General features: G+C 40.5%; 2 protein-coding genes across 3 annotated transcripts; one reads left to right on the forward strand and one right to left on the reverse strand.

Moving 5' to 3' along the window:
• Positions 1-8497: 8497 nt before the first annotated feature.
• nr6a1a (nuclear receptor subfamily 6, group A, member 1a) lies at positions 8498-83512 on the reverse strand. Of its 2 annotated transcripts, XM_061072253.1 has the most exons (11): positions 83446-83512; positions 68181-68228; positions 41446-41469; positions 16273-16503; positions 15213-15268; positions 13880-14040; positions 12874-13104; positions 11972-12226; positions 9719-9840; positions 9474-9626; positions 8498-8628 (listed from the first exon to the last, which is right to left on the reverse strand). In XM_061072253.1, exons 1-11 carry the CDS (start codon positions 83510-83512, stop codon positions 8498-8500), a joined length of 1479 nt encoding a protein of 492 aa, XP_060928236.1. The 2 variants fall into 2 exon arrangements, with proteins under 2 accessions (XP_060928236.1, XP_060928237.1); XM_061072254.1 differs by lacking the exon at positions 41446-41469.
• Positions 83513-89646: 6134 nt separating this feature from the next.
• Positions 89647-111006, forward strand: olfml2a (olfactomedin-like 2A). The gene is made up of 8 exons (XM_061071839.1): positions 89647-89715; positions 100731-100994; positions 102022-102129; positions 102572-102748; positions 103273-103516; positions 106245-106526; positions 106748-106933; positions 110110-111006. The coding sequence occupies exons 1-8, from the start codon at positions 89647-89649 to the stop codon at positions 110712-110714; spliced, it is 1935 nt and encodes a 644-aa protein (XP_060927822.1). The 3' UTR covers positions 110715-111006.
• The last annotated feature ends 33173 nt before the right edge of the window (positions 111007-144179 follow it).

The following is a 144179-nucleotide window of genomic DNA, read 5'->3' on the forward strand; positions in this document are numbered from 1 at the left end:
CATAGCTTCAATTGAACTGGTAAAGGCCTTCAAAATCCCATTCAGCTTTACCAAAGTAAAAAAAGAGGCCTCTGCATCTTTTAGAACCAGCCCATTGTTGTGTCTTTCATTATGTAGAACAAAATATTACAACTTAATCGCCTAAATCCACTGTGTGTGTTTGGGCAATAATTCACCGATTTGATGTCAGAGCTGTTCACTGAATGGGACACAAGTGACGTAGTCCACTTGCTTAACTGAGACAAGGTCATTAGTTTCAATAACAGGCAATAGTATTTAAACTGTGGTTCTACATAAAATGACATTGTAGTGGAACCCTCATGAAGGTAGCACATGGCTGTCCTGTATCACAGTCATATAACATTTGACCATTGTTTTTAATTATATTGTTGTTTAATGATTGTTTCTGTACTATTTTGAAATTGTCATTCACAGTCGTATGGTGCTGGGTTTTGAAAAACCTCTTTACTTAATTGATAGTCATGTGCCAAAGAGCATTAGCTTCACAAGGTCCATTGTTAAATAGGAACAGATCATTAGTGCAACAGATTTTGCCACCAAGAGTTCAGTGTATTTTGACAATTTCATTAGAGTATTTAACTTTTTCTGTACCCATGATGACAATGGCTTCGAGCAAGAGTACTGACAAAGGACTGATGTAGATATTTCCGCTGTAAGACATGCTATAGCAGCAGCAACATGAGTAAGCATCATCACTAGCTTGAACTGAATAAGATGGGGGGATGCTGTGGTGGTGTGTGGCATGGTACCTCTTGTTATGTATTAATTTAGCATAAATAGCATTAGATGTATAAAGCTCCCTCATTCATCACTATGGGAGATTGGCTGAAGTGGTCGCTTTAACTTCATGAGCCTGAGACTACACTCTACAGCTCAAGTAATCCAACAACACTGGCACAGTTTGGACAGCAAACGACAGCAGTGATTGGTTACCTACCTACGCCTAGGTAATCAAGCTGATTGTCAATATGCACTGAACTGAAGTTAACATACTGACTTCTGCTAGTAAGACCAACATGAACACCCACTGTATGCTTTAAGAAAGAAAGAGAGAAAGAAAGAAAGAAACATAATATTAAACACAGGCAATCAGTACCTGGTATACACTATGGTGATCGTTCAATAAAAATTGTGGAATTGCTATTATTATTATTATTGTGGTTAACTGCAAAACCTGGGCAGTTGTGTTGTTAGTTGACATGCTACTGCATAAGCCCACATTCAGTACTCCCCTGGTTTTGCTCAGTCATAGGATGTGTGGTCCCCTTCTGTGTGCTCAATATTATCACTTTGTGTGAAACGTCTACTTGTTTTATCAAAGAGAAAGAGGATGTTGGACATTTGGTACAGATAACACAATCGCAGTGGTTAGCATTTGTGAAGGGCAGTGTCCGATGCTGCATGCCAAGGTGAGACCAGAAACACCAACACATCAGGCAAATAAACCCCCCTTCACACTGATAATAAAATGTCTCTTCTCCAGTGAGATGTGATCTGCCAGCAGATAGTGAAGCTCAGGTCCTGCTCTCTGTACGAAATCCATCCTCTGAGCCCCCCCAGCCCCAGCCCGGCCCTTCAGCTGTGTTGTTGTGCCCAGGGGGATCCGCAGCCTTGAATGGTTCTGATCTGATTACAGCCTTTTTTTTAAGGGGGGCTAGGACGGCCTGTCAAAAGCCACTCAGTCAACCTTGAGGAGATAAAGTGATGCCTCCTGGATCTTTGGCCTGGTCTGCACTCATGATGCAATCAGCAGCCGCTGACAACCATCACTCACTGACAAGTTAATCTAGGTGTGTGTGTGAGTGTGAGTGTGAGTGTGAGTGTGAGTGTGAGTGTGTGTGTGTGTGTGTGTGTGTGTGTGTGTGTGTGTGTATGGTGGAAATTTAAGCAGTGCCCCCCCTCCACACACACACACATTATTGAATGAACCCTGCCAGCTAGAAATCACATATACATAACTACTTTAAATTTTCTGCTGCCTGCTTATGTTTACAGTAATATTTCTTCGCACTAATAAGGCAGAATATACATGTACAGCTGCGGTGTTGTACAGCGAATATCGTAGTGATATCTCATCCACAGTCCCAGTTTTTCCTTTACTTTAGAAAATAGAAGCCGTTTTATCAAGGCATTAGAAAATGTCTGTCAGCCACAGAGCTTTAGAATCTATGAACAATGGTCCGACTTCATTCGCGTCACACAAATAGGAATTTAAGAAAACAATCTACAAACAGAAACATCAGAGATCTGATTGTCAAACGTCAAAATATGTGATTTACTAGTGGATGTACATAACACAGCTTCTGGGCATTGACCAATCAAGATGAAAACTACTTTTATTGCCATGATTTGCTGTAAATGAGTTGACTTAAAAGAGGCGGAAACCCGCGTTTTTGTGCTTATTTTAATGATATTATCTCGCTGTGAAAAACATATTGATTTGCGCTGAGCAGCAGGTGAGGGACGTGTACATCCAAACTCCATTCCACACGGCTTTCAGCTCTATACCCTCTGCCTTGTCAGCCCTTAATAAGCTCAGTATCACTCAGTGAATAGAAAAGATCACTAACCTAAGCCTTTGAAAGAACCTGCACTCATGTATAAGTTTGTCTTCAAACATGGTCAGATCTTCAAGAACAAACACAATGAATTTGAACTAATCACACACAATTCATTGTATTGTTCTTGTCCACATTGAAGACATCATTCAAACATTCACAGCGTCGGTTGGAAAGAGTATGTGAACCCCTCGGCTAACGACATGAACACAAGACGATCGGAGGAAAAGGTTTGCACAATGTAATTATAATCAGATAGGAAGTGTGTGTTAGGAGCTTATTAGACTTTCATAAAAAAACATTCACAAATTCTGATGAACATTTTGTTATTCAGAAAAATCACCTACTGATATGAACCGTGCCTTACAAAGAGGATCTCAGAAGACTCTGGTTTAAGAATGTGTTATTACTAAAGAGCTTCAAAGGTTTACAAAGTCATTTCAAAGAGTTGAGATATTCATCCGACCAAAGTCAGAGAAATTCTATAGATGGATGATTTTGAATTTGTATCTATTTAAGTGTTCGTCCAGCTAATCTGACCCTGTTAGGCTCCACATAACCAAGGAGAAAATGCATTACCAAGTGTGTTTTAGGTTGATCTTGATCATCAAAATTAATCTAATATAGATCAACTCTAAACAGAGAGAGAACATGCCTGAAGCCGAAGCAGCTCTGCAGGACCAGTGGTCCAGTGTTACTCCGTCAAAGAAAATATTGAACAGTGTGTACACTTGCATAACGTTCACATTTATTTGGTTTCAAGTCCTAACATATTCTAAACATGCTTTTAACACGTAATGGATCACATTCTTCACAGGTAGTTAAAGTAACAAGAGCAGACAAGAGATTTATGGAGAGAAAACATAAAGGCGTTTCAATTGTCTGATCACAGGTGTTGACATGTGTAAATTTATTTCTTCCCTGAGATATGTCAAGATTTTTATTCTCCTTCACTTCCTCCAAACTCTTCTCATTATCATCATGTGCTCCTGAACAACACAGAAATCTGGCAACTGTCAGATGACTAGACTGTAAAAAGTTATTATTTTTGAAAAAGTCAGTTTACTAATACAGCCAACAGTTTGATAGGTCGATTGAAAACCATTTCCTATTATAATGGATGTTAAACGTGGTTTTCACATTGCTTACAGTGTGGATATGATCTCTGTATCAGTCCTTCAAGTTACAGGATAGATGAAAAACAAAATATAACTTTGAAGGCAGACCTTTTCATATGTTCACGACGTTCACATCAGTAAGTAAGGCTGGCAGCTTCCATTCAAAAGCATTACAAGTCCAACCCCAGTGATAACACTGCACTGTACTGTCTGTGGTTGCTGGCCACTGCATCAGGGTGACATGAGCAAGTGAGAGCATGTAAACAGGAGATAAACATTAACATTCTCCGATTGATAATTGATCACGAGCAGTATTAACAAAGTCACAGTTGATAGCAGTCCCATTGTTAACACTCCATGCTACCTTGAAAGGCTCTGTCAATGAACAACAATCATAGGATCACAGAAAAAATCCAGACACACTGTAATATCATGATGTGGTGAATAGTGTAAACAACCAACAGCCAGTCACAAGATAACAAGACGAGGAGAATAAAGCACTAGTTAACTGCAGTAAGAATGCATCACGTGAACGCTTAATCAGTACGCGGACATTGTCATTGACATTCTCTTATCTTTGGTATGGATCACAGGGCAGGAGTGAACTAAAAGATTACACTAATTTAACATGGAAAAATGTCAAAGATCAGAAAAAAATAAACTGCTGGCAGCAGACCGATCTGAGTTCGAAAGGAAAATGAGGCAACGTGTTTAAGTATTCGAAAAATGAGAAATAAGACAGGCATTTGCACATGTTCTAAAGCTGAGAGGTCACTGAGTGAAATTAAGAGACAAAATAACAGAACATTGGTGCAATGAAACCAATAAATAAGACAAAAAATCACCTATTTGAAGTAACATGATGACAAATAAAGAGGTAGTTTCAGTACAGAAATTGCAAATTACATCCCTTGTCTGCACAAAAAAAGATACAAATACAAATACAGAAAATAAAAAGAACACTTTCATCAGCATATGTGTATCAAAATATGCCAGTTAGGAAGTCAGAGCAGTGGCAGTAAGGTAGCTGTGGATATTTTGATTTAAATTTTGATTAGCATTTGCTGCTACATTAAAGGAAAAATCCCACTTCAGATCCTCTTCCACCGTCAGATCTCAGCAGTCTGTGATGTTCACTACATTCCTGGAGTTACTCTGACATGAGGGGACTTTATTATTATCCACCCTGAACATTTTCTTGGGTACTCCTGCTACACAGTTAGCAGGGTTCTATGTTTTCCTGACTGTTTCTGTACAGATAGGCTAGACTGTTGAACATCAATGCAAAAATGGAAGTCCTTGGTCTTTCCATTCTCACACCAAACTTGACAGATTGTATTGACAACTTGTATTTTCAAATCTTTGGAATTTCTGTCATTAAACTCTATTGTTAAGCATTTCAGGGGGATTTTTCCTTTAACATTATCCATCACATCACTCAGATTTCTGTTACATAAAAAAATCTATCCCTGAGAACATGTGGATTAAAGGGTCAGATCATAAAATTTGCATAAGCACATTTTCTCACCTGGCACCATATATAGTTCTGGTTGTATATGCCAAGGTTTTGAAATATCCACGTGGTGCTTAAAGAACTGACGAAAGTACATTATAAATATATATTTTTTCAGTCTCTGCGCACTATACACACTGCTGCTGGTTTCATATTGACTATTTCTTTGATAGAAAGTAGTTCCAATGAAAACCCAATTCCAGTTAGGACTAAAAACTGATTTTGGCAGAAAGACATGTTTTTAAAAATCTAATTTTCTAATAATGTGAGCACCACAAACTAAACTCTATCCACTACCATTGTACAGAGGTGAAAGAAAGATATTTCAAAACTGAGGCTGATCAAATCAAAACCACCTTCAAGGCGATATATCCCTCGGGTGAGTGAGAACATGTTCTAGTATGTTTAATATAATTTAACTAAAATAACCCTTTAACCTTAGAAATCTGTGTGATGAATGATGTATAATTTACCATAAGGACACAGATAATATTGTCTGACGCAGCTGCTCTGAGAACAATGGTAGTAGAAAATTTGTGTAATTCCAGTTTGAAACCAACAATTGCTCCAAAACATCACATTGTAAAATAAATCAAATAATGCATAAAAAACTGTCAGCATTGTCAATAAAAAATGTAGCTGACATCGCCTGAGTAATACTTTTTTTTCATAAACCACTGTGGACAAGGGAAAGAGTAATTATTAATGTCAAAAGAGTCAAGAATCTGTTGAAAATTTTGAAAATGATAGAGCCTTCTCTTCACTCTGCAAAAAAAGCGAAAAACAACAAAAAACCCAAACATTCACAATAACTACAAAGGTACATGAAAATGTATAAAAATCAAAAGATGAAAAGAGGCTAACTGAAACATTTGAAAGATAATCACTGCATTGAACTGGTGGTAGAGTTAAGGCTGGACACAGAGTGGTAGATAGAAACTGGCAGGAGAAGCCACGACATTCTGATGATGCCACAGACTCTCGCTCCATCCATCATCACTGCCAAGAGAAAAATCTACACTGTATGTGTCACCTTAAAACTACCTCCACTTTCACCGAATGAGGGGGAGTGTGGACCTTGGGGGAAAATAAAGACAGAAAAGAAAAACACTTTTTCTACAGAGGACCTACAATGTCCTGGAACCTACATCTACTAATACTACAAGTACATCAGCATGGTCACCGAGGAACTCCTGAATGCAATACATAACACCAACTTTACCCTGTTTAAATCCAGGTCGGCAGGGACCTGAGAGAGAGGAACACGCTAGGTGGGCAGTGGCTGAGAGTCAAGGTCTCCACACCTCACCGTCGTGTGCAAAAAAGAGAGTCGTTGCAAGAACTGCATTGTGTCTGCATTTCAAAAATTGTTCAAACGTCATGAAACGGCTAAAAACTTGAAGAAAACCAAGAAGAAACTTCAAGTAGTTTGAAGTGATCATCTCATACTTAAAAAATAAAGACCATTTTCTATGCCTTTTTTTTTTTTTAACAATGTGCATATCTGTCACAGAGGGCATATGCAAGCCAGAGGTCACCGAAATTCTCTAAAACTAGCCTAGAATCATTAAGACATGGTCCAGATAAATCACACTGAATCCCCTTTTGTCTAGTTAAAGTGACAATCCGCAAGTTCTTTGCTGTTGATAAACTTAAAATTTACCGTATTGATTTTCGGAACAACCTTTAAACCCTGAAGACCTGAACTGAACCAGGTCACACTTACTAGTCCCCTTTAGATTGGAGTCAGGTCTAACTTAAACTACAACTGGTCTTAGGTCTGTGCAAAATTTTGATTGGACCGGGTAAGACCTGAGAACAGTCTTAAGTTCCCGGCAAACAGAACTTTTGAATGGACCAGTTGGTTTTTAATTTGGGGTATTCCCAAATGGTTTGAAGCTGGACAAGCGAACAGAGGCTAGCACTCTGCGCCAGCTTAAAATGAACAAAAGGCAATGGCCGCCGACTGTTAATCACTTCTCATGGACTTGGGTTCATTTGACCTCTAGGATTTTAATCCAGTTGTTGTTGATTCTAGTTTGGTTCTCTTAGGTCAAGTATACAACAACCCACCTCTGAAGATCTCTCGCTATTTAGAACACCAAGAGTTATGTTTCATGATTTTGGTGTGTTTTGAATGAATTGAAGACCTCAGCATTACACGGACTACAACTTTAACCCACAACACAACAGTATTGTGGACCTTAGATTTAGGTATGTTGAAAAAGCACCAAGTTCATGGTACTACAGGCAAAAGAGCCCAAATAATGAGCCGTCTCATGAGAAGCAAAGGGGGAAGCAAAGACTGGGAATCAAGTCTGCTCTATGCATATAGTATGTGTGCATAAGAATGTGCGCATGTTTAGTAGCATTTAGAATGAAATCCAGCAACATACTCATCTGTCCAGCAAAGGGTTCTCCCCTCTGACACAGATTGATTCATTTCTTATCTTGATCCTTCATTGATAAGAAACCTTTTTTCTTTGTGAAGCTATCAGCTCCCCACCATTCAATGGGTGTTTGAAAAAAGCATTGCATAACACTTTGGTCAAAAAAGGAAAACAATAAAAACTAAAACAGCAAACCTACATATCCTCTTCTTCCTCTTCATTAAAGCTTTACATCCCCAGTCTATGATTGTAAAAAATACCCGTATGCTCCGTTTTTCGATGAAGATCCCACAGAACCAACAACTGTCACTTAACTCATGGAATGTTAAACTGACAAGATAACCTCTCATTAGCAGAATATCTGAGAGTCCATGCAGATAAAAAAGCTCAGTTTTTCTAACTAACTTAGCATTTTCAGTGTAACTAAAGACTGGATTTCAATCTTTGATTTATGCAGCTCCTTTGAACATTCAGTCTCTGATTGAGTTGCCAAAGCATCCACAGGAATTTGGTTTTAGACTGGGCCTCTCTTCATTTAACAGCAAAAAAAGGTACCTGAAAATACATAACATCATAACATCTTCCTGAGGTAGTCTCATAACACTCATCACGTGTCTATCCGCCCCCGTCTGAATAAAATAAACTCTCTTAAAGTCTAGTTCTAACAATGGCAACACCGACACATTGAGCAAACTGGATACACACTTGTAAACTCCAAAGACCAATGCATCTACGAGCATTTGTTTTGTACAGAAGCATGTGCACAGTGTAAATCAGCATACATTCAGCTCTGTCATGTAATAAATATATAAAGAAAAAAGTTACAAAAAACAAACTAGCTGCTTGTCACATTCACAAGAGGGGAGACCAATCCCTCGACTCTGCGGGTCGGGGGGTCTAGTTTCCAGCGGAGGTGGTCACGCAGGGCAACGGGCCGGTCCTGTAGCTGGTCAGGCTGGATTTGCAGGAGTGCAAGACTGCTTTGAACAAGAGCGGGAGCTGCTCAAGAGGGACATTCACCAGCTTCCCTGTAAACAGAAACAACTTGATTTATATTTAGCTAAGCTTAGGCTGTTTACCCCTGAAACTCCAGAAGTGTTTTTATGGACTTCACCCACCCCTCCATCGGCATAGTGGTGAGTAGATAATGAGTGAATTCGAATTTTCAGTGAACTATCCCTTTAACACGGGACAAAAAAAATGAAAAATAAAAGCAAACGGGAAACTTCAGAGTGACAAAGTCAAGAGCAGAATGAACTGATGAATCAGTGCTGTGAAAATATACAGTATTTGGAATTTTTGAAATATTATTTATATATTTCATTCAAATGAGTAGGAATTAAAGACCCAGGGCTGTCTCAAATATTAATTTATTTCAAAAACCGCTGTAATTCACCTTTTGAAATTTTATTCACACAACCTTTGTACTAGACAGCTCTCAGGCTCTGTTCAGACCTCGTGTCTCTACAGCTCTACATACAGGTGTGAACCCAGGAAGATCACATTGGGAGATGGTCCAAGAAACATGTGGCCACATTCTTTAATTGTGTGAACGTGTCTTGGGCCACATTGAAGGAGCGTCTACCCAGCTGACGTCCTTTGTGTAAGCTGAAGGATATACTCATATCATCTAAGCTGACTTTGTCCATGATGTCTGAGAAATTCAGAAAACCCTTTGAGATTTAATTCATACGTCTTGGGTGATTTGGTTTGACCAAAACAAAACCAGTCTGACCCAGGCACAGGAGGTAAATTTGGTGTAACATTTTCAAAAATACAAGCCAGTCCAGTTGTCTATGTGCAGTTCTACAACTCCTGACAAAACCATAGTACTGGATGATTGAGAATCTTCACAGGGCCTCAAAAGTCTTACCTGCGATGCAGCGGATCTCCGGCAGACACATCATGATTTCAGGAAAGCGTTTGGGCTGGTGTGGGTACTTGTACTCAGTGTAGTCCTGACACACATACCAGTAGCGCTTGTTCAGCTGCTCAAGCTGGGAGGTGTTGGACAGTCCTCTGATATCTGCAAGGATACAAATGGTAGGAGTCATGTAGATAATACACTACAGGTCATGAAGATCTTGGGTCATGTATTAACCGAGCTTGTGTTGTTACCTTGATTGAGGAAGTTGATGGCCTTCATGCATGCATACTCTTCATTACTGATCTTCAACTGGTGGAACTTACGAAACAGATATATCAACCTCTCCATTACTTCCATCCCATCCTCACTGAAGCTGAGGAATAAAACACAGACCTGTCATTTACACTGGAAAAATACCAAAGTAAAAAGCTGTCACTTGAGGGTCATTTTAAAGCTACTGCATATTCTCCAAACAAAGTAGAAGATAAACTGGTTTACTGTCCACATTAAAATCCACTGTGATGAAGTGGAGTAGCTCATCACAAAATGAAAAAATCCCCTCAACACTATTATCTTCTATGCTTCAATGAACAAGGCAAAAATAAGGGAGGGAATGTGTCACATCTACTAGAAGTGCTTAACAAAAGTCTGGCTGATCCCCCCAGCTTTTTATAATAGTTAGAAAAACCCACAGAGTTTAATTCCACTCATCAAACCTCAATCCCCTGTTTTTCTCATGGTTCTAATCTCACCCACAAACTTTAGTGCCGCCACTGTAAATCAGACATTCAGTCTTTAACGACAAGCAAATTGACCGAAGCAGCACAACAGCACAGTGTATTAGGAGAATGTGTGTCATGAGGTCAGATAATACTGGCCTGATTTACACAGAACCAACCCCCCACTCATCCTTTCCTGTCCAGAATGGGACATGCATGTATTTCACATGCCAGACGGTGCTAGCCACAGCTCTGTCCTGAGGAGTCCTCCCATTCACGCACCACTTCACTGGCCCTCATCCAACAACAATACATTCCCTGTTGGTTTCAAGGAAATATCAAAAGCTTTTAGAGATACTGTGCTCACAGAGTAGAACGTCTTGCCTTTGTTGTTGCAGAGGGGAACATTTAATTCTTGATATCCACCTCTCTTCATGAAATATGGAATTGCCCTCGATCCAACGGGTTAAATATAAAATCTTAAATGTGGAGTGGGTAAGTTGTTTCTGAAAAATGTTTCATCTCATTTGTTGAAATCCTCTTCAAGTCCTGATAACCATCAATAAATGAAAAGAAAGCGGGTGTCTTTGGCCCTTGCAGGGCTGTAATAAACACAACTATTCATTTCATTTGGACAGCTGGAAATAATTGGCTGGCCTACCTGTCTTTCACTAACCTACCTGCCTGCCTTTGCACATCCTACCATACAGTGTATGCTCGCACTGCGAATGACTGAAGCGTCATACAACACTTAAGCAGAGATTTTAGTCAGAAGTTAGTGAGCAACTGGAAAAGTGGGCATTTTTCAGGCAGTACACTTTCATAAAGATGCAGCTTCGACAAGAAGGTCGATGGGAGGGATGGGATGTATCACTTGAATTTTGTGCAGTCTGCTTTTGATAACTTTCCCAAGGTTAGCACCCCCAGTTTCGATATCTTGTGTATGCTAATAGCTCCACAAACGTGAGCTAGGAGACAATATGAGATACTGTAGGTGAGATATTCTTCTACCTACATACAGACGCCTTTTTTAACTGCAGTAGGGGTGTGTATATGTGAGGGTGTTGTACTTCGTTGTTGTGTGGGTCTGTCTGGTAGATGATGCTAGTCTCTCTAACGTTATGTTTTAAGCAACATTAACTCGTTTTTGGCCCCATAATGGCATATGATAAAGTTACCATGAACATGTTAGATAACAGATCAGAGCAATGGTAGCTTTCATTTGGATTTATTAGTGTTTCTATCCCCCTCTGCTTTTCCTGAGGGAAAGATCAGCCTCTTTAACTGCTGAATGCTCCATCTTTTCACAGACCTTGTCAATCTAGAGCTTTTTCACTCAAAACTTCCAGAGTAATGTGGTTGGTGGAACCTATATGACTGAATCAAAACTGTAAAGTTGCATGTTGTAAAATCAAAACAACTAATGTATAGATGCTAAAAAAGGCCCAATAGAGCTGAGGGGAACAGCTTGGTGATATTTTCCTGAAGGCGCTTCAACCTGAACATGGTGATCTCCTGTAAAGTAAGACTTAAGCTATGCTTTTTGCTTGATGGTTACAAAGTAAATATAGTGGGTTATATCTTGGCATACAGAGGTTAGGGTTGCTACACTGTTTTCTCTTGATGCCTGTATGATTTTAACATCACATTCATACAGAATTACTTTTAAATCAATGGAATCCAAATCACAAAATAAAGGACCCAAGTTGCAATGTACTATGGTAATAAAACAGGGATAAGGAAAGACCCTCATACAAATCCCTTCTTTAACTCATTGGCACTTACCCCTGTAGCTCGTCATCAGACGGTGTATACTTGGCAGTGATGTCAGCCAGGTCTCCGAAGATCTGGGCACTGTAGATAGTCAGGCAGGAAAGCAGGATGAGCTCCTGCCAGGTGGAGCTTAGCAGGCAGGTGTAGTCCTCTATGGAAAGCTCGCAGAAGAATGGCAGCTTCTTAATCCAGGAGATCTGACGGAAGAGCAACTCATCTGCCAGGCGACACAGCAGGGCGAACAGCTCCACCTGCGTCACCTTGTACCTGGGATGGAAAAGACAACAATGCATTACGATGGGAACTCCGTCTTGCTGTGCATAGCTTCATAAGCACGTATATGATTGACTACATATTTGATGCTAAATTTACCATGACAACGCATTAACAACATTCATTAATTTTGCCATTATCATGGGGAAATTAAGACTTGTTTGTTTAGCCATTACCTGTGATATAACAAGTTAATTAGAAAATCTCTTAACTTTAAATTCAGATAGACAGATTAAAGATGGTAGGCGAGAGGTTTGCCACGGGGTCATTTATGAATTGAATGCATATTTTATGCACACACACACACACACACACACACACACACACACACACACACACACACACACACACACACACACACACACACACACACACACACACACACACACACACACACACACACACACACACACACACACACACACACACAAAGTATCAGCAGCAGAATTAAAATAACAAAACATTGAATGTTTGGAATTAAATAAATGACCAGTTTTACTTAAAATGCACTCTCACACAGCTGCACAATTGGAAAACTGCAGTGTTGAACTTTGACTTGTTTAAGTCTGTGCTAAGAGTTTGTAGTTAATAGGATAAAAAAAACTGCTAAGTGTGGTTTTTCATGTGTTGTACTGTCTCACCCGTCTTCTATGAGCATAGGTGTGGCCAGTGGGGCCAGGTCTTCAGCTGCCACCAGCTGCAGCACCAGGGGGTGGGACTGTGGGTAGATGCTGCGGGGCTGGGGGGCCAGCAGGCCTGACTGGGCAGCATAACTGAACAGGTGAGGTAGGAGCTGGTAGTGTGTGGACATGGAGGTGTTGATGTACTGGTCCCTGAGGGCTGCCGTGTAGCCGTTAATTTCCACAGAGCGACTGTAGGCAAAGGTCAAAGGTTACACACATAAACAGATAGGGGCACATCTGAATTATTTTTAATATAAAAGGAATAGTTGCACATTTTGAGTAATACACCATCTTACTCAGAGGCAGATGCGATTGATACGTCTCATATCTGTTTGTTCAGTAGATAGCAAAGCCAGTGGGTTCCCTCTGCATCCTGTGTTTGTGCTATGTTTTGCAAAACATGCCATATAACCTGTGACCTTTATATTCAACTCTGGTGGAGCTCTGTGCTCTTTTGCATCAACATTGTTTTGTAAATTTCTTAGGAAACTTGTAGACTAAACTTTGCAGTTCACTTTGTACCTGCATACCAAAGATTTCTCTGCTCAGGCATTCTATTTTGTTGTTCATTTCTGATCAGATTTAATTTGATAAAACAACTATTCCTCTGCATAGTTACCAGGCTGTGTGGCTGCAGAGATAAATCTTCTGTTTATACAAAATGTGACTAAAATAAACACCATCATGCGAGTACCTAGACAATATTTGGCCTTGATGAGTGCAGATAGACAATATGCTCGTCTCCTTAGCAGGAACAGCAGATAGTGCTGCAAGCTCTTTGTGTTTGCTATCATCACCAAGCCTGAGGAGCTGCATATTCAGCCATTCTTAGGTTGATGAATGCCTCAACTGAAGTCTGGATGAGACAGGAATGAGGTGTTAGACTGTCAGGGCCGGCTCATTATCTCACTGATGGGCCAAGTACCGGCGCTGTACGGCTGAGTGGATTAGATGAACAACTCACTTGGATGACAGAGTGGAGGCAGGTGACGGCTGGTTGCCCTCCGAAGCTCCGTTGCTGGGAGAGCTGTGGTCGCTGTCGCCGTTGTTGCCCCAGTTGTGCTCCGGGGCATCCTCCTTGAACTCCTGCCCTGACATGATCCGCTCTATCTCCTCCTCCGTGATCTTAAACGCACAAATACAAAATTTAGGGGTTTTCTTTTTTTGGTGCTTATAGGACATTCTCATAAGATGTGTCTCAGTTCAGCTGATTAGCAGTGACTAGCTCTGTGCTGCTTCTCAATCAAATGTTCAGGAGCAAGGACACAATCACACAATGAAACAGGGAGCTAGAGAAAGACAGACAAACAGGTATGCGCCTGTGACTGTGTGTGTATGCATGTGTGTGCATTTGATTCTGCTGACTGAAACACACACACACACACACACACACACACACACACACACACACACACACACACACACACACACACACACACACACACACACACACACACACACACACACACACACACACACACACACACACACACACACACACACACACACACACACACACGAATCCTAGCAGGTCTGTGCTGGGAGAAAGCACAGACAGAAGCTATTTAGAAGGCATTAACATTCCGGAAAAAGTAGTGTCTTGTATCTGTTGCTGGGGTCAATTCATTGTCATTTCTATCAATTCAGTACCTATATTGAAACAGCAATTCATTCCATATTAATGACAGAGAGGTCCTCCTTTCATTAGGGTTTAGAAATAAAGCCGTATTTCAATAGAAGCTGGGGTTTTTGTTTTTTTTTACTCACTGAATTGAGTTGGAATGAATTGAGCTCATCCCTCCCCTGAATACTGACTCAGTGGTACTTAGCCTCATGTCACCCATTTTCCTGACCATTTGTTAACGCAAATGAAACTGGTGCTGAATAGGGAATTATCAGTGCAACATGATAATTCTGATGATATAACAAGGTCAGGGCTCACGCTCATTACATCCTTCAAGGGTACACCCACATGGTTAGCATTACAGCACTGGTAAGAGCGGTTGTCCTCCAACCAGAAGGTCGATGGTTTGATCCCAGTCTTCCCCTCTATAGCAAGATGCTGAACGCGAATGGCCCGAAAAGATGCATTGTATGACTGTGTGTGTGAATGGGTGATTGGCAAGCTGTACTGTAACGCACTTTAAGTGGTCATCAAGGCTAGTAAAGCTCTATATATATATACAGACCATTTACCATTCATTTAAGTGAATGGTTTGTGCGCTAAATGGTCAGCGAGCTAACTCTGCAACTGAGCCAGGTTAATATGTATAGACTGATTGTATATAGAGGTGTACCTGAACAGGCCCGATGCTTTTGTTCCTCCCTCCTGGCATGCCATCCTCCCTGATTGCTAAATGACAAAGAAAAATATTTAATTTACATTTGATCCATGAACAAGAACACGATTCATGATTAGTATCACAGCTCTACCTAGTGGCTGAAATCAATCAAACACTTCACTGCCTGACGCCCTGTACATCCATGTGGTGATTTTTTTCCTTTTGGTTTGAACTACAGCTTTTCCTCCATCTGTTAGGAGGCAAACCTTTTCCTTTCTGTACCATAGGGATTATTTGTTTACCACTGTGATTTAAGTTATTCTATTTCATGTGACAAGACAAGCTGAACCGAAGTTATACATTTGGAGAATAAACCAAACAAAATGAAATCTGAGGTCACTTAAAGAGTTTCATCCACTAGGGGGCAGCATAGGCAATTGGAACAAACAACATTACTCTTACTAGTGCTTAGTGTATGAATGTGTGTGTCTCCAAGCACCTCATAGGAACTAAGGAATGTTTAATCGTTCAAGTTAGCTTTCAAGAGGAAAAAGCTTAAGATTTACTAGATTCAGTTAGTAAAATGTGAGGATTTACTGCGTCTGTGAAAAATGATCCCACAAACAAAAGTTATTCTATATTCTTGTAATTAAAGATATTAATAAAAACGTTTTGGAATGTCGCCGTTAACTAATAAATAAAAGAAGACATTTTTCAACATTTAAACAGTTTATATAAATTATATATTAGTAGAATTAATATTGTAAATAATCTGAGGCTGCAGACTATTTTTTTGATTTTCTCATTTTGATTATTGTAACATATAGGCTTTGATCTTGTCTGTAAGAAGAAACTAAAACTAAAACTAAAACCTATGAAAATAATTATTTCACTTTCAAGGAGAAGTCTTGATGAACAATAATAAAAACATGTGTTTACCATGAATGGAAATCTTAGCTGTTAAATGGAGACAAATAATCAAAAGATTAATTTTTTCATTTTCTCTTGCAGGTGCACCACTGGAAGCTTATAATGTCAACTGAAGTAATGTCCTGTGTGTGTGTCCAAATGTTACCTTTGCGGTTCATCCCCATTTGCAGACACTTGAGCAGGCGGCAGTACTGGCAGCGGTTGCGCTGCTTGCGTGACATCTCACAGTTCTTGTCGCGGCTGCAGCGGTACACACGCTTGTTACAGATGCTGCGCTTGAAGAAGCCCTTGCAGCCCTCACAAGAGATGATGCCATAGTGCAGGCCTGTGGCACGATCTCCACAGATAAGGCAAGTACGCTGGTCAGCTGGATCATCTGCAGACAGAAAAGAAAGAGGGAAAAGGGACAGATTTAGAAATCCACTCTGCAAAACCCTTGCTGAAGGCACAAGTTTTTAATTGAGATCATGGGGGCGGTCGAGGCTTAAGTGCTATCCAGGCGCTGGCTAATCCGAAGGATGCTTAAAATCTAACTCTCATTTTCTGAAAGTGGAGGTGTAACAGGAAGCAGGATGGAGAATTGAGACGTTGTGTAGCTTATGTTTTATTCAGAAACTCTGCTGAGAGGAGGCAGAAAGGCATACGACACGACTGATTTGTTTACAACCTCTCCTTTCTCTTAACAGTAACATCACATTGAAGAGGCCTTTCTCTCTCAAGAAAAAAAATCCCCCAAATACAAACTGATGTCTAATATGTATTTCCGTCAACTTTAGTTAAATTTGTCAGTTGTGACATCTGGTTTGGAGATGCTCTCTCTATTGAACACCATTATCCTTAAAATCGGCATCGTCTTGTAACTTGTACTTCGAAACGGCAGCTTATCTTCCAATCAAGTGCTTTAAAATCTATCAGCTCTCAGTCCATAGTAGTATCTCTTTACATGGATCATACACAGGTACTTTCTCAATCATTAACTTTCATTCTGTCTCCTAAAAAGCACACACTTTTTGCTGATCACTCAAAACCAAAAGGCTGTTAGAATAGGATTAGGAATAAGTGAGCGCAGTGATTTGGAACACATGTGAGGGGATATTTGGGGGCTCAGGATAAGAGGAGGGGCCTTGTGGCACAGTGGGACAGTGGTGTGGAACAGGAGGTCCTGAACCAAGCACATAGTTGTTTAAATTGGTTGAAAGGCTCACTGACAGCTTTCTGACCATGGAAGAGGGAGAATTTTAAAAAAGAGAAAAACTGGGCCGATGTCGCTTTCAAAAAGACTTGTGGATGTATGGCGGAACATACCGATAGACTTGGGGGAGGATCAAAGACAGATGTTTTCGACTGAGGACCTTCCTTGGGAAGCTTCTTAACTAAGTGTGAGGGTGTTCTCAAACTGAAAAGACAGCAATCGGCAAAAGCTGCTGGAAATCTTCTCCTAATCCTCCCTCTACCTCCAGGGCACATGATACACATAATCAAACTTATCGAGGAGGAAGCTGACAATTAAGTCAGATTATATTCATGCATATTCTTTGCTATCATGGTCTTTTAAGCTTTATAACACACACATAAAGAAGCTCTACACACTACACCCCTCCTGCTCACAGCCGCAGAGAGTGGACGGGTTGGACACCTTGGTTCCAGCGATCAGCTCTGCCTGCAGCAGGAATGTGACCTGCAGATGATCAGTGTCAGGGCTTGACTCAGTTCAGACACATCAGGACCTGAGGTTACACTTATACAACATGTTGATGCATGTGATGTAATGGGGGTTCCTGCTTCTCTATTGTAGCACAAATACATGGTTTGGTGGGAAAGCAGTATTGGTATTGGTTTGGTCCAATATAGTCAGCTTCTTGTGTCCCACCACCAGGCAGTTTGAGGACCTGGTACACACTTGTATACATCTGAAATGTGAGCCCTGCTACAGACTGCTGTTTGTGAGACACCACGAGAAGAGAGGGTGGATAAGAGGAGTGTTTTCATCTTTAACTAAGTACTATATTTTAAAAACGTATTATCCACTGTATTGAAAACCTCCCTCATAAAATTGACTAGCTTTCAGACTCAATTAATGGAATAGAAGTATCATAAGTACCTCAAACGTTCTACTTAAGTATGACACTGTAGCAGGACCATATTAAAGATATGCCGAGTCAATTTTAAACACAAGACTGTGTGTGGACAGCAGCGTGTGCTTTCACATGTGTAGCCACAAAGAGACATAACAGGTCTGAGGCTGCTGTCCAGCAGGTTAAGGCTGTCTGCTGAGCCTGGAGATTAACCTGGACTCCTGATTAATCCAAGACTCCCGTGTAATGCAAGGCACTGCACAGCACACAGGAAGGACCTTTACCCTCCTATGGGCTTCTGAGGTTGGAAAGCCAATAATGGAGCCAGACAAGCAGGTCTCCTGCATGGCCTCCATTTGTAGAGGATGGGAATTCCTTGCTGGCTCTTGTTACTGGAATCCTTCACTTTAGGCTTTGGTCTCACTACTGTCTTCTGTTCACAAATTCATGAACAACAATAGCACCATGTGGATTGATAGAGATATGCTGAACCTGCAATTTTTATATATGATGTGAAATTTTCTGCTCTAAATAAACGTGTATATTGCTGTTAGAAATTATATTATTTAAGTACTTTATCAACATAAAATAATAAGGATTGTATAAGAACTATGTAACATTGCTTTATCAAAAATGCATGCTCTATGTACAGAAACAATTATAAATTACTCTTGTGTTGACTATAACCAAGTCATGTAACTAAGTTTGATCTAAATATATAAAGCTCATCATAAATCCTCAAATTTGAGCTGGAAAACAGTGACCATTTTGACAAAATGATGAATAATTTAAATAATGATTGACAATTTGGTTAAAGAAAGATAGGAGCTGACAGGAATACAATTTACTTGAGAAATTCTGTAAACATTTTATGGATATTGCAATTTTCAGATTTCTCTGAACAAATCATAGACACTACACTTTTGTCTTGAACTGCTGAACAGTCTAACACACACAGTTGATACTGCCTCTGACAATCAACAGGCCACAGTAACAGCATCTTTAATATTCAGCTTTTGAGTGTGTGTGTCTATATATATATAATTAAAAGGGGCAGCTCATCAGAGGCATGTGACTGAGCTGAGAGCTAAGCCTCCCTCCCAGAGAGAGGGGGGGGTTTCTTACTAGGCAGCAGGGTTCATGCACTAAAGGTAATTAGAAGGGGTAGGGGGTCGTGCGGGGGTGCACATGGCATAAAGCCTCTCCTAGATAATGAATGGTGAATAGAGGACTTCTAAAGCACAGAGAGAGATTACCATTTAAATGATGCTGTGAGGTTTAAGTTTGCTGCGTGCAGAAGTCCGCAGGGGCAGCCATACTGTACGGAAACAATGGGGCGTCACACGGTGAGGCCATCCTGGGACTAGAATTTAACTATTCAAGTGATTAATTCTATACGGCACAGAGGTTAAGTCGCAGAAGGAGAGCGCTTCCATTCAGAAGAATTACCTCACCACGCTGTTGTCTCATTTTACACATAATCTTTTAGAGGACGCAGGGTGACCTTATTGCTTTACAGAGATAATTAGCACAGTTCTATCACTTTTAATATAGAAATAATATAGTCTTTATAATAATGCCTAGACAACCAATGATAATTGTCAATATAGATTAATTTGTAGACTTTTTTTTCAATAATTCTTTGGTGTAAAAAATTGTAAATTGAAAAAGGTAGATCATAATTTTCTAAAGCCAAAGTCCGATAACAACCAACAGTCCAAAAACAAAATGTGATCAGTTTAGTATAGTGTAACAACAAGATGAGCAGAACGTATGTACACTTGAAAATGTAGTAATAATAATAAGCATTCCAATAAAATATGGAACAACAACAAATTGATAATTGTTTGGGCTCTAATGCATTAGCTAAATGAAAATGAATTACCTTCATAAAGAGCACAATTTTGAAGCTTGAATATGCCTTTATAACTTCATTGATAGGTCTCACACAACGTTTGGCCATTGTTCCAAGTTAATGTTCCAAATAGATTTGTGATTGTACATTTGACATCATCTTTGTCAGACAAATGGGGATTGTGACAATGATTTTCTTTGGGAACATACTGGATCATTTTCTACTTTCTTATCTTATTTAACCATACATACAGAGTAACAAATTATACTGTATCTATTCATATCTGCAGTTTGGGTTCTACACAGCGCTAGTGTCCAATGGGTAGTAATGGAGAGGGGGGCAACTTACTGTCACAGATAGCTATAAAGTTGATATTGTCTAAGTTGGTGAGTCATCTGTATTAATTTGCTAGAGTCTCCTGCATGCTGGCTCTAAATGAATTTCAGTCTGGGTGAAACGCAGCACACAGTTTTCTCAAGTGTGAGTGGAGGGGCAGTTCAGCAGCGATTCAGCTCAGGCAACAATGAAGAGCTTTTTAGCTGCTAAGCTTCAGAGTAAAGCAAGGCGACACCTCCATGAAGCCTGAGAAGAAAGAGCCAACAAACTTTTGTACTACTAACCATCGTCCTCACAAAGCAAACGCGCACTTTCGGTTTTTAACTATGGTTTTCCTGCAGTGATCAGCTCCACCCTGCAGTAGGATGTTAGATATCTGGCATGATAAAACATTTGGAGGATCAAATTGATGACAGTATGGATCCTCACCTCTTCACACAACCATTTGTCAGACCATGTGCTCATTCAGTGAAGACATTAAAACCATATATTTCACTGCCCACCCCATGTGAAAGGCCTGACTTCCTTCTGTGAGGAAAAAACACAATGGCCATTAGTTGCCATCACTCAGGCTTATTTGCCAAATCTATCACCCTGTCTTTCAAGTGCATGGCCACCATATAAACAGGCGACTTCACACTTTCACACACTTGATCTCAGCGTGTCACGTCCTATGACTCCTCCTCCTCCTGCCTGTAGATAACAGTTAAATATTCATGACATTTAACTTAAGGATTTCACTCTGGGAAATTCCTGCCAGCAGCATGTTTGACCCTGACTTGGAGATATTTGTCCGTGACATTTCTATCTCCAACCGATTACAATAAGAGTTGAAGTAATTTCATCTCTGGTGCTCAGAGAGTTGAAGAATGAAAAACAGCAACATCTCTTTTCAGAATAATGAAGAAGTTTCTCAGAAGAATCTACAAAACACGGTGAACCTTCGAAGGGATTATTCCTGAATTATAAACTAGTTCTACTGTTAACAGTTCACACTGATTTCTGATTAGCCTAACTAACTGCATTGGACCAATTGCTTGAATGTGTTTTGCATAATAAATTAAATTCATTCACATCTGCTGTATTGGGAGTGGAGCTAAACATCTCAGAGACAGAGACATGTGACAAACCTAAAAAGTCTGAATGGCTAGATGCTACTGTAGTTAAGAAATAAATCTGTTGTTGTGTAGCAGCTGCTTTGCTTTGGGAAACAGGCATTTTCTGATTTAGTGTAAAAAAAAATCACGATGTTCAGACAATTTTGAGGTCATCCTGTAAGAAACACCACAATAAAGCCCCTCTTCTCCAATCAAAAACATAATAAGAACTAACATCTAGCTTTTGTCTGCGATGGCAATGGATACAATCAGTATTCACTCCTTGGTCAAATGACTCTGCAGTAGACACAGGTTTTTATTGGCTCCGGCTCTGATCGGCAGCGATGGGAAAGAGACACCTGGATTATTTAGCAGACTTCCAAGAGAGTAGCTCCATGTTTGTCAGGTTGAACATGAATTACAAGTGAAAATGAGGAATAAGACTTATTACCCATTGCAAGGTGACCTCTATTGGCTGTAATACAGGATCAAATGAGGAAGTCGGGCGGCTACATATTAAGAGTTGACAGAGTCTGCATTGGAGTGAGGTTGGGGTGGATGGGCAATCGGATATTGAGGAGGTTGTTGTTTATTACGTCTAACAACTTTGACCCAAACCACAATTTCCTCTGCAAAATCTAACCAAGTACTTCTTGTACCTAAATCGCGAATACTCCACGATGTGGCCGTATGTTTTGTACCATAACAATGAAGGTCTGGTATACCTGCTGCTGGTTTACCTCTATAGCTGTATCAGAAGGCAGGGACTAACAACCAATCTCTTATTTCATCCTGTTGGATAATTGCTCTTCTCTCCTGATAACAGGATTTGATGACACAATGTGTTGAGGGGGAAGCGGCTTGTCACAGAGGCCTGTCAAGCAGCGTTCTATTTTGTTTTCCATAACAGAGACCTTCTGTGTGCCTGAAAGAACAATCGACACCACTTTAGCCCTGACTACCATTTGTGAATGCCACAAGGAATGTTGGTGTCACTTACTTTCAGTAACAGTTCCATCCCATCTTCCGTGGAGCATTTATGATGCGCAGCTAAAACATTTATCTGGATGGAGATTGTTTTTGTTACACTAAACAGCATTGTGTGGAATCAGCCTCAGCCTGTAGAAAAGGTTACATAATGTCCTATATGGCTCTCCCCCAATAAGGGAGCTTTATCAAGTCTGACAAAATAACCCTGAGGATATCCTCAGGGTAATCTGAGTCTGTTCTTAAAGGCTACACATTTTTTAACAGACACCCTTTGTTAAACGTTGGAGAAGTTAAGTATGCATCATTGCTAAATTTCATACATTAAGGTGAGATGATTGCATGGTTTATCTCGAGCCTCTCTTTATGTCTCTTAAGCTTAATTAAAGGAACCCTCATACACACACACACACACACACACACACACACACACACACACACACACACACACACACACACACACACACACACACACACACACACACACACACACACACACACACACACACACACACACACACACACACACACACACACACACACACACACACACACACACACAGACCCCCACCCCCAAAGGCCCATTAAAGGCAGCATTGTTTCTCAGGGGTCAGCCTGGGTTTCATTCCAAACTTTAACGTAAACCAGCAAGTGGAGCATTTGAAGCCTCAGTCAGTGGCAAAGACAAACAGCGCTCTTGTATGCTTCCCACTAATCCTGTATGTCCTAGCCCATGCTAACTGTGAGCAAGCTGCCTGGGTGAGATGTGCTTTTTATAAGGAATGACTATTCCATCTCACACACTTTTCTATCCTCTACTGAGTGAAGGTGCCTGATTAAATATGGCCCAGGTTTCACTATCTCTTGACCCCCTCTGAGCAGCATCACACTGAGAACAGGGATGTATCGTGGCCAAATCTCCCTATTGTCCACACCCTATGCACACAAAGGCTGATGTATAGTGTAAAGCAGCCCTTTGAGTGGCTGACAGAGCAACAAGGCCTGCTGCTGAAGGGGTTTTCTCTTCAGGTTTTGTCTCGGGCTTTCCATCACAATCGTGCCCAGCTGAGACAGGGAGCGGGGGATGGAGGAATGTGCTGTACTTTTCCGCTGCTGGCACCCACCATGTCTGATTCTTAGTCCTCCCCCCTTTTCAACTCCTCATCTCTTCTCTGAAACTTATCTCTCCTACCTGGGGGTGAAGAAGGGAAGCATTTCTCTTACTATGACTGGTATGTACAAAGCGTTTGAAGACCCTCTGGGACTAAGATCCAGCATTCCCAGCAGCCCACACTGTGATGCTAATCTTTTAAGTAACATGCATGCAGTTGTAGATTGGGCTCAACCACGAGACAAAGGTAACCTGTTGATGTTGTGCTCTTGATAATATACACCCAGGCTTAGAGGCTAAAACATTAGCATTTACTAATACCACACCAAGGATAGGATACATTTTAATGTTATGCTAATAACAGTGATGGTACTTTGTTAAATAATATGGGAAAAGACCTTGACTGTAGGAGTCGGCCTTACCGTCTGAGCTTTGTTTGCATCTAAAAGGTCATTTAAATGTTGGTTATTATTCAGTGTAAATTTTAAATAAGAGTTAATGTGCATGGAGGCAGAAGAGCTTACATTAGGACTGAATCCATGGGTTTTATTTTAATGTATGTTCTTGTTAAGTGATCTATCCTTACACTCACAGGTTGCATTAATAGTATACATACGAGTGATACATTGATTATTACACATCAGAATTTTAATTTGTTTTTATTAAAAATATGTTGTCGTGTTGAACCTCTTTTGACAGTTTGTTGTTTTCTCCAAAGGCAAAAGGATGGTTACAAAAGTTACCAAATATGTGTAACTATTTTTTACACTATTTTTGTTACTATTCTGAGTTGGTATGTTTTAGTTCAACTGCAGCAAAAATGACAACATGTACAATTGGGAATTTTTCTATTCTATGGATTGGTGCGTTAAACCAGATACACTATAGTGGAGGATTAAAACATGCTTAGTAAACCATGTTCACTTTGACAACATTTTTACTTTTAATAAAGTTTGCTTGTTATTGTTATTTATTTCGTTTTAGTGTAACATTTTTTTTACACAAACATAAATAAAGAGTTAAAGCTGTGTGGAAATGAGGCTTGTCAGACATCTTTGTTTAAGCCTGTGTCCTGTTTCTTTCATTTGCGTTTTCCGAACATTAAAACCTCTGCTTAAAAAGACAGCAGGAACTGGTTTTGGCCCTTAGCTCCTCTTTAATGTCAGGCTTAAACAACCAGCATGTTCTGATATGAACCATGTGCTAAGTCTTACAACCCATGCTTTTTGATACAGAGTCATATTAAAGTGTTGCTAATGAATGTTGAGTCGCTACTGTATTAGCAGGCACAGGAGACTTCCCACAGACCACAGAGTCGGCAGCATGAACTCCCACTGATCATTTCCCAAGCATAAAAGACTGAAGCACTGTAAAATGTACAGATTGGCAATTGTTAACATCTACTATAAAAAATGAACACTAAGAAAAAACATACGATTGTTAAACAGCAGATTATTCAAATCCTGTGTGTGTGTGTGTGTTTGTGTTGGTCCTGGGGGGAAGGGTGCAAGGGCAGTTGTAATAACACTCCCTTGAAAGACAAAGATAGGCAACATGATGTACTTGGTTTGGTTTGACAATGCTGGAGAAATGGGTATATGTTTCAGTCAAAGTAGAAAAGGGAGCATGCACGGAATGAGCAGCCTCTGTTATTGGCTATTTATAGACGAGCATTACAGAGTCACAGTAGTCCCTGACCTCCCCCACTGTTACTATTGATCTTCACACAGCTTCTGCCCCTGCTTAAACATCCACATAAACAACCTCATGCTCCTTTTCTGTTGATCTCTGGTGCTTTGTCTTCTTCGTCTCCCTAATTTAGCTTAGCTGAGGACACCCTTTCTACGTTACAGAAAAAACAATATCAAAAAAACGTGTCCTCCTGCAGATTCAATGTAATAGCTTCAGTTATATCAACAGAAGTAAGGAGTTAAACCTCCCTTAGCTGGAGAAAAACCAATATGGCTGCTGGCAGGGGGATTAACATGAGGGGGATGGGACCGAATACAGTATCATGGTTCCTCCACATGCTTTACTAAAGTCCTTGAAGAACAACCAGAAATAATTTCCCTGTCTTTAACGTCCCCAAGCGCCGATGAGCAAGTTACATCAAAAATCATTTGAATCAAACACATTGAGTTAAGCACTTATCAAAGAACATGCAGCAGTAATGAACACTCCATGACACTTTGGTGATTCACTTTGCTTTACCATGTGGAATATATCTTAAGAGTGAGAAAGGATCACATTCCAAATTCCTGCAATACATGGGGAAAGAGGGAGGGGGTGATTTGGATGCTTGGGGGGTGGGTGGGTGCTCCCAGAGGGATGTAGTGTGAAAACTGCCAAAAGAAGGTTATTTTACTCCAGCACTTAAGATAATTCATCTAGCCAAATGAAGCAACAACATAACGACAAGCTAAAAGCAATTTGGGGAGAGCATTGTCAGCTGAGGTCAAGGAAAGATCACCCACATCTGAAAAAGTGCTTAGTATGAAGAACTACACCATCATTCAAAACAGGCTCTAAGTGAAAAATCCAGGAAGAGCCAAATGGAAGGAGACGGAAATTTAACCATATGTAAAACTCAGTTTATCATATCAACACTGCTGCCTGCAACCTAACCCACAGCCACTTACCAAAGATGAATACATATGGAGGCACACGGTGCAATTCACTACTGCATCGAGATAAGCGATAACACGAACAACAACAAAGCACTTGAGGGCATCAATCACAGGGAACACTGTGAAAAGTCTGTCTTGAAAATCATTTAATCATTAACCAGTCTCAGTGTAAAGGACTAATCCCATCAAATGTTGCACACAAGAGCAATGTACCACCAGTTTACTAAAAGTACAGCATCTGGGATGTTAATAACATTACATCTGGAACTAGTCTGGAACTAATTGTGTTCTTTTTCAAAATGTTGAAAAATTAAAAAAAAAATGTTAATATATAATTATTATTATTTACTAATAAATTCTGGGCAGTGTAATTAAGTGTTTTCCAAATACTCTGCAGAGTCTGCTTTGATCTGACACAAATCGTTCAACAACAAACAATCTACTAAAGAGACAATCAAACCGGTTAATATATATATATATATGTTGAATTATGTGTGTTTAGTCACCGGAAACCATTTAAAAAAAGCTTTATCACATGAACTGAACTGAACCTCTCGTCTCCAAATCAAACATATTCATGTTTAGTTCAACAGAATGCAGTAGTCTCCTGCTTGTCTTCCTTACCTTCCCATGTATCCATTTCATGCTTCTCCCAATCTGCCTTGGCCCCATTCAAGCAGGGACTCAGCTAAAGAAAGGCTACCGGGCCTGGTCGCCTCATCACTCTTTTCTTTTTCTGCCTTTCTCTCTGTTCTCTCTCTCCCTGCAACCTATTTCCTCGACACCCTGCCCCTCTCTGACCACAGGCACAGCCCAGCAATACCACTGGTCACTTTACTGCCTGGTCACGTGACAGAGTTCAAGCCCCGGGGTCACAGCTTGGCTTGAGGTCCAATGACAGCTAGGGGTTATCTGAGTGGAACTGATAGTCCTATTTTCGCTGCCGTTCAACAATACAACAAACCACCACCCCCTCCCTGGCTCTCACCAAAATTAGTGTCCCCTCCCCTCAGTCATGCCTATGGCACTTCTGAAGAGGACTAAAGAGGATCTCCAAGCATAAACACAGGTTCAAGCTGACAAAACACACAGACATTAACTAATTGAAGCACTTAGTGAAGCAGAGAAAAGGTTTAAAGCTAAAGTTTCACAGCTTGCTTGGTTACAAACTGAGCAGAGTGGAAAGTCCAAGAGGCTGAGAGCCAACAAGATGGAGCCACTTTCTGTTCCTGAACATTTCTCTAAATGAAAAAAAAGGCTGCATCTCAATTTGAAGTTGGGAGTCAGGGATTCAGAGCTGTAGCAATATTTAATTCCCAACAATATATAAATCTGGGCAGGAAAGCTCATGTAACATCTAGGGTATATCCCAACATCTGTGTCAGTTGCCAATTGTATTTTTTTTCCCTCTAATCTTTTAACCACCATGATGTTTCATGGACGGGTCAGGTAATGCTGTTAGCCAAATGCAGTGGCAGGAGTGTAAACAGTGTAGTGCAAAGTATAGACTTGTTTTATTTACGTCCGAAAGCTGGCAAACTAAATTTAACCGAACATTCACTTGGGAGGCTTTGTGGTCATCCCATTTAACCAAGTTATCCTTCTTGTATTCCTGTCAGGACTGAAGTTGCATGTTGTCCCTCTTTATCTCCTGTGTCTTTTGTCCGCATCCCGACTGTAAAATATCTACTAAAATCAAGAAGTCTAAACATGTACAAATATCACCATCGTAGTAATGAACCACTTTGGTTTTTAGACTGTGGTTCAAACAGAATAAGACTTGAAATTGTTTTCAGTGTTTTTAGAAAAAATAAATAAGGAGTATGATAGGCGATTGGAAACTCAAGCTCTATGAAACTCATAGAAACTACAACAATCATTTTCAGCAATTTTGTAAATGTAGAAACAAGTAATTAAAGGTAGCATCAAACATCCTTGTTGATACTGTAGTTGACTCATTCTTTGATTTAAATCTTGAGTTTGTGTTTTCTACTCGGAAAAATGTCTTGTGCAGCTGCTTGTGTTAATATATTTAACATTTAAGAATATTGACCTCTTCCAGTGAATCATATTTATATTCCTCTGGGTAAGGTAACAAGACAAAGTTTTGCACTGAAACTCAGGTAACATATTGGTGGGGGAACCAGTCGAGCTCAGAGCTTGCACCCTTGACTTGAATGACCATCCCATTCAAATTCACCTGGCAGTCAAGCTAAATATCTAATTTTGTGGCAAATATGCTTGTAAGTATGATTTGAGGCCTTCTCTTGGTGCCATGGTGACCAGCCTTAAACCAGTGAGAGCTAGAGGTATCTTACCATCCAGTGGGTTCTCTTCCTTCATCCCCTCCAGTGGCCTGGCTAGGGGGCCATAGTGAGAAGCATCCAGTGTATCACACCCTAAACTCTGATGGCTAACCTGGTGCTCTGTGTCCACCAGCCTCCTCTCTCCCCGCACCAAACTTTACAGTGGACAAGCCTGTCCTGATCATCCAGCCAGTCCCCCAGCCCACCCTCTCCACAACCCCACCCTACCAATACCTCCTGTTCACTCTCACAGCAGCAGCACCCCGCCCCCGTGCCCAACCCCCCATGTGAATGCTAATGACCTGGCCACACTAAGTCACATATAAGAAGCTTTTCACATTCAAACACACCACAGAAGGATAGCTCATATGATTGCATACTGGCAGAGAGAGAACTGAGACATGCCCCTGAGCCTGGGAGGGTTCACAGCAACTGAACTGTCCTGGCCAAGCAGGTTGGTGAGCCGGCAGAAACAAGTGGAACCTGTTGGTATGGTCGAAGATGGGCTTACCATAAGAGTCTGATCCTACATGTCACTGCGTCCAAGGCAGGGCGTATAAGGAATTGACAAAGGTGTTATATCTGGACAAGTCTTTCAAGCAGATTTGAACATTTTTTTTTTATAGTCCACTTTGATTTAAGGGGTGGAGAATTTGTCAAAGTGAACTGACCGAAAGCTACTTTAAATGCAGATGTAATAAAATTAATTTTTATAGTTTAACGAGCCTTGAATGTACCATTACCAGTGGCATATGTCACCCTTGACCTTAGCACCTTTCCTCCCATGAGCCGAAGATGAATAGCATAATCAGCCATGTTGCCTTTAACCTTGAAGGCAGATGGAGCACCGACAGGGTTGAGGCTCTGCTGGTTATCTGCCGTCATGTGGCAAGGGGTGCTACCTGAGAGTCGACCTGAGGTGCAGATCCTTACTATGCTACACTGATACTTCACATCTTCACCTTCTCTTGTGAAAAGCACACCTACAACATACATGTGAAAAGGAAACTGCCGCGCAGACATATCTGGGTGACCACTATGTCCACCTGCCTACATTAAAAGACACATAATTGTGACTTAAAGGATTATGAAAAACCCATATCAGCTACACCAGGGAGGTGATGTTTTTGCCCCCGACTGTTTGTTTGGAAAAACTACTGTGTTGATTTCCACGAAACTTGGATGAAGGATGAGACACAGGGAAAGATTTTTTTTTTCACTTTCTTTAAGCTGTAAAATTGTTTGTATTTACATATTTTTTTACACTTTCACAAATTTCTGTGAATGCTGAGAAAACAGGCATATTAATGTGACTGATATGAGCGTGTGCATTGAAGTGCAGATCCAAATAGTATTGGGCCTTGGCAGGGGGTTGTGCTCTATTGAATGCTATTCTTGTTTTACATATAAATTGACATTTCAACTTAAGAAGATGGACCTCGACACTATTTGGTAGCAACTGAAATGTCAATACCACAGAGTATCAAATATATTCTCTGTTCAATCCCTCAGTCGTTTTATTATTCCTTCTTTTTGTTTGGAAAATAGACATAAAGTGCCCCAACATAAATTTTTTCTCTAATTTAAAATATTTTAATCTGAATAAAGTAATTGTGTTGTTGCTTATGTTTTTAACATATGACAACTTCGGCTTAAGTGGCACAGTACAGTAAAATATTTTAATCTGAATAAAGTAATTGTGTTGTTGCTTATGTTTTTAACATATGAGAACTTCGGCTTAAGTGGCACAGTACAGCTTCTTCTGCAATAAGTAACAAACCTCAGAAACAGCCATGCACAGATACAAAAAATGTGTTTGTTTCCCTTAAGAAAGCAAGTTTTTCTGTAATTGTGAATTATCCCATTAACCATTAATCTTTGTCACAATTCTCTAAGGCTGCATCCATACAGCGACGATTTCAAACCAGAACTAACTCTGTCAACACAAAAGTTTTGGCTACACATGTAAGCAGTAGTATCAATGTAAATTGCTGAATATAACTGCACAACAGCTGTTAGCAAAGACAACAGGATCAGTAAAGCCTGTAACTGATTATCCATGCACGTTCTACACTGGTAGCTGAGGCTCTAATGCTGTTGTTTCCCCCCAGACGGGTGTCATGGGATCAGCCCCAATCAGCAAGCAGTTGTGAGTGTCCACGTCATTATTTCCAATCATCTCCATTTCTGCCTGTCTAGACTAAAACATTGCTCTGGAGTTTTCAAACTAAAACAGGGCCAGGAGCATTACCAAACTTGTCTTTTTTAGTGGCTCTAGAACTGCTAAAAGTGTAGTAGTGTGGATGTGGCTTAATAACCAAATGTAAGTTGTAAAAAGCAAAGGGTAATTTTGCTATATAGAAAATGTTTTGTGATGATGTTTTGGCACATTTTGAAAGGATACTGGCTGAAATATTTATTAAAGACTTGATGTCGGCTTCAGCCTCAGGGGTCCAGTACGGGTCAGGATTTGATTAAAGTATTCCTCTGTAACTAACAAGACACAGAAATGTTTCCTGTAAATGAAAGAAAAACTCTCGGCCTGGACAAACACAAATGAGGTTTAAAACGTCAAACTTCACAGAGAATTTGTAATTTGCCCCTGACAAACTCCTGATGTTGTTGTCTCTCAGACAAGAGTCGTGTTTTAAGGTGAAAATGTGTTTTATGTCAGCAGCCTGACAGACATTCCTGATTTTTGCTCTTGTCGACTTTGCCGCTCCTGAAACTCCTGCAGAACCCATTCAAATGAAACTAAATTCTTAGCTGGAAATATGAAGTTGATTCAATGTCAGCTCCAATGTGCTGATCGATGCCTTGATTTCTGCATTTGCCTAAACATTTAGTAACAAAGGGCATTTCTTTTGTTTGAGCTCCCATCCCCCATCTACACACAGTCACACATCTCTCCACTGTTCACACAAAGAACTTCAACAGGCCACAGGTCACACTGCTTGTGTTCTGCTGTAAACATAGATACATCCTGATCCAAAGCAAGTACACAGTATTCATCTTTTTCCTGACGGATCACAAGCTTTCCAAAGCACGTAAGACCTTCAGCATTCCTCAGCAGATGAATATACAGAATATACCTTATTTAACAAACAAATCTTTTGTAGATTTTCACCTTTTTTAAAAATACTGAGAATTATAGGAATGAAAGGCATCCAGCTCTAACATACATGGAGGCTCTTGCTTATCCTTTCCTTCCAGTTCTTTAGGGTGTCGGCAGTATGTAGGCAAAATCGGAAATCAACACCCACCCTTAAGGCAAGACCTAGCCTCCTTGGATTACACTTACCAGAACATTTTCTCTCAATGGCAAATTCTATAGATGAACAAATAGTTGTCCACAACTAGTTTTTCCCAGTCAAAGCAATTCCATTCTTCTTCCTGATGAAGTGTGTGATTCTCTGAGTCTTTATAACAATTACCTTTTACAAAGGACAAATAAATGATTTAATTAATTCAGGCCTCGTACAGAGGTGCAAAATTGAGAGTTTCAATAATAACATGTGTCGTCATTTAATTGTGGTGAGAGTGATGTGCTGCTGAGCACAATGGTTGCTCGATGATGGATTTACGAGTGTAACCGCAGGTCTCCCTCAGCCAAGGTTGGTGAAATAATCTATAATCAAATGAAAATAAAAAATTCAAGAAAATGTTTGCATTCAGTCACCTGCTACCTGGACACGTTTTGTATTTATAACTCATACGTGATTATCAATATAATTACAAAGTTTCCACACATCCATACATTGACTGATTGGTTCAGTTGCTCAGCACCTGAGGGTAGGGGCCCCATAGGGGTCCCAAGATAAACCTGCAGGGTCACAAAATGAGATAAAACCAAAATAAATGTGTCGTATTCCTGCTATTATCTTTACTTTTACCTTTACTGAGGCTGCTGAAATTTATTCCAATGAAAACAACTAAAGAATAACTCAATTCAAAACTATGGCCATAACCTGTGACAAGATGGCAAAAGTGAAAGTTGATTTGTTTTAGGGGGTCACAAGCCAAGAATATTGAGAGCCACTGGAGTAATTTGCTTGATTTTAGTTGTATATGATCCCAATTCATATCACAGCATGTTATAAGTTGTAGCATCAGTGAATATATCCTGACTCCACGACAGTCTCATGTTTGGTTGGTGTTCTGTCAGGGCTCTTTGGGACGAGTCACCTGGTGATTGTGTCTGTACGAGAGCTGACCTCTGGGTTTTGGTTTATATCAAACCTGAAGATAAGATTTACAATGATCCATGTTACATTCCCCAGATGCATTTGTTTTCTGGAGCCCTGATGACTAGCGGATCAATGAAATTGTTCTCTGCCTGAACTTCCAAAGGGCAAATAAAACTGGGGTGACCTGGCCAACATCTTGGATTTAATTACCACTAAAAACAATCACTCACAAGCCAGTCTCATGCTTTTAATTGATCCCAATTATTGATATATTCTGGTATTCCAGTCTGATATATACAAGACTTGGGTGATAAAGTCTGCAACATTGCATCTATCTTGGAAATAGTTTTTTAGTAGATTTCAAATTGATAAGACATTATATTGTAACTCCAAGTGAATTCCTGTTTGCTGAATGGAAAGGGTTGTTCTTGACAGGCTGGATTAACCTGATACAGGACTCCAGGGCAAAACTTTGCTGTTGGGCCCCTGCTGCCCACATTACATCACCTGCTTTGTTCTGTGCATTATGTTCATGTTACTTCACCTCCATGTTCCAGAGAACGGAATAGTACTTTTTTGCTGAGTGAAAGATAAGTAGATGAAAACGTATCTCTTATAACTGATCTAAACCTGCTTGTTGAGCGGTTCTCTTGACATTTCTAAATGCTCAGATTTAGTCCATCTTATTTGAGAGTCTTCCTCAAACAGTTCCACAATACACTGTGACTTTTTATTGTGTACATTCTACAGTGCTGAGTGAAGGTAGGAAACAAAGTCAGTGAGTGGTGTGTATATAAGTTTGATTGATTTACTTAACTGTTTTTTTTTTTCATACATTCGATGTCAGCTTATTCAGAGGTCTTGTAAGTAACGCACACAATCTTCAACTTCTCAAACATTGTGCCTTTACATTAAACACAAATTGTGAAAGATGAAGTGATTCAGAGAATGGTGTTGCCATGATGGAGATCAGGGCCTGGGCTGTGTGTCTGTCTCAGTCTGATATGGTGAAACAAAATAATGAAATTAATAAAACATATATCTGGGGCACTTTTGACCCAGGGTATGAACCATTACCGATCTGATGACACTTTCAACACGCGACAGACACAAAAAGGAAAAAATAAATATCTTCAGGTGAAAAAGTGGCGTCATACACCTAGAAGTCACTGATGAAGAAGTCAAGAGAGTTTGTGGTGATAAGATCTGACAACGGTGTCCGGGTGCCGTAAACATGAACACGTGATCTATGCAGGGAAGTTAATACGTCACTTCCTGCCTCTGTCGGCTGCACCAGCTCTCGCCTGAATAATGCAGAGGATTTGTTATTGTTGTGAATGCGTCTATGCAGAGAACCACCTGCTATGCCATGCATGTGTGAAAAGCAGACTATGGGTAAACTCTGTAAACAATTCTCCTGATCTGAACCATAGATCATGTCAGAAAAAAGCTTAAGATTCAACTGCCATAGAAGTATCTGTGGTGTTAATTGTATTCCAGTCACTCTGGTGTAAAGTGTTATAAATTAACCTGCCTCACCTGCCTTGACCTGCCTCATCCACTGTTACTCTTGCCTTATCGCATACACAAAACGATTATGTTTTGCATATTTTTCAGCACTACATGGGGTCATCTATATGGTGAATTTATCTTTTTGGCTACAAAAGAAATTCAGATCAAATGTCCTCACAGCCAAAATTGAAGACATTGATCTGTATATTTTATTATTTACAGAAATAAATTAATTGTGGAAGTGACCTGAGTCAGATCAGATAATGAGGCAGTGACGAAGGTGGGTCAACATAAGTTGGGGTCAAAGGTCATACCATGCATCTGACACAAGACTGAGAACAAGAAGAGGGACGTTCCCTGCCGAACTGTTTTCACCAGTGTTTCAGAACTACAACTGCTACATACTGTTTGACCAAATGGCATCCTCATGAACAGAATGCATACCAGCTCTGAAAACAGTGCTAAAGCTTAATGATTTTATCATCTCTTACAGTCCTGAGGGAATAAAACTAAATATATTACACAATATAAAAGCTGCACTGTATTCATTACAAGTTTACAAACGCACATTTATCATTTTTTTCATTACAACAAATACAAGATAGAAATTGGAAAATGTAAAACAGTTGAAAATTATCCAGCGGAGACCAGAGGAAAAATTCTGATCGATCCTTATCGAGATCATCCCTCCATTTCACCCAAACCCACGACCACAGTACATTGTGTATGTCTTACTTAATAATCAACAATTACTTTGTGATAAATCAATGTGCAAAACATTGCAAATAGGAATATGCACCATGTAAGGCCAATGCTTCATACTTAAAAGTGACTGATGTAATCTGTGTGCCACTAAAAATGATTGTGCAACTAACACCTGTTTAAGTCCAGATGAAACAAAGCAGAAATTATGTTCATCTCTGAGAATACGTTTACCTCAGTATTGAGTACAAAATATTGTTACCTCAGCCTTAGGATGGTTAAAAAGTGCAAAACCTAGAGAAGAGATAACAGTTTGGGCAGCTTTCACATCTTTGAACCATTAATCATTGTTTTAAATATTCCTTTATGTCAGGAGTGCAGCATCCATCACATCATCAAAAGGTGGTGGTGGTGATGACAACCCTCCCCAGCAGAGGGCAGTATCACACAAACACAGAGCCCGTGTGAGCGTTCTGTCAGCAGACAAAGAACCTGATAAGTCATCAGCATGAGCTGGCTTGTTCTCTCACAAATACAGGCAAATTGATCAAAGTGGAGCCGTGTGTGACCTGAAAGGCAGCAGAGCAGCCATTATAATCTGTAGATGTGGGCCAGCAGCTTTAGTAATGGAGGGTGCTGAGGGGGCTGACTCCTAATCGTCTTATCTGCTGCCAAACAACCAACACCACCTTTGATGTTGTTGGGTTTCTATCAGCAAAAGCGGTTTGTCTTCCATCGGTGGTCGACTATTCTGGATCAAACAGATCCTGTTCCAGCTCTAGAAAGTGTGGGTATCGTTAATAAACATTAACATTCACGTTTGGCACATTTCATGTGTGTTTTGTAAGTGAGAAAAATATAGTGTTGTAAATCCAGTTATCTGCATTTAAAAATGTACCATATACTCAAAAAGGAGGTTGAGACTCTTAAAACAGATCAAATACATGCAGGCAAAAGCACGCACACCACTGCAACAAGGTCTCAGAGTTCACAGTGGAGGCCCCGCCCCAAACCTGACACAAAGTATCTCCACGCAGCAGCTGACAGAGGTGTGTCTGTGCTGCCATGATGGATGTCTCCTCTGTCTCATTCCAATTGAAGGGAAGCAGTTAATGAGTAGTGTTAGCTGTACTGCTTGAGGTAATGAGCCCGGCCATGGCAAAAAATACATTGTTTGACATTTTTTTCTTGAGAAAGCTGAGTTTATTAACTACTGCTGGTAAATAACAGTGTTCATCTATTTAAGGAAAGACAACATTTAACCATTATATATATGCACACAGATTTCATCATCGTCATGACTCATGACTTTCAATGAGTAACAGTTTCAAAATCCAACACTAAATTATTCTCCTATTTAAAAAAAAACTCTACCAGTTGATATTTATACTGAACATTACTGAGCTGAGACTTGATTCATAAGGCTCCCTCCAACTTATTACATTAGCTTGATCTCACGGAAGAATTCAAACCAAAATCAACATATGTAATTTTGGATTAATACACTTAAAAAATACATAACTTACTTTGGGTGTGAGAGAAATGGAGGGATGACCTTGATTCATATCTGTAGCTGAACAATCTTCCTCGGATTTTAGACGTCCTTATATTGTCGTAAATGTTGTTCATCTGTTAAAAATGTTCCTATGTCGTTCTTATGCATTTGTTATAATGAAACAAATAATAAATGTGCCTTTGTATAATTGTAATGAATACAAAGGTAGAGTTAAATATTGTATACACATATAAATATAAATATATATATATAACTGTCTTGTATTATTAAATTTTTTGAGTTACCTACAAATTCTGCATATGATTTATAAATGTGCACATTTCCATTTGTGTGTGTAATAAAGTCAGCAAGCAATGTAGCTACAATTGGACATAAACCTTGCTTCTCAGTGCTTTTAAAGAAGAGAGAACAAGACGTAGCATCTCTGTGTCTCTCTGCCCTGTCGGTAATGACGGGTTAGGCTGGCACAAGGGCGTCTGCTACGCCTCCTTCAAAAGAGCTGCTGCTGAAGCCCGAGTGGGACTGGAGCCTGTCAAATTACAGTGGGATCCCACCTCACTTCCCACTCCCTCTGTCTGTCTGCCGCCTGTCTCTACGCTGCCACTCCTCCTTTTCCTATCTTTTGTCTCTCTGTCAGTACGTCATCAGTGCAACTCATTTTACGATTCTGAGACACACAATGCAGAAATGTTCAACATTTGCCGGCCATGCCCATGCTCCCTTAAATCTTGGAAATACTGTATCGAAGTTGGTGTATATGTGTGTGTGTGTGAGAGAGATAGAGAGATGCTTTGCGAGCATTTCTGGAATTCCGTCAAAGGCACATTTTCTGTCTGGCAGCAGTGACTGAGTCTGTCCCACAATGTGAACCCACCGGAGACAATGGATGTGCTGCACACTGTGAAGTGTTTGGTAGAATATCAAAGACGAAAGAGATTGCGAATCTTAACCTCAGACTCAGAGGTCAAACCTCATCTGTATGTTATCAATATTTTGATTTTTAAAATGTCGCAAAATAAAAAGCGATGGCTCTCAGAGGCCATTTTCGACAGCACGTAACAATGGAGGTCCCTCCAGTATCACCTCTTCAGCCCTTCCCCTCCCATATTCCTCATCCCTGCTTTGTCCATATCTAGCTCATCCCCTATTTCTCTCTTATCCAACACCACGCCATCTACACCCACCCCCATCCCCTCTCCATCCTACTCTATCTCTTAACACCCCCCACCTTCTCTCTCTCCTCCTTTTCTGTCCAGCCCTCCTCTTCTTGCTCCAGAACTGTCAGATGGCATTAGCTCCTTTCACGCTCATGGCCTGTAGGAATAACAGCCGTGAACCTCGCCGAACAGCGCCATTCTCCTGCTCCAGTTAGCTCTCCACTCAACACAGGCTGTTGCGCAAATACCAATGTTATTCACGTTGTGCCCCTTTACTTACACAACATGCCCCATTAAAGGGCAAAGCTAGGCAGATGCAAATCTCAGCAGAGAAGGTCATGGTGTGGAGAGAAGATGCGTATGTGTTGTATAACACGGTCACGCTCACTCATAATTATTAGCTCGTCCCCCTGACTCAAGGACCGACCCACAGCTTTGCTAAGATCTGGCTCACGTGGATCAAAAACGGATCCACTTCTTATCTGCTTATGGAGCTGCAGGCTGGAAATTGTGTTAAATATATCAGGTTCAGCTTATTTCCCATGAAGTTTCAGCTGCAGGGCAAGTTGTGGCTGGTATTAAAAGCCCACTGTGACCAATAAGCTGCAAATTGTGCAGAAGTTTTTATTGTGCTGAGAAACAGGGTAAAATGATTCTGATACGGCACGCACACATGTAACAGATGCTTCGTAAAAGCTGACACTGCCTGTCCAGTAGTTAATGTAGTCCACTCCAAAAATACTTACTTACAGTGTCCTGTATTTTCAACATCTACCTGGTATTTAAAACAGCTGTCTGATAGATTTAATGGTGTGCAAGGTTACTGCCATCGGGCAGAACACCACAAAGTGTAAGGGCCAGACTGAGCCAGGCCAGGCCAGGCCAGGCCAGGCCAGGCGAGCATCCCCTGGGGTAAAAAACAGAACACCTGAAACGAATCAAACTCGGTTGGAAGTGAGATTTCCATTTGTAGCTGTTGTTGCTGTGTCTGCATTGATTATCTGTGAATGTTATCTTATAGTTCTGGGGCTTTGAAACAGGGAACGGAAAGATTAGGTTTGCTAAACATAGTTTCTTTTGACTGCAGACCCTTATAGGCCAGTTCAAATAAATGTTAGAGAGCTGTGAACTGTGATTTGAGAGGATTGCAAGTAAGTACACTGTAATAATTGATAAGTATTCTGTCATCCAGATGTCTGAGGGAATGTTTGCATGTGTGAGGCAAAAGGAGCACTGCAAATACATTCTTGAGGGGGTGAGCTGAAATATTATCAGTCTGACAAGTAAGCGCAGATAGATTAATAAAAATATGAGGACAGTGTAATTTCTCATTACTGTGTAGTCGACAAGCCCAGCATGGAAGGAAGGCTTAGAGGCTAATAATCAAAGCAGATTAGCCTGAGCTCTGATAGATACTACGCAAGCCTGCTAATCATCTGAGTGATAACCATGAAGTATCCAATCAGAGTCAGAAATGAGCAGCGTATTTCAACTTATGATTTTGCTGCAATGATCTGAGCATCAACAACCCCTCAAAGTTCCTCTCTATGCCTTCCATTTGTTTCCTCCTGCCTGTGTCAGAGTAATTCTTCCATGTTAATACAGTATGTGTAAGTCGGTGCATATTAAGTGTGGCAAGGAAGGGTGGGAGGAAACACTGGAGCTTCAGAGCACCGGTGTTACTGTGATCTCCGGCCTGCCTGCCCTGTGATTTGGCCTTGAAATGACAGACCTGCCCCTCATTGGGCTACGGGTGGAGAGCTAATGACATGCTGCGTGGGCTAACATGACTATTAGCCCACTGTGAGCAGCAGGAACTGACAGGAACACAATTCTGTCATTACGCCCTGAGGAGACCTCTAATCAGAGAGGCAGAGACACCAGGAGAGGCCAGTAGCACTGGTTTAGGTTTGAGACAAAGAGGTAACGGGCTGGCTGTTTTTTGTTGGTTTTCTTATGTGTCAGTAAACATTAGATATATTGCTATATATTGCTGCATAACACTTAACTGAGTCAGTTCCCTGACTTTTAATGACACATATTCCCTTGTACTGCTGTTACACTGTCAAAAGTTAATGGAAAGTCACAGTTGCTGCTGACGAGTAAAAGTCGCATAGTCTCCCTTTAATTGCATAATCTATAAAAAAAACTGTAAAAATGCCCTTCACAATAACAGAAAAGGTGATGTCAATAAAAAGCCAAAAAAAAAAGATGGGAAGTGCTGCACTGGGACAAAAAATGGCATCTGTTTTTAGACATGAATTCAGGACAATGTCTGGTGAGAGGGGTCTGAACTTTCTTCAGAATTTACCTTTCACATATGAACAATAAGACAGGTCATTCTCTGCTCAAAAGCGGTGACACAGACCAGGAAAAACAATGAACCATGCATTTTTTGACATTTTAGCTTGAAAAATCTCCTGAAGAATTAGAATTGGAATAACTGTTGTTTGGGTGGCTTGTTAATTACCTGACTATTTGTTGTTGCTGTAACAAATTGACAGCTCGATTTTACCATTATAAATGCTGAACCAGCCATCACAAGGCAATGTCTGTTTTGTGACCGGTGTATTACTGCTCAGTGATACAGACTTTGACATTGTAAATATATATTTTCTGCTGACTTCACTGGTATTTGTGCAGTGCCACTCTTCCAATCCAAATGCTAACTCCTCTTTGCTCGCGAAATGGCGGATTAGACAAAGCTGAAAGTGACCTTCTTAAGATTTGAAAAGAGACATTTAATCTACCTGCTCCCCAAGAAGTGCCTGTGCTCTCAACTCTGCCTGCTCCATATCATAATGCCAGTTTATTAAACTGTACTACACTTTATGTCCATATTGGTATGACATATATTTGAATTGTCATCCATCCTATTGTAATTACAGCTAGGACAGTGAAAACAATGCATTTTTTCATTGGGTTGAATTAATACAGATTACCCCATTTATCTTACACTTCAAGAAGATTAACGCAAACAGAATTATAAGAAAAACACCAACGAGGCAGGTTAGCCTGTGAACATCCCTCCCTGCAGCAGGTGGAAAGCAGGAATGTGACAAGCTTCCATGTTGTTGCCCACAGTCTTTGTAACTATGTTAATCATACATTCTAATCAGTACAGGCACATACCTACCTGTCTGGGTACTTGGTTGTGGCTGGAATCTTACCTGGAGTTTACTCTATATCTTTCTTCTCCATTAGGTGCTGGATATTAAAGTATTTCTTTGAACATGTGTTTCCTTAGTTTTGTGTTCAAAGTTTTGTTCGAGATCTGCATTGATCTAAAACTGTGACCCACTTATCCATTACTGTACAAATGCCCATTTGAGGATGTCCGTGTCTTTCTTTATGCACAACAAAATAATGTGAGATATGTATTGGAATTTCGCAATATACTACAATACATTCAAATACTAACATCAAGTTTTAAAGAACTTAGAAAATTAAAGATGTCATAAAAAACAGTGGCCGAGGTCTGCATTGAGTATGATAATAAATGCATTGGTAGGAAAATAAGCCTGGCAATTTGCATGACAGCTCCTTGGAGCAGGGGCTGAATCCGCTGTCTGAACCTTAATGTCACAAAGTGTCAAGAAGACCAACGGAGCTAAGGCAAGAGAGTAGTGCCAAAGGGTGGAACAGAACTACCTAACAACAAAAACTATTCAGGGTGCCTACAAAGGGTAAGCCTATATACTGGAAATGTAACTGAATGAAAAATAAGAGCAATTTCATTAACATGAGAAAAAATAGCTAGGTAAGGAACAGTAATCTGACAAGGTGCCAGTAACAGCAAATATTATCGATGTAGAAGCAGGGGTACATAATATCAGAGTATTCCACTTACCTAGATTACTTTCATTGATTGCATCTGTGAAAACAGAGAACAAAACCCTTATCAATATACATGATCAATCGTGGTGGAATGTTGGCTGATTTGAGGACACAGGTTTGAGCCTTATTCACTGGTAGTCTATGTGCTACATCGGGACAGTTGGCCTGACATGCTGAGCCCTGCACGCTAGGAAGGAACAGCTACGTATATAGTGAACCCAGTGCAGTGCTACATGGTGCAGACAAATCACGGCCAAGGTGATTCCAGAAAAACAATGCTCTAGAATGAATTGATAAAATTCTGATACAACTAGCTGCCTTTTATGGAAAAGGAGCATGTGCAGAAAATACTTCAGTTCTTGTATATTTTATTGTGTCACTATTGTGTCAAGATTTGATTAGTGACATACGATATATGTATGTATCACACAGCCCTTACTTTTTAATAAAAATGTTTGAAATAAATGTCTATGTCACTACTCTTAGTGTTAAGTCAATAAAATATGGCAAAATAGTTCAAATATAATGTGATCACTTTAACTGGGTCAAACTGAGGGTCTAAATCACCACCAGATCATTTCGATAATCTGATCATTTTTATTTCACCATAACGGACTGACAATGAGATTCAGTGGTGTAGCGGGGTTGCTGATCTCCGTTATGTTAACCACATTCACAGAATCCCTTCTTGTTTGGGAATTTGTCTTCAAAGATAAAAGCATGTCGTTAATTTTGTTACAACAATGCTTTTTATCAAGCTGAATTACAGCTTTTATTTTGAAAACTTGTGAACGCTCTGCAAACAATGTCCAGCTCGCAAATAATAAAAAACTGACAGTATATTTATAACTGTTTGAGGAGGACTCACTAGTCACAAGGCATAATATTGAAGTAACTCCAAAGTATTAACACAGGCGAAGCAAACAGCCCCAACAGGCATGATTAGAATAGCACTAGTATAAAAAAATAATAACTCAGTGAAGTGTTCAAAGGCAGTGTGTATCTGATGTTGCAGAACAATCTTCACTTGTACTGAATTGGCTCCACAACGTTTACAATGACTTCAGACCATAACCAAAACGACTATATTTCTAGAACCATGACCAAAGTCCCTTTGTCTAGACATCTAAAGTTGCCCTTTCACACATAGAGCACACAATTTGAGATGACTCATCTCAGACATGTTCTCACCTACTAAAATAACCGTGGTTTAGGCAATGGGCTGTGTCGGGGTGCGCAAGGAGCAGGATAGAAACATAATCAATACACCCACTCGTTCACAGTGAAATCTCTGGTCCATGATCTGCTCTTTTCCCATGGGCTCAGTCCGACTTTACATAGATTTTAATAGGGAGCTAGTTAGGTTTAGTCTGTTAATGTCCAGGAGAACTGATTTGGACATTTGTGTCACACAAACAGCTCCTCCATGTAACGTGTAGACGTTACATGGAGGTGCATATTGCACCTTCATTGAACTGGAAACATCTTTTACATCCAATTGTCTGGGTTCTACATGTTCAGGTTTTCAGTGTACCAGTCTCTGAGACATCTGTCTCTAAACAAATAAAATGTTGGTGAACTGAATTACATTTCAGGCACTGAAACCTAACATCTAAAAATGTATCAGCAGCATCTTTCTCCAGAAACAAAGTTGCTATTATTTTGGATAATCCACAAAAGATATTGACACTTTTCATATGTAATGTAAAATGGTAGTAATTGTGGTTAGAATATCTCCTAGTGAAACAAATATGAGACAATATAAGGTAAATAGTAGTTATTGTATAACACAATGTTGTGCTAACCAAACCCCCAAAACAGCAGCTTTGAATTAATTCATTATATATAAAACAGAGTCACATCAGATATACCAACAGTACATGTGTGAATTCTTAACACTGGTTAATAGATGTCGTAAAAAACTGCACATAACAGCCTCAGATGACTTATTAGATTAATCATAAGTCCACACAGCCCCTGTTCTCCTCATCAGCAGCTTTGTTGAAATGCTCCTGACATCCTCACACCGAGCGCCGAGAGCGAGGCAGTCTTACGAGGCAGAAATAGTGACATCACCAGAACAACAGCTAAACAAAATAGGCCACAGCTGTTTGGTTCTTTAGGCTACAAATTAGACTCAATATGTCACACAACATCACATCACAGGGAGCAGCATAGAAAATGCACCGAACCGTCTCCGTTGGACTGAGCTATCTCTTTCTGTTTGCTTACTCTCTGTTCTGTTTGACTAAAGATACGGGGTTCATGTTAATTTGCACTAGATGAGGAATGAACGTTAGAGGATGTATTGGTTGGCAATGTATGAATTATGGAGGGATTTAAATAATAAATGGCACCCTCTTCAACCAAGATGAGAGAGTCTTGAAAGAGAGTGGTACTCAGGGAGGTAGTGGGACACTTTGTTGAAGCCATAGACTCTCTAAAGAAATCTGGGGCATATGAATTATACCTTACTGGGTCCATTATCGCTTATCAAGGCATCAAATTAATTATTCTGTCGGGGGCCATTGCGAATGTGTGTACAGCGCTACTATAGTTCTATTTCAACAAGGAAACAGAAGGATGGAGCGATGCTTCCATATGGAGATGAAAACACCTGAGAGGAACCAGCTGTCAGCCTGGAGACATTAAGGCGTCAAATATAACACAATTCATGAAGCTTTTAATGGTGTAACCACTGTATTTACGCCGGACTGAGGAAATACTATAAGCATAATTTCTACATTTTCCTCTGAGATCAACTGTAAGCTATCCTTGAACAGGTTGGACAAGCCAGTACGGCAGATGAAGTAAAAGGGTAAGAGAAATGGGGAAAGGGGGAAGGGAAATGTTGGGAGTTTAAAAGCAAAATATGTTGTTTCTCAGATTTCCATTTAGACACCGTAGTCTAAAAATACTCAACCAAGCTCTGTGGGAAGGTTTTCCACAAAACCGATTCAATAGTAGCAGCAGCAGGGACAGGTGTCAGAACTGAGAAAACGATGAATAAACTTCATGAACTGGGTATAAAGATGGACAACACGTCCTAAATTCCTCCCACTACCCAAAAATAAAGCCAAAAAGTCTCGGATATGAACGCTGCCATTTTTCACATTTGTAGCCAGAACCTGCACATTAGCATCTAGTCGGTGGAGCAGCGGTATCAAAGTCCTACTGATACACACGCACAATCCAATGATAAATCTCATCTCACTCAGCTTTTATAGCAAAAAAAACCCCGAATTAAATCTAAACTTAACAGAATAGCACCTGAACAGTGTGGTGAGAACTACTTAAAACTATGAAACCATCATTTGGGAAAAATCTATGTGATGTACATTTTGACATTTATGTTGGTCCATGTCCCATCCACTAACATGGAGGTGTTGTGATCAAGATTCTTTCTGGTTCACTTTTGGGGAGCTGTCATGTCGTCCATCTTTATATACAGTCTATGATGCAGCCAGATACAGAGTTCCTTGAAGTAAACCTGGACAACACTGGATTGTCTTCAGGACTGTCCATAAGTGTCCCAGACAAAGTCCAGAGTTAAACCATTTGTGCAGAGACCTGAAGCTCACAGTTACTTCTCATCCAGTCCGATGGAGTTTGACAGGATCTGCCTGGAAGACTGCGATAAACTGCACAAACCTAGGTGTGTAAAGAAGAATGGAAACTGTAACTTGTGCAAAAGGAGCTTCTACAAAATAGTGAATTAAGGCTTTGAACAATTTTATAAGTGAGAGATTTCAGTTTTTGATTGTTAATGCATTAGCAAATGTAAAATTCTGGATTATTGCGTGTAGACTGTTTAATAACAACTGTTTTAAATCCACTAACAAGTAGATCTACACCAAAATATGTCTGGTAATCATGAACCTGGATTGTGAACAACATCACGAATAGTAAGTAATGATGTTATATTTATAGTATATATGCATGATGTTTTTTGTATTGGTATTATATTGATAAACATTAGCGCATTTGACAATTAAGTTTTTCAGCAATGTCATTATATATCTGCTATTGTATTGATGGCTTCTAATGGCTACTTGTCCGTGTGGAAACATTAACTGTTTTGCCTGCATATTCAGCACATATATAGCAATTATTTGCATTTTGCAAAGACACATGCAACTGTCATTTTTGGAAAATTATTGGGCAGGCAGAGAAGCTTACAGGAGATGGACATGATATAAGGCTTAGGGTTGTAAGAGCACCACAACAACCAAGTTGTTATAATTGGAAAAAAGTCATTGGATAACCATTACATTAATGAACACAGACTACATTTTCAGTAAAGTTCTAAAGTGAAGTAAAGCTACCACAAAGAAAAAAATACTGAAGCTAATTTAGTATGAAAAACACATAACAAAAAATCATTCAGTCAGACTTGTTTCTAAGTATTGACACGTCTGTCAAAGCATTTTTTTCGAAGGTAATTGTCATTTTTATCCACCCAAAAGACCTGTACAAAACAGGTGAATCCTGTTGTGGATCTCCTGCTGTGTTCTCACATCAGCTCCTCACATTTTTCTGCGGACTTTAGGCGGTTAGCCAGAGAAATTCAGTAGAAAGTCCAGGGGCTCTCACTCGAACTTTGTCGTTCACACATGCAGCATCTCCTGAGAATGTTTGGAGGATCTCTGAAGTTCAGTGCCTGTCTGACAGCAGCTTTTTCAATGAATCATAAATCAAATTTGTGTAGCCCATATATTCACAAATCACAATTTGTCTCATAGGGCTTTAACAAGAGTAAGCAAAAACTATTAAAAAACCTTGCAACAGGGTAAAAAGAAAGTAGAAACCTCAGAGAGAGCAACATGTGAGGATCCTTCTCCCAGGAAGTGCAATAGATGTCAAGTGTAACAGGGAACATCTGATGAAAATAAGGGTATTTGCAGCATTGATTGAACACTAATCTGTAGGATAATGGAAGGTAAATTAATTGATGGATTATTCTCAGTAATGAATGAGTACCTGAGGAGACATATTGTATTTCAAGCAGTCTTGTTGTAATCATAGTCCACGGTTAGCAGCCAGCACGTTCGGATGCCACCATAGTCCACAGTCATTATCCACTGCCACCATCAGGATCCACCATCAGCTGTCAACTTGATGGTCGTCCACCACCATTATCAGATGCCAACACGATACACCATACAGGACTGTGTTATCAGTTGGTAACAGTAGTGATAGAATAGTATGTAGAATCGTCTTTGTAGCTTTTTTTCTAAAATGTTCACAGTAAACTGATAACCTAACCCACAGGCTTAAGCTAATAGATGTAAAACAAAGCTAAAGCTTCACTGCAGTAAGCATAGAACCTAAGACAAAAGGGAAATTACAATCTGGATTATAAAGAAAATTACTTATTCAGCACTCTTGGCGCTGAACATTGAGACTGCCGCAGTATGTTCTTTGATGTCAAAGAGGAATAAGACAGAGTGGACCAGCTGTAGAGGCAGTATGTGTCCCAGCATGTTGAGACACCTCCGGCAACACTGTTTACGTTTGGTCTAAAACTGCAACAGGAGCTGAGGCCCCAGGCCGGGGATGTCAGTCCTTGGGTGAGTCCCCTGGGCTGTGCTCTCACCCTGCAGTTCTCCAGCTTCTAAGGAACCATGAAAGGGGGAGACTGGGAGTGCTGGGGCCACTTTAGTGACGTTCATGCTCACCCTCAAATTTACCCGTTGGCCTCGTCCTGACACCAAACCCCTGAGAAGCCACTGCACTCAAAGTGAAGGTCAAATAGCTGAGGAGGACACAACAAGAGGGCCTGATCAAAGTCAGCAGCATCTCCAAGTCTGCCCCGGATCTCTGAGCCCTTCTTATGTTTTATGTTCCAACTCAATTTTCAAAAAGAAATCCTGCTATATCAATGCGACTTCCTCTTCCATGAGAAACCAACACTTTGCATCGCATGGACTAAACCTGATGATATTATTATTTCTATAAACCAGAAGCAGCATCATTTAATCCAGATATAAATTAAATGATGCTAATTGGAAAAATATTCTGATTAAAGCCAGAACAATTAGAGGGAGTTCCCCTTTAAAGGCCAACAGACTGTCATTAACATAAAAAATATTCCATATTCGACATATTTCGATATCTTTACCCAAGCCATCCAATGCACCTTATTATTTTAATAGCTATGGCTTTTCCACAACACAGTTGTGAATGACAGTTCTGAAATTAGGGGAAATATTTTTCATTTAGCAGGAGTTTGTGAGTGTTTCATCTTATTGCTCAAAATGACGGCTTTTAATGCCGCAGCATTCATAACCCGTGCCTCTTATCATGGCTCGCTCCAACACTTGATGGAATTTGCCATCACACAATGGTTGGAAAATACACTTCAAAGGCGAGACGCATCTAATCTCCTCCACTCTGCACATTGCAAATTTGCTGTGATAATAAGATCCTGCCTTCCCAAGCGTTCTTAAGGATCTGAATCAAGGATGAGAATTTCATTTCTCTCTCTCTCTCTCTATCTCTCCCGGTAACTAGCTCTCTCCCAGTGTGGCATTGCTGAGGTGGGGGGGTGGGGGGGGGGGTCTGGTTGTACTGCAGTTTGAGAGAATCTCTGCAACAGCAACACTGCATATCTGTGGAACCCATCCCATCCTTATGTAAAAGCCCTATTTTACAGTTTTGTCTCTCACACACCCACACCCACACACACACACACACACACACACACACACACACACACACACACACACACACACACACACACACACACACACACACACACACACACACAGAGAGAGACACTTCTGACAGCACAGCACAGTGACCTAGTTTACACATGGCCCAGAAAGATCAAGCATGACTCCCTCAGAACAGCTATGGGCACAAAAACCTGGTTCAGTGCATTCAGTCAGGCCAGTGCACATCGGTGAGCAGCCAACCTACCAAACTATAACAGGGATGCGCCACTACTTCAACTACAGTTTGCAATGCTGAAATCCAAAAAGGGGACCACATCTTGGCCAAAATCAGAAGGCAAGTGGAACTGCCAATGGGAAGGGAGGCAGGAAGCCCTGCAGGTAAAGATGTCAGTGTGTTGTGTTTGGTCTGGTTGAGGGCAGTCTGAGGACAGGCTTGTCGTCGTAGGCACAGCTGCAGGACATACTGCAAAATCACCACCTCCGACGCCCCCACTACCCAACTCCCAGTGCCCTACATACACCACTCCACCCCCTCCAGGTTATCTGCACACATGAATAAGGTTATGGATGGAGATGCTATCACAGAGAGCACATTAGCACAACAAAGAGTTTCAGAGAAGGGCCCGCTAGGATAATTAACTGATCCCTAACCAAGATGCCATGTTCGATACAGAAAAACATGCTTATGGGAAGACATAGTGTCAGGTGTTAAGGGAGGAGATGTTATCTGAGCCACATCCACAAAAAAATGTACAAATATAAATAGCTGTGAAATTCTGGCTTTCACCAGACAACTCCAGCACTATAACTTGTATTCCATAAAAGTGTCTGGCATTTGACATTGGTACTTTATCACAGAAAATAACAAAAAGCATAACAGGTCTGCTTTAACCTACAACATCTCCATACAGGAAAACCTAAGATCAATAAAATAGCCTTTATGTCTGACACAGTGAAACATTGACATCCTCTTTAAAGATTTCTTACCAGAATTGCAATCATTATCATTTAATATTATGATTAAATATTTGAGTGAAGGCACCATTGGCATACACAATACAGATGCCATAAAAGCTTTTATAAATATATGAGTAGTTCTACAAGCCATTGGGGGACGATATAAAAGGCAGCCCCTCACATCTTCAAAATACAGAATAAATAGACAGACATATAACAAACATTCCAACAGCACATACCAATGACAAGCACAAGAAACTGTACAAAGTCAGCTTGAGTATGACTTTAACGATTTATTATGATTCATTTCATCACAAATGACATGAGGATGTCATTCAGGTGAGTGAACAACATGCAAGTTTGTTAGATGCCAATTGACTCTGCTGTCCTGACATCCACCGAGGCATCTGCTTTAATATCATCTAATTCCATCTGGAGGGCAAATGGGGGGTGCAGCAGTGTTCTGTTAAGGCCAAAAAAAGGCCTGTGTGGCAGCTTGTTGCCAAGCGTGGAGCGCTGCGTGTTATCCAGGTCAGAGAGATCTAATCAGGTGTGAATGAAAGCACTTGGCAGAGCTCCAGGCAGAGCTACGCCATCATCTCTCACAAATGTTAGTAAAAATGTGTCTTACTAGACGAACATAACATTTTATTTTATACATTTAAGGCAGCACAACATACTTTTGACCCCCCCTTTGATAGGGTCGTGCTAACACTTAAGCCGTTTTCAGACATGACCTCCAGGTAAAATCCGGAGAATTGGCCAGAGTTTACCCGTAGTTTGCCTTTCACACATGCACAAGACAGCGGGAGGTTTTCTGCACAGATGCGTTCACAACAGCAACAAATCCTCCTCTTTATTCAGGTGAGAGGCAGGAAGTGATGCATTAACTCTGCTGCGTAGATCACATGATTTTGTTTGCAGCAGCCCAATAAGTTGCTGCTGCACCACAAACCTACTTGACATCTTTGTCTGTGTCTTCTACGTGTATGATGCAGTTTTTTCACCGGGAGATATTATTTTTTTCAATTTTGCATATGTCGCCTGTTTGAAGTGTCATAACCCCCCACTCACACATCGACTTCTCCTGGATTTCCATGGAAGTCAGGTGGATAAAGTCAGTAGAAACTGAGTGTCTCATTTGGACATTTATGTGCACACATGCACCGCCTCTGGAGAAAATACAGAGGATCTGCGGCGTCGAGAGCATGCCTGAAAGCAGCTTAAGTCAGCAGTGAGTTGAGAAAATTTACAAATAATTCTGATATGTATTAAAATTTAAATACTGAAGCAATTTGATTCAGCAAATGTGGCCATTTATTGTTTTTGTTGCTATTTATTTAATTGTGTTCACGCTAATGTTTCTATTTCACAAGAGTGACACAATTACTCCATAACTGTCCGGCCACAGCAATGGAAAAAATCCAGTGAAGGGATTTAACTCTCAGGATGTTGTTTTCTTCTGAGCAATGTCACCCAAACTCCACCCAGAACCGCAGCCATTCAATAGAGAAGCCTTCTACTTTCAATGGTCTGAGCTCAGACCAATCACAGCACCCCCTACCCCCCTTCTCCCGGACCATCAGCCAATCAAAGCATCCCTTGCTCTGCACATGACTGTGTGTTGCTGTCCATCAACTGCCTCATATATAGTGCATGGAAGAAAATGTGGAGCAGTTCAATAACTTGTGTCGTAGCCAAGCTCTCTGTGTGTGTGTGTGCGTGTGTGCATGTGTGTGGGGGAATGCATGTGCTTGTTTATCTACGTAGAACCATGGAAAGAGAGAGAGGAGGAGGGAGGAAGGGTAAGGGAGAGAAAGAGAAAGAGAAAGAGAGAGATTTGTAAGGCACTTGTATTTGCAAACTACTGGCTGGGTTCCCACTAGAGGCAGGGAGATCAGACTGAGAGACTGTGTGTCAGGAGTGTGTATCTGGAAGTGTGTGTTGATCTGGGAGTGACACAGGGAGAGGGACCGGCTGAATCCATTTCAACAGCAACTTTTCAGCCTGTCTGCATGAGGTTTATCCCTGCATTTGGAAGCTTTTGCTTGTTCTTTTTTTTTTACCACCGTAGTTGCCACAGATTCACACTGCCGAAGTTTTGGCCACACCGTAGGTAAGTATTTGAACTGCTCGTCCTTCCTTGAGTCTTCACTGATTAAAACTTCACTTGCATTTAGCACTTTTCCATTTGTTCGAATTTTGTTTAACACCACTGCATGACTCGTTCAAACAAACTAAAAATCCATTCGTGATTTTATTGAAAAACTTTTTTGTCATAAATGTTAAATTGTAAGAAAGGCTTTTTTTCTGTTATAGCAGGTACACAGATAGTACAGTTTAAATTATTTCACGTTATGTGTGAGTGTTTGTGCTTGGTGCAGTTTGTCTATAATGTGTGTGTGTGTGCGTGTGTGTGTGTATATGTGTGTGAAACCAGACAGAGGCTCTGTGAGTGGGAGAGTTTTAAAAAGGATGTATGTGCAAGAGAGACAGAGAGATTGTGCGTACTGGACAAAGTGTGCCAAGTGTGGAAAGTGTCTGTGTTTTCTTTCTAAAGCTTGCTCTGTGGAAATGCAGACTGCGGTAGCCGGTAGCGATGTTTAACTGGGAGGAACTGAGCCAGACAGTAGACAAAAGCGAGCAGGGCCGTCCAGACAGGGCAGGTCAGCCATTAGAGGCAGCAGTGGAGGGACAGGTCAGCCAGCTGCTGCTCCGCACCACGAGGGGAGGGGGCAGCCCGCCTTTAGCGTTAGGGTGAGGGTTAGAGTTGCGGTCGGGGTTAGGGGTGACCATGCTTCACTTCGTGACCACCTCTCAAAGTGCTCACCTCGCACCTCACCTTCTTTGAGAAGCTCTCTATGCTTTGTTTTGCCAAAATCAGGGAGTTAAGGCACAGTTGAATGAGCTAAAAATAATTTCCCTTGCACCACTTGTCACAATTTTTCAGTTTGCAGATAAGGTTTAATTTAAAAGGCGGTTGTTTCAATCAAAAATCAAAAAGGCTGATATAAATAACTTTCTAGAGTTAACAAAATGTATTAAGGAGAGAAAATACACCAGATCGAGTACAGATATAGGAGGCAGTGAAATATAGACAGCGAAAAAAGAGGAAGAGTGGGACAGACTGTAATTTTGAGGTTGTTTTTTTCGATTCCCTTTTCTGTTGGTTTTTCCCCGCCGGCTTGCGTGGGGGTCGTTGGGTTTGGAATGTATTTATTGACAGGAAATGCTGGCTGTCCCTGTATTTTTTGCCCTGCTCTGCTCTTGTCCAAAGCTCTTAATCCACCACAAAAAGCTGAGTGCGTGCGGGAGTAGAACCAACCGAGAAAAACACTGCCCCTTATCACAGATGGCTGCTGCTGTTGTAGTAGTCCCCTTTTCAAAAAACACATTCACAGACAGCATAAAGGCTTAACAGGAGAAACAAACAACACAACACAACACACACATAAATACAGTAAGTCTGGACTGTTGTGTGAGTGCTGGCGATTGCAAGAAAGGGCTCCTCTTCGAATCTCACATGTCAGCTTCAGTCTACACTTTGTTACCAATTCAGATTTTTTAAAACTGTGGTCTCCAATAATTAAATTTAAAAAAACTGTGTGTACATGTAGCTCATGTCTGAGGCTCTCTTAGACTAAAAGCAGACTAGCAGTGATTCTCTGAAATGCCTGTACATGTAGAGTCTTGTTACCTAGATACACATCTCAGCCCTCATCACCAGAAATGAATGGCAACTAGAGTCATACACTACATAACCCCAGTCATCAGAGTCCTTCCATGAGACTGTCACTGTAACACAGGCCGCTCCAATATGCACTTCAGCCTCCATACAGCTGCTACTGCAGCATTTTGATTCCAAATGAGAGGGAAAAATACACTCTGTTCTTACAAAAACTGTATAAACTTTGCCAATTGATTACAGGTAGTCAAAGTCCATTGTTGACAAAATGATAACACTTGGATTTTTGCAGCATTCAGGAAACAAGTCCAGTATCACTTGCTCATCAGCTAGTGTCTGATCAGTTGCTGAGACCCTGTTCTAAAGGTCTGGGTGGACGTTGGTCCGAGGCTTGGAGCGCTAGAAGTCCCTTTGCTCCCCATGCTCCCTCGCAGGCCTGTGTGTGTACCTGGATTTGAATAGAAACCAGACAGCGATGCCCCCTCCCCCTCTGTCACCACTCCCGCGTGGGACAATGAGGATTTGTTAGCGCTCAGCCGCAAGCCTGCTGACACAAAGCATATAGCCTCCCAGTCCCAAGCCCTGGAGTGTAGCAAGCTGAAGCACAGGCAGGCAGGACACCAGCAGGGGGGCCCGGGGTGGGGTTTGGAGGGAGGAGAGGAGAGTGGGGGCAGTTTGGAGGGGTGGGATTAGCAGACAAGAGTTCTAGGTTGGGGGATGGGGGCCTGAAATGAACAGGAAATTACTGCCTTTGATGAGACGGAGGCAGATTCGCACAGGCTGAACTCCTCCGGGCCTCTTCCCCCTGCCGTAAAAAAAACCTGTTTGAGCAGAAAATGTCAAAACACTTCAAGGCCCCCATGTGTCACTTCCCTCTGGCTACGATGGAGTTGTTAAGTCCGTACACAGGTGCTAAGCAAACACTTGCAAAACTTTTTCCCTCCAACCCTGCTACTTACTGCAACCTCAACAACCTTTCCTTCCCCTTCCTCCCTCCAAACGCCTGCCCCTGACCATGTCATGGGAATCCGATTAAGGACGACTTCTATCCGACCCATTTCACCCGTTGAAAAAAGCACAGCTCAGTCCATGTTGCACTGCGGGGAAACCACAGACCACACCATTTATATTTAGCTTTCGGCATAAATATTTCAAAACCCATGAGGGTGTGGAAAAATATTATAAATATACTTGTTGATGCATCAAAGGAAGAGGAGCAGAGATGAGGAGATAAATGGAAGTGTACAATCAGGGTTTTCTGTTGCTTTCCAAACAAAAAAAGGAATAAGCACAGCAGTTTGCCCAGCCCGATATTTCATAGGACCTTCAGCCACGTTTGACTCAAACCGACGGAGGAGGGAACTTTCCTGGTCCCTTATTTACATGATTGTTCGCTGTACGCCTTCACAATTAAATCCTGATTCAATGTTTTACAAGAGAACTGCACTCTTTCCCCTTACACCCACTACGTTTGAATCTCTTTTTTTTTAAGATGGAGAACTCCCTCCATTCCATGTGTGTGTTTGCGTTCCTGAGCGTGAGTGAAGATGATAATGTGTGTTCACTGAATATCAGGGTCGATTAGAGAGTCTCATCTGGTTAGACTTCTGCAGATTAGACAGGCGGAGCAGATACAGGCCGCGGGCTGGTCGTCTGGCGCTCTGACCCACATTGCTCTGATGTGCACGTCACTTCCCATTATGCTGACAATTGGACGCCACATCAGCTGAGCAGGCAGTGATCTGCATACCCTCCCCGCAGGCCAGGCCTGGCTCCCCCTAACCTCATGCTGTCATAGGCCAACCTTGACCGTCCTGCTGCCTGGCTACGGGAAGTGTTGGATGAGTCACTGTGAGGCATCGCCATCACAGCTCTCTGTCCTAACTATGTGGGGGGTAGATTTGGCAGGCTAGCCGAATGTTGACCGTGATGCTAATATACTAATATTCAAGCTTCAGGATGTCAGGTCAAATAAGTAAAAGCCTGTTAAAGAGCATCCTCTGTGCTTAATGTCTTTAAGCAGTGTGTAACTATACATTAGTATCAGCTCTCTGCCTTCAGGAGAGTGTCCAGGACAAATTTTCAGATTAAAAGCTTTAAAATTTGTCAGCATAATTTTTAGTGAGTAAAGTAATGCCATGACTGGATCCAGTGTGTCAAGTTATGTGTCTACCATGGACAGATTGTATTTAATTTTTTTCCACCCTTCCTCTGTAGAAACATTCCACATGTCCCTGCCCTCTGCACAGGATTCTGAATAGGAGCCTTTGGTGAATGAGTAGAACTTTTTCAAAACGCAATTCTGAATTTCATCTCTCATCTGACATTTCAACAAGTACTTGAACCAAAAATACATGGCCCAGGCAGCCTATCATTGCTGCGCCTGCATGTATACTTTAGTTCGGCAGCTGGCTGACAGAGACAGGTCTGTTTGCAGGCTGCCTGAAAGATAATTGGCAGCTATGGAGTGAAAAGCAGGCTCAGCAACAGATAAGGGCCATGTGGAAAGCTCCATAATCAGCACGGATTAGCAAATGATAAATCATGGGTTCACACAAGTATGCTGTCACAGCTGAGCCAGTGAGAGAGTTGGGAGAGAGTGGAAGAGGAGAGATATGGAAAGAGTGGGATACATAGCACGTGAGAAAGAGAGAAGGGAGTGAATAGTGGAGAAGATGTGGATGTTTTTGCTGTATTTCAAAAGAAAAACACAATAATACCATCTAGCAGGTCAGCAGGAGAGGGAGGCTGAGAGGGGGAAATGAAAAGAGAGGAGAAATTAAAAGCTCTGCCAACACTCTGGCTAATACAATCTTCTGCCTGTCAGATTACCTTCTTTAATCCAGAAAGGTTTAACGCCTCTTAGAAATCTGAAAAGAGACATGAATTCAGCAGAGATTTTCCTCTGCTAGAGAAGAGGAAGGTGGGGGGAAGAGGGGTTAAGTCTCTGAGCAACTCTCCAAAGCACTGGCCTCAACAACTCTGCTGCACAGTCGTCAGACAGTTATGCAGAGGATCAGCCAATCCAAAACACCGCAATGATGACTTCTACATTCTAGACTTTTACCGCAGTGTTCGTCCATCACTGAGAATCGTGCATTTATGCATCTCTAAAATATACATTATATTTGAGCACTGGTCGCCAGTCTTTTAGAGATACACCAGGACATAAAGATGAGCTTAACTTTGGCTTAGGCGGAGCTGATCAGGTCAACAGAGCACAAAGCATTGTACAGCACATTAAGAACACAATGTCCCTGCTGGTGCGATGCAGCGGCACGCTTCCCTACTGTGATTAGGCCGGGTGCTCTGTAATGTTTGTCATGCAAAAAAAAAAAAATGTGGGAGTAATATGTAACCATCAACAAAATATGGAAATAAGATTAATGAACTTGTTAAGTCTACATGTGGCAAGGTGCTAACAATGCAAAGGGCTAGGGCCTCTGCTTTTAACTATTACTATACCCAATAGAAGAGAAGCTATTCAAGATTTAGTAATTTGACCATTATTTGCACCACATATATCTATGTCCTCTGTGTGTGGCTGAAGGTGTATTTTTCAGGGTGCACCTAAATATTTTAAACTAAATGAGGTGCTTCGCTTCCCTTGAACAAGCTCCTATAACTTATATTCCTGCACAGATACCTTTGCTAAAAACATAATCACCACCATTTAGATCGACTACACCACTGTCTGGCCGTAAGGTGGCACAGCCAGCGTCTGGGGAAAGGGTGATCAGTATCCAGGTCATTCCCATGCTGGCTCACCCTGCTGCTACCCACTGATAACGGAAATGTGAAATCTGAATTGCCGTCTGTGATTTTCCCTGCTTTCCTGCTCTGTGCCTTTTCTAAATCTCTCAGTTTGAGGCCTGGTTTGTGAGTTGGGTGCAGGGTGTAGGAGACAGAGGGTTTTAAAATGATGATGATGATGATGATGATGATCAATTTGACAGCCCAGTCCCCTGCTCCATGCCATTTATTACTGCAGTCCGGGGTACAGTGAGTTTAAGCACCGGGCCGGCGAGGGAAATGCTGATCCACTTCCCACCACAGCACCACGTTGACATGACAGATTTAAATGTGTATTGTGTGCTTCAAGTGAGCATTGTAAGACATTTTGTTTGAGTTTCCTTGAGGATAGATTATTTTTGTTTTTCAAAAATATTTCTGCTGTGCTTTAATGACTCAACCAAGGCCCAGAGATTCAAACCGACTGAGTTTCCGAATATTGAAATATGATAGTCAGAGCAAGGATTCTGCGTGTGAGCTTTGACAATGCCAGCGCTCAAATAGGGCTGCAAGTCTGACCTAGGGATAAAGTCTGTGGTAGATAAAAAGTGGCAGCAGGCTCCAGAGAAATGTCACGGTTAAATCCAGAAGACAGCCACAAAGGGCTCTCTCATCCCGCTTTGTTAGAGATCCTCAAAACTGCTGCGAAAAGAGCCCAGGATACATATTCATCAGTCTCAGTGTTCATGACTGAAATGAGCCCACAAAGCTTCAGGGAAGAGGGAGGAGTGTGCCTTACAGTTCAGTTCTCTTAGGCATGCTGCAGTAGTGGATCAGTCAAATAGAGCCAGACTGACATGATGTGATCAACTGCATCAACGCAGGTTCGAAGGAGCACAACAGAGAGAGAGAAAACAGGGCAGAAAGACAGGCACGTCCATCAGCACTGAAAGGGTGCTACAAGGAGGATCTGAGGAGAAAACGGAAGGAAAAGGTAAGTCATAAGGGTTGTATGTTAGAGAAAACAATAGGTCACTATCAAGTGAGAGTCATATCCTAATGCTGGGAGAGGAGCTGGCAGTATTGCTTGGTGCTGGCTCAACCACAGTTAAGACTGCAAATGGAACCTCTGGAGCCTTGGCAGGATGATCCATGGCACGTGGAGGCAGGGTGTTTCTGAAAAGGCTTGGCATTCCGTCTGAAGGAGTCCTTATGTTGGAGCAAGGCCAGCCTGGACACAGCTGCCTGTACACAGGTACAGCCAGTAGGGCTTTTGTAATAGTAAAAAATCATGCACAACAAGCACCAAAGAAATACACTAGAATTAATGTTCAGAAAGCATTCAGCATCAAACTTCTTTCCTTTTAGCATGCTCAGCAGCTAGAGACTAGATATATTGATTGTATTATAAGTGAAATAGAATATATTTCACAATGAGAATCCATATTGAAAGGTCTATACCTGACTGATTGTTTTCAGACATCCAAAATCTGGATAATGTTCAAAAAATGGGGTCTGGACTTTCTTCAGAGTTTCACATACGAGCAACTCAGCAGGAGATTCTCCAGCCAGATGCGTTTACAGCAACACAACAATCTAAAATGTGTTCAGGTGAGGGGAGGCGCAGCAGGCAGGGGGCATGCAGGACAGAACATGTCAATTCCCTTGAGTAGATTATCCCTTGCTTCACAGCGCGTCCGACACCGACATCAGCCTGTATTACCAAAAGTTCTCCAAAGTCTTTGTCATAGATTTTTTTTTATTATTTTGCATCCGTGGTGAGACAGAAATGTCATTAACTTACACTTAACTTTTACTGAATTAAATTATAATATGAATGATACAATAATACAAAATCCTCATTCTACATGAGAATCAAAATAGTTTTATTTATAGCAAGAGTAACTCTAGTCAATTGTAAATATGTAAGCAATACATTTACATTATACAGTCTGTAATAATACTGCTACTCTTAGGGCCATGCGGGTCCCTAATTTAACCCTACTTTATTTACTGATTTTAGCCTTCTGATGACTTTATATCAATTCTGGTACATCACAGTCCACACTCTTTAATTATGTGGCAGCAAAGACAGCAGTAGCACAGCTAAATACGATACTGCACGACCCAGTGGCATGCTAAATCTCATCACAAACGTCTTAATTCGAGCAGATATTAAAATGTCCAATCTGACTTAAAGCCTATTTTATGACTGGCATAGCAATTAAGCCATATATGTTGAATTTGATTGAGTTTGCCCAAAAAGTGGATCACTTACATCACAAGTGACTTTAGCGATTTAATCATCCTGTGCACTTCCATTAGGAAATGTCTCGCAGTACCAGCTGATTGTGTAATAATAATTGTCAGGAGACATGATGAGACGGGGAAAGTGTGTGAGCGCATATGCTGGCAGTCTCCCAGCCTGAGTATTCTTGAACAGGCATCTGAGCTATGCTAGGAGTGTCAGGTTAATGTGAGTACTGGTATGTGAGCAAAATATTTGTATTGTTAGAGGAATGGGACAGATATAAAGCATGTTTTGAATGTTCAGTGGCAGGACAATCTCCTCGGGTATTTCGTAATCACATTTTGTCACTCTGTGCCTGTCTTGTCACAGCCTATGGGATTCTGTGAACGATGTTTGCCCGTGACTGTAAAAAGAAGGTCGGTGGATAGGATAACTGTCCAGAGTGTGGAGGTATTTCTTTTTTTTTTTAGATGGTTGGATACATTCACCTTCCAATCCAGAGAATCGCAGCTCAGTTTCTGACTCAACATTTTCAGTTCCTGGCTAAGGTTTTATTTTAGATTTTACCAGAAGCCAAATCATGTTGTCAAAACCCTCTTACAGAGAGAAACAGATTTGCAACTCTGAGTTCTTGTTGCTGGTGCGCAGGCTCCATTCCCCAAGGGTTCTTGTCTGAGAATAGATTCCCACATGATCCTATTCTTCATATTTCAGGCAGCATTCAGGTCCTACAACTTTTGCAGAGCTTAATCCCTGACAATCGATAAGTCAGAGCATCATTGATAACTCTGTACAAAGGGATCAACGTTTCGGTCATGTTTAATCATATCAGTGACCTAAAGTTCACCTTTACACACAATAAACTAGTTGAATGCGTTCTCCAATCCAGGCTATCCCAACATAACTAACACAATAGACAGGTTTCAAGAAATTTAGTTTTTAATTTTTCAGAATTGTGTATCTCTTTTGCAGTGGCCTTGTTTCAGGCAGAACAGAGCCCTGGCTAAAAACCAGCCAGCCATGCAGGCAATCCGACGAAGAGTACACTGTGTGCTTCTCATTGTCCAACCCCTGGAATGTGCTGACGACGCCGGGTTCACACTGGTTCAGTCACACTGGTGTACTCTTCACTCTGGCCTTGTCAGGCTGTCATGCTCATCCAGCTATTTTTACACACTACACTTTTGCATGTTTTTCAGTTATGCAAACGTTTCTTGGGACCATGCCAACAGCGGTACTATCAAGGACCCTTATGCAGAGTGTGGCCACACCTCAAACTGATGAATAAGTCAGCATGTGTTATCACACATTTCCCAAAAGTTCTACGAAGTGCAGGGAGAGCGGAAGTCAAGTTGGATGAAAAAGGCAGGGGGAGGGAGAGGGAGAGGCAGGGATATTTGAGAATGAAAAAAGCCTGTGTTTCTCAGGCATGCAGCCAAACAGTCCTAGCGCCAAGGAGGGAAGCCACTGAAGCCCGAGCCAAAGGAACTGAAAAAACGATTGCTTCCCATCCCATCTGAGTAGAAACACAGAGAGAAATAAAAAAATGTGGGACACATTACTCCGACAAAAGAAAATAATCCACTGAGGCATCACGGCAGTTTGATTCGAGATAAAAAATAATTTTATTTTAGAGTCCAGGTGGTAAGTAATCACTAGATGGGAACACCGACACTGATTTATTGTTGATTAGTGGTAATAATAACCTGTAAACTGTGTCAATGCAGGAGAGGGTCAACAGTGCCTCTCTTCCCAAAGTGACCATGCCTTATGCAGAAAGCAAGACGAAGTGGCTTCTTTCTAAGACCAACGAGAATCCTACAAATCCAGTTCTCTGATTCTATGTCTTGACACAACACGAATCCCACAAAACTGCAACTAATCTCTCTAGGATGAGCTGCAACTGATATCCACTACCTTCCCTAACAGGTTCCAGCTTCTTCAAATCAAAACCCCAACCTATATAACATACCAAAATTGTGCAGAACAAAGAAAATGCAGTGTTATCTCTTCTCTTCTGAAAGACAGGGGAGAAGGAAGACAGAAAAGACCAGACAGACAGACATACAGAGAGCACATTAATAAAACATGACTGCATGATTTTCCAACCTCAAAGAGGGGAACACAGGAAGGCGTACTCCCAGAGCAGAAGCTGAGGTTCAGCGCAGGGTAAAGGGAACAGTAATCACTAACTAGCTGAACACTTCAGTGCACTAGTTTAAGCTGAGGGGCACAGCGGCACTCTCTGATCACACTTGCACCAATTCGCCTCTTTCCATGAGCCAGACTGACATCATCTTCTGTCCTTTTATTCCTGCCATTTCAGATTTTTTTCCCCCTTCTTTTTGTTCTTCTTCTTGCTGCCGGCTGAAGATGAGAGGAGCGCAGCCTCGGTGGAGACAGATGAGCGTTTTGTTAGTAGTTCTGCAGAAGGTGAGGATGATGACAGCGATCGTGGCATTCAACACGTCTGCAAGGCTATTTAAGGAAAGCCACTCCTTCGCATCACCGTCTCACCATCTTTGTTCACTTCCACTTCTTCTCATCAACGTCATTTGAACCTCCATGTCGACATGGGTGGCAATACGTCTTGGCATGGAGTTGCTCAACACAGGCCAAGAGAAACAAAACACACACACACACACACACACACACAGAGGACTTTGATACTGGCAGCATTCAGCTATATCTAGCCTGTTTTCTTGGTGACGATTAGCATTGCAAAGTCAGTAACTGCTGTAAGTGACAGGTATTCCATCACAGCAGCCTTACCCAAAAAACATGTTAAATATATTGAAATGGAGTGTTTCTGTGATTTTAGACTTGTGTGGGTCCAACAAACTTAAACTTAAGTTATGTACTCATGTTGCATATGTTGATTTTCACAAGTAACCAGATTCAAGTTCCTGGTGCCCACAGTGAACATTCAACGCTGTCGGTGAGTTTTAACTCTAAACAAAACCATCGACCGTTAAATGTACCCTGAGGTATCCCAAAACAGACACAACTGTGTGGAAACCAAACACCATGAGACATTTCAGTTATGCTCATAATCATGGAGTATATATCAAACATGGGCCTTTCTGTTGGTTTTAATCTCTGGTACACATTTCATTAGGCACCAGATCAGCGGTGACGCAGGAGGCGTTCACTCTCAAGGCTGCAATAAACATTCATTGCTGTCGGTGGGTTTACATAAGAATAACTCACTGATCAATGAATGCAGACTGCGGTTCAAACACCTCAGTAAGCGACCAGCCCCGGGGACCAACAACACCAACTGTTGTGAAAACGCCTGATATAACATTTTATTGTAATGTGAGAAACGAAGGTAAACCAAAGCTTTGCATGCTTACGACTGATTAAGGCTTTTAAATACAAGTTTTCTATGTGCATTGTTCCGATGCAACTGTACAAAAATCTTAGCATTAAAGTTCAGAATGTTATCACGTTTACAGTTCTAAGTGGTACTTTTCAATAAATTTGTTCACCCATAATATAAGAAAAACATATTTCCTCACTTACCAGTATATGTGGACACACAGCACGTTTTGAAATAATCGTCTCAGCCTGGTCATTTTAAGAAGATGAAAGTAATTTCATGCATGCTGAAACATTTAGTTTCAAATATCAAACAACATCTCATTCCAGAAATGGCATCTCTCTGATAATCCAAGGAACGCTCTGGCAGTAGATTTTATAAGGTTTATTTCTTCACTGTACTTCTGATATAAAATGTACACGTCTGTGGTATAAAGGACACTTTAAAAAAATGTATTTCTTACTTCTGTGGGCATAACCAAAGCAAAATGCTATTATAATAAAAAAAATAATTTTGTATTTGGGTGGAGGCAAAAATCTCCATTTGATCAAAGGATAAAGTGACCTACATGACTGAATGACCCTAGTGATAAGTGAGTTAATGACATTATTGAAATTAATATTTGTACCTTGGTTGAACCCACCGATTTTTTTTGTTTTGTTCTAGTAGCACCATTATAACCACATCATGATCAGAATTGGCAGGCGGTTGTGGACATCAAAATGTAGAATGCCTTAAACTATTTACTACACATCACAAGTACATGTTACATCAAACTGTTCCCTGAAGCATGTAACTGCTTAATATGTGTCTGAATGTCACAGTGAATACATCTGTTTTCATTTCTAATAAAAGTTGTGCTATCAGCTGTGCTTGTCCTGCAGTCAGTGCACATTGACACCTGCAACATTATTACCACACAGCAATAACATACAGTAAGTTTGACCAACGAGCAGACATGACGTTCTCTGGGATGAATTACCAACTCAGCCATGTTTCAAGCCGCAGCACATTGATTTTTAAACTACATGGATGTGAATGGAAACAAACTAAGTCACAGCAGCAGTAATGGATAAAGTCAGGAATTGATGAACATGTTTCAATACTGGTGCTGATATAATACCTTAGTTATTTAGTACCTTATACAATCAAAGCTTATTTTGCAAACAGAATCATTCAGTATACCAGCTGTACCTGACTTTTTCTTATAAGATTGTAAATAGAATGGAAAATTAATTCTAATGTGAATATGGAAGTGATACATGAAGAAATCAACTTACATTATCTTGTGAAGTAGGGATCTAAAGGTCTTTATAAATCAACAAATGTATTCAAAGTAATTATTAGCATATTTTAGACATTTCTTTGGGCTGTCACAGATTATTTCTTGATGTTTTAGATCTGTTATTCAAAAGACCAAGGTGTCAATACAGATCTGGTACAGCCACTTAAGATTGAGCCTCGCTGTTATACAAACTGGACCTCGCATTATTTGACAATCTTATCTAAACCAGGCAGGTAGGGGGTTCAGCATGTCGCTTTGCAGCAGAATTCCCACCATGAGCCAGATGTTACATTCCATGACTTTTCCCAGATTTTCTCTGATAACGTATGACCGCTTCCATGACTTAAAATGGTTTTCTGTTCATGTTTGTTAATGTTGTAAGCTTTCTGCTTCACTTGGTCTGAAAATCCACTGCAAAAAATGTGTGAAGCAAACTGGAAAAGTCTGTGGGATTTGTTCCGAGAAGCTGCCGTTCTCTGATACTGTCACATAACCAAGTCTGAACTTACCAAACTGAAACACCACTCAAACAAAAAACTGATATTCCAGGAATTCCAATGCAAGAGGAACCCTGTCAAGGACACGTTAAAGACAGACAGGCTGCTGTGGGGGTTGAACATAAGACTTTGTAATTATAGGAGTCACCCAAGTGTACTGTAACTAAAATGAGAGGTGAAACTGAGAAACAAACCAAACTCAGCAGCAGTTCAAATCAACTCACGCAAATATATATATTATAAAATATATATATATTTTTCTAAAGTGAAACAATCTGTGCCCACAATTCTTGTAAAGTTAATAAGCCTCATAACCCCATTTCAGTGTGTAATTGGAGGAGATCTAGACATATGGAAATAATCTTGCAGTAATTGCCCTGTAAGGTTATGTTAACATGCTGGGAAATTTCAAACACATTGATGTTTTCCAGCCGGAGCAGACCCAAACCTTTTATTTACAGTGGAAAAGTGTCGGATGGGACAATGTGCAACAGCCTGGGTCACTTCTTGTCTGCTGGGCGGCTGTGGTTCGGAGTTGGAAAGGGTCATCCGCAAACAAGAGGGTCGGCAGTTTGATTCCCTGTCTACGCATGCCAAAATGTCTTTGGACGAGATACTGAGCCCCAAATTGCCCTTGACAGTTTGTGAATGGGTGGATGGCAAAACTACTGTAAAGCGCTTTGAGTGGTCATTAAGATTAGATAAGCGCTATATAAATTTACCATTTAAATATCTTAATTAAAAGGAAACCAAGAATATTTGATATGATATACTTGTACACACAGACACACACACACACACACACTTGTATATATATATACACAATTATGTTTACATTTATATCTATTATTAGTAGTATTTTTTATGAAAATATGATGAAATCTTAACAATTCAATAAAACAAAGTCTGCAGCTTTTTAAACCCAAATCTAAATATTGCGATACAATGCTGACTTTTAATGAGGGATTCATCTACGAATGAATAAGTGAATGACTGGATCAAAAGACAGCACATTGGTTCACTTCAGCTTACAATCAAGCTGTATAGCAAAATAAGGCCTGTGAATGCGGAAAATGGATGCTATTTTCTTCATATATCAGGGCCACACATAAGTTTGCTTGTTTATCCCTGTGGAGTTTGGCTTTGTCATCACACACTGTGAAGCTATAGGAACTGACACAGGGAACAGCATGACCCACTTCTCCCTGACCTGGAAAACTCTGCAGGCTGACCCCAAGTCTAAAGCCAACGCAAGTTGCATCAAGCGAGAAAGAAGGGGCGGTGAATCAAATCTTGGGCAAACATGAATTATGAAAGGCTTAAATAACAAGAAAGCACAGAGGCCAGCAGCGGCAGTGGCAGCTCCCAGACACTCACTGGCACTCACGCCATGTTCGGAGTGCAAAAAGCTGGAACACCCATGGGAGAGGAAAAGGAAAATCAAGTATAAGAAAAAAAGGCAACAACTGGCTTTTCCTTCTTTATCCGCTTATCTATACATTCATTTGAGTTAAACACAGCCCCTAGGCCCTTAGTGAAATACACTTAAAATGGAAGGAGAACACTACAAAAGAACAAAGACAGGGATATGAAGCGGCGTCAAGTGTTTGACTGCTCTGCTGCGTACCACATAGGAAAATGAAAACGTGGTGATCTTGAATGACTTTTGGACAGAGGCATATGAAGTTAGCCCAGTTATGTGAGGACAAAGGAAAGGCATGTGGTGGGCTCCAGCCAAGTAGTTCCATATGGGTGTTGAGTTCACTGGGTCCAGGTTGCACGTGGGAGCATACATCATATGGAGGGCTGTTATGGTTCTACTGCCCCCTTAAGGCCTGGAACATGTAGTGTTGCAGGAGGCTTCGCTGCATGGGCTGATTTACAAGGTAGGTTTCTTTACAGATAAACGACCAGTGAAATTAAATAATTTTCCATGTTAAAAACCCAGTTGAGCATGGAATAAATTTTGTTCATGTGCACAAATTCTTTATATTTAATCTATCTTCATTCTTTTATCTTTTATATATTTTTATATAGATATGTTTATGTCTAAATAAATGTTACTTTTTATAAATATTAGAAAAAGTGAGTAAATAAGAAGTAAATAGTGAGTAAATATATATATTGCTTTTTATTGTTTTTCTTATGTGTGTTGTATTTATTGTGTTTTTATGTTTCTATGTTCATTGTATGCACCAACAACCAGAGCAAATTCCAGGTAGGTGTAAACCTACTTAGCAATAAATACCTTCTTATTCTGATTCTGATTCCGATTCCTACTTTGTCCACTTTCTCAGAGATAATGATTGAAGTTCTTTGGACTGAAGTGAGATAAGCCCCTCAGAGGCAAAGTTTAATAGAGAAAGTCTTGTCCCCAGCTGGTAATGATTAACCATAGAACAGAGGAAGGGTGATAACCCCACTGATGACCCACTCCGCAGCGATTGGTCAGCTGTGTGAGACATACAGGCAAGGGACATACATGTGCCTACATAGGTTATAGAAACAGATCTTAATATGAAGGATAGATTTCACAGAACTAGTTCAATCATTCACCATTTGGATTATATAACATACATAAATACAAAGGCCTCAATATAGGATGAGGCTTTGAAATGATCAGTTATTTATCCAGGAGGATGTGTGACTGATTAGGAGTTACAGCTCCAGCCTTTATGAACTCCTGCATTCTACCACCACCCCAAAGAGCTGCATCTGTGCCCAGGATACCACACTATTAATGGTTTACAACCCAGTGAACCACAAATCAATATCCAATAAAAAGGCCATCTGCAGGATGAAGATGGCCATGAAGATGTTGATGCATGCTGCAAGATTCCGGAGGAAGATTTGGAAGAAGGGCCAAGGAATAGAAGTAAACTCTCCTCATCTGAGATACCTGAATAGACAGGGTTAGTGTTGAAAACAGCTGTTGCTAACTCAGCTATTTGGCCCCTGACCCGGGTTTTTTGGACACTGAATGGGGGTCTCTGATTTCCCACCCCTGTCAGAACATTTACAAGCCTGCGGAGCCCTGCCTCAGCCCCCTTGACCCCTGCATCACCCTTGCCCAATGCATGCACCGAGGCATCCTGGGAGCAAAGTAGGGCCATCAGAGAGAGAGAGCGAGAGAGAGAGAGAGAGAGAGAGAGAGAGAGAGGGAGAGGGAGAGAGGGAGAGAGAGAGAGAGAGAGAGAGAGAGAGAGAGTGACCACAGCCATGAGTCTACCTCGTCAAGTTTACAACCCAATCAGACTCAGGCTCATAAATCCACGCCTTCTCCTGCAACATATAACAATGCCAGCCATTCACTACTTGCGCAGGTTTAGTAGTTCCTCTCAGGCATCTTTCCACTTCTTTGCGACCCCCTCCCCACTACTTCTTTCTCCTCTCACAGGTCTATAAAGGGAGCGATGAGAAAGACTAGGACGGAGCAGAGCTGCACACAATCAGGTCAGCAGAGTCACGGAGAGGTCAACAGTTTCTGAACTGTGTCCAACCTCTGACCCCTTCATGGTGCCACCTGGCGCTGCAATAGCAGCCAGGGGAGTCCCAAGTGAACTTCGCCTGAACCTGGACCTTAACATTGGACCATTGCATCACCACTGGCCCTTTGCTCCCAGCTTCCTCTATGCCAGAAGACACACATTTCTGACATCTCACATTTCAACTTTGCGTTTCACCCGCCATGGAGGGACTCTTCTGATGATGCCAGTAAAATGGTGGACTTGGATCAGGGAAAAAAGGCAGCTGACCTCTCCACCAGCATGTACTGTATATACACAGACCAAGACAGACATTAATTTTTTCTAAAGCAAGAAAAAGAAAATTACTCAATCTTTAGCTGTTTTTAAACACACTATTTAAATCTGCTGGTGGAAATTCACACTAACTCTCCCCGATGAAGCTGAGGGGCAGCGGCCGGCTGCACATTGAAAGAGCTGCTCCCTTATTACTGAGTTTATACTCCCCTCTTGAGGATTGGAATGGAAATAGTTTTTTTCAATAAAATTACTTCTTAACCACTAGATGGAGCTATCTATCTGTAGACAGACAGACAGACAGACAGACAGACAGACAGACAGACAGACAGACAGACAGACAGACAGACAGACAGACAGACAGACAGACAGACAGACAGACAGACAGACAGACAGACAGACAGACAGACAGACAGACAGACAGACAGACAGACAGACAGACAGACAGACAGACAGACAGACACAGACAGACAGACAGACAGACAGACAGACAGACAGACAGACAGACAGACAGACAGACAGACAGACAGACAGACAGACAGACAGACAGACAGACAGATATAGTTTGTTTGTGAACTCACCCATGCTGTCATTCTGTTCAGACTCCATCGGATGGTCAGTGTAAAAGCCTGAAGAAAAAGGCACAAAGATTTAGCTGTTTTAGATGATTTGTACAGAGAGCTAGAGATGCAGATACTTCCGCTTGTATTAAGATTTAATTTAATACCATCAAATAAAAATATGACACAGGGCAACTGCTGCTTTGATGAAGTAATTTTTTAAGTAAAACCAAGAGATTTTTGAAATTAATTAAAAATAACTGCTGCTTTTTCATCTCATAATATTTAAGTAAAGTAAATATTGAATATTCTGTGTAGACATTGTTTTTATATTTTTGACACATGACTTGACTCTGTAAAATTGAGATGGACTTAGAGTCACAATGTCATTGGCAGATGATTTAACTATGAAATCAATCCTTAGTTGCAGCTTTAACCTTTTGGGCTTTTCACTGACATTCTATCATCAACAGAAGATTTGAAGGAGAAATCAAAGCATTCTCTCCCATTGCTTCTTTTTCCCCAACACAGAGGCCAACGACACCTTAAGTACCTCCATTCATTAAAAAGGGGCAGTATGGTGCTATAAGTAACAGTGCAATGTTGGACAGAAGTCACTACTGGCAAGCACTTGACTAAATCAAACAATGATTTACTGCACAAAGTAGACCCTAATAAATTAGGCGGATATTGTTTATGATCATATCATATTAAAAAATACATTTCTAATATTCATTTTACATAAACTGTAGCAAAATATATCAGACATAATGAACCAATTACTGCCATTTACTATTGCAGTATTAACGATTATAACAGTAATATATAAGATCCTTGTCAATTACAGCTTCAAGAGTAACATAAAATGTATTCCCCTCTGTGTTAAACATGTGGACACACAGAGAGCAACATTTGAAATCAGTCAGCTGCAACCAAATGATAATCCTGCCACTCTGACTTTTATAGTCAATATTCAAGGCTCACAACTTGGACCAGGCATATCTCTCATATCTGAAAGTTATACTTTTAAATGTGGGCTCAAAGAGAGAGATTAGAGCGCAACGTCAGGGGGAGATTGTATTATGAATGAAGTTCTGCTGAGGAAACAGCACCAAGAGTGTGTCTCCAAAATACACAGCGCACCTCCACTGTTGTTTGTGCAGGGTTTTCACCAGAATAAACAAACTGATAGTAGGGGAGAGTGACACAGATGGTATCCTGCTCTCTGGATGATGCTCTGGATGATCTGAATTCCTTTTCTTTGCCACTGATCCCTTCTGGATCTTCCTTAAATTCATTCAGACTTTCAAGTCTACAGGATGGTGCGTGCTAATGATCCTGTAGCTTTATATAGAAACATTTGTGGTTTTAAAATGATCTTTCTTTGCCAATGATACCTCATGAATCTTCCTTAAATTTGTTCAGACTTTCAACTTTTAAATGAAAGTCTGAGACCTTAGACAAGAGTGGCAAACCACACCCAGCCTTATACATCATACCATCTAACCATTAACCCAGAGCAATCTGTTTGCTTCAGATTGATTACCCTTTGCTGCCTGAGCTTTATTTTATACCCACTTTTTTCACCATCTCATCTCCATCAGCAGCTTGGCCATCTGTGTGGCCGCCGTCTGGAGACACAGCGTCCACTTCTCACTTACACGCTGCCCGGCGAGCTCCATCACTCACATCCAGACGGGTACAGAGTGGGGGCTATCAGTGCGTCAGATCCCCCTATCTGTGTCAGTGTATCACCCTGCTATCAACAGCTGCAGACCCCTGACCCGACACACGCCAGATGCCCCCCCCCCCCTTTCAACCCAACCACCACAACCCACCCCCCACCTCCTCTCCCGCCCGGAGTCAACACCGGCATATGTTCTCCCTGGAGCATACACCAACACACACAAACTCTGTTCCAGCTCACACGTGCCTCACCCCCCCTGTACAGACACACACTTATATTGACGAAAAACACGCAAACACGCAGCCAGGCATTGTGTCCGTGAGCACCCACCACCTTAACGATAATGACACACTGAGATATGTCACAGCTTTCAAATGAGACATATTGCAAAATAATAAGGAATTATGTCTCCCATCCTCTTCCACTGCATCTCTGATGTAGAGGACAAAAGCATTTTTAGCTAACTGACAATTATTTTCATTGCATTCATTTTCTCACTGTACATATTCACTGAAAACGTTTTAACCCCATTTGCTTCACATTATTGTTCACCAGTTTCAAACATGGCACAGGTTTTGAACAGATCTATTCAGCTAGTTTAAAAAAAAAATGCATATAGCCATGCAGCAGAGAGCTGTGGTTTTACTGTCTTCCCCCAATACCAGAGTGAAGACCAGAGTTACATTTGAGCAGCGGTAGCTCCAGATCTACATCTATATTTTACATTACATTACATTTCATTTAGCTGACGCTTTTATCCAAAGCGACTTACAATATTATATAGGATGCATGTATGCATGTATAACAAGTATAATATTTACCATATTCACCATCTTAGTTTAGCTTATTAGCTGTAAACAAAATAGCTGGGTGAATGTCAAGGGCTATTTATGAGTTTTGGAATGATTTAATATTTTAGACCAAATGACGGATCTAAAGGAAACACTAAGAAGATAATTTAAGTCGGATTTATACTATCTTCGGGTAATCATTAATGTCGGTACATTTAATGTCAATCCATCCAGCAGCTGTTGGCATTTTTCAGTCTGAACCAGAGAGGGCCGTGCCGGGTCACATAGCCAACCAAAATGGCATTTTAGAACAAGAAGAAGCAATGCCCTTTTGAGACTGGTCCACAAATATCACCTGAACAGTCAACAGTGGGACGAGTCTCTACATGTCTGCATCTATTTTTGTCAGATATGTGTGTTGAATGGAAAAGACAAAGGAGACTGAACCCACTCTGCCCATACAACTTTATTAGCTAAAATAAAAGGCACATATGTCATCCAATGTGATGGATGACAAGTATCAAGCCTAGGAAAGTCAGAGCTCCTGTTGTACTGGGATGATAATATAAACTTATTTCATTTTAAAAACCCAATACACTACAGTATGCTTTGGGGAAAAAAGTATCATTATTCTGCCATAATGATCTTAATAACAATACTGTACACAGACAAGCTGTGAGGATATTGGTCAATCAGTCCTCCCACACATCATCTCCCACTTTTCTGCTACTGCTTTCTGTTCCAGTCTTAATAGTAGCATGTGTGGGTTCAGGATTAATCCTTGCTTCAGTCTGTACTCAAGGCTGTAGTGTTCGCTGACACTGGACATGCGTCAGAGAAGAATGGGGCTCTCTAGTGTGTGGTCTCTGTTGCTAATCCTCATGACAGCTTATTGACCATTATAGCTCGAGGCTGGGGAGGCTTTTAGCAGCAGCCAATACTGCCGGAGCCTCCTCTGCTGTGGCCCATTGTGTGTTGACAAAGAAAGGCTGCATCTTTAACCTTTCACCTTTAAAACCTTCGAAACCTCCGCTGCTATCAGCTCCTCATCAAAATAACATACAGCCTCTTGTCCCCTCTTCCCCCTCCTCATGGATGGAGACATGCATGCTCAGTGTGGCATTTACCACAGGTTGCTGTTGTCAGCCTGACATCAGCTTCCTGATCTCGAGATGGCAGAAGAAGTTTTAGCAGGCATTTAGTGTGGTGATTTATCCACTAATTAAAGCATGAACTCTTAAGCATCGCTCTGTCTCACTGGCTGTGGAAACAGGCAGCAGCAGCAGAAGACAAAGAAACACAAATCTGGCTTGCAGTTCCTGCTACCTATATCACTGCTCAAACAAACACTAGTCATATGAAAAGTTGCGGTAAAATTTAGTTAATTAATCAGGATATTGATAGACACAAAAAATGACCCCTTTGTTGTCTTTTGATTGACCATCAACTTTCAAGCAAATGTGACTAACACAGTGGTTCCAGTTCATCAAAAGTGAGGGTATGCTTTTTTTCTGAAGGAAGAGTTTTATACAGATGGTCAGACAAAACAACATGCTGTGATATGGTATCTTTCAATGTGTGATGCCATGGAGAGATCCAAGCAAACTAACCATTGATTTATTTCATTAGCAATTTATCTGGTGATCCTGTTTTCGTTGAACTGTCAACAAAATGTGGAAATCAGACTAGGAGACATCATCAAACTACTTATTTTGTCTGACAAACTGACCCAATATTTTCTTTTATTATCATTATTACTAGTGCAGTGCCTGTTCTTAACGTGCCTGTTTGGGATGGGATGTTTAAATGGCCGTTGCAAATGCTCCAGAGCTACATCAGAATGATTCCTTGCCATTAGTGAGTCGTCCTTAAACATTTCAACTATATACTGTCACTTTTCAATTTATAAACAGTCTTTGTTGCATTATTATCATCAATATATACTTTTCTACCATAGCATGGTTAAAATATACCTAAGTTCAGTTGTCGTTGCCCTCTTAACACAACTATACACAATTTAATGCATATTTGAGTCCAGCAGACACAACATTCCTTACTAGAAAGCACCATATGGCTGAACTGATTTGTGCACGAGGCCACGATGTAGAGGCTTAAACAGCATATAGTGAATGTATTCCAATCACCCACCCTCTGATGCCATAAGACCTCCCCAAGAATCCCTCCCCAGCATTAAAGCAGACCATATCTCAGTCCATCACTGCCATTGCTCCTGTCCCAGATGGCCAGGGTTCCGCATGGCCAGTGGAGGGCAACACCAGCCTGTTATCTGAGTAAGCTGGCCTCTACCTGCTGGCCTGACCGAACATGGGCCAGCCCCACTCTTATCTCAGCACTGCAACCCACACAGGCACCGTCTTTAACGTCACACTGAGTGGACCTGGTCTAACCAAACAACAGGCAAGAGAAAGAGGACATGTGGTCACCAAAAAAAGCCGAACCGAATTAAGATGAATAATTACTAACCATAATAATTGACTAATAACTATCAATAGGCAGCAATTTGTAGAATTGCTATTAGTCAAATAGTGCAAATATTCACTTGTTGCAGCTTCTGAAAAGTGTGTTGCCTTTCCTTTTCTTTCATGAGATTAGATTAAACCTGTGAGCTATGGACTGTTAATCAGACATAAGAGGAAATTATTATTAAATATGCATTAGTCAGTATAGTCAAACAAAATTTACTAATTCTTTAAACATGATGTAGGCAAATGAATGAAGTGACAATTGAAAGAACATGAAAATTCCAAATTTGGAAACTAAACTTTTTTTATGACACTTGATGTTTCTGTTATTTGGTGTTCAATGTTATTGTTTAAATTTCAAAAAGGATTTTTGGACATTAAACATTTTATTAGATTTTCCTTAATCAATCATGGTTGATTGGTGGATAAGATTTAAATTAATGATGGTTCGTAAACCAAAATATTTCATACTGAGCACCATGGCTGAACAGACCAACAGAAGCTTTGCCCTCATCAATGAAAATCTGTTGATCAAGGTATCAAAGTGCTGGATATCAACTAACTGTGACCACACATTGGCACAAACAACTCTCTTTGTCCGAGCACAGAAAATTAACACACAAGAAAAGATTTGAGAGATTACACTTGAACAATACAGTTGTGGGTTGTGTAATGTCCGCTTTCTGCTCAATCAATCAGTCAGTCACCCCTCCCAACAGTAAGATGGATGAGAGGAAGCAGCCACCACAGATAGATCATTGTTTTCATTCTGCAGCAGGACAGAATGAATCCTGTGCTGGCTGAGAGGTCACAGCAGAGAGGGCTGCTTTACCCCTTGGGCACCCCCCCACACCTGCAGAAGAGACACCCATGCATGACAGGAGCCTCAGACAGCCTTAAAGGAGCAGATGGGTATATAACTAAGTATGGAGTGGAGACATGGAGAACAGACATCACAGAAGATTGAGAGGAAGTGGCATTCCACTAGCTAAGATGATTTTCACCTTGCCTGGAGAGATAGCCTGATAAATTAAAAGAAAGCTAGAAATTGCATCATTAACGCTGTGTTTTAACCCTAAAAGTCCTTGATATCCTGCTCAAAGCTATGTTCGCGTTTGCACACACGCACATTCTGGAAAACTGCACACACTGCACACAAGCTCTCGCCCAAGGGCATGCACGGGGAGCAAGTTAGGACTGTTATGTCTGCTAGCAGTAGTGAACTTTTAGGATTAAAACACAGTATTTCAAGTCGAATATGAATGTTGGGTCTTCCGGACACTTGGATGACACCAGACAAGCAGTATGGAGGCATGTTGTTTTATTACTTCTGAAGAAGGGGTCACCTTGGCTGCAACACTGTTTACCCCTGAGACTTGACAGAATGTATATTATGGCGCTATACAAATAAAATTGAATTGTCACTTTTATGCAACCACGTGGCTGAAACAGACCTGCTGCTGCTGAATCACTCTGTCCAGCCTCCGATAACAATTCATTAATCTTTCTTCACAAGCTAAATGTTGCTTCCAGAGGGTGTGAATGGGCTGCAAATTCATATAGGCTGCGTATTGCCTAGTCCAACAGGTAGACCCTAAATTAAATACTGACACCTTTGAGTACAACCACTAAGAAACAGTTCTGCAAGCGCCATCTTCAACATGACAAACAGTCTAGGTCCTGATTAGCAGTCTGTCTTTAAGGCCTGGTCACAGTCAGAGCCCCTCAACGTTGCATGGTGGATATTACATATGACAGATTGTGAAGGAACTCAAGTGTTGGCTTTCACAGGCTGCTCCGCAGTCATCCTTTTGACCTCTACACCTGACCCTTGACCTTGCTGTGTAACAGCGCAGCACAATGTCTACTCTGTCCTCCCCGCTGCTTCTGGCTGACAAAGCGCTGCACAGCCCCGTGGTGCTGCCTCCCAGCGCCACTCAAGTTCACAGGGCATGCTCCATGCTCATGAGATCACACTTTGGCCAGCAGCAGCGTTTGGCGGTCATCACCTGGAAGACTTAGTATTTAAACTTTCTGCAATGCAGGTAGCATTGGAGTACAAGACTTTTTACATCATCTGAAAAAATGATCAAAGAACACAACATCCTATAGACTATTAAAACTGAATTTAAGATGCAAGGCCCAAAATGAACATTATTTTATACAATTTACATCTAATGTGGAGTTCCATTATGTTTTGGAGTAGTATAGTCACTATCTCCCAGCCTTTTCCAACAAAATCGTACTAAAACCACAAATATCTGTTTTACATGTCTGTGCATCGCGTCAGCAAGTGGATTTTTACAACTTGGGATGAGAAAAATTAAATATAACAAATAGGTCAAACTGTGCAAATGAAGGTAACAAATTAAGGAGAAATCCCAAACATATATTTATTTTGTGTTATCAGGAGCATCAACTACAGAAAACAATGAAAGTAAAGTGGCTTCAAAAGGATGTTTGAAATAGTTCAAATGACTGAGCACATCGGGCTAATCTGTAGCTCACATCGTGTGTTTTACCAAGCCAGTATTTATTCATGAAATATTATCAATTAAGATTTTCCCCCAATTCTAAGCACAAATTTTCTTTGAATGTCGATGAAAATCTGATTAATCATTGATATTAAACTGATAAAGTTCAGGCAATAATCCACCCTTTCTCTTATCAATGCTTCGGCGTTACCTCTGATGTCAAACAATGGGGTGGAGGCCATTTGTCATAGCCTCAGAGACTTTTTCATAGAGCAGTCATCAGTGTATGTTATGTTAACCTAATGAATGTATGTCTTCATCTGTGCTAATCCCGGCGGGCGGCTGGGCGGAGGGTCACACCGTGGTCAGAGGGGCGGAGGCTCTGTCACCGCTGCTTGACACGCTCAAAGGAGCAACTTCCCTTTCATCATACCAGGGGTCAGAGTTTTACTACCTCCCAGAGCCAGCAAGCGTACTGCACTGTGCAAACTCAGACCTGTAGCAGCCATCTGATAATCATCACCTTAAAAAACACACCAAAAAACAAAACAAACCAGGGGCATCTCCCTGAAGCCACCGAGCCACATTCACATTCAGCTCCATCTCACTCCTTGTTGAGAGTGGACTCTGGGGATGGCTTCTGAGAGACACTTTGAACTGAGGCTGCAAGTTGGTAAAATACAGACGCGTTAAGGTTAAGCTCTGCAGCCCAAACTCAACTCTTTCACTCTTGTGCTCTCTCTCAGGAACTATGCTGCTGTAACCTGTGGCAGTGCAACTCTGAGCTCAACTTCCGGAAACGTTAGGTTCATTGTTCAGGCAAAACCGCAACAATTTTTTTAACTGATATTCACTGAATGATATAGTAGTAGAGTATACATATACCGTATATATTTCTTGTTTTTTTCACAATGTATCCATTTCAGTTCACTTTAGTCACTACCGATTCTGCTGCTGCGATTCTACCCCCCACTCACACATACATACACATAGAAGACACAGACAGAGATGTCAAGAGAGTTGTGGTGATAGGAGCTGACAGAGGTGTCAGGGTGTTGTAAACATGATCGCATGATCTTCGCACGGAATTAATACGTAACTTTCTGCCTCTGCCTGCTGTACCACGTGCACAAAATGTGATGGGACACTTTTGACTGTTTCTTTTTACAGAATTAACGAATTGTGGACAATCCCGAAAAATACCGGAAGACATGAGAGATTTTTTAGGTACAGTCCTAGCTCTCCAGCATTAAGTCCTGCAATTCAAAACTTGAACTCAAGTGAGCAATGCAGGAAATGTTTGCTCCTCACAGTGCGTTTGTGTGTGTAATGAGAACAGTAACGGTTTAGCAGATCCCTGTTAAAAGAGTCAATATACACAGCTCTGTGTGTCTTTTCTGTTGACTGTGATATGATCAGTGGGGATTTAAGGACTGTGCTTCAGCAGCCAATCACCTTCAACCCTTTCCTATCTTCTCGGCATGGAAAGACCTCTGCTGCCAAACCCCCGCACCTTCGCTTCACACAAATCACCTGTGAGTTTCTAATCTAATTCAAATGTCAGATGTCAAACGTAGGATGACACCTAACTGTTACGACTACTTACAGGAGACTCCATTCTTCCCTCTAAAATGGAAATAGCGTTTCTAAACTGAAATGGCTCAGCTGCTCTTTTACGACCCCCCAACAACTGCATCCTCCAGCCCTGCAGTTTCACAGGAAAGTCATCCCTGCTCTACATACCAAGTTCAGTGTTTTACAGCTGCCTGTAAACTCATCCTCCACCCAAATTCAAACTCAAATTGAAGACGTTTATGACCTCTGGCTAGGGTACGTGTTGAATATCGCAGAGGCCTGACAAAAACGTGGCCTGCAGACAACCAGTGTCACTGTACCAACTGTCCCCCATACTTACTAGAATACAGTTCCTCTAAAAATATGGTTTATGGCATTGAGCTTCTTCTTCCCCAATCCTCCCCCGCTGCTCATCAGCAGCTGTTAGCGCCTCAGGTTGTGCCAGGAGCTAACACACATCCCAGAGAGCGGCCTTACTGCCATCCCAGCCTGTAGCTCATGGATCAAGTGGAGGCTGTAAATACTTTCCTGGGTTACGTGGAGGTCAGCAGAGAGCGGGCCATTAATGCTTCAAGAGCAACATCCCACTGACCCTGGTCACCGTTCCCATAGCGCTGACTCCCACCTCCCCCATGTGTCCCTCACAGCTCACGCAACAACACACTCACAGGCACAGCCTCAGGGAAGGGTCGTGGGCTGTGTGCAATGATGACAACAGTGCAGCAAGACACAAAAACTAAACTGATTGAAAAGTTATTTGAACATTCAAATGACAGGTTTGGTGATCAAAATGAATTAAAGATGTTAAGACTCCCATTTATTTTAAATGATTTGATGATTAATGATCCTTTGTAAAATGTAAACTGGAGGAGTACATATGTTCCACAAAGTCACGAACAGTAAATTAAAAGGGCTGACTTCACACCCTGTCACACATTTTTTCCAGCCCCATTCTTTTTTACTTTTTTTTTTACCCATGAGCGACATTCTGTTAGGTCGATCAAACAATTAATCAATCAAAAGAGAATTGGATCTGACCTTTCCTCTAAAAAACAAAAGTCATTTTCTAGCAAAAATGCCAAAATCTTATTCCTTTAAAATATATATAAACAGAACATATTTTGGTTATGGGCAGCTACAAAATGTGATGGTACAATTCTCATATTTTACTGCTTTGTGATTTGATTAAATTATACTTTTTAACGGTACTACATTTGACACACACAAAACGCCAAATTTGAAAATTTAAAGCCATTTCGTGAGATCCAATTTGTAATGGACAAACTAAACAGAGCACTGTCCATTAATGAGTAGTAAACATAGTTCTTATCGACCTCTAAATTTGGACATAGATTTTAATCCTATGTTTATAATGACAGTGACACTTTTATGTGACCTGACTATTTGAATACGATCATATGAACAGGATGAAAACTGCTGTGCCGTGCTATACTATACTGTGCTGTGCCGTGTTATGCTGTGTTGCGCATGAATGGCTATGCTGCTGTTCTGTAATTGATGTTGCATCACCATCTGACCATCTTCATTGTGACCACATACATGTGTGTTGCCTGGAAACAGGCGCATCGGGATCAAGGACATTCAGCCTCCAGACCTCTCAGACAGAAGAGGACCTCATTCCTCACACTCAGTCCTCACCTTACAATGATCCCATAATTTACATGCACCTACATTCCCTGGTCTTTCAATGCTTTCTCTGGCCTCCCTAAATCCACATTAGTATATCTATAGGTGCAACATCCATTGTCTTTCAACCTCAACAAGAGTAAGGAAAAACTACCCAAAAAACCTTTTAACTTGGGAAAAAACATAGAAACCTCAGAGAGAGCCACATGTGAGGGATCCCTCTCCCAGGATGGATAGAAGTGCAGTAGATGCCTTGTTGTCTAATGAAAAGCTAAAACCATAATAACTTAAATGTTCATGTCTTTAAATAGGGATAAAAACGAATTGATTATTTTCATGGAGATAAAACAAATATATACACAAACAAATATATACAAAACTTGACACTTTAAAAAAAAGTTTTCATAATAACGAATATTGGCCTGATAAACAATTAGTACAACGGCATATATGAAGTTCTTTTAAAAAAAGACTATATGAAAAAATCTTTTCAGCAACATTTTGAAATGCTTTGAGTTAATATTTCATTATTCATTATTCAAAAACTCAAATAGCTGTTTTTACCAATCCTTCTAATCCTACCAATGACTACTACATCTGTTAATTCAAAATCTACTTTACTGTGTTATTTCGTTGAATTTATTCAGCAAGTGGTATAAAAAAAAAACAGAACTATATGTCAGGATTATTTTAAGCCCTATACAATATTATAATATAATCCTAAATAATTACTTTGGCCTGTTCTCCTTGTCAATACCAGGGTTGAACAATCAGGCTCAAGTCTTTTATTTTTGTCTGCAGGCCTTCATGCTGACGACTCACTAAAATCCCTTCATTCATCAATATTAAGCCTTTAAAATGGAGAAGAAAAAAACATCTGCTGTGGAGCTTGTTGTGAGGTGAATCACCTTGTTTGAAATGCTAATCACCATGGGTGAGCATTTTCTTGCATCTGCTTAAATTATCTTGGAATGCCCTAAAAGGAGCCTCCTTGATTTACAACATTTAGTGAAATAATATCCTTCACTCCCCAGTTAAAAAAAATAAAATCATGGAAACAGGCCTCGTCAGTATCTGTCTGATGTTTCAATGGAATTTAAGTTTAAGTAAATTGGTTGTATTAACATTTAGCACTGAATTAAAGAACAGATATTTTATTGAATGCTTGATCAAATTCAGGCCCTTGAAAACACAAGCACCCGAAATATGCATCACTTTGGTTACCTTACCTCTGCTGGATTTCCTTACTTTACTTATTTACAGGCCCTAAATTAGAAAATCCGATACTTACTAAATTACTAACCAAATTCACTCAAAATAGTAGATATATAGATAACAAGTCATGGTCTCCAAAATCTATTTTTATTTCCCCAATTAATCATTGAAGAGCTGCAAGTATTAGTTACTATGAGAAGGCCTTTCAATTCATCAGCAACTGCTATGACCTATTGTTTTATTTTTACTTTAATAATGTTACATGTTAATTGAAGCACTAATTTGTTGTGTCAAATATAGAGCGAGATTAACTCAATCTCTTGGTAATATTCTGAGAGTAAATAAAAACATTTTTGCATGTTTTATTTGGGGATTTTTGTTTCTGTTACAGTAAAGTTACTGTAACAAAGCATCAAGGCCTGTGTCCACTGTTTCAGTTTAGATTATATTTATTCTTATCCATTTAAATGTATTCTTATCCACAAAACACTCATGTAAGAACAGAAAGTTCTGTTTAATTCTCACTGTGTGTGTGACTGTGAGGTGAGGTTCAGCTCGTGTCATGGCTGCTGTTGAAACAGATCTAATGATAGCATATGAAGCCAAGTTAAGAAATAGAAGAAAACATGACATGATGGATCACATCTGCCCGTGCCCCCCCCCCCCCCCCCCCCTCCCTCTTCCACTAACCAACACCAGCCCCTCCTCCTCTACTGTACTCCTCCTGGCTTATCATTCAAGCGTCACACTGGGGGGTTTCGCATCCTGTCCCTGCCCCACCCATTGTCAGCCGTCCCCTTCACCCTGCCCCGAGGGACAGGACAGATCCCCCCACACACACCAGAACAGAGGCTGACAAGGCACTTTCTTTCAGCCCATCTACCCCAATGTGCCAGCCTGCAAACCCCCAAGGCCCAAACATGGATCCACACAAACACACAACCCCCTTCCACCCACACAACCTGTCTTCCTCCTTCTCTCTACTTCTTCTCCCAGTGAGTTGAATTACATTGAAAAAAGGATACTTCACTGAGCATAGAGTGGGAGGAGGGAAACCAAATTTCTAGTCAATTCAGAGATCAATGCAAATTGAGTGTGTTCTTCAAATGTGGTTATGTCATCCAGGGGCTGGAGGAGGGTTCAGCTCCTTTGTTTCTACAACAATGTGAGTTGATAAAAAGCTTCTACAGTCAACACTTCTGCACTTTTCACCAATCAGTGATGGGTTAACCAGCTGGACTTTAACATATGTAACATCTGTCCATCCTCTAAGATGGCAACTAAACATTACTGTGACCTGATCCATGAATCTTCTTACACCTTTATTTTCTTTTTTGAAAATATAACCTTATTTTTTCCCCGACCAAAAAGTCCAAAGCTAAGAGATTAATTAAATATCAAAATAACTATTATTTCAACTAGCCAATGAAGCAACAACACATTATTTAAAATACCTTCTTGAATCAATATTATTATTCTGTGTACTATTAAATCAAGATAATGATGAAAGTGCGACGAGAATATTACAAGAACCCTGTTCAGGACAATGTTTTAATTGCTGAAATGCTTACAATTTTGTGAATCTTTTTTTATCAGTCTTGCCCAAACTGCCCATTAGAAAACTGATGATTTCAAAATTAAATCCTGATCAAGGGCTTATATATTATTCCCAAACATATTCAGCGTTAGCATTTCATTCATGTATCTGTATTTATATGTACATTTATGTTATCTGTGCATTTGCTTTATACTCTTTATTGTTTTAGTATGAAAGAGGGAAAACATGATAAATTATTCTAATAGTTATTTTAAGGTCAGTATGACTGCAACTGACAATTATTTTCATTATAAATAAATCTGTTGAGTATTGAATTTTGATTTATCTATTAAATGTAATGATTATTTTTTAAAGAATTGTGAGATTTCCCAGAAGCCTGGTGAGGATGTCTTCCAAGGGTTTGAAAATCTGTCACATTTAAGAAGTTGGACCCAGTGAATGTCGAAGTTTTTTACTTGATAAATTACTTTAAATGATTTAGGGTATAATTATTGGTGACTGCTGATGATCAGTTTACCTTAATTGACTAATCAATTAATCCCCCCCAAAAATCTGAGCTATATGTTGCTATAGAAATCTGCTGTTGCTGCAGAGAAGCAGGAACTTCTATGCATTTATACGAATAAATATTTAATAAACTGTTTTTATCTACTTACTGTTATAATTATCATAAATATATATATGTATTGATTTCACAATTGCTAAAATACTGTTTGCAAAAACCTCAGAGCTCTATCACAGAGCAGAACCTTTGGACAGGACATATCCATCACATTCTCATGGGCCTTCATGTATCTTTTTAACTGAGCTCATGAAGTCACCTTTCTACACGCATGTGACACACACACACACACACACACACACATCTACCTAGCAGAGAACACGGTGCAGTTTAATGTCCACTTCAGTCGCTGTTCTCAGAGCACTTAAAGGAATTTTAATCTTGGAAATGTCAATACATCTTCAGTCGCCCGCATAGGTGCAGGGTACCGGCCTGGCCGCTGGGAGGTGGCCCAGTGCGGGTCTTGGTTGGGGCCTGGACTCGGTCCATATGGATCATATGACGAAAAAATAAACCGTAACAAATGACATGAGGATCGAGCTGTGGGTGGGCTCCACCTCCAGGTATTCTCACCTGAAGACAGTGGGATGAACAGGCCACAGATCAGGCTGAACGTCAGCCATATGAACCATGCATCTCGTCTTACTGTCGCTCTTCCTACCTCTCCCCTCTCTCCCTCTCCCCTCTCTCCTCTCCTCCATCCTGTGCAGCGCAGGCAGCACCGGGTTTTGGGAACTGAAACATTAATGGCTTCAGGGCGTTCTCCAAGTTCAAAAGTTCACCTTTTACGATCTCCTCGAGCCTGACTGACCACCTCCAAATAAAAACATTCCGACCTCTGTTCCCAGTGAGTCCAGCACTCGCTCACACACACACTAACTCACACGCTGACATACACACAAACAGCAGTGTTGGATAACTCCCACTTAAACAAAACAAGGAGACAAATCAAACTTCACAATTTGGGTCAAAATGCGCTCTGTGATAACTGCAGGTGATTTCCCTTGTGTGACTGGCAGTAAAGTAAAGTTGAGCACATTAATGTTATTTGCTGATGACACAGCCTGGGGTTTATTTCTGCAGGTATGTAGCCTATACAGTTTGGAGAAGGTGCGTTGACGTGCATGTGAAACCTCCGGCAGCGCTAATGGTCGCACTGGTTGGAGGTGAGGACAGAAATGATCCAATCACGGACAGCAGCGGTGTGTTGCACAGGATACACGGTGCTGTGTGTGCGTGTGTGTGTGTGTGTGTGTGAACATGCAGGACCATGCTCCGGGGCGTGTTCGCCTACCGTTGACGGACTTGGTGTTGTTTCTTTCCGGGTAATCGAACCCATTCGTCCTCTTCTCTATCTCCATCCTCCTGCATGGGCTGATCCGGAGTCAGCCCGACGTCGCCTCTCACCACAGCGGAAACCCTGCACACTGCTGCTGCTGAGGTGACAGTGGCGGTGGTGAAGATGATGATGATGATGATGATGAAGATGGTGCAGTCTGAGGTGATTCGTGCTGGCGCTGCTTTGTCCCTCCTCAGCCTGGATGGCTCACTCCTCCGACCGCCGTCCCCTGCTTCAGTCAGCGGGGAGTAACTGGATCCACACCCCCAGGGATGGTGCGTTCATGGCCTGCCAGGACGGTGGACGATAGTGGCTTCCAATTAGAAAGCTGACTCATGGTCCGAATGATGTTCAAACTTCAGAGCAAGTGAGGCAAAGTATTAAAGACACAATCTCCCTCTTATAAATGGAGAGTTGAATCCATGCGCAATTAAAAAAAATATAATTAATTTATCATACACACAGACCAAAAACCAAATAGCCTCACCCCTCCACAAAAACTGAACCTGAACTGTAAAAGACAGTTTTTAATACAATTAGAATAGCTTGTTATACTATTGTTTCAAGTAGAGCTACCTATGTGTAATTGGCCTACAGTGTACACTATAGCCCCCTCCATTAGTCAGATTCAATCACGTTAAAATGTTTTTTCTATAGCCTATATTCACAACACATAATTTGCCTCAAAGGGTTTAACAAGGTGCAACATACTCTGCACATAAGTAAGAAAAAAGAACCATAAATAAATAAAGGAGAAAAACATCTCAGAAAGAGTCACGTGTGTGGGACCCCAATGAGACAAATTGTGATTTGAGAATATGTGCTTTACACATAAAATTTGATTAATTGAATGTGATTGATCCCTCTCCCAGGGTGGACAGAAGTGCAATAGATGCAGCATATAGCAGGACACATCAAAGAATAACAATATTGTTTTATTTATCAATTATATGTCCATGTTTAAGATGGAAAGATGAACATGTGAAGAGTTGAGAGTTTCAGCTATTATTTCCTGGTATTTACGCCTGCGTTGAACAACTTAACACATTTTATTTAAGACCCATTGTTCAAATGACCAGAAACATTGCAACATTTACACATGTGCCTTGTTACCCATGTGATGCCTTTTCCGTTGATTATTTAATCAGCTCTTGTCAGCTCTTGGTTCTGGTCTTGGGTCTCACCCCTGAAAACTGTTTAAATGGTCAAAAAGTATAAAACATCATGGAGAGCAGGTTGATGTCTATAGTCGAAAAACATAGACATTTAGAATCAGAAAAAAGAGTAATTAGATCAATTAAACCATTAGTAGACATAACCACTGTAACAATTTGAAATGTCCTGTAAAAGACAGAGATGACTGGTGAACTGAGCAATGGACATCTATCAGGTTGGACCAAGGACAACAACAGCAATTGCAGAAATATTGGGAGTTGTGAAGAAAAGTCAGTAACATCAGCATCAACCTCCTAAGAGCAGGGGTGAGAAGGACTGAGAGCAGAAATATACAGTAGACCCCAAAACTACAGAAAGCTCTTCAACAAACTGATGAGCCCAAGATAAAGCTCTAGTAAAGTGAATGAAAGAAAAATGTGGAGACAGAAAGAATCTTCTAATGATCCGGAACTAACCATTTCATTAGTGAACCTCAATGGAGGTGCTTTCATGGCAGCTTCTGAAACATTCTCACATATCATTGATGATGACTATTGATGATGTAGCAGTAGAATGGATGAAAGAATCATTCTGTGTTCCACTTTACAGACAAAACGTCATCGTGAAGCAAGACGATGACCTAAATACAACAAAGGACTTTATCTGTAACAGAGGAAGATATTTCACTTCCTGGAGAGGAGACTGAAGGAGAAAGCCCCTGAGACAACAATTGAGACAGGCTGTGGCAATCATATCTTCTTGAAACGGGCTTGATACAAACAAACCCGGATAGGACAATGGTCAGGTATACTGCAGGAAATATATGTGATGAAAAATTGTAAAACTGGATAAGGTTTAGAGATAAAGACATCAGCTCTGCATAACACTATAATTGAATTATTATATCATTAATATTGTGATATGGTGACTTATAGTACAAACTGTTAAATGATCAAATAGAAACCCTCACTACAGTTGTATATTTGTTGTTCTTTTGTTTTTTTAGTTTTTTTTTTCTTCGCTCTCTCTTTTTCCTTCTATGTTTGTTTTGAATATGTGCATAGAAGAATTAAAGACTAAAGTTGAAAAAGGTGAAAGATTGGAGAAGCTTTGCTGAAGTCAATGGGCGCAGGCTTCATGCACTTATTTAAAAAAGAAGTTGTTCAACCAAATATTAAATGTAAGTTCCAAAAACATTTGGAGTATATAGCATTTACTAACTTGTGTCTTTTAATTGTCTTTTGATTAAATGAAAAGGGGGCTGTTAAAAGGGGCTTTGTCCTAAGATGTGGTGAAATGAATATAAATCATCAAATTTCAAAACTCTTCTCTCATTTTCATATTTAGATTTTAATTCCAAATGTCAAACAAACAGAAACTGGTATTACTGTAATGATGTCGCCTCATATAACACTTTCAGTTAATCCCACATGCCCTGAAGGTAGCACAAACACACAACAGAGATTACGCAACTTCACCCTGCAGCATTGTGGGATGTGTAGTGTCGAACCCTCAACCCAATCAGTCCCCGTCCTGAATCTGAAGAGCAGCGCTTTACCTGAAGCTAAAACGCTCATGTTTATCCATTCGTTAGCCTCTGGTACTTCCAAGCTAATATGAACGGGCAAAGTCCGGGAACAGAATGTGTTCGCTTAGAGCAGCAGGTTTCACCCATAGACTGTATATGGTTTCCCCGAAGAGTCTTCACTGAGAAATAGTTGAACAGCGTCAGTGCTGCTCCCTGGCGGTCACACAGTGTATTAACCTGAAGCCAGGTGCCGGGGGGCAGAACCACACTTGATCTATAGAAATCAGAAGAACACATTTAGTGAAGTTAGACCAGTGAGAAATCATGTCAACTGACAGGGTTGACCCTGCAGAAATTTTCAGTTCGGGAAGCAGACACCATCTGTACATTTTGATAAAGAAGAAGAAGAAGATACACTTTATTAATCCCACACACATGCACAATCATACTCATGCATTGGAAATTAGTCCTCTGCATTTCACCCATCTGGTGCAGGACACACTGCAGAGCAGAGCAGTGGGCTGCCAGGTACGGCGCCCGGGGAGCAGATGTTGGGGGAGTAAGGTGCCTTGCTCAGGGGCACTAGACAGGGTAGGGAGAAGAGTCCTTTTGAACATTGGACAGGTCCAGGTTGGTTACACCATCCAGGCAAGTTTCCGCCGAAACTCCGAGGAGACGAACCGTGGAGTCGAACCAGCATCGAACCAGAGACCCCTTCTCTGCCAGTAGTCCAAGTTTTCTGCCACTAGTCCACCGCTTATAGTTAAAGCCGGTCCAGGCTTGTCTTAGACCTGCTCTTAGTTATGCTACTATAGGTCTAGAAGGCCGGGGGACACATGACACATGGAGCTTCTCTTTCCTCTTCTCCCTCTTTATCACATTAAAACATTAATGTCTCATCAATACATGTTACTGACTCAATTGCGAATCAGAGATCGTGGTGGCAGCTGATCGTGGACAATCATTACAACAAAACTACTGACATACAATATGCCTCATATACCATTACTGACAGTTACTGCTCAAATAATTTGTCACTGCTGCTCCCTTCATTTCTATCAGACTTTTTCTTATGTACAATGATTAAACATTTGACACTATTTTCCGTTTTGTTACAAACTGCTTCTTCTAAACAATGTTGTAAATACAGTTATTTTGCTGATGTTCTCAGTTACACGTGGAATCTATTGCACTTCTCCCTCACATGTGGCTCTCTAAAGTTTTTTTCTCCTGTTAATAGTATTTTTGGCGTTAGTTTTTCCTCTATTTAGTTGAGGGTTAAGGACAGAGGATGTGGCATCTTGTTGAAGCCCTATGAGAAAAATTGTGATTTGTGAATATGGGCTATAAAAATTTAATTTGATTGATGCTAAGATAAGATTTAATAAGATGAGATTTTTATATGTATTTATTTTCTCTGACTTTATTGTCCCCATGGGTAAATTTGCTTACGGCACTGTCCAGCCTGCAGATTCACATAAAATAAAATCTCTTACACATTGAACTATAATACTTCCATAAACATCTGCTGACAATGACGACATATTGCACTGTGACAAATTGCTAAAATGTATCTACACTGACCAATAAAATAGTTAGACTTAAAGGCAGTGGTGGGATGTAATGAAGTAAATTCAGTGTGTTACTGCAGTTTGTTATTAAGTATCTGTACTTTTCTCCAGTAAATGTATTTTGAGGACATTTTACTTTTACATATATCAGCAAATATCGTTCTACTCCACCAGCCTACGTATTTACAACGCTTTTTGTGACACATTATTATTTATATATATTTTTTCAATTTTTATCAGTAATCAAAAACGAAAGGTGAACTAATCCAATCAGAGTAGGCTGGAAAAACATTGGACCCGAACAGCTGCAGTGTTGAAGAGGCACCTGAAATGGATTCAGAGCAGGTCAGTGCCAAGACTCAGACTGTTGCATTATGGAATAGAACACACTTTGCAAATACTTTTTGTTTTGATACTTTAAATCAACTGCTTACTTACTTTAAGTCGAGTGCAAAAGTTATTGTGGTTCTTGTATTTTACCTGCTGCTAATTGTTCTCGATCAAATCTGATTAAACCACCATATGAAGTAAAGCCACATCAGTATGATTTCATTTTAGGCATTTAATTATATATTATAGAAAACACACAACATAACAGAAGACTGCTGCTGTAGAGACTGGTGAAGTTTAGTGTGCTTCTCCTGCTGTCCTGCAGGTGTCTCCACAGCCTTCACCGTTCCTCCCTATACTTGTGGGGGCTCAAGACTTGTGTGTTTGCTGCTTTGTGCAAATGTAGGCCTAGTTTAGACCAAGTTAATGGATCTACACTGCAGCACAATATGAACTGATGAACACATTTCACATTCACCCATTCATACAGTGCATCTACTTGCAGCACTTTGTTATTCTATGGGGGGCTATTGAGGGTTCAGCATCTTGCCCAAGGACACTTCGGCATGCAGATGGTTCAGACTGGGGATCGAACCGCCGACCTTCAGGTTGGAGGACGACCACTCTACCCCTCAGCCACAGCCGCCGCGTATGAGTGAGTGCTACTGTGTTGACTGCCTGATCTTGAGGTCCTCACTTAATGAGGGGACATCGCCATTGGTGTCCACACTGAGCAACCTGTGAACGGCCTTAAGAATTGTAGGGTAGTAATTGGCCAGCTGATGGCGCTGAAAGCCCTTCAGGTCTCTGCAGCGGGTATCGCTGTCCTGAAACAACGGATTCAATTTGACGTTAAACTCACAGTGAGACCATCCAAAGTGTAAATACTTAATAGATAAGATTGTATATACATAAACATCCAATCATAAATTAATCCTGTTGTTAATATAATATTATTGTTGTTGTTATTTGTAGGCTAGTTGTACTTTTCAAACCGAAACGGTGTGTATGTGTCTGTCCGTGTGTGTTACAGCTGTACTCTTATATCTTTGTGAGGACCATTTTAAGCACCGACCCAACAGAGTGAGGACATTTTAACCAGTCCTCACTTTTTCAATGGGCTGTTTGAGGGTTAAGACTTGGTTTTGGGGTTGGAATCAGGTTAAGGTTATGGTTAGGGTTAGACATTTAGTTTGGATGGTTAATATTAGGTTAAGGGGTTTAGGGAATGTATTATGTCAATTAGTGTCCTCGCTCAAATAGAAGTACAAACATTTGTGTGTGTGTTTGTTTGTGTGTGCGTTCGTGCGTATGTGTGCATGTGCGTGTGAGTAGACCCCTCCCATCACGGTTGGACACGGTGCGCACTGTAGTCAGAGCGCGCGGTTGCAGACGCACAGGAACACACGCCGCACGCACACGCTCACACAGCATCCTTACATGCAGACAGACGGACACACACTGGTGGAGATGGAGTTGATGTAGGCGCGCTTCTTCGTCATATGGACTGAATGCAGTGACTGGCGCTTTGGATTTGTGCTCTTCACGCCACAGAGAGAGACCAGAGAGAAAATGTGGAGATACACAAACTTGTTCGCCTGTCTGTTGGTTTTGTGTTCGGATGGGTCTTCACAGAGCAAGGTAGGTCAGACGAGAAGTGCATTTTTTGTCATGTCCCATTTTCTTTGCCAAGGATTGCATGCACAGCTGCATAGTGCTGCTGATTAAAGAAGTATTACTATCTAGTTATGTCAGTAATGGTCAATATATTGCTGCTTGTATACAGTGTCCAGCTCTTCTGCCCTGTTCTGCTCAAACTCACCTCTCAGCTGTATCATGTTTGGGTGTCATGGTGCCTCTGCTTCAGACAAATTAGTGTCTAGACCAATACCCAATAATTTCCTCAAGTCAGACCTTTAATTGTCTGTCTAACGGTGGCAGATGGTTCAGGTTATGTATCATTTTTTATGATTGGAGGTAATCCTCCCAATGAGGACTTATGTGTGACAAGGGTAACAATGGGTTTAGGAAATCATACCTCCGCAGTGTGCAGTCCTGATGCTATTGGAGTGTGGGAGAGATGACACTCTCAGTGGGGTAACTAATATCTGGTTGTCATTGTTTGTGCAGCTGCTTGACTTCAGTAACATCACCCCCCCCCCCCACCCCAACTCTCCCTCAGCCTAATCCAGCTCTACACACACTTGCATACACAGACATGCACTGCCAGAGGATAAAACACATGTACGGCTCACATTATACAGTATATGAAGACATGAGGAACGTCCTATGTACTTTGTGTGTGTGTGTGCGTGTGTGTGTACTTTGGATACAATCAGAGAGGCCAAATCAGCAGCAGTGTGTGTCAGTGAAGAGTCAAGAGTAACAGATAGTGTGTCGGGAGTAATAAGGGTCTTTGTAAAATGTGCCTGTACATGGATTGCTCTGGGTCTCTTAGTTTAAATGAAGGGAAGTACTACTACAGCTTACAGTGTTACTTTGACAATAACAATACCTGTGCATAAAGCTTGGTAAATAAATGGTTTTCCCATTTGCTGGCCACTAGACTAACTAGTAACTTGACTGGCCTGCACAGAGCCCTGACCTCACCTTTGGGAGGAACTGGAACACCAACTGCACGCCAAGTCTCACTACCCAGCATCAGTGTTACAGTACAGGCTACAGTAGTTTGCTCCCGATTGGGAGCAAACTACTGTAGCCTGTTTACTATAACTGGTCGAAAGAAACCAGAGAAATTGATGTTCATGTTGCAGGAATGTCCAACAAACACATATAGCTTATGAAACAAACACGCATACTTATGGTCACAGAGTGAACATCTAGTAATAGCAGTGAAAGAATAAGTAGTGTCAGGAGTAGTGGTGATGGGGAAGAAGGTAATACAGTTGAAAATAACCATTTTCTCCTACATAAGAAATTAAAATGTACACCTTAAATATGGTAATACAGCGAGGAGGTAGTTTCCTTTTTTGCTATTTAAACATTGTTATTTTTAGCCAGGCTAAACTGCAGATTTTTATGGAGGTTTGACTAACGCTGCAAGGCTATCAGTTACCCCAACTATCAGTTAAATAAGTGAGATACTGGCATTAAATCAGTCAATCATGCAGACATTAGCTGCTGCAACTACTGACAATTCTACTCACTGATATTTTAATGACATAAAATATCCTAAATTAGTCAATTAATCACAAACCAAAGTTTTAGAAAATGTTGAAGGAGGTAAAGGATCGATCAGTGGTTGGATCCCAGGATCTTCCAGTCCACATGCTGAAATGTACATGTGTTAGACACTGAACCCCAAATTACCCCTGACAGCTGTGCCAGCAGTGTGTTATGTATTATCTCTATTAGAGAATATATGAATGACAATGAATGTATGTGGATGTGACTAGTAATGTAAAAGTGTCGAAGCGCTGAGTGGTGATTAAGACTAAAATGCTATATATACACTGTCCATTTGCAAGTACAAGTAGTATTAGTAGCAGTCGCAGCAGTATCATCACCAGGAGCAGTGGTATCCTTATGTCTGTAATGTTAAATGGTAAATGGATTTGTATTTATATAGCGCTTTTCTAGTCTGATGATGACCACTCAAAGCGCTTTACAGTACAGTTTTACATTCACCCATTCACACACACATTCATACAGTGCATCTACTTGCAGCACTTTGTTATTCTATGGGGGGCTATTGAGGGTTCAGCATCTTGCCCAAGGACACTTCGGCATGCAGATGGTTCAGACTGGGGATCGAACCGCAGAGCTTCAGGTTGGAGGACGACCACTCTACCCCTCAGCCACAGCCTCTGATCCGATGTTGGTTGACAAAATACTCCTTGAAACCAGATATGGGCGATGTAGCGTCTGATTTTGTATTTTTCATGTTCTGTTAAATATTGTTTTATTATGGTAAGTTATAATAAGTAACCATTTTTTTTTAAGTTAAAGTTTTAATCAAGGCCGAAACACGGAAGCATAATAAAAGATTGTAATATTACAAGGCACAAATACTAAGATAGTGTAAAAGTGTACAATTATGTTTAAATTATATGAATGTCCAGTCTTTAATTCATGTGTACCATAAGTGATTAGACCAAAAAAAAAATGTCAATGACAATGAAAGCTATTCACCCAGAAGAGAAAAGCATTTGCACTTTCACCTAAATAATCAATCAGTCAATCAATCAAATTGTATTTGTATAGCCCATATTCACAAATCACAATTTGTCTCATAGAGCTTTAACAAGGTGTGACCTCCTCTGCCCTTAACCCTCAGCAAGAGTGAGGAAAAACTACCCAAAAAGTTTTTTAACAGGGGACAAAGAACGTAGAAACCTCAGAGAGAGCCACATGGGAGGATCCATCTCCCAGGACGGACATAAGTGCACAAGTTGCCACATGTAATGGATAATAATAATAATAATAATAATAATAATAATAATAATAATAATAATAATAATAATAATAATAATAATAATAATAATAATAAAAATAATAATAATAATAATAATAATAATAATCAAAATGTCCCATTAAACTTATTTTAGGTGAAGGACTTTGTTTAGACAATGTAGTATTATAATGTTGTATTATGAGTATATGTGTGTCACTTACCTAAAGTTGGCTAATTGTGCATATTGCTAAAGGCTACATGACCAACATTTGCTTCAGCAGCTGTTTACTGGACTTCTGCACAAACGTTGCAAGTTCCAAACTTCTTTCCTTCACTCACCATTTCTCTCTCCAGGTTTTTCTCTCACAACTCCAACACTTTTGTTTTGGTTTTAATTTGATAATTTCTTTCCTATTGACATTAGGATGCTAATTACTTTACGACAGTGAGTCAGTCCTGAATAAATAGCTCTGCTCAGCGGACATATTATAACCTCCTGTTAAATAACATTTGTCATGCAAACTCAATGACTCCTTAAGCTCTTGGGTAGACTGGTAAGTTAACAGCTGTTGATGCTTCATGTTGACATATCATAATTTCTTCTAGACTACAGCAGACCCCCAGTCATAGTCTGTAGTTGTCTGGTGCCACTAGCATTAATGAGAGACAAAGCCTGCTTAAAGAAGAGCGTGGAGGGCAGAGGGTGGCGTGGGAAACAGTGCACCTGCTTCATGTTTTGGTTGTAAACAAACCCAAGGACAATCTGCACAGATCAGCAGGGGGTGAGACAGAAGGAGCCAGCAGAGTGGGATGCCCAGTGTGCCTCAGTGAAACAGCATTCTGGAGTATGGCACTCTGATGTTGGCACAGACGGGGCTTGGCCAAACATTCATGCTCTTACATGTACTGTATGGTGTGTTTTAGCTTCAGGTCATTCCCATAATGTGAAAGATATGACATTTTGTCATGCCATGTTATACTAGTTAGGCTTTAATAGGGTATGTCACATGGGGCTTGATGAAGTTTCAACATTATCAGACTGTGGAGAGACACATCATCCTATTTGTGGTTAAAACAAAGCTGCAAGCTGAAGAGGGGTAGGAGTGACACTGGGGCAACAACCGGTGCAATATAGATGTTTATTCTATAGACGCTTCACTGTTCTTGATCCTTAAACATTACTTTAACTAATTAACACCTCAGCCATTAAATCCACCATCAGTCTGCATGGAAACGAAAACCAGTGTGTTTGTTTCATATTAAGTCGCGTTGTGGGGACCTAAATATGTTAACACAGTCATATGGTTGTATACCGTCTTCCTTATAGTGACAAAGAGCAAGTCCCTATAATGTGAATTATTACATTTTAAAGTGAAGACATGTTTTAAGGTTAGGTTCATATTAGGGTTAGGGTTAGGGTTAGGGTTAGGGTTAGGGTTAGGGTTAGGCAAGTCAAACTATGGTTAAGGTTAGAGTTGGTCTCCAGGAAATGAAAGTAAGTCAATGCAATGAGCCCAAGTCACAGAGACACAATGGTGTGTGTATTCACATAAACTATAAAGCAGAGAAAAAAAGAGCTGGATCTCAGTATGTTTGTGTTATTGAAAGCATCATCTGTCCTTTTTCCTCTCAGACTTTCATGTCTTCAGTGAGGTGCCTTTCTCCCTCTATGCAGATTGTAAATCCTTGAGAGCAAGATGTATTTTCCTAGATTAGTTTTAAATTTAGCTTGTCTCTGCCGACTCTACATGTACAGAGTCCTTCTATGGCCTCTCTAAAAATTCTCATGAAATCTCTCTTGGGCATATTCTTCCTGTGGGCTTTGAAGCCTCTACAGATCAGTATCATTGTATCCTGTCTTATATTCTGCCTACAGATGTTGGTATGAGTAAATGCATGACAACGGAAGATCATTCTTTTTGAAATCAACTTCACACCCTCAAAAGCCTTTGTGCATACAGTGCATTTATGTATTTACAAATTAAGTAGAAGTACATAGATGTACACATTTCTGTCAGGGATGATAGGACAAAAAAATTAGAGATTTATTGTATTTTTCAGATGTCACCATCAGATGTGTTTATGCAGTCTTATCCTGTTGGGAGTCCTAGCCCCAGTATCTATAACAATTACATATTGGAAAGTTCTGTAAAGCATGATTTACATCCAGTTAGTGTTTGAGCTAAAAGTATTGTGTCTCCTATATGTAGCAAACCATGGTCCTGATGACCACTCAAAGTGCTTTACAGTACAATTTGCCATTCACCCATTCACACACACATTCATAGCTTAATTTATTAGCAGCACTTTTTTTCAATGAGGGGGAATTCAGGGTTCAGCATCTTGCCCAAGGACACCTCGGCATGCAGGTGGGGAAGACTGGGATCAACCGCTCTACCCCTCAGCCACAGCCGCCCCAATATGGTGTTATTTTAATAATTGAATGATCATTTAAATTATCTAAATTATCTGGCTGCGGTTTTGATCAGAGGTGTTACCTAGTAACCAACTACCGTTGTTGTTTATGAGCTTAACGTTTAATAATTTGTTCAATTAATTCTTCTAATATGTAGTGCCGTATCAGTGATAAGATCTGCAGCTTTTTACAATAATAATAATATTAATAACGCAAACATCTGCTGGAACAAATCATCTGAGACAAAAGATATTTGGCAATATCTATCATTCCAGTGGTGGTTTAGGTTTCCAGACATTCACTGGTAGTTAGGGAAGTGTCTCTTTGTGCTTATGATTACATTATTATGTCAGTCTCTCAGGGATGTGGAGTTTTCTGGGGTTGTTGCTGTCTAAAACTATGTCAGATTTTGCAATGTTTTTAATTTTGTTTTTGCAATGAAATTGTGGGAGCAAATGAACACTGAACGAATACTGTTATTTAGTTTGTATAGAGCTTTCACACCATTTCTAAACAATACATACATAATGGTTTCTCTAGCCCCTGAACCAAGTCTTATAGCCTTGTTAAAACCCATTGAACTTGACACTACCCGTAATGTAATGTCCAACTGTTTTTTTCCTGACAACAAAAGAATATTTAGACATATGCACACACACACTCACACACACAAACATGCACCCAGTTTGTCACTGAAATAGGAAAGCATGCCTCTAACCCTTAGCAATTTATATAATAAAAAATGTTTTAATCTTGATGCTTTCATCAATTATAGATGTTAATGTAGCAGCCTCGATCCTTGTGATTTGTCTTGTCTTTTGATGCATTTTAACTATTCTGCAGGTTTGTTTTGTATTAGAAAAGTGTTGAGTAAATCAGTGACTTTCAACAAAAATGTCGTCACACAAAACTGACACCAGGGAATTGGCTAACATGGGTCTCTGCAGTACATTTGGTTGGTAAGGGTTAGACGTCACACACGTCTGCAAGATCCAGACCAAAAACAAGGAGGGAGTCGGTTCATTCTCATTGTTTGGAGATAACTATGATAGGTGAACCTATACGGATTGGTCAAATTTACTGAAATATTGCAGTGATTTCACAAAATCTTAAGGGTGGACATTATTCATGGGGATTAGTGGAGATTGGGTTAATTGCTGCATTTTAGAGGGATTGGTGTGTATATTTGACTTTGGAGCCATATTGACAGCTTAATCTTGTACCTGTTTCTGTGGATTTTTCTACACTCCAAACAGAGTGATCATTTTGTGCAACAAATCAAATGCGGAAATGTGCAAAAATAGTTCAAAGGTTTGATAAAGTTTTCTTGAGTTCTTCAATGTTACTCTGGCTCGATAGGAACCTTCATGCCAGTAGCTTATAAAGACATCCAGTATAACAATCCTTTTCTCATGTCTTCGTTATCATGTTCTTAAAAAAACTGAAAAGCTCAGACAGGAATGTAGATGTGTACCCCAAAAAAAACGCAAGGGCTCGCTACACTTTGTCATCAGCTAATTAGCATCTCTGTGCTAATTCCAGTGTTTTTGTTTCAAATCTGAGCCCCCGACCTCATGGCTCATCTCCAGCCTGAAGGGTTTTGAGGAATTCCTCCTTTGTACCAAGTTAATCTTCATAGTGACACAGTCAGACTGTTTATCATAGGCTCGGCCAATTAGATAAAAAAATCTGGTGGTCTCTGGACTGGAATTTGGACCCTGGGTCTGGTCTTGAGTGTCCTTGACAGGAGATGATGTGGATTTTAAAGGGATAGTAAGTCTTTTAAAATCACTAACATCACAAGCTTGATGGGCTTAAGGCTGATTAGAGCTGGTGCTCATGGTGCCTTTATATGCGTTTGTGGGGAAAAAAAGTTCAAAACTCAACGAGTGGGGGTTAAATTAGCTGCAGGTCAACATGGATCAAAGTACGAATGTTAGTGTTTGAAGAAGGTTGCAAAAATGCATCTGGACATTTTAGCTTTGCCTCAGGATACCTGCACTGGCTGCCTCTTGTGCCATACTGTTACCAGCTAGCAAAGCAAAAATAAAAGGGGAGATCCTTGTTTAAAGGAATCTTGTTGCAGAGATAGCAGAGCAACACCAATGCCTGTGTAATACATCTCAGGTTATTAAGAATTCCGAGCACAATTGGGAGTTCACCTCATCACTGTCGGTGCATGTTAGCTCCCCGAGGCTGCAGTGGTTGATCTAATAGAGCTCTCTGCAGTGTGCAGGCGCTTTTCCTCGTATTGTGCAGACATGAGTTCATGTTTGAGCCGTTCCTTTTTGACCTGAAACTTGACTGCACTTGAAAGGTCAGAGCCAAAGACTCAAAGCTCAAAGCATGTGTTAAATACTCTGTACTCTTAATTATTAGCACTCTTAATTGTGTTGCCTGTTCTCATGCTGGTAGGTCAGCTCTTGGCCTGAGATGCTGGACAGTTAGTTAGGCATACTGGCACATAGGATTTGACAGGGGGCAGAGGCAGCTGCTCTGATTGGAAGAATGGCTTAGATCTTTCATGATACATCGCTGCCAAATTCTTCTCCTGCTGGAAAGCTTTGGACCTTTTTGACCAAACACGAAGTACTGGAGTAAATCCTCCTGGAATTTCACTGACTTCTACATCCTAAAGCAACTTAAGCTGATGTTGCTATGCAGCAGATATTGTTCGGCAGGGCTTGAACAATGCAGCCCAGCAGGGCAATAGGCAGGACTTCTGCTAAAGAAGTTTAATCTGCTAATCCACTCTGTTTTCATGTGGCTGTAGCATTTGTCAACCTGCTGCCTTTTCGCTTGACTTGGGTCAGGATTGGTCCGGCTCTGCACACAGGAGTCCTGCCCTGTATCAGACCCCCTCCCATACCCCCTCCCATGTCTGCAGAAATAGAGGGGAAAGCATACACCCCTCCACGTCTTCCCTCATCACTCAGCCTACATTCCTTCACTAATGAGCCTGCACCACCTTCACCACTCCTCCCTTACCTTCATTAAGCCTAATTCAGCCCTGCCGGAAGACATTCAAAATTGTGCTAAAACTGTAATGAGGGAAACCCATAAAAGAATATAACATCCTAATCAATCAGTCGATCATTTCCACTTTCATTAATAATGTTCTGTTCAGCAGTAGTCCAGCAATTTTGTGTTTCATAAATTTGAGGGACTCATGAGAGACATATTTTAAAAGGAATGGTCAAGCTGTTTTCAGTGGAGATAAATTTACTTTTTGTCCATAGTATGAGTCAAGCTCAAAATCCTACCTAAGACCCTGGATATTTTGGTAAATGCTTGCATAATTCAGCAGGGACTTTCAAGCTCTATATGGTCCAAGCTTGTATTGCAAACTCTATTATAAATTGGCTCCAATAACCATGATTCTATTACTATGACATCACCATGGTTATTTTTTCAGACTTGACTGAGCCCCTCCAAAGCTCCACATGACATTATTTAACTGTTTTTACATGCACCATGTACTCCCCATTACAAATAAGTTGACCATTATGCGTAAGATTAGTTAGAGTTTCATTTTATTCACAGGCAATGCATATCAGTGGCTGTTCCACTTAGTTCTTACACAGAACGAGTGCCGCAAGGTTTTTCATCATCATTATGCAAGGCCAATCTTTTTCTTTACATTTGTCTCCATATTAGTTCTATTGTTTATAAAATTAGAGTCCTACATCTGAACATCAGTCACATCGGGACTGGACCACAGCTCATTAATGAAGAATGTCTGTGAAGTAATACCATTTGTGCATCTGTGCTGTGGTTTATAGTCCCTAAATCTCACCAGGGAGAAATGACAGCCCTCACCCCCTCCAACATATGATCCAACGGCCATGATTCTAAATGATGAGAGATGAGCTCCCCATCAGTCACATGTACCTGCGGATTATCTATCAGAACTAGACAGTGGTAAAATGGTCCAAAATCATTTGAAGTTATAATTTTGACATTTGTGTATTGAAATATACTCTATATCCTAATAATAATATCATAAAAGGAACTAGTCAAACAGCTAGTCAGTATGAAGATTGGAGCCAGTTAGACTGACCATCAAGCCAACGTTAACGTTACTGTGCAAGCTTTAATTTGTTTTAGGAAATTTGATCTCATAAGTGTGCATGTGCTGTGTTTTTGTTTCTAGTTTCTAATCTCAAAACTCAACAGCTAGAACTCCACCTCTATCCACGGTCCCTCCTGCCTTCCTTATTGCCTCTATACGTTTTTTAACTAGCGTCACTAAGTTTTCAGATATGCACAAATCTTTCTACGTCTGTCTACATTTTCTCCTGCCCTGTGCAAATGTGTGTATTGTATTTTGTTGTATTTTGCACTGACTTTATATGCAATCATTTCTCCCTCTAAAATGTACTTTGCTTTCAGTCTGAACACACCTTTATCCAGATCAGTTCATGAACAACAAGGCATAGGGGCCCCTGTCAAATGAGAAAAGATGGATTAAGAAACACTGTTCAGTTCTCAGCAGACCTCTGCCAACTCACTATCACCATAAGCCTCATCAAATGTCGTAAATCTGTGTAGTGGAATTCTTCTGTGAAATCTCCACTGTATGCCAGCGTGCACATGTCTCACTTAGGAACTGTGTGGAATGTGTGTTCAGGCTGCCATGCTCTGTTTCCTGTTTATTAAGTAAGCCATGAACCTGGCCTGCCAAAGCTCTCTCATCATACATGGCAGCCAAAGGCCAGCTGGGGATGCAGGAGTCTTATGAGTTATGTTTGTCTCAGAGGCTTTCCTCTGAGTCACGCAGGCTAACATTCAAAGCAGGGGAAACATGTGGTTATTTTTCAGGGTTACTTTCCTTCCCTTGCTTTTGTTTCCCTACAACAGAAAGGTTTTTTTTATTCATGCAAGTTCATCAGGGGTTTGACTAATGGAACAGATGAGTGGAAGAGCTTGCACTGAGGAAAGGAAGAGCACAGCTCAGCATACAGTATATATTTATCTTTATTTAACCTCACCCCACAGGTTCACATCCAGGTCTGATGTTCTAAAACCATGTTCAACCCCATGGCTGCTTATTTTGCAGTATTACCACAAGGAGACATTGTCACATCATACATCTAAGGCCTAGTTCATACCTGGTATTATGTGTTGGGTGATTTGATCACATGTGGTTATCTCAAAGAAAGTAAGGTCACTTTCCCGAATGACCACTTGTAATCAGATCTCATTTCCCTGCTCTATATACACATGGACACCTCTTCTGTTTGTCAAGAAAAATGCTGTGATTTTGAACAAGTACAGGAGGTAGCAATGCAATCCATGTCTCCTGGAAATTAAATGAAGCAGACGAAATTGAAACAATCCAGACTAGATTTGTTCCAGTTAAACTAATCCCCAAAGAGATTTGGTGCAATATACCTTAATATACTTGAAAGAACAATTTAATTGTGGATAAAAAGCCAGCTTACATGATTTGAGAAGGCGGATTAAGAAGTAATACCTCTTGTGCAAAGTGTTAGTTGAGTCTGTGGCCCAAGACACAATTGACAGTTTGGCCATATGTGGTCACCTTCAAATTCTATCTGACCAATCAGACTTCCTTCAGACCTTACATTAACATCCTTCTGTCCAAATGTGGCCTCAGTCGTTTAGCCCTTTGAACACAAATTTGTCTGGGGCCACCCATCTCTCATAGTGTATTAATAACAGAAATTATGTGTTTTGGATCATAAGAGGTCATTGCTGAAGAGTAAACATAAAGGGAACAGAACAGAGACATAAAAATTAAAGAAACGATGCAAACCTTTTCGTTGGATTCTAATATGTGATAATTCATGCTCCTTCCTCCAGATCTTTGGGGAGACTGAGCCTGTCCGGATGACATCAGAAGGCTCAGACTGCCGATGTAAATGCATCATGCGCCCTCTCAGCAAGGATGCCTGTGTGCGGCTGCGAAGTGGCAGTGTACGTGTGGAGGACTTCTACACAGTGGAGACGGTCAGCTCCGGATCTGACTGCAAGTGCTCGTGCACTGCCCCACCTTCCTCCCTCAACCCCTGTGAGAATGAGTGGAAGATGGAGAAGCTGAAGAAACAGGCCCCTGAGTTACTAAAGGTAAGCAAATGAGGCTTAAAGCCACAATAGCCCTTTTCTGACATGACCTATGGAGGAAGTCAGGAGAATTGGTGCCTTTCACACATGCAAAATGCAGCGGAAGATTCTCTGCTTAGACGCGTTCACAACGTCACTGAAATCTCTGAAGCTTTTGGGTAAGGGATGATGCAACAGGCATGGAAACGTCAGTAACATGCTCGTTCGTGGTGAATCCTGCAGAGGATCTCCTGCTGTGATCTTAAATCCGCTCATCTGGACTTACTGTAGACTTTGCAAGAGGGGACCAGGTGGAGAAAGACCGCTGGAGACGCTCACTTGGACATTTGCATTCACAGATACAGCCTCTGTGGAGAAAGTCCGGAGTATCTCCAGGATCAGTGCGTGTCTGAAAGCAGCTTATGATAGCATGTTTCAAGTGATTCTGATGGTGTCAGATGATGAACAATACAGCTGAAATGTACCTTGCTTTGCTTTTAATGCATTTTGATGACAATGAGTCACCAGCGAAAAATATACAGATTCCCATTCATTAAGGACAAATGTAATCTGCAGAAAGACAAACGCAATAGGATCATCCATCATCCAGACCTCTCTATGGTTATGAGCAGGATGTATTATAAGGTTTATTCCAGTTTAATATCCTGATTCAACTCTCTGTGACCTTGTCTGGGTTATATGTCATCAGAATCTTTTGTGAACACGTCAGCTCACTTCTGCACACACCTTCAGCACATTATAATTTTTAACAGACTGGAGAAGCACAATATGTGCCATGTGAAGTAAAAGGCGGTTCCAGATGTTTGATCTGACTGCACCTTAACATATGGATCAGCCCAATACATCCCCTGAGCAAATCATTTCATGAAAAAGGAGAGGTTGAATATAATCAATAGTGGTAATCAGAGCAAATTATTTGAGAGGTCACTTAAGCTATTGCTTCAGTTAAAGAGAGACACATTAATCTGTCAGCATTGTGTTCATGAGATGGTAAATGATGTTGTTTCTCTTTCATGGCCTGAATGACCAGCTCCAATCTATGGTGGACCTCCTCGAGGGAACCCTTTACAGCATGGATCTAATGAAAGTCCACGCCTACATCAACAAGGTGGTGTCACAGATGAACACCCTGGAAGAGGTGAGCAAAAAAAGGACATATACCTCCTCATATGATTATATTTAAAGGTTTTGTAACTTAAAGTAACAGCTCATGTTTTTCATTTGAAATTTTTTTTTTTATTAGGATAAACCTGATGTACCATATCATTTTCAAGGGAGTCCCAATATTTATTGCAATCGTAACATGACAATAAAGCAATGCAGTTATAGAAAAAAATTTTTACAAACAGGCAATAGAAAAAAAAGAAAAATAACAGACTGCATACATTAATACATGTCTAAGTAGATCACCACATGCAAACATAATGCAATATAATCTTAAGGCATAAACACAAGATCTGTCTATATGTTTATAGACATACATGCATACAGTGACAGCTTCCTTAATACCAAGAGCAAATAATAGCTGATGTTATTTAATGGATGATAATAATTGTGATAGTTATGATTCTGTCTTGCAGACAATCAAGACAAACCTTACACGGGACAATGATTTTGTCCGGGACAGCATGGTGAGCCTCACCAACCAGTTCAAGAGATATGAGAACTACTCCAACATTATGATGAGCATCAAGAAGGAGATCTCCAGTCTCAGCCTGCAGCTGCTTCAGAAAGACTCAGCTGAGAGCAAAGTACAGGTGAGAAAAAAAACTCAAAAACTAACACACGTCCTAAGCTATTAACTGGGACCTATTTGAAATATCAGAAGAACGCAATGACACGTTCAACTTGGTTTACAGAACAATAGTCAGCACACTGCCCCGCCCCAACTGACTGCTGCAGAGCGCTGATGCCTGTTTATTCACATTTTTACTAATATTGAACATATCACAGATCCAAATCACACTGCCCCTCCCTCAGCTTAGCTATTAACACATGCCAAGAGTGAAGTTGATAAATGTAACTTTTCACGATATATGCGTTCCACATTCAGACAGACGTTTGTGGAATTACTAGGGAGATAATATGCTCCTCTATTCACATACACTGTAAAGCAATATAAATAGGGATATCGTATCCATTTTTTTTAATGTTGCACATATCTAAAAGTTAAGAAGTGAAACTTAATTCATTGTTTCTTAAGGACAGTGAACATATTAAACACACAAGACAATTTAATCCAGTTTCTTAACAAGGTATAATCTGAATATGCATTTTACAGAACACTAACGATGAGAAAACCAAGGTTTCCGTAAAAGTACCGAACAAAAAGAACCCTGCAGCCAAACCCCCTCCGAAATCACCCAAAGAAAAGGTCATAAAGCCCAAGAAAGAGGTCATCAAACCTGGGAAGCCGGTCAAGCCTGACCCTACAGTCAAAGCCAAGGTGGTTGGACACCAGCCTGGGGTGGTGAGGGGCATCACTTACTACAAGGCTGCCAAGACCAGTGATGAGCATGGAGAAGGTGAGTTTTCCGCTCGCCCAGGACACTGCATTCTGGTGCGTTGTGTTCATATAAGGCCATCCTCACTGAGCAAAAGAAAACACTGTGCTCGCACTTTTGCTGAGATTGCACTTCCATCTGTGTCTGATCCCCTGTGGGTGTTGAAAATTATCGAAATTGGTTTCTTTGCAGGATCAGGATCAGCCGTCAGCCACAGCTTTGCATGTCTTACCAACACAGTGAAGATGGTTATTATCTGGGTTTCGTTTCCAATAGAGGACAGTGTAAAGTTTTCCTGAGAATGTTGTTTTACACAAGTGTTAGATAAGGCTGTAATTGTATTGCTAACTTCACACGTAAGCGAAAGGCAATAAAACAGGGAATCTATAGCTGTGTGGCACACAAGATCCCCTCAATACATGATTTACTCCAGTGTTGTTTTTAGCTAAGTTGGTCTAGTCAGCGTAGGATTGGAACGCTGGTGCACATTCAGCGAGCAGGAAATCCAAATCTTTTATTGACAAAATACACGGAGCTGATGGAATGCTGTCTCAATGGAGGGCTGCCATGTCCATGACATGCCTCAGCTTCACTCCTCACAACAATGTGTGGGGACCCTCACCAATGCAGAGAATACATTTCCCAATTCCTTCCAATCCTCTTTAAGTCTAGTTGAATGAATAGGTATGCTGCATTTGCACAGGGCACACGCACTAAACACTGTCAGACCGTGTGTTCTACCATGTATGTGAACCTCAGCGAGTTCAGCCACCCTTGTCAAATCACTGAAACCAGTCAGTTGCATTTCCATAATCTCTGGCAAAGAACCGGATGCAGAACTTATTTATTATTCATTTATTCACCCTAGAAAGGTTTATACACCTTCATACTATTTTTTCTGCAATGCCTCTCCTCAAGTTAAGTTGCGGAGATGCACATTTTACTAGGAGCTGCCCAGGGTAGCCACATTTCTCAGCTGTTGGTCTCTGTTCAGTTGAGTGGGTATTAAGTGACACACTCACTGTACCTGCTTACGAACTTGATTCAGAATCTGTGCTTAAGACAATTGATATTACAGCAATAACTGAAAGATTGAAAGATTGAAATCATGGCATTTGTAACTGTTTGTTACTGGAATCGGGGATACAGCATTATAACAGATTAATTTGGAAACATGTAACTTTGACAATGATAAAAGCAAATGTGGTGCTCCTGACAAAACATGTTATGGTCCTTTAAAACTACTTTAATATCTCCATCACCATTCAAAATATATGAAAGAGGTCTTTGAGCTGTATAGTAATAAAATAACCAAAGTAATACAAGATGTGTTCCATCTGCTTCACTAAACACAGATGGATGTCACGTCTGTTAACAATTAGCTAATGTCCTCTTTCATGGGCTCTCCACTGAAAGTCATTACTTACACTCAACCTCAGATAAATTGATTGCAACAGATTTGCTGCTTTTGTGTGGATGATGGCTACATTTAATGCCAGGTGCCACTTGTAAAGTCTTCATCACCCTAAAAGACCTCATATATTTCGGAAACCTTCTACTGTTGATTGAATTAAACTTATCTGAATATTGTTTCCACCTCAGCTTCCATCTGGTCCATGTGTTTAGAGTATGCTCGTGAGGAAGGTCCGCTGCATATGTAGAAACGCTGTAATCTCTTCACATCTGTCTGGCAGCACAGGACGTCAGAGTATGAGGACCAGAAGGAGAGCAGCCGCTCTCTCCGCAAAGACTTTCTTTGATTCGGCCTGTTTTCTTTTTTATAAAAGAACAAAAGTGAATATTGAAGCCTGAAACTGGAAAACAAGGGGCCAGATTTGACTAGTATGGATTTTTGATGAAAACAACACTTTTTGTTCTAAAATATGGTAGACAGTCAATGTATTCAGATCATAATCAGATACTAAATATTCACAGATGTGATGTGTTGGACAACCAGATCTAAAAGGCAAAGTTAATAACTTGTTCCAAATGTGATGACACAAACATTCATGATGGCAAAAAATTAATTAAAGGTTGAGATGCAACGAATACTCTCTTCTCCAAAGCATTGATGACGTTACACTGGATTGTACACATGACAAGTGATGCAATTCATAGTGCAAATATGAATGATTCTGTTCAGTAGGAGCTCAAAGTCCAAAGATATGCAGAGTAAGATTAGGTTAATGGAACACTCTAAATTGGCCGTGAATGTGAGAGTGAATCCTTTGTATCTGTAATATGCTTCTCGCCCACAGCTCACGCTGTGACCTTCTGTATAGATAATGGATGGATAATCATCTGAAGAGGAGGTAGTTTGGAGCACTGAGAATTTATGTTTTACAGTTAGTCTCATTGTGTTGGTATTCTTTGTGTGCTCTGTTGCTTATGTGGCAACTTTTATGTAAACACGTGGAAGTGGATTTTATGTCTCAAGTAGCTATTAGTGTTTGTACTGTGCAGTAATTGAAAGGTTTAAAAAACTGTTGGAAAATACCACCAATGTCCCTTCACACTTACTTCTTTATGTTTTGGTAATGTGCCCATCACTAACAAGAACAAGAAGCAGCCTGTTCTCAGCTTCTAACAGCTAACAGTATTAGTCTCCTCTATCATCACTCGGCATCAGGACTGTCTGACCTTGTTTAACCATCAGCTATATTTTCAGTGAAAACTAGCTTTGCAAACTCTTTGATTTCTTTGTCTTTTTCCTCTTGGCCTGACTCTACACTCCCCTCCACCCTCCCAGATCACTCTGCCAAAATGTACACCGTCCACCACATCACAGAAAGCCAGTCTGAGGACGGAGGAGCTGAAATGGTCCTGGAAAACATGGAGGCCACGGTGGCTGAAGCCATCACTACCACTGCAGTTCCCACCACCACAGCAACTAGAACCACAACTACTACCACCGCTACACCCACCACTATCACCACACAGGGAGCACCAGCATCTGAAAGACCAGCTCCAACCATCGTGCTGCTGCTGGACAACTCCAACAACAACAGTCGGCCCACACTCCACAGAGCAGGTAGCTGCTTACACTCACACACTCAGTATTCTGTCTCAGGCTGTGACTGCAGTGACAGAGACCAGTTTAACAGTTATATAGCAATTTTTTTGTCTTGATGACCACTAAAAGACCTTTCCAGTCCATTTTATTTATTCATACACACATTCATACAGTGCAATTATGATCAGCACTTCTACGAGGGGCAAGTTAGTTAAATGTTCTGCTTTTATTTTGTCCAGGGAAGATCCTCAGCTGTGAAGGAACGCTAGCATCCATCGAGCAGCCAGAGAAGCAGCACAGTTATGGGCGCAACGAGGGAGCCTGGATGAAGGATCCTCTGGCCAAAGACAACAAGATCTACGTCACTAACTATTACTACGGAAACAACCTGGTGGAGTTCCGCAATCTTGATAACTTCAAACAAGGTGTGCTTTTGGGTCTTTTCATAACATTCTGTTTACCAGTGGCTGCATAGGGTAAAGAGACCCATTACAGTGGTTTTGATTTTTAGCTCAAATTTGAATATCATCTGTTAAATCTGTATGTATAATATTAATATTTAATTACATTGTACTCTGTGCATTTGTGAAGTTGTTTAACATGTGTTCAAATTGCTTGGTGTCTGTTTGTGGAGATCACTTAATACATTATTGGGTCAATGTTAATGTGTGTTACTGAAAAGAAGTAGACAACCGTCTTTCTTTAACTTCCTTATTGTTGTCTTGACTATCAGTTGTGTCTAACCAGCATCAAGGTTTATGGGGCAAAACACAATCAGACCAGTCACAATTCTTGGTGCTAATGCATCTCCATAGTTAACACCTCACCCCCCCCCCCCCCCCCCCATCCATCCTGGAGCTACAGAAAGTCATTTAGTGAATAGTCTGCCTGACTCCTTTGGGACAAGTGAGTGAGTGTTGATTGGTGGTAAGGGCGTAAAGGGCTGGGGGTGGGGTGGTGGTCTCATTGGGCCATCCCTGTCAAAAATAACAAATATAAGATGCTTTTATGTCATACATGACATGTCTGAAAACTGCTTTACTGATACTGAACTTAAGATAATGTCTCTCCATATATCTGATCTCAGAACAATGTTCTGACCCATGAAAGGATCTGATGTTGCATTCATTTGGTATTTTACTCAAAATGTGGCGTCAGCAGGATGTTGTATAGCTTCACCAGCTTCTAGTCAATGTTTCTGCTTTTTGTGTGAGGGTAGAGCAGCCTTTTTTGGACTTTAGCACTTTGAGGATAAACCTAGGATCTCTGACGGGTGACTGATCATAGCTACCAGGTAATTTCAAACTGTCTGTTCTTAGTAGGTCTTAAGAGGCGGCAGTAGTAGGTCAACAGGAAAATTACACTGATCTACCATCTGGTCTGTAAGTTGTTTTACTAACCCCCCTGTCGACATATGTGACAACGCAAAGTTAGGGTGTACTGTGGAGCAACTTTTATAGGAATATGTTTGGATTTTACATCTTTACAGGTAAAAATGGTAAAGGAAACCCAAGCATTATTTTTTTAGTTTTTGTAGTGTTCATATTAATCTTTTCTATAGTCAAGGTAGGTTTCTCTGTGCAGTAAGTTTGAGAGGTTTGACAAGTCTGTATGTATTGAGTCCAGGGAGAAATGTATTTAGTCTGTCACTACCCTTATCTACATTATGAGCTGGCTCTGAATATTTGAATACCTTAATATTCTTTGAATACTATTACAAATATCTTGGTTGTGCAACCATCATCATAGGTGGTTATTACAGTGTTTACAGACTGACACTAATCTTTCTTCTTTTTTCAACATTTAGCTCAAAACACAATTCTTCGTCCCAATATTTGGTTCTAACTGCAGGATCACCCTGTTTTAACTGATAGCTGTGTTTTCTCTAACAACAGCATTGACAATGATTAATGCTGATTATCCCACATGCTCAGTGAGACTGATGAGATCTGTGGAATGCAGGCCTTGGTTGTTTCATGGCTTCAGTGGGTGGGAAAATCAACTCCTTTCACATCCAAATCAACTGAGGAATTGGATTACACTCTCTAAGAGAGTTAAGACGATATCCCATTGTAGGACTTGGCTTGTTGATCTAGATGTGTTTGGACAATGGGCTTTCTTACATATGAGGCATCCTGTGGTGCAGTTAGCTCACAGCTGTGTGCGGATGACTAGGTATCTTGGTGAGTGGCGGTGATGCCTGCTGTTCCCTGACGTGTTCTCTCTTTTCAACTGGGCAGGGTGGAGAGGGATTAGGAGTGTGGGTTTGCCTAGGGATGGGAGTGGTGGGAGTGGGGGTGGGTGTGGGGAGGGAGGTTTGGCTGCACGTTGTTTTTGTCCCATTCTAGGCTTTTCATTTATTATTATTATCTAAATCAGACTTCCTGAGGTTAGAAGGTTAAGATAGCAGATGGGATGTGATTAGAAAATGACACCTACAATACTCCACGTGTTTGTTCAGTAATGAACTCCTAAAAATACTGTGTCAGTGTCACATGAAGCCAATGTGTACATAGTCTGGCATTGTAAAAACATTGTCATTGGTTCTTTGAGGGCCAAACTGTTAGCACAACATACACACAGCTGAATGTATCCAACGTAGATAAGCACAACAGAGGGTTCTTAAACATAAAGACCAGCTGACTATATTGTCCTGCCTATTGCATAGCTGGCTGTTGGCAGATTAAACTGTAATTATTTTATCACTATCAAATCCTATCAATCGCCCATGCAATAATTACAAAGTCCTCCCTATACAAACTAGAATGGCATGAGTGCATACTTCCGCAAAGGGCCCTATCTCGCAATGTTAAAGGTTAATATTCCTGGATGTCCCATACTTCCAACAAGTTTCATGGAAATATGCTTTGCAGTTTTTGTGTAATCCTGTTGACAAACAAAAAAACAACAGATCCTGTTCAAAATGTATTTCTATACAGTGGCTAAAAAAAAGCCTATCATCCTATCCTCTCTCTAATTTATTCAGCAATTCAAAAGTGGCTGTCGCGTTAGGTTGCGGTTGTTTCATTCGACTAATAAGAGGCCTGTAGGATAAACAATGGAGATTTCATCCTCCTACATAGAAAGTAAGCAACCAAGCGCCAAAGTAGCTACTGAAATAAAAATTATTCTCTTGAAATGGTGAAGACTATGGGTATTGTAGAGGTTATTTTAAATAAATTTACAGAAATAACATCTGATATCAGCATAACCTTTTTTTTTAGACTGTTCCTAGCAACTGCTACTACTGGGCCTACCACAGCAGATGTCACCAAGAATGACAATTGCTTATTGACTTATCCCGTGCTACAGGCCTAACAAGTAGAACATAATTTGCCTTTTCCCAAATAGAAATCAGCTAACATGAACACATTGGGCTGAATAACTGAAGGGGAAGAAAATTGTAATTATCATGCTAATTACACACATCAAGTCCAAGTCAAATCTTCAGTGATAATGTTTGGGGTTTAAGGTTCTGCTATATAGTTACAGAAGACCTACATTTTGATTTAGGTGTTTTATCAGCAAAATCAGGATACTACTGCTGACCAGAAGTGATATTAAATAAATAAGGCTAACATACTGTTCTTATTTATCCTAGGCCGATGGAGCAACCTTTTCAAACTGCCTTATAACTGGATAGGAACAGGCCATGTCGTCTATAACGGAGCCTTCTACTACAACAGAGCCTTCACCAAGAACATCATCAAGTATGATCTGAGGATGCGCTATGTGGCAGCCTGGACGCTGCTGCATGACGTGGTTTACGAGGACACCACCCCCTGGAAGTGGAGGGGACACTCAGACATTGACTTTGCAGTGGATGAAAGTGGTCTGTGGGTGATCTACCCTTCCATGGACTATGACTACAACCAGCAAGAAGTGATTATCATCAGTAAACTAGATCCTGGCGACCTATCCTTGAAAAAGGAAACAACATGGAGGACAGGTCTCAAGAGAAACTCTTATGGGAACTGCTTCATCATCTGTGGAGTCTTGTATGCTGTCAATGTGTACAACCAGAAAGAGGGTGAGGTGAACTATGCTTATGATACCCACACCAAGAGTGAAGCCATCCCTCACCTGTCCTTTACCAATGAGTACTCCTTCACCACCCAGATTGACTACAACCCCAAAGAGAAGGTGTTGTATGCCTGGGACAATGGCAATCAGGTGACATATCAGGTTAACTTTGTCGGCCAGTGAGCCCAGCTAGATTGTGCGACAGATAAGCTCACAGTAGGCCTGCCAGTATGGCACCTATATAGAAAAAATGATGTTCAGTATTGACAGCCAAGAAGCAGGCATATCGGACTAAACAGGACAAAGGATGAATCTACTCCAGCCTTCCACTACCAATGCATGCTATTCAAACAACTGACCTCGCAAAGTACCAAACATACATGCCTTAAATATGTATTGATATGTGTTTGTACAATATGCCAATAGAATGGGGCGCAAACAGTGGAAATAATCGAATGGGTTGAGTTAAAGCTCATCAGGTAGAGTCTATAATAATAGATATTTCTTTATATCTTCATTTATGAAATGTCAGCAGGCTGGCTAAAAAGATAAATAGTTTTTAAATTGTGATTTTAAAGGACACTGAAGCTTACATTTTAGAATTATCTCTTGATGTTGCAATAGATGAAGGTAATTTCTGAGACCTGAGAATTTTAGGGCTGATTGGCATGAGCCGAGGCTGAGTGAGATAGGGTTACATTAGGAGTAACTCCCAAATATAAGTGTTATTATCCTTGAATTTGATAGCTCCACATAAATATATGTCAATATAATACTTGCAGTGTATTGCTACTTATAGGGTAAAAGTGGTTTTGGTCGCTGTATCTATTCCTCCTGTAAATACTGTAACTCATGCTAGCTTCTGCAGAACTTCTATTTAATCCTGCTCTGCAGGACAGTTTTCAGACGAGAGTCAATGATTACTTATTTTCCCTTTTAGCCAATACAATTTATTTTGACCATGATTGTTGCTGTACAGACATAGACATTTCCTGACAGGCTAGCAGTTAGCCATTTGTTTGATCAATGCAGGAATTCATCAACTAACCTTGCAAGTAGTCACTTATCCTCTTGCACTGCTAATGTCACGAGGATGCATTGATGAACTAACTGCACCGGTTGGAATAGAGTTTCCCGTTCTTTGTCAACAAGAAGCCACAGAGCTGTCGAATGAGTCAGTGATGGTGTAGCATGAATTAATCAGCAGATGCTGCTTAGCTAATATAAGCGATATTTTTTGGGCTCCGTCTTCACACTGGACAGTATTTTTTCAGCCAAGAGGTGCCTACAAAGGAAAAGCAGCATAAGAAAATTAGCCAATGTATTAGATAATGCAAAATGGCTAGATTTAGTAACCATCATTAGGCCCTCTAAAGTTAGATCCTCGTTTACCTTTTAATGGGTTTCAACTTTACATAGCACGTTTTTACGTATATTGGCTCAGTCCTGGCATTTAACTCAACCATGGAGATTATTTCTGCCTCCAGAGAACTTTTTCTTCCAAGAAATGTTTGTAAAACGTTACTTTTATATTTTATGTGTTTCACTTGCCCGACCACTCCATCCCATCACTTAGCACTTTGACAATGAATCTGCTTTGTTTATTATTCCGGCCTCATGATGCTTTCTGTGTCCTTACATTAGTTAGTGTTTTGAGATAAGTGTTGACTATAAACTGCAAAAACCACACAATTTTCTTAGAGATAAGAACATTTTTAATTCATGTAACAATAAGTCTTATGCTCTTAGGATTTATATATTTACATGAATTTATTTGACAATTGATATCATAGCCTATAACTTTTTGTCAAGGTTCCAAGCATCTAATTAAATGTTAATGTATAAAAGTATACACTATCTGTCATTGTTAATACATCGTGTATAACCACTACATTTAATGTCATTACTGTGTATTTTAATATTCTCAGCTCAGTGCATATTTAGAACTGTGATCAGTCCTGCTCATATAAAAGGTGTAATGTAACATTATTTCTTCAAGCTTCAACAAAGAGAACCATGAAGATTTTTACTTTTGACATTGACAGGCAGAACTTTGTAGGGCACATAGTGGGAATGGTAACTTTCAGCATTAGCATCACAACGCTTAATATTGCTCTTTATATTGTATACCACCACACTGTTTTGCCAGTTGCTGAATTATCCAGAGTGTTTGGTTTGTTCATATAGGGCATGCTGATTGCAATGAAATATTTTGTTCAGTTGCAAAGTCTTTATACTTAAAAAAATGTAACACAACACTTGAAACCAGCTGTGTGTATGTCTGTGGTATGAAATAAAAATTCCATAATAAATGTCTCATGAGATCTATGAATCAGTCTTTAGTAAATGCCATGGGATAGCAGGACTTGCCTTGCCCAACTCCTGTTGAAGGGATGATGACCAGTGAGTCAGTTCTTCAGATTTTTGATTGTCTGTTCTCATGAGTTATGTTTAGTTCTGGGGTAGAGGTCGATGTGCATTGCTTGATCTCAGTCCAAAAATACACTGAACGAACCGGCTCTGGGTCATAGTACTACGGGCACGGCTGCCTGATTTCTTGGCTGGGGATATGAAAACTTCAGCTTCAACTCATGCAATTCTACAGAGACACTGAAATAAATCAAGAGCTGAATTGTGGGTGTGGTAGAACCATGCACGTGTGTCTCATTTAAACAAATCCAATCCCCATTGCTATTTAAAGAAGATCTCTGTGCACTGTGGCCTTTTTACACAAGGATAATGAAGTTCATTATTGAGTATGAGACAAGACTAACTTTGATGAGTGCAGCACTAATGGTGTGTCCAATCATGAACTCTGTCACGAAATGTTGACATTTTGTTGTGATGGAACAATGATGTCCACACTAGCCGAGGTGATGAACACTGACAATTCGCATGACCTATGCTGCTTCAGTCCCAGTGCCTCATGGCAAACACAAAGGCTCTCCTGTTGCTAAATCTGTACTCAACTTGATCCTGTTCACATCAGCAGGGCCTCCTGTTCATCACATCAAATACTCATCATATGCCATCGTTTCCTCCCAGTGCCTAGGATGTGAAGCCTTTGTCCCCATTTCACATGCTACTGTGAACTCAGGAACTGCACTATTAAGCCATATCATTCATGTTCAATTATTTGTTGGGTTAATGTTGGAAAGCGCTCTCCACCTAGATCCCCATGCAGTCCTCTGCTGTACTGAGGTTGTTTTCTCCAGCTTTTACATTACATTACATTTCATTTAGCTGACGCTTTTACCCAAAGCGACTTACAATAAGTGCATTCAACCATTAGGGTACAAACCCAGAACAATAAGAATCAAGAAAGTACTATTTCTATGGGGGCCTTCCACTGCAGGATCTGCCCACATTGAGATACACACCCAGCACTGCAATACTCCATCAGAGCCTCTGTGTATTGGTTTGATTAGAAACATAGAGCAAAAGCCCACATATCCAGCTGAAAATATATCTAAGAATATATCCAGAGGTATGGACTTGAGTCACATCACTTGAACTCAAGTCGAACTAATGAATTGGAGGACTTCAGACTGAGACTGACTTGAACACGTGTGACTTGGCACCGGTCTTTTAATCTTCTGGCTTGGAGTGACTGTAATTTCCCCAAATCCAAAAATGAAAATTAAGGTGTAAAAGAAAGTGTTCAGCTGAGCTACTCCTTACTACAAATACTTTGAATGAATCCTGAAGCAGCTAACAACACTGTCAGGAGGGAAATTTATATATGGTATCACGTTCAGACAGTAAAAAATTAACATGATAATAACATTGGCCATTAGATAAACTGAACTCACACCTAAAATTATGGTTTTGACTATAATACTGTTTAATTTTGAATTCCAATGCTTCTTACATAGCCCTTCAATTTCTCATTGAATCTTTTGACAGTTAAAAACACTTTCATTCACTACTTGCAACTGTGCCTGTTTCCAATAAAAACATATAACTGGTGTGATTTTGGCCATTGTCCTTTCCTTCCTCCTTCTTTGTTTGTATATGACCTTTACCTGTGTTTACCTGTTGGAAACAGGAGGACCCAAGATGCAGAGACAAAAATGTTTAAGTGAAAGTTTCCTTTAATGGCAAAAATGCACAAACCAAAAAACTCAGGAATAGTAGAAGCAGGGCTGACATTAATCCTCAAACAGAAAAACACTGGGAAACTAGAAAAATATTCAAAATAGCTAAACTGAAAGTGCAGGGTCTAGGTGGGTGACGTGAGGCTCATGAATGACCATGAATGATAACGAGCTGACCAAGACAGAACTGAGGACTTGACTTAAATGCAAACTAAACTGATGGAAAAACTAGAGACAGGTGGCACAGGACACACAGGGGAAACAAATCAAGGCAGGGAGTAAATTGAACAAAAACACAAGGGAAAACCGACTTTCAAAATTAAACAGGGAACAGATTGGAACACACATTTAAACACAGAATGAAACACAGAGAGGGACCAAGTAATGATGATGAAAACCCAAATTCCGTGACACTTTACTAAACCGCCCTCAAAAACCGCCTTCAAACCCCTCCAATCCAGCTCACCATCCCTAACACCAGTTTATGGACTTTTCGGGCACAACATGATGGAAAGCATAATACATCTTAGTTTTGGTGTTTATACACTATAAAGACATCACAATGAATATTATATTCCATTTATTCCAATTTATCCTCCTTAATGCTACACACTGGATGTTTAACATAGTGCTTATTTGAACCCAAACCAGGATCTGGTATGTTGCCACTTGTACATTCCATGTTTTATTACTGCAATATGACAATTTAGGTCCACTATGCTGTTCACCAGGCAGTATTTTAGAAGGTGCTCCGCCGGGGTCTGTCAGGTTGGAGAAGTCATAATGCAGAACTCTGTACCTCACACACACTCAGGCTAATAAACAAAGATTCTCAGATGGGTCTAATTGCATAAAACTGTGGGTTTTATATTTGGAGCCATCTTCAATGGCATATTACAAACACATTAGAACTAACAGTGAAGCATGTGTTAAGAGAACTGGGACTTGTGACAGTTGAGTCATTCTGTTAAACAGAGCTTCAGCGTGACTTTCATTTGGACACTTTGGGCAGTAATAGTCACTTATGACAAAGAGTCGGCAGAACAGGATTTAAATGCAGAACAAGGACAGTGAACAAGCAACACGAGAGCTGCATGGAAACTTTTGCGTGGTCAACCTTTCCTCAGTCTCCAAAGTTATATAAAATCTAATTTGTAAAATAAGGCCTGGGGGTCTAATACTCAATAACAATCCACTTATGAAGTGCTTTTCTCTGAGCTAGTCTATGGGAGCTGGCACTCACTCAATAATGTCTTGTGTTCTTTTCAGAGGGGGCTTTCCTGAGGTTTAGGCTAGTGACCGAGGAGCACACCAGAGAAGGCCATTGTATGAGATACAAAGGAGGCCTTTGGAGATTACAGAGGAGGAGTGACTGTCAGGACCTCACATCAACATTTTGTAGCAGAGGCCCAGACAAAGATGCCCCAAAACACCTACAGATTTTGCCACGTGATTGAGGAAAACAACTGCAAGGCAAATACATTTCTTAATAAAGTTTATTTGGTAATATATATGTGATGTGATATGGTGGTAGGAAAATAAATCTATCAGCAAACAGAAAGTCATGTCTGGGATTTCCCTTTTTATCAGTATGTAATCGAGGCAAAATATTGAGGACTAGTGAACCCCGGGACAATGCCACAATGTGTGTTAGGATCCACAGGAAGATTTATTTGGATAAATATGAGTTACCCTTAAATACAGAGATGTGGATTCTGACTTATATAGATATGTATTTTATATTACAATCATTTAAATGACTTGGGGCATGTTATACCATGCATTAAAACACAAAAAGTTACTATGGATACTATAACTAAAAATGTAAACTCGGTTATGCGAGACTAAAGAAAAACTGACCACAACAAATAAAAGGAGGAACAAAACGTAGAGACCTCGGAGAGAGCCACATCCCTCTCGCAGGAAAGACAGAAGTGCAATAGATGCGTTGAGTAGCAGGGCACATCAACAAAATAACAACATTTACATCATTGGTGAGAAAACACAGTCTCGAACATCAATGGAGAGATGCCTCAATGTGTAAAGTATTTGTACATACTGTAGGAAAATGTCCTAAAGAGGTGAAGGGAGCAGTAATGGTCGTAATGATAGAGGCATTGTCCATAATGGTAGAATATGCTAGGAGGTTAGATTGTATATCTAGGTAATCTTTTATACTGCTCCACGATCAGCTGCCACTACAATAACCATGTGTGATCATGATCCACCATCACGGTCAATTTCCACAATCCACCAACAAGATCATGATCCACCATCATGATACCATCCCAATCCTAATCCACCATCACAATCCATGTGCAGCAGCGATCCTGGATCTCGAACAATAAAGCATGAATGCTTTGGAAGTGACGTGAAGGAGAAGCTCATACAGTGTAGTGCACCTGTGAACAACAGACTGCAGACTGACTTGTGTAGATGTTGATGTTCAAACACAATAAACATGCATACTAATGGGTAGTGATTCGTTTAAATGGTTTATTGACATTTGAAGAATTTTTTTGCCCCATCATGCACATTTGCTCTGATGGGCTACTTTGCTCTCATTGTTGACATTAATCTAATTTAATACTCCCCGTCACTACAGGTCACCGTCAATCTAATTGGTGTCTTCATGGTTCAAAGTTAGTGTGCCTGATACACACAGACACACAAACAGACACACAGTCAATAAATGGATGATATCCACTAGTCGAATCACATTATCTGACTTGTCTATGGACCTCTCAGCCCATACTGAATCAGCAGGGATGACTCTTGTACAGTCCAGGCCCTGACAGAGACAGAAACATGGAGATTGCCAGAGAGAAATCCCTTTAAAAAAAAAAACCTACAAATTACTTCCAGACCACATTTATACTGGCAGCACCTTCTACCCTTATTTATGAGGAACAAACGTGTGTCAATATCTATTCGTGTTTGTTTTGGCTGAGCATGAGAGGGTAGAGATAACCACAATGTGTCAGGATTGGAAACTTGGTGGTGTTGTGCTGGGGGCAGGGGTGTCCTGGTCCTGGGTTTAAGCCTGGTTGATATATGTAGACATGTGGGACTACAGCACTGGAGTGACTGCAGCCTCCGTCAGCCCTGCCATCTCTCACACTGTCCCACCCAACACCAGACACCAGCTCCATGAGGCCAAACATGAACACCATTTTGCAGCTGGTGTGTGTGACAGAGAGAGAGAAAGAGAGAGAGAGAGAGAGAGAGAGAGAGAGAGAGAGAGAGAGAGAGAGAGAGAGAGAGAAAGAGAGAGAGAGAGAGAGAGATAGAGAGAGAGAGAGAGAGAGGGGGGGGGGAGCTCATCGGAAACACGATTAATTTGTTGTTAATGTCAGAAAATTCTCCACAGCTGGGGTATAGCAGAAACAATTAAAAATGTGATTGTTGGTGGAAACTCTGACTTCAGTTAACATCAAGAGCGACACCAGTTGACCTTCTGATAAATGAATGACCCACTACCTCCAGTGCCATAAAACCCAATCACACCCATTTTAATATGATGGATTTGTGTTTGAATTCTTGCTCGCTTTAAGCTGCCCTTCGAACAACAAACACATTTTTGTCAAATTGAGTTAGGAACAACACTCAAAATCACAGTCAGACAATTAACAATATGTAGAGACATTGACACCATAAAAACACTGTGCATCACGATGGATTAAGAGTAAGGTATACAGTCTTCCTCCTAGGATGTTTTTCTTATTTTATGGACCACATGAACGTGGTCATACGAACAATACATTACACAACTCAATGAAAATAATAATAATAATGAAAGATAGATAACTGTAAATTCTATTAAGTAATAATTAAGTATTAAAGCTGCACAGTATAAATAAATTAAAAGGAAAACAAAAAACAAAAGAAAACACAGAAAAAAAAAAGAATAAGTAAATGAGTGAATAAAAAGGAAGAAGAAAGAGAGAAAAGAGAGAGAGGGGGGGGTTCGTCAATCGGGGGCAGGGACTGGAGAGAGTGAAAGAATGTAAGAAAGGGAAGCCACTTACTATAAAATTTGTTAGAGCTGCCTTTCACAGAATATCTGATCTTTTCTAGCTTTAGAAAAGACATGGTGTCGTTGAGCCACTGAGTACTGGAGGGAGCTTTAGTTGACTTCCAGTGGAGAAGAAGGTGGCGTCTTGCCAGTAAGGAAGTGAAAGCTAAAATGTCTAATTGAGATGAGGTAAACCGGTTATGGTTCTCTGGGAGCCCGAATATGGCAACATGGGGGGAGACTTTTATAATCACTGAAAGTATTTTTGACATGGTATCAAAATAGTTCAGCCAAAAACAAGAGAGTAGCGGACAAGAGTAGAACATATGGGTTAAATTGCAGGATGAGGCATGACATTTGTCGCATTTGTCAGTGATACTGGGGTAGATTTGCGACAGTCGCACTTTAGAAAAGTGGACTCTAAACAGAACTTTAAATTGTATAAGTGTGAGACGAGCGCAGGATGAACTTGTATGAATTTTCTTTAGAGCAGCGTCCCACCAGTCATCCTCCAAGTTTAGATCCAGTTCATCTTCCCAGGCAGCCCTAACTTTAGTAACTGGAGAGCAATAAAAGACAGAAGTTCATTATAAACTTTAGAGATGATTGATTTTTGAAGTGGATCGTGGTTTAAAAGCACCTCCCACTGTAGGGTCAGCGGCGAGGAGGGAAAAACTGGAAACAAAGCTTTAGCGCAGTGTTTAATTTGAAAGTAACGAAACAGATGAGAAGTTGGGAGATGAAATTCTCCTGAGAGATTTGTAAAGCTGCGAAAAATACCATCTTTGTAAAGATCTTTAAAACATTTCAGGCCTCTATTATGCCATGTGAGAAAGGTTGAATCTGTAAGTGGAGGTCGAAATAAATGATTGTTCAGTAAAGGAGCTAAAGTAGATGTTGATTTCAATTTGAAGTGTTTCCTAAACTGATACCAAATTTTAAGTGTGGAGTGAACCACTTGATTATTTGTGAAGCTTGAGAGGTTGGATGGAATAGAAGAGGTAAGTAGAGCAGGTAAGGAGGATGAAACACATGACTGTGCCTCTAGGTGGCACCATGGCAGATTCACTGACTTGAACCAAAATGAAATTTTTTGAATGTGTGTCGCCCAATAATACAGTTGAAAATTCGGAAGTGCTAATCCGCCATTAAATTTACATCTCTGAAGTGTGGATTTGCGGATCCTAGGAGCTTTTCCACACCACAAGAAGTCAGAAATAGTCTGATCGATTGTTTTAAAAAACTGCTTTGGCAGGAAAAGTGGGAGACAATGGAACAAAAAAAGAAATTTGGGCAGAATGTTCATTTTAACCGCGTTAATTCTTCCAATTAACGAGATAGGGAAGCTCTTCCAACAAACGGACAGAGGTGTCTTTGACAGAGGCAACGATTCCTCCGATGAATATGTAAAAAGCTGTCCTCTGCCCCCGGAAAATCGCAGTACAACCACAAAAAGACAGAAGACTAATTGTGCCTATTAGAGTTTATAAAACATTCATATAAAAGACCAAAAATGAAAGAGCATATGTCCCCTCTCTTTGACTCTTAACTACCAGGCCAGAACACATGAGCCGGGGCGACGCCAACATCGAACAACCTCGTAAACACGGTGTCGCTGCTCCTCAGCTTCTCCAGCAGCATCTCTCTCTTAAATGAATTTAATAACAGCTCCAGTAAAAGCCGTGAAGCTCCGTCTGATTTAGCTGCGTGAATGCTCTGCCTGTTTACAAGGAGCGCTGTCTCCTCGGAGAAAGGTCCACTGTGTCGGATCGGGTTTATAGGCCCGGAACAGAAGGGACTGTGTGCAGGACATCTGCATCGTCCTTTAAAACACCAACATGTTAGGAACAACACTCTTTAATAGCTGTTAATATATAATAACCTATTTCAGTGTTGTTGTATTGCTCTCCATTCATAACAATATTTAATATATTATTTAGAGCAATGAATGACTGCTATGCTGGAATTTAATTAAAAGTCCCTGTTTCAGTCTGGTCAGAAGATACTAACTCTGATGTCCCAGATTTGATCGTTGCATAAACAGTTAAATAAAGCTATATTTTTTGAGTGAGCATATATCTGTTGCTATCAGTAACCAGTAAAGAAAGTTTTGTTTTTGCTTGGATACCAAAACCTGGTATAGGACATAAAGAATAAATCTACATTTGGTCAAATACCAGGGCTAATACATTTTTTTGTGACCAGGCTCTGCTGTTGCAAGTTTACCACCACTGCATGTATAACAAGCATGCTAACACAAGGTGCAACTATACTCCTGGCATTACTAATACAAATGCCGCTGCAGCTCAGAAACACAAATGCAACTTCTGCTGTGGCTCCTATTACTGCTACTTGTAACATCCTAAGCCGCTGCCATTATCACTGCTTGCAATAATATGGTGACAGCTCGCAGCAACAGTAGTACAATGGTAAAGGTTGAGACAGCTGTAGTAATGAAAACAACAGTAGTGTAGCAACAGGATCACTGCCAGGAGCAAAAAGGCAACAGGAAAGTTGCACCAGCAGCTGAGGCGTGAAGACAGCTGTGGCACAACAGCCACCACTTCTGCTGCACCACTGCTGCACTACTACTATCACTGTAGCTGCTAATATTTGTATCAAAATTTAACTTAAAAGTACAGTTACTGCTGCCACTATTTCTACCACTGATAAGACTAATGACAGCACTGTCGCTATTTGTAGGCGGATCCGACCTGATGGTCTTATGCCATCTTTGAATTTCTCAAATGCGCCATGCTGCTTTATTACAAGCTTTTATAACTTATCAATGCCTTCAGTTTCATATGGAGGTTATAATGTCACAGACTTTGGTTTTCTGAAAACTGTGTTCTCTGACTTTTGTCATTATTGAACTGTGCAGAGAAAAAGAAAGTCATTTTGCGTAGGCTTTGATGAAGGCTTTTGTTGACCGTTCCATGCAATCCCAGACATACTTGACATTCAGCACAAAGCCAGTTTCTCCCTTGGCCTTGAGGAATGCTGGCTGGGTGACAGAGGCCTGAATCTAGGCTAATAAATAATGTGACCATTGTAGAAACCAGCAGATTTTTCTTTTCTATCCAGCACCACAGACAGCTGTTGTCTGGAGACTAAAGCCTATGACACAAGCTGTATTTATTCTGCTTCACACACTGACACAGGCTTTATTTGTCAGGTAATGCAAGAAATTACATTTTGAATTTATAATAGAGATACGAGATTTCGGGATTCCAAAAAAACTTTGAAAGTTAAATGTTTAGAGTGTGTTCTGTCCACACCCATGGTTCACTTGGACAAAACATGCACAACAGAAAAACACATGTGCAACACACAGTGGTTCTTTCAAAGCATCCTTTGGACTCTGCCTGCTGTGCTCTAGTCTGAGTCAGGACTGATAATCTACTTCCACATTTCCATTTGAATCAGAAACGGAAGCTTATATTGGCTCTGACATCAGAGAGGGACCAGCAGGATGGGTGTCATGTGTCTGCTTCTTGTCTGGGTGACTCCAAGCAGAAACAAGACACAGAATTCATTTTGAAATAAAGCTTGCTAACCGAGAAATCATTATACGTACAGTTTGTTGCACTGAAACTGATAATCACCTTCAATTTCCTTCTTCTTGTTTGTCAGAATAATTGATGTCTCTATTGAGACAGACTAGTTGATGCTCCTGATCACACTGTTTTTTTCTGCCGTTTAAAAGGAAAACTGATCATAATTGTCATTTGTCTGGGCAGATGTAAGCTGTGTCTTGTTCTTTATTTTATATTAAAGGAACGCTATTTTACAACTTTCTGGGATTTAATTTAAGGTATTGGTCCCCCTTAGATGATATATCAGTGGTTTAAAGTCGCAAAAACTGCTGCAATGTTGTGTGTCCTCTCTTCTGCCTCTCTCTGGAGCTACAGACAGAACAGGCAGTTTTCGCCTGCCTCTACAGCCTCTCCTCTGATTGGCTGATTGCACTTTGAGTGACACGTGACCAGGCCTATCACCGTTCTCATTCTGGCACGTTCACTCTGGCTGTAAACACAGCTGAAAGTCACATTGTTAAGTTTGCAGCGATAGAAGACTAGCCACATATTCACAGCCGGTTACAACAGGATGTTTTTGAACGGTAAGTTACACCGTCCTCATGTTGGAGGTAGTACGAAACGAGACGTTTCGATAACATATAACATATTTCTTAGAGCGGACTGAATGAAAAAGTCTGCAGAGTGACTGTTTTAATACTTTGAGGGTCCCTACTTACCCCCTTCAAGTCATTATGGATAGTAAAAGCCCAGAACATGTATGTTACACGATATGGGCCCTTTAAGAGGGGAAGGGTGGTGGACTAGTGGCAAAAAATTGGACTATGGGCAGAAAGGTCTCTGGTTCGTCTTTGGTTCGACTCAAAAACAAAAAGACGAACCTGGATTGATCTGTCCAAAAATCCAAGAGGATTCTCCCTACCCTGTCTAGTGCCACTGAGCAAGGCACCTTACTCCCCCAACATCTGCTCCCCGGGCGCCGTACATGGCTGCCCACTGCTCTGTGTGTCCTGCACAGGATGGGTTAAAAGCAGAGGTTAAATTTCCCTCCTTGCTTGTGCTTGTGCATGTCTGTGCATGTGTTTGGGACAAATAAATGTATCTTAATCTTAATCGTATAATTGGCATTGCTGTCCTAGAAAATGTATACACACACCCTTTTAACTAATATATAGAATATTAAAACTCCATCTTTTTCAATAAAAATGGTAAATAGACAGCAATAATTTAATTTACCAATGCATTGACCAAATGTATTAAGGAACTATGAAATTGACGCCCTTTCATCCTTATCATCTCTATAAACACCTGCTTAATTCATAGTTATGTTTCTGGCTAAACGGGGCTTCGCTTCTTCTGCAACAATCAAGTTCAAACACCGCGGTAAGTCGTAACCTGCGGGAGGAACTCTTCTGTCTGCAGGAGTGTGTGTGTGCGTGCGTGCGTGTCTTTACACACAAACTGATACGTCTTTACACATGTTACTCATAAACTCTAGAGCGAATCAAATAAACACAAAAAGTAAACACCAGTCCTGCAGGTGTCCTAATAACTTGTTATCAGTGCTGGGGTTTATTGTTAATGTGTAAAGTGAGCGCAGGTCAGAGGAGTGAGGAGGAAACATACTCCGACAGAGACTCTGACACAGACCGGACCTTTAATGAGTGTCTGTCCTGATCCTGAAGCAGCGGTGTTATAATTATTCAGCATCCTCGTCCGCGTCGCGATGCAACTAAGAGAATGTCCACTGCTCTAGGCGGCTGTGGCTGAGGGGTAGAGTGGTCGTCCTCCAACCTGAAGGTCGGCAGTTCGATCCCCAGTCTGAACCATCTGCATGCCGAAGTGTCCTTGGGCAAGATGCTGAACCCTGAATGGCTCCCCATAGAATAACAAACTGCTGCCAATAGATGCACTGTATGAATGTGTGTGTGAATGGGTGAATGTAAAACTGTACTGTAAAGCGCTTTGAGTGGTCATGAAGACTAGAAAAGCTCTATATAAATACAAAGACATTTGTGAAGGAGATCCCATTTGACCCCTTGGCCCTACCATTACCCCTACCCCTTGTTTCTGTATTGCTAAAACTAAAACATGAGGACAGTGTAACTTACCGTTCAGAAACAACCTGTTGTAACCGACTGTGAATATGTGGCTGGTCTTCTATAGATGTATCCAAACACAAGAACGTGACTCTCAGCTATGTTTGCCAGAGAGATTGTCAATGCGCCAGAATGAGACCGGCGATTAGCCTGGTGGCGTGTCACTCAAAGTGCAGTCAGTCAATCAGAACAGGGGCTCATGAATAATTAATGAGGCTAGCGAAAACGGGGGACATGGCAATACACTTTGCAGCATTTTTTTTTACTTTAAACCACTGATATATAATCTAAGAGAACCAATAGCTCAAATTAAATCCCAGAAAAGTGTAAAATATGGGCCGTTTAAATAAACCACTGCTATTATTTGCAGTTACTAAAGTGACAAATGTATAATATCCTAACAACATCTATGCTAATGCAGGTGAAGCAATGACATTTCCATTAATCTGATGGAAATTGAAAAAGTTGGATTCTTTGCATTATTTCAGGTATAAATAAAAAGTTCCCAGCTTCAGGCGGCTGGCAGTGCCAGGATGCATCATTATCAGAGGAGCAATTCAGAAACACTGCTGCTAGACGCTGGTTAAATCAAGTGCATCGTGTATCTGCAAGAGGGGGGGATGCGGCATGAAATGATGTGAAAAGCACAAAACAGAGGGGTAGGGAGAAAGGGTGTAATGGGATTGTTAAATGGGAAATGTAATCTCCCGGCCTGATATTTAGATTTTTTTCATTCAAATCAGTAAATTTGTTCGACAGGGAAGCTGTCTCAGTTATTGCAGCCCAGGCTTCATTTCTTTTAAACACAGCCCTCCGGAGGACAAGTGGAAAAGTGTGCCTTTTGTGGCTTCCACATTCTACACAATTATTTCAGCTGTTGTGAAATTGTACAGTGTTTTACCTTTGGGGGACATCTCTTATAATTTCAACTTTTCTGTTCAGTACACCGCTCTCTTCATGGTGCACTAAACGGATGTCCTTATGTGGAGAAAAAGAGTGCGCACGTGTCATAAATCCAGCGGGGATTTTGCGCACACACTTATTTTGTGTGCGGAGTAGGGACATTTCTGCGGACATGTTAGTGAATGAGCCCAATTTCGAGGTGCTAACACACATATGGACAACCAAACACATTATAAGTCCTGGGTGGTTTAAGAGTTATCTGCACTATGAAATGAACACATGGAAACACAAAGAAAACATCGAAAGACAGAACTGTGCTAACCAGCTAATGCTACCCATCCAGGCACCACGGCACCCTGAAGACCATGAAAAGGACCCACGTTTCAGAGTGCCCTACAAGAGCATGGTCACATTCTTGTCAGCAAACATGATGCATTGAGGCCAACTGTTGCTTAAATCAACTCACCCTGGTGTCAGAAGCGGAAAACTGTGGGTAATCCTTTCTGGCTGGCTCACACACTGACCATGATCCAGCAGTACAGATCAGTTTCACCACTGGCTGCATTGAGGTTTGATGTCTTCAATGCCTCAAGATCCATAGGGACTTTTCAAATATTTAACACTAAAGCTGCCTTAAACACTTGTCAGTGACCAGCACGGAAACTGTACGTTTGACAAAAGAAAGCTCTGGCCAATGACCATATTGTGAAACATGATGTGAAACATTCTTTTTGTAATAGATAATGTAAATTGATGAATCTCTTAGCCAGTCTTGCATCATGTTTCAAAAAGATATACTGTTTACATTTGACATCATCTGCGCTCAAGATGTGGTTAATATAATATAATTAGTAGGGAATGCATTTGACACCCTGTTCAAACGGAGCAATATGAAAAACAAAAGAGACATCTCGATCCTTTAAATGCGGCCTCATGCACTGACCTAAGAGAGGAAGCATTCTGAACAAAGGACGCAGCCTATGCTCATCTTTATCTAAAGGCCTTAATGCATTACCAAAGTAAATATTCTAGTTGTCACTGCACACATCGAGCTCCAGTGTTTTAGATAAAAGTGAACAGTAATTCTTCCTCCAGTGACAAGGAAGGAGAACAGAGGTGCCCAGACTTCCGATGTGGCCATGATTTCACCCAGGTCTTGCCGTGCCAAGCATATCAATGAGAGGAGTCCAGTTTCTCTATCCTGCCGTCCTCACATACAGGGATCATGTGGCGGATCCCAGCACGCCGAATGATAAAGAGTCAAATTTGAAAGTAGATTCATTGCCAGATGTTGGCAGAGCATGCTTTATTTGTCTTGTAAAACAGAAAGGGGAGCAGGGCGAGCATGGAAGCATGTATAATTCTAGAACATACTTCCTGAGGAGTTGTCTGAATAGAAATGGTGGAAAAAAATTGAACGAACACTGACGTGTCCAGCAGGGCGGAAAACCTGAAACTATTGTTTGCACAATGCAAAGATACTGTACAATGCATAAATAATTTGTGACTGTTTCCATATCACATAATACACATTACAGGTAATACAGAAGAGCCTACAGTTCTTCACCCTAGCTGTTATCTGCTCAGGTCTGGTTTGTGTTTCACAGAAAGGGAGATTCTTTTGGAAATAAGTTGCAAGTAAATAAGTCCAGTGGTGGGAAGCAAGTACATTTACTCATGCACTCTCCTTACTTAAAGCTAGAGACAATTAATTAGTGTGTTTTTACATTTACTATATTTATCTGATAACTTGTTACCTAATAATAACAGATTAATAATATAAAATATAATCAACAAATGACTGCTGTTGTATTATTATGGGTTAACAGATGGCCACCTTAACAGCTGCAAAATGTAATGTTCACACCATATTAGGATATCATTAAATATTTGTGTGGGTCTGTTACTTTAAAAAACACTTACTGTCTTCATTTCATGATAATGTCTGTCAAAATTCACTGTCTGGATTTTTATAACCTGAGATTATTCCCAGCCCTCGTGGATGGAATTATTGTGTTGAAGACCCAATGATATGTATAGCCTTGTAACACTTTCAAACCATTTTCATGCAATACTTATATAGTCAATTTCTTATGTGTTAGGTGTTCACTAATACTAGGACAATCAGCAGTCTGCAGCTTTTTGTAATTATTTTACTCTCCTTTTTTTCCTATTTGAGGCATGAAACTGTTAATGATAAATTACTGACTTTTTCGTTTCGATTTTACTAGATGGAACAAACCATTAATTTAAAGGTAGTTAGCTTCTTACCTGTAGTAAAGTCATAAAGGAGTCCAGAATCCTTTCGTCCGATTGTTTCCTGTTTTTGTGATTTTGTCTGTACTCCCCCTAGTTTGGAAAAGCTTATATGCCATATTTCTGGGCACCAATCAGTGTTTGGCAGGTTTGAATTCACGATCTGCTGACACACAGTCATGATGAAGCAGGTGTTAGTTGAGGTAAAAACTTCTGTTCTCTTCATGCACATGAAATACTCAAAGTGTTGCTTTTATACCCTTCGACATTTTTCAGAAGCTTGTGTGTGTGTGTGTGTGTGTGTTTGTGCGCGTGTGCGTGTACGTGCGCTTGCGCGTGCATTTTCTAATTTGCATGTGTAAGTGGCTCAGTGTAAATTGAGAAGACTACTACTATTTGTTTAAATTAATCATCAAGGTTAACAAGACATTGTTGTTTTCAAATTCATGTGTTGTTTCTTCTGTGCAAAGCATCAAATAACAACTATCTTCAACTACTTTACGGATTTTCACATGACTATATTTTGTGTTACTTAATGCAAAGGAAAGGGGATTCATAATTCAACTGATGGATTATTCAACCACAAGATATTTAAACCCTTTGATATCGCAAAGTCATGGAATATCATAAATGGAGATACTGGGTTTTGAATGAAAACAGGGTTTGTCAAGACTTAGACTGTATGGCATGTTCTGCACATCTGGATTGTTCCCCATTCTCCAACGTTTTGACCAGGAAATTCACACTCAAAGGTTTGAAAATGTTTCCCATATTTGTATTGGAATTAAATAGTATAGCAGTTTTGCATGACAACCAAATAAAACATAGTTTATTTATTGAAACTAACAATGGGGGCGTTAAAGCTGTACTTGCTTGTTTAACAGTGTGCATCCTTAATTACTCAACACTAGTAGCTTCACAGCAGTAACACAGGGCAAGCACATAGCCCATTTTAAACAGGTTTAAAAGGGACACTGCAGTAGTCTAGTCACTTTAAATTGAGTTATAGTTACCTATTTTTTCAAATCGTCCTAATTTAAGTGAAATTTACTGGTTCCTTAATTTAAATTTAATTAGTCACTTAACTGAATTTTTTTTTTTTTTACTTGGTAGAATTTAGGAAGCCAATTTCCTTAGATAAATAAGAAGTAAAGTTAAGTTCTGCTAGTGTCCTTGTCACCACTGGTAGGCAGTACTTGCAGCCCAATCAGGCTGCACAAGTAGTCCAGCTCCTCCAGGATGAAGAGCATAGAGGAGACACCAGGAGACCGGTCATTACACGAGGAGAGCTAGACAGGGCCGTTGAAGGGCATCAACCCAGCAGCAGGACTGGTATCTGCTGCTTTGTGTGAGGAGCACTGCCAGAGCCCTACAAAATATCCTCCAGCAGGCAGCTGGTGTGCATGTTTCTGACCAAACTGACAGAAACAGACTCAATGAGGGTGACAGGAGGGCCCGGCGCCCTCTAGTGGGACCTGCGCTCACAGCCCAGCACGGTGCAGCTCGTAGAACACTGAATTGGAAGGTTCGCCATTGGCATCCACGTTCTTTTCACAGATGAGAGCAGGTTCACACTGAGCACATGTTAACAACATTATGCTGCCTGTAAAATCCTCCAGCATAACCGGTTTGGTGGTGGGTCAGTGATGGTCGGGGGAGGCGTATCCTTGGAGGGTCGCACAGACCTCCATGGCATGGCCAACGACCCTGACTGCTGTTACCAGGATGAAATCCTCAGAGTGATTGTCAGACCTTACGCTGGTGCAGTGGGCCCGGGTTCCTCCTGGCTGCACCATCATGTGGCCAGAATGTGAAGGCAGTTTCTTGATGACGAAGACATTGATGCCATTGACTGGCCCTCACGTTCTGCTGACATTTATCCAATGTAGCACCTACAAGAAGTTATATATCGGTGTAGCTGACGCTGCCAAGTACCATCACGGATTGTGCAGGAGCTCACTGATGCCCTGATCCAGGTCTGGGAGGAGTTCCCCCAGGACACCACTCGCCGACTATCAGGAGCATGCCCAGACGTTGTCAGGAGTGCATACAGGCACATGGGGGCCATTCATGGAGCTGAGTCACATTATGAGTTGCTGTGATAAAAGTCACACAAGTTGGATCAGCCTGTGATTTCAGGTTTTTTTTAGATTATCAGTATGATATTGAATCCAGCCCTCAATGGGTTCATTATTTGGATTTCCATTGACCATTGTTACATCATTTTGTTCTCAACAAATTATAGAACATATGTCAGTTAAGATTTTCAACTTATATAATGAACTTGAATAATTCTTTCATCAAGACATCAAGGTGACATATTATGCCCATTTTACCGCAGTTGATATGGTTCATTTGGGTCTTAATGAAATGTCTGTAACATATTTTGGTCAAAATACCACAAGGATCATTTAAAACAGCACCTTTTTACCCTGTCTAAAGCAGCTCTCCTCAGATTGACCTGTTTACATCAAGGATAAATTATTTCAGTCTGGTTTCCTTCTCCAAGATGAAATATGCTCAACAGCTGCTCCACCAAGTTCACCAGCTGCTCTCTGACTTGATTTGTCTGCCATGTGGTGCCACAGGTAGGTTGCACAGTCAGTTTACCTGCACTTCGAGACAATCAAACCTCTTATGATCGGCCCTTTTAGACACTGTCAAGTGGGGTTTTTAATGTTTGGACTTGTTGTTTTAATTATTTCCTTTTTTCACTTTGAAGCTCACCACCATATTAGTTGTTTATTTTTTACGTCCTGTATTTATCTAGTTTCTGAGAGAGAGAGAGAGAGAGAGAGAGAGAGAGAGAGAGAGAGAGAGAGAGAGAGAGAGAGAGAGAGAGAGACTATCTTCCTCTGATGTGCTTCGTCTGTGTCCAATTATTCCTGCCTCAGTTCATCTGGTAGTCTCCACAGGTTGACCTCATGTTTCTGTTCATTTCCCTGTGGTTTCCAGCCCTGTAGCTTAATTCTTGAGTTTTGAATTTTCTTGTACCCGTCGATCAGAGCATCAGAGATCCTGTTATAAGAATAAATGTTCTTCACCGTACCTACCTGCCTTGGTCTTGTCTGTATTCTGAGTACTGAAATCCTTAAAATAAAACAGCTGCCTTCTCCATTCATAAACATTTCATTTATATACAAATAAACTGTAATAGCAAACTGACTATGCAACATAATGACAGCATTACAACTCTGAGGCAATGGTTCTCTGTTGGAAAATGGTGGGTTGCTCCACAGGTTGGGGTGAGTTGCTGTCTCAGCTGGTTCTTTCAAGTGATTATCCTCATGAGTTCCTTCCATTTTAGGTTTTCCGGGCATGTCTGACTGGGAGACCTAGACTTTGGCCCAGGAACCCCTCGGGATCTCTCAGAAGAAGCTGATATGCTTCTGGAGAAAGGTACGTTTGGAACACCTGTCCTAGCCTGCAGCGACTGTTTTCCAACATTTAATAAGCAGACGAAAAATTTTCTATTGAAGTCATGAGGATATGTTATCAATTTACAGTCAAAGTCACAAATAAATTGATATTGAGCACATCAGTAAAATGTTCACAGATATCATGCATATTTGTTTCCCACCAAAACAACAGATCTTGCAGTACAATCTATTCGCTTGTAGTGACTCTAGCTTTATTAGAATATATGGTATATTTTAGCCAATAGATCTTTTGAACATGGTTATAAAACATGATGACATCTTAAAAGCTTAAGCGTCTCGACTCTTATGCTCAGACTCTTTGAACACTATTCCAGGTGTTATTCGTTAGCTCTTTCCCCCTTAGAATACTTTTTGACCTGTACAATGAAGAACCCCGTTGTGTGATATAACATGATATGTCATGATATCTCTAGGTTTGGGGTCCCCCCCCCCCACTATAAAGCTTCTTGCCCTGCAGGGACCAGGCAGATTTTCACCATTTGGCTGTGTGAAGTCTCAGAGTCTCTAGAGCTCGTCCTGACCTGTGAACTTCTTGTAATAAACATTGTATACATGTAAGAACTGGGTCTGCGGTCTTCTCTCTTCAAACACCGACTTCGACAAGACACTGCGGCTTGAAAGACACGACAAGTGTTCCATGGTTCTGTTCACACTCACACAGCTCTTGGATAATAACGGAGGTTAGTGAAAGATCGGGTCTGGTTTAGTTCTCTGTGACACACCATATTTCATGAACCTTAACCACAGCACTGTAATGCCAAAACCACTGACAGTACCCTGGATGTGAACCCTGGTCTCTGGTGTGACATCATGCAATAGTACGCCCATCATCCCCCCTCGACATCCCCATGGATGGTTAAGGTTAGGGTAAGGAGCTAGGGAATGTATTATGTCAATGAGTGTCCTCACTAAGATAGAATAAAAAGAGTGTGTGTGTGTGTGTGTGTGTGTGTGTGTGTGTGTGTGTGTGTGTGTGTGTGTGTGTGTGTGTGTGTGTGTGTGTGTGTGTGTGTGTGTGCGCGAGTGTGTGTGTTTATGTGTGGAACATGAGTAGGTTGCTTTGGATTCCAGTGCAGTCTCATACACAAACATACATCTCTCTGCTGTGGTGATCACAAGCTCTTGTTTGGCTTGTGGACAAAAATCATGACCCCCACTCTCCCTGCAGACCCCACCTCATGATAGGAAATAAATCCAGACTCAAGCATTGGATTTTGACTTTAGCACTGCACTATGCAGGAGGTTGTTTTCTCTGGGCTCACGCATCATGTACAAAAGTGTTACTTATTCTTTCAAAAGCACCACATGGAAACATGGTTTTTCTATTAAGTTCAATTCTGGGGTCAGAGCACATCGGGGGGGTTTCTAACACTGCTGACATACTGTTCACGCTGGCAAGAATATGGAAATCCCTGCTTGTTATTCTCCTCCCAAGAGAAACGTCTTCTCCACTGATAAACACGTCAATCTGCAACAACAAGACCTCCCAACAATCACACACCCCAGTTCTCTTTCATCACTCCTTCTCCCAAGTTCTTAGAGCCCTTTGGCTAAGTTGCAGTGACTAAACCCCAAAACATATCAGCAGCTCATATTATTGTAATAGTGTCTCTTCAGGTCTTAGAAAATAATAATCAACCAGACAGCTGCAGCTCATATACAGTCCTCACTCACAACTCAAAAAGTGGAGCGCATTAAGTCTCTGCACAGGCTACTTGTGTCAGAGGACCCACTAACATATACATTTTGAAGCATCCAGGTCCTTAGGTTTCCAAATTTAAAACCAAGCAAAGATTTTAGGTTCTTTGCTCCCACCTGGGGAACCAGCCTCCTTAAATCATGATTGAACTGTATATTTACATCATGCAGGGCTATAAAAAAAATATTACTGTTTTCAGTGGCTATAGCAATATGTTACACATTAAACCTCTTTGTAACCTTTACCTATTCATTTTACTCTTCTCGAAGCAACTGTGTTTTTGCTATTACATTTTAAATAAATGTATTTTTATTTTTCTATGCCTTTCCAAAGCACTTTGAATCGCCCAGATTTGTAGTCATATGAATTTTTATATTTCAATGTTTAATAAAGCAATTTGAACTGTATCTGAATGGTGCTATATAAATAAACTTGCTCGCCAGACATAGTGCTGAAACTGCCTGACACTAGGCATAATGAAAGTACACCTCGTCAATGACAATTACATATTGAATAATTATTAAGGTTAAGATTCAGATTCAGATGTAAGAGTTTAAAAGTCTCTCCAGACAATTCTTTGTGGTTTCAAGCTTTCTCATTAGACAGAGTTATTTGATTCACTGTTTAAGTGACATTTGCAATGTGTAGTGGAGCTTTAACATCAAACAAAACTCTGCTAAACGTTTCTCCTGTGGCTGGTAGAGGTATTTTACAGTTTCATTCAAACCGTAAAAGTGTGGGCTCAAATTGTTTGGTCAATGCAACACTGTGTGGAAAAACAGAATAAATACCACAGTAACCTGTTGTTTACCAAGCCCAGTGCCGGTGCAGCAGCCAAAGCCAGCAGCTGAGTCTCTATTGGCTAAGTAATTGGTGGACTTTCAAAGGAGTGGCAATGACAGTTGAAAAAGCAGACAATTCGCAGGGCTCTTCCTTTTTCCCAGTGTGTCTGTGTCAGCATACTCTCACTGTCTGTATTTTTATATTCTACATTTTGTATTCTACTGTTTTATGGTAACACTTGGGTGGCTTGGATAGACAGAAGTCAGTGTCTATAGGCTTTCATAAAATGTTGGCAACACTGAATTGAACAACTTGTTGCATATGTACATTGAAGTTCTATTATTTTACTAGTGTTGCACTTCCAAAATAATGTTACCCATTTTTTTTACTTCATTACTGAGCCCAGAAGTGAAGACTTCCATGCCTACAGCAGATCACATGTCCTACATCTGCCCTGTACTCCTTCCAGTTCGCTGCTTTGGGCTTACAGCAATTTCATGGTGCTGTGATGCTGCTGCTTCATTACCCAAAACCTGCTGCAGCTGAAAGGGTAAAGTACTCTAACATTTCTCCCGGCTGAAGTCACAAAAACTCACAAGAGGTGTAATGAAACACCTCATCAACGCAGTGCAGATTCACGAGGGATGGGTGGGAGTCTTGAGCCCCCCACCCCACCCATTTAAACCCCCCCCCCATCCCCACCCACAGAGAACTCTGAGCAAACCACAATGATATCATGGTTCAGTGCAGGAAACCCCCCTAAAATGATGAGAGGAAAATAGTGTGAAGATCCTTTAGACAAGGGCAGCAGTGTGGTGAAATATTTCCACATTCTTTGAATCATCGGCTCACACTGGGACTCTTTTCATTGGGGGGGGGGGGGGGGGGCTCTCGGGAAGACGGGACGAATTGATCGAAAGGGTCGACAAATGATATAACTGAGGATTCACTTGGATTTCCCCGACCTCATCTGTTTCACAAATACAGCATAGGTGCTGGAGAGATGACAGCTTCAGGATGTGTCTTATCTACCAGAACTTGAATTTGAAATAGTTTAAGAAAAAATAAAAAGAAAGTTGCCTCATTGGAAATGTTTCTGTGATTGAATATGACATGGAGTTGTGAAGGGTAATTTCATCACAAACCGATCTGTTTTGGAGAGGATTTTGTTGCCAAGCATCTTGTTTCAGTGCGAATTCCGGTGGCAAGTCTGGGCCAATACTCAGGGAGCAGGGGCATTTATGATCTCCCATTACTCCAGTGACGTCAGTTTACAACATCTTCTTTTAGCAAATTATTTTTTATAGAGGCACTCTGGCTCACTCTCTGCAACAAACTGATTTAATTATGAGTTTTGGTAAGCCCACAGTAAAGATAGAAATATACCCTCTGATAATTGATAAGGAATCCAAATATATGCTACTATAGATTTAGGTGAACCACTTTTTCAGGTTATTTGCTTGCTGATGAATGTGAGGGTTTTAGCAACACTAGCTTCAAGGCATGAGAGAAGATAATGTTAGTCAGTCATACAATTGGTCCACCACTGGGCTCCAGACTGATCTTGACAACTGTTAGTTATACAGACATAAACGTCTCTACAGATGTTCATGTCCCATTGATGATTAACATCTGGTCATCTACAGGGGCCATCATTAACAAAGATGGTGTACAATGTACACCATCTTAGTTGTACACTGTACATGGTAACAATGATATCATTATATCTACTAAAGGTTAATTTGTTAAAGCATATAAAGTCTGTATTATAAAGTAAGTGTTATAATACTACTAACTAGATGCACAGGAACCCAAAGATGCATTGGACAAAGAGTCCAATGCATTTTATTATTTGTGTCATCCCGAAATTTTGCAGTATGGAGTTGAGCAGCGAGGAAGATTTAATGGTTCTGCTTTTTGAAAAACAAAATCAGAATCAGTTATCAGAGATGTGAAATCATGCTGTGCGGCTATTGCAATAAAATGCATTTTTGGATAAGCTAACACTACCTTCTTGTTGTCATGGAAAATTTCAAGAAGGGGATTGTTTCCATATATTTCCATTTCTTTTTCTTGCTGATCCCCTCCACTTCTGCCCTGATCCTCTTTCTTGTTGCAGACGTATGTGCCCTGTTGGTTATGACACATTTTATTCACTGCTACAAATACAAAACACGGCTAATAAATAGCTAGAGCTTTAGAAAGCTTGCTGCCCAAAGCACAATCACAATCTAATCTTTCATACATCCTTTGTAAATCTCCAATTTCAAGCTGGTCAACTATCAACTGCCACGATCTATCTCTAAATTCCAAATACCCGTATTTCTACATTGTTTATCATACAGAGCTTTGTGCTTTGAGATGATATAGTTTCTCATATACTTTTTTGAAAGATGAAGTAACTTGACGGTATGGTGGAGGGAGAACTCGAAACCACACCTCCCCTCCACAATCACCACTGCATTGACTCCAGGATCCAAATGGAGTCTAGGCAGTCAAATATGGCAGTTGCTGTATTTGGGATGGACTTCACTTATGTAAAGTGATAGAAAGTGAAGATATGACGTCCATTTTGATATAGTTATTGGTTCAATATAAGGATATACATGCCGCAAATGGGAGCATAGCTCAGCCTCTCACAGAGTGAAAAGTTATGTTTCCCAAAATGTCAAACATTTCCATTGAAGTTTTGGGCGTGTTAACATTCTTTATTTTGGCACAGTTGTGCTTTTTGAGCGAAAACATTCATGTACTTTTCATGTATTCCGTTTCCAGATTTTCACTGATGAGCTTTCGCATGCTCACACTGTATTAACAACATCAACTTACATCAAGTATGTGTTACTAGGTAGGCTGTCTGATGTTTTAACAAGGGGAAAAAGTCAACAAGTGTTTAAAACTTCAGAGTGTGTCCATCCCTAAGAGCTAAATAGCTCATTCCCAATCAGTTTGACAAAGTGTGGACTAGTATATGTCCAGTTTATTACACACTGTTATTATCAGGAACTTTAATTCCAGAATACAAATGGAATCAGAGGGGTTTCTCTTCTCACTGTCCACTCTGACAGTGGACAGAGATTTTTCATTCCCCCTCACTATGTATCCACCCATATTACCAGGCAGGGTGTAAACTTTTGATGTTGCTGTTAAGGAGAGTGTGTTACCAAGGCTAAAGGCCGATATATACGCTACTCCGTTTTGACGGAGACACATGGGAACGCCTTCTCCGACATGGACGCCCTCTCCAAGCATCTTGGACAGCCCTCGGAGAGCTCTACGTACACCTCAGATTTTTCTAACTATACGTCGGAATGTCAGAGAGCCTACAGATACCCCTTGGCTGTGATTGGTCCGCTCACAACATCATTTCCGAACGACATCATTTACGGAATCTCACACTTCCTGTTTCATTCCCTGTATCATAATAACCTCCACCTCCCTCTCCTGTTCTGTTGTTGTTCTCGTCTCATAAAATACGTTACAAGCAAGTCCTCTTCCATGTCAAGCAGCTCCAGCTCCACCTTTGTCTGTTAGTTGCCATCGTTCACTGTGAGTCCCAAATAAAATTAAAGTAACAAGGTTTGGATCTATTTTCTCGTTTTGATTCTTAAAGGCATCTTTATAAATCATCATGATTGTCTGGTTCAACTTTAACATAATGAAATCACACATATCCCTCCCTTTTTATTTCCATCAAACATATAAAGTATAGGACTCCTGCATTATCTCTTCTCAAGCTAATCAACACAAGGTCTAAGTGGCATATGAGGATAAATATGAGATGTGAATATGGGCTATACAAATCTATTTGTTCCTCGCTGCAGATGAACCAGTTAAGATGAACGCAATCACGTTTTCCCTGGATGAATTATTTATAATCTATCTTTATTAATAGTTATAGTTCGTCTATATACCTGAAAACAATGCCCACCCTATAATTTGTGTTTATCAAATGGCGCCATCGTGTTCACCCCTACAGATTTGTTAGGATAGCTCTATAAGCATATATTCTTAATGTTTTAAATGCTGGTTACCTGAGCCTTTGGCAAAAGAGGATAATATTACAATAAAGAGATGTAAGGGCAAATTCAGTCACATGTAGAAAAAGACAAGTTAGTGTGGGAGATTGAGGGGTGAGAGGGAGGGGGAGAGGAATGAGGGGAAAGCTCTTTGGTGATACTCTTTATTTCTGCAGAAAACCAATTTTCCCTCCGGGATAATGAAAGTTTTCACTCATCGCTAAACAATTGATTGTGGTAACAGAAATAAGCAGATTGATGGTTTGAAAACAAGGTTGTGATGCCATTTCATCCATCTTGTTTTGACTGTCTGACTCAGAGCATTTATCACTGCTGTTGTTCCAGCTGAGCTGCTCCACGTCCAACTGCCTGAACCAGTTACCGGCAGGTACAAAACATTGCAGAGTGTTCTGCTTGTGGCAGCAGTGGTGAAAGGTCATGTGAAACACTGTCCCTAAAGGCCTGTGGAAAGTGCACACACATGCTTTCTGTTATAATCTTGTAGATGAGACTGACATTCTAATGTGCCAAACATAAACATCCTTATTGAATCAGCGCCAAAACTGCCTGCTTTTTGTTTAATGTAAAATAAGATTAAATAGTTAAGATGTACCAAAACCACCACAAGGCTAAAATTGTTATTACAGCCTCCACAAAAGTGCACAAACAGGCATTTTATCGGTTCTGAGGTGTTCAAATACAGCTATACAGGATGTACCTTTTTGCTTTTGCTTTACAGCCAGCGTCACAAATGTTACGAAAGAAATAAATGTTGCGTGTTCATCGACTTATCTCCAGTGTTTAGCAGCTCAACATGAAAAGTTATCAGGATAGTCGGATCTCTGTTGTGGAGAACATCTCACCACCCCCTTTGCTCACAGCTGCTGATTAAACCAATGAATCAGACAGTGTTGCAACAGAGGAAGATGATCTTGACCAAATCATTTTTGGAGTGAAACCCTGCCATTAGATTAACATGTTCAAGACAATAACCTTACTCTGTCATCAGGATTATAATAATATAATGAAGATTATCTCAGATAGAAGATCTGATAAAAGCCCTGTTGTTTGGATCAGGTAAGAACACATGGGGTTAGCTAAATGAGTGTCAGTCCAGCCTCACTTGCTAAAATAACCGCATCCTTCTCCTTATCACCCGTAAATACTGGATTTGAGGGTTGTTTATTGGCTTTGGTTTGGAATATGTTCTCTATACCACAGCTCTCTTGGCAGTTTATTTCCTGCTTCCAAGTTCCAACAGCACTGTTCACACAAAATGAGCCAAGGAAATTAAAAAATAACAGCAAAGGTCAAATAAACCACTTATACTGGGTGTGAATGCACATTACTAACTCCATCAGCGGTTTCTAGTCCATTGTTGAGCTGGAACTGTGGCTCTTTTACATGGTAACCAGAAAGCCTTGTTAAAACATCAGCCATAATGCCATTGTGTGACACAGACCAAGGCTTGTAACTATGACAGTGGACAACTATGACACCCTCACCCACCCCATCCCATGTTATCCACCACAAACAAACCCAGAGAGTTATGGTTGCTTAGCAACAGCAGAGAGTAACAGCCATACTGGCAAAATCAGCTCTTGGGTGTGGATCCATATTCGGTGGAAAAGCACAAAGTGGGATTTAATTTAACATCATAGGATTTATCAAGAGGAAGTGTCAAAAGAGTGTCTAAAGGAGAGCAGGTGAGAGCATTCACAGTATTTATCATTGTGAGAGACTAGCTGAAAAGCAGCGTAATGAACTGTAACCCATAACCTTAACCACACACATGCTTTTAGTTAAAACACTCACGATAACCCTGCTTGTCCAAGTCACTGAAATTGCACGGCACAATCATTTCCAGAGGGCTGAGCCTTCTGTTTCTCTTTAAAATGTGTGTGGCTGTGAAAATGGGCTTGTAAAAGAGTGCTAGCTGTGTGAACTGTTGAGCAGTGTTGTCCCAGGATAGAAAGAACTGTCTGTCATAGACACAGACTTATCCCCCAATTAGTCAAACAGTCCATTACTAGTGTACTGACAGTGTAACAGTCTGTCAGTCTGAGGGCTTCTCTCTCATTTCAGCAGGTTTTTTTAGATCATGATTCTGCCACAGTTGTGAATTTTTGTACGTTTGGACTTGATTTGTACTTGTTCCCTCCTTGTGTTTGGTTTTGGAATATTTTTGTCTTGCTTTACTGCCTGTCTGATGTGTTTCACCTGTGTTCACCTCCCATGGTGTCAGTTTGTTTGTTCAACTCCTGGTTATTCACTGTTGTTCCCTGTTGTTTCCTATTTTGTTCCTTTTGCTTTCTGTGGTTTATTTTTTAAAATTTTTAGTTAAGAGTTTGACTGTTTGCCTGTCACTGGTCGGCTTAATATGACAATATGGAGTTTGTGAGATGACTGAAACTTCTGCTGAGCAAATAAATGTACTGCTTAAAAATAAAAACATCGCAAGGCCTCATTTACCCCTCATTTTCCCTACGATTTATGTGGTGCCGCATTCATTTACTCAAAAAGCTTTAAACAATCCCTGCTGCTGCTGCACTGTACTATGTGTAACCTTGGTGTCCAATGGCCTTTCCTTAGACACATACATGTATTCTGTGACCTCCATTTAACATGAAGGTGTGACGGCCCAGAGTGCAGAACTTCACCAAGTCTGGTATTAAATAAATGGAGTTCATGGTGATCTTCATTTCATTTGATTGAATATTTTTGACAACTATGCTTAGAATTTATTAAATACTTTTAGAAATTGTTATCCCTTCATCAGCTATTGTATTTATAGAGAGATGACACAGGCAGGCCCAATACTTTATGCGAGGACATTGTAGTTCATTGATCTTTTACCAATTATGAACTATGGAACCACAAGAATTGTGAAATTACGAGTGCATAGACCAAGGTGGGAAAAAACAAATATCCGCAATACTGATTATCAGCTAAACTCCACATTGATGCACTATTGATAAGGTTCACTGAGTGGTTTAATGAAAATGAAAATAATATTAATTGTATGTTTTGGGTCTTACTGTTAGCAACACATCGCAAACAACCCCGCTTAATACTAAACAGTACTCATGTCTAGGGTTGCAAAATTCCGGGAATATTCAAAGTAGGAAACTTTCCATGGGAATTAATGGGAATTAATGGGAATATACGGGAATATACAGGAATTAACAGGAATTAACGGGAATTAACTGGAAATATTTTGGGTAATTTATACAAACTGTATTTACCTTGTCATATACAGACATAAATATAAACATTTTGTTTTGTCTTTGGCTGATTTGAGCCCTGAGGAAACTTTGGGCACTTGACTATATGCTTCTGCATCGTTGTGTCATTCTTAACATAGGTCTTTGCACAGTATTTGCAAATGTACACAGCCTTTCCTTCTACATTGGATGGGGTGAAATGTCTCCACACATGAGAGAGTGCACGTGGCATTGTTCTGTAGAATAAGATGAGAAAAAAGTGTGTAAAAAAACACTAATGCAATGCCAGAGATATAAATAGTTAGCCAAACAATTGGAATCGTCTGTAAAATATTTTACAATTGATGGATAAATGAATGGAAATAGGCTAGATGAACAGATGAACAATCCTCAATCAGCATGCTAATATATTTTCCCAGTAATATCATGGAAACTTACCTGACTAGTCCTTCACTCTACAGCAGGCCTCAATAGCCCTGCTGTAGAGTGAAGCATGCTGGGAGTTATCTGTGCATGTGATGGAAGAATGCACAGTGGAGGGTTGAAACTCAACGTGCAGCGTGTGCTGCATTCCATACATCTTTAAAATAGAGTTTTGAATGATGTTTTTATTGCTCAACGTTTAATTTATTTCTAACCCATCTATATGTATGGCTGTGCAGACTGTAGATTTACTAAAAGGAGCTTCCTGTATGCAGAGAGGAATAGTCAGGCCAGGACATATGGTTGACACATTATGCTAACATACTGAATCTGGTGTAAATTCTGGTTTCACTTAGTGGATGCAAACAACTGCCAGTTTTTTTTGCAGCACCGTAACAATAAATCCAATGCAGATTCTGGCAAGATACTTTGAAGTCGTTTTTTTTATTTAACACATTCATTCTACAAAAACACAGGGCACACCCATTTGAAATGCCATTGCACGGAAAATGCTTCACTTATCGGCTCAACAATACAAAACAACTCATTGTATGAGAGTTGTGCTGTTTTGATTATTTTTGTAGGCAGTTGTGACATTGGAGAGAAAGTGGGTTGTCCACTGAGCAAAGGGTCAGTGGTTCAATCACTGGCTCCTCTGGTCTGCATGACCAACCATCAAATTACCCCTGAGGGTTGTGCCAGCATTGAATGAATGGTGTGTGAAAGAAAAGGTATAGAAAAGCTTTACTAATGGTTAAATGAGAATTCTAAAGCATTTGAGTAGTTGATAAGACGAGAAAAGCACCATATAGATACAGTGCATTTACCATTTTACCAATTTTCTTACTGACTGTTCACTGACTGTGGATCATTTGTCCCTGCAGGTAGCCATGTTGGATGTGTGACAAATGACAGGGGAACCATCAAGCGAGTGTGGGGCAGATGAAAGTATGTATGTCCACAGCAAGCACAGGAAAAACCTTCGGTCCAAACCCTTTCATGAGAGCACAGCCTTCACACGGCTTCCATCAGGACCACGGTCCCGTGTAGACACACAGCTTCTCCGCAGAATCTCTGAGCCTGTGGGCCTGCAAGGTGACTGCATCTGTCTGTCTCTGTGCACTTAATCAGTATGGGTCCTTCAAATGCCGAGTGTTACGCTGTGATAAGTCACCTTATCTTGTCAGATTTGTTGGGTTGTGTCATGTCATTTCCGTTTGTGTCATAACATGCATTTCATGTGACATCTCATATTTTTTTATTTTGTGAACTCTGCCATTATGTTTAATGCCACTTTGTGTGATTTTATTTAGTTTTGTATCATATTGTATAATTTGTAATTTCCCTTAGTCCTGGGTTGTTTCATATCGTTCCTTTTTCTGTTGTTTCACTATACTTTATGGTTCTTTTGTTTCATAGGTTTCATGTTGGAGCTCTGTCTGTGTCTTGTCATTTTGTGCAGCATTGTTGTCATCTCTTATTCTTTTCTGGGCTGTATCATAACATTTTTGTGTTATGTGATTTAATTTAATTAATTGTTATCATGTCTTGTCCTTTCATATAGTGTTGTGTCATTTGTGGGCAGTGTCTGTGAAAGTACCACTCCTTATTGTGGATGTAAATACATATTTTTATTAGAAGTGATATTTTTATGATAAATAGTATAATTATTATGATTCCTGTCACAGTGCAGGGCTTTTGCTGTCCCCTCCAGCAGAGGCCCGGTAGTGGCCGGGTGACACCTCAGAGCAGAGGGGGAGCAGATGGGAGACTGATACTGCTGAGCGGTCTCAAGGGAAGGTTGGAGAGCAAAGCAAAACCAGCGGCCAGGGCCGGGACCGGAAAGAGAGCCGTGGAGAGCCCTCAGGCTGGCACTGCCTCTGTTCACCCCCACAGAGATCGAGTCAGTCACACAGCAGGTGAATAGCATTTCATCACCAATACATACATACATACATACATACATACATACATACATACATACATACATACATACATACATACATACATACATACATACATACATACATACATACATACATACATACATACATACATACATACATACATACATACATACATACATACATACATACATACATACATACATACATACATACATACATACATACATACATACATACATACATACATACATACATACATACATACATACATACATACATACATACATACATACATACATACATACATACATACATACATACATACATACATACATACATACATACATACATACATACATACATACATACATACATACATACATACATACATACATACATACATACATACATACATACATACATACATACATACATACATACATACATACATACATACATACATACATACATACATACATACATACATACATACATACATACATACATACATACATACATACATACATACATACATACATACATACATACATACATACATACATACATACATACATACATACATACATACATACATACATACATACATACATACATACATACATACATACATACATACATACATACATACATACATACATACATACATACATACATACATACATACATACATACATACATACATACATACATACATACATACATACATACATACATACATACATACATACATACATACATACATACATACATACATACATACATACATACATACATACATACATACATACATACATACATACATACATACATACATACATACATACATACATACATACATACATACATACATACATACATACATACATACATACATACATACATACATACATACATACATACATACATACATACATACATACATACATACATACATACATACATACATACATACATACATACATACATACATACATACATACATACATACATACATACATACATACATACATACATACATACATACATACATACATACATACATACATACATACATACATACATACATACATACATACATACATACATACATACATACATACATACATACATACATACATACATACATACATACATACATACATACATACATACATACATACATACATACATACATACATACATACATACATACATACATACATACATACATACATACATACATACAT

The sequence above is a fragment of the Limanda limanda genome, chromosome 5, assembly GCF_963576545.1.
Source record: "Limanda limanda chromosome 5, fLimLim1.1, whole genome shotgun sequence".
Lineage (NCBI taxonomy): Eukaryota > Metazoa > Chordata > Actinopteri > Pleuronectiformes > Pleuronectidae > Limanda > Limanda limanda.

Coding starts and splice junctions, on each gene's coding strand:
- nr6a1a (XM_061072253.1), bottom strand. CDS start 83,512: ATGGAGATAGAGAAGAGGACGAATGGGTTCGATTACCCGGAAAGAAAC. Junction 16,504..41,445: donor AATCAATGAAAGTAATCTAG/GTAAGTGGAATA, acceptor TTCTGTCTGCAG/ATGATCCAGCTGACCAGCGT. Junction 8,629..9,473: donor GGAGATCCGCTGCATCGCAG/GTAAGACTTTTG, acceptor TTCTGTTTACAG/GGAAGCTGGTGAATGTCCCT.
- olfml2a (XM_061071839.1), top strand. CDS start 89,647: ATGTGGAGATACACAAACTTGTTCGCCTGTCTGTTGGTTTTGTGTTCG. Junction 89,716..100,730: donor ATGGGTCTTCACAGAGCAAG/GTAGGTCAGACG, acceptor TCCTTCCTCCAG/ATCTTTGGGGAGACTGAGCC. Junction 106,934..110,109: donor TCTTGATAACTTCAAACAAG/GTGTGCTTTTGG, acceptor TATTTATCCTAG/GCCGATGGAGCAACCTTTTC.